Source organism: Lepisma saccharinum, chromosome 29 (genome assembly GCF_977018435.1).
Source record: "Lepisma saccharinum chromosome 29, izLepSacc3.1, whole genome shotgun sequence".
In the NCBI taxonomy this organism is placed as follows: domain Eukaryota; kingdom Metazoa; phylum Arthropoda; class Insecta; order Zygentoma; family Lepismatidae; genus Lepisma; species Lepisma saccharinum.
In genome coordinates this window covers 13,490,137-13,634,315 of record NC_139257.1, presented here as the reverse complement: position 1 = coordinate 13,634,315, position 144,179 = coordinate 13,490,137, and the positions used below count along the sequence as shown (strand labels likewise).

Below are 144,179 nucleotides of genomic sequence, written 5' to 3'. Positions count from 1 at the left end.
AGAGTTGGTGGTCACGAACGAGAAAGGAGACGTGGTGGATTTTGCAGGTGCCACTACGACGGCCATCGTGGAGATCAACGTATAGTAAATAACACGCATAGTGAAAATGGAACAAATCGAAAGTTACGAATTGCAATCTTTCCCTCCGAACCGTCGCACGTTCGCCAATCTCAACGAAGCGAACAGGGAGATCGAATACGACGTGGACGTAGGCGACGGGTTTGTTCATCCTCACAGAGCGGACCTCTACCTTCAATTCGACGTGGTGAAGAAGGAAAGCGGAGACGCGTTTCCGCCCAATGCAAATTTGAAACTCGTGGACAACTTCGTGCCTCACCTGTTCTCGCAGGTGGAGGTGAGGAAACACAACACCGTCATCGACAGAATCGATTATCCAGGCATCACGTCGACGGCAGTGGGAACATTGAAATTATCCAAAACGGATGCAGCATACTACCAGGCGGGAGGATTCGAAGCAGGGACGAAAATATCGACGAGAAGTCACACGGTGCTCTTTCCCATGCGTCTGCTACCGGGATTCTTCTCCGACTACAAGGAGATCATGTGGAAGGGAGGATTGCGCGTCACGTTTCGAAGAGCGGCCAACGACAACGACGCACTGATGCGATACACCAACTTGAATGCCGACGGCACGCCGATAGCCAACACATTACCCGAAGCAGCCAAGTGCGTCATCCGGAGCATGGAATTGAGAATGCCGATCGTGGAATACGAAACGAACTACGCCCTCAAGTACAAAGCGGAGATCTTGAAAAGTCCACAGGTGCCGATTCACTTTCACGGTTACCAGTGCGTGCAGAAGATGGCATCGGGAAGTCACATGGAATTCGACGTGACGACTCAGTTCAACAACATACAGTTCGACATGCCAGATTTCGTCGTAGTGCTCTTTCAGACCGGGCGCGATAACAACCAGGAAAAAGATTCCAGCAAGTTCGACGACTGCAAGATCAAGAACGTTTATCTCAAGAATGGTAGGAACGAAGTGTTCCCGCGCGAGAATTACAACCTCGACATGACCAAAAACGATTACCTCAAACTTTACGAAGCTTACACGGCTTACAAGCGCGTGACCGAGGGAAACGTGGACGTGTACTACACGCCCAGCGAATTCAAAATCCGCAGGCCGATGTTCGTCATCAACACGACGAAGAGGAAGCAGGTGGTGGTCAACGATCGCACCAACATCAAGATCGTCTGCGAGTTCCACGACGCGCTGCCCGATGATACCGTGTGCAGCGTCATCCTGATTGCAGAGAAGTCTTTCGCGTACGACGTGAAGAACGAGAGGGTCACAGAGCAGTTTTAACAGGTTTAACATCTTTTTCTTGCACAATCAGTTACAATAAAAATTTTGTGCTAGCACAATAATAATACGAATTTCTCTAGTTCAGATCAGTTACAATGTCAATTTCACCAATTATCAGTTACAATATCTTTTTTTCATCAGTTTTTTGCACTATAGCACGAGACAATCAGAATTTGCACAAAATTTTGTTGTTTTTACATGAGAAAATTAACAATAAAATTCTTTTTTTATTGTTTCAGATGCTGTCAAACATCAAGCACACACACACTAGGAAAAAAAAGCATGCAACTTTAGTTTTTATAACACACACATTCTCCATCTTCATCAAGAAAATATTATAATAAACATATCTCACAATAAAACTCTATATCCAAAAATATTACAACATCAAATAACACTAGAGTCGTTAGTACACGTTGCATGCATTACGGAGGTCCTCTGTAGAGTTTCATGGAAGTTTGAGAGAAAAAAAAAACACATGAAAACTCTACAGAGGTGTGGTTATCCATAACCACAGCCGTTAGAACCTTTTTGGGTTGGGCACCACGCACCCTGGCGAGGTTAGAGGCTAGGAATCCTAAAAAAATAAAAAAAATTATTTGTTTGTTTGCTTGAGTCACAATACAAAAATAATAAGAGGCGCCAGCGCGCGCGCGCGTGTGGCACATCGTTCCCGAGAGAGGTTTACAAAGGTCACGATATACAAACATTAGTGTCCCCGGGACTTGGAAGATTACGATAAAGTGCATTCGTACTTCAAAAATGAGAAAATGCATTATTTACTCATCACGCTGTGTCAGCGCAACGAATAAATACGCGAAACGTAATCTACCGATAGGCGCGCGCGCGCGTGTATAGCACATCGTGTTTCCCCCGAGAGAGGTTTGCAAAAATCACGATATACATTGGTGTCCCCGGGACTTGGAAATGAAATATCACATGGTAAAATATTCTTGGGGTGAGTTGGCAACACTGAACCGCAATTGATGGCGCAGAACCGGGTTGATTACACTAGTCAGTGTTGCCAACTCCCATTTGTAGGTTAGCTTCGTCTGTAAAATATCACATGGTGGAATATTCTTGGGGTGAGTTGGCAACACTGAACCGCAATTGATGGCACTCAACCCGTGCACCTCCACTAGTCAATGTTGCCAACTCCCATTCGTAGGTTATCTTCGCTTGTAAAATATCATATGGTGAAATATTCTTGGGGTGAGTTGACAACACTGAACGCCAATTGATGGCGCTCAACTGAGCTGATTACACTAATCAGTGTTGCTAACTCTTATTCGTAGGTTAGCTTCGCCTGTAAAATATCACATGGTGAAATATTCTTAAGGTGAGTTGGCAACACTGAACCGCAATTGATGTTGCTAGTGTTGCTAACTCCCATTCGTAGGTTAGCTTCGCTTGTAAAATATCACATGGTGAAATATTCTTGGGGTGAGTTGGCAACACTGATCGCCAATTGATGCTGGTGAACCCGGCTACCTCCACTAGTCAGTGTTGCCAACTCCCATTCGTAGGTTAGCTTCGCTTGTAAAATATCACATGGTGAAATATTCTTGGGGTGAGTTGGCAACACTGATCGCCAATTGATGCTGGTGAACCCGGCTACCTCCACTAGTCAGTGTTGCCAACTCCCATTCGTAGGTTAGCTTCGCCTGTCAAATATCACATGGTGAAATATTCTTGAGGTGAGTTGGCAACACTGATCGCCAATTGATGTTGCCAGTGTTGCCAACTCCCATTTGTAGGTTAGCTTCGCCTGTAAAATATCACATGGTGAAATATTCTTGAGGTGAGTTGGCAACACTGATCGCCAATTGATGTCCTTGAACCCGTGCACCGCCACTAATCAGTGTTGCCAACTCCCATTTGTAGGTTAGCTTCGCTTGTAAAATATCACATGGTGAAATATTCTTGGGGTGAGTTGGCAACACTGCGAGAAAGCCTCAAGCGTTGCCAGCTCCTTGCTTGAGGTTAGGTTATACCCAAAAACAAAAACCTTGGTGATTTTTTCAAGTAAGGGGTTGGCAACACTGCGAGCCTCACCGAGCCTCATTTTCGGGCGCAGAACCGGGGACACTGACCTACTCTGTAAGTTAGCTTCGCCTGTAAAATATCACATGGTGAAATATTCTTGACGTGAGTTAGCAACACTAAACCGCAATTGATGTTGCCAGTGTTGCCAACTCCCATTTGTAGGTTAGCTTCGCCTGTAAAATATCACATGGTGAAATATTCTTGGGGTGAGCTGGCAACACTGCGAGAAAATGAGGCTCATGCCTTACGAGAGAAATCCATTAAGGCGAGCCTCACCGAGCCTCATTTTCGGTTGCAGAACCGGGGACACTGTACTACTTATGTCTGTTTGACACCATCGATCTAAGTGATATTAGAGTAGGGGACTTCGAAGCGAAATAAAAATCAGCAAAGGTAATCTCTTTCAACACCAGCTTTTTTTCGAACTTTCCTAATTTGCAGGCATTTTATAAAGTTCTGATCGCCACAGCAGTGATGGGTTGCTCTGCAGAACGCACAATGAGTGTCACAAGAATAATTAAAAACAGAATACGTCCGTGTATGGCTGATGGGTGGTGCAATACCTTAATTCCATCCTGTGAGTCCGAAATTTTAAGTGGTGCAAAATAAGGAACTTATCAATAAGTTTTCTGAAACAACTTTGTAGCGTCAGAAGTTATTATCATTTATAGAAAATGTTATTTCAATCAATGTCAAATAATATACAATATACAGTACATGTAAATTTCTATAATGTAAATTATACCTAAAATAAATATATATCGCTTAAATATGTCTGCATATTGTTCCCCAAATTTTATCTGACCAAAATAATTTGAGTAAATAATACGGCATAAATTGGGGGGAGAGAATGTTCTACCTTTGGAGGGGAGGAGTGCGTCATAGACCTTGAGCGGGATGGGCATCTCAACATTTTATATCGGAAACCTTTTTTCCGTACTAAATCTATATTAGTTGTATTGTTATCCATTTGAATTTGGGCCTATGCTTTAGTATGGCTTTAGAACCCCCTTGAATTACATATGTGATTATAAACTGGGTGCACACCCCTACAAGCAATTCTGCCGGCGCCCACGCTTCAGTGGATCTATTCACTTGTGAAAGCTTTCAAGGGGCGGGACGGCGCCAGTGCGATTACCTGTCTGAGTGCGCTTTCTACGTATTTCCCGGCGCTTAGCTCATTTTGACACTGAAAAAACCATCCCCACGTGTGCCTATTTTCATGTTATATACTTAGAAGATATACATTTTTACTTGCGAGGTTTTTTTGTTGCGTGACTTTCTTGTAGCTTTTCTTTGGAAAAAGGGAATGGAATCAATAAGCTATTATATTCGTTCCAGCGAGCAGTTCTTAATGGATCTTTTTATGGAAATGTCAATATGCTTTTTGTGCCCTGCGGCAACTACTATATACTTTTGCAAAATCCTTTAAACGTGTTTTCAAAACTCTCTCTTCATACATTTGTGGAGGCGTTACTCTTGTCGATTCTTATATCGGAAAATTACCCACTCGCATCTTGTAACGAATATAGTAATGTGGAGAGTAGGCAAATGCCATGTCATACACAGTAACCATGAAATATTATCAATTACCACTATCGCACGTTTGTCGTTTTCCATCACGATATGAACAAGAATTAACGTGTGGGACAATTTTATACATATCCCACCGAAACAGGGAGACATCAAGTAATAAGTCTATCGCATGGAATTCTCCAAATCCATGAGTCACGCAGGTGATATACATTTTGTTAAACTCTACTTTTATGTTTTATTCAAAAGAGTACAGATGAGATATGTGTTCGTGTTAAGTAAGATATTAACTTTATTAATGGAGGACGTGTTGTAAACAATGCTTTGCATAGCATTCTAAGATTGACATAAATATATTTCATACAGGACCAACATCTTGATAAATTTTTGGATGGGTACGAAAAGTATATTTCCTCCTATGCTTGGTAAGCATTTAAACATGACTAATTTAGAAGTTCCCTTTTATTAAGGAAGTAACATGTTAACATGTTTCAGCTGAGTGCTTTTATCAGTGAAAGAAGTCACGCTCTTACTCTCAAGCTCAAACTATGTCCCAAAGATTGTAAATATTACAATAACTGATTCTTAATTATTCTAATCAGAAAGACGTAAAATGCATAGACAAGAATGGAATCACGTGACATACTCTTACGTATGTCAGAAACTTGTAAGACTACTGAAAATCAATTAGATGGATTTGGATTTTCTAAATACTGGATTAACGTAACAAATGTTAACTAATTGTCTATGTCTGCGTTCTTGTCTGTTATTACGAATCAAACAATCAGATTTAAAGATTCTTATACCTACAATAGTTTCTTCAAATATGGAATTTGTTTGAAGGAAATAGCTATAATGTGCCAACTATATTAGATCTAATGTTCCCCACTGGCATATCCATTATTTCTGCTTGATAAACCATCGAACTATTCGACGCCCATTTCTAACAAACAACTACAAATCTAACGATAAAATTTCTTGAACTCAAATGTCTGGCTTTATATTTTTCTGGAAAATTTTATATCTTGAACTGTTTGTCTGTGAATCTGAATGAAACAATTGACAATTGACAGTCTGCCTCTCAATGTGAGTAAACATCTGACAACATTCAGCATCATACTACTTGAAACGAATGTAAGTTGGAATATATTTTGCGGGTAAAATGCAGTAATGATAATAATTATAATTATAATGATATATCCGTTTCATCGACATTGTATATGTCCTGAGGTTCGATCTATGTTGCTCCAAAACCTTCGATAAATTTTCAAAAACTTATCAACATTGTCTTCATTGAAATTCACAGCACCCGCTATAATCCAGTCAAGGGCGCCGACTTTCCAAAATTTCTGTGGGTGCATATCAATGGCGGTTAGATCTGTAATTATCAAGTATTGTATACTTTAAACAACTTACATGCACAATGATTGCAAGAGGCAATGATATTATCAACACGTTAGTAAAAGAAAATACCACATTCATACAAATTAAAATGAAAAATTCTTCATAAATGCAAATAATTTTAATTGTATTGCAGAGAGAACTATGCAAGGATTTTGTTGTGAACAGAAACTACAAAATTACTAACTTTATGTACTAAATAATAATAATAATAATCATGACATGTTAACTTTCAATATAAAACACGTTCCTTTTTACGTCATTTGCACTTCTGAATTTGTTTGCAATTTTGGTAATGTCAATATTTTTAGTCATTTCTTTATGAACATGCAAAATTGCCAAATCATTCAATATTTTTTGGGTCATTGTTGACCGCAAAATCGTTTTCAATCGTCTAAGTGCTGAAAATGACCGCTCAGAGGTACAAAAAGTAACAGGTATAGTTAAAATCACCCGTACAAACTTCACAAATTCTGTGAGCATTTCACGCATGGGACCACTGTTTTCTCTACTTAAAATATTTGTAATGTCTGACAAGTTGGCCACTTTTTCTTTGTTCGTTCTGCACACATCTAGAAACATGTCCCTGTGCAATGTTAGCTTGTGTTTAACAAAGTCTGTCCCATCTCAATGTTTTAATTGCTTATTATTTTTTGATAATGGCAAGTGAGAAATATTTATTTTATTTTGTTTTTATCAAACTAAAAATCTTGTGGGTGCGGCGCACCCACAAGATTATTTATGTGGGTGCTCGAGCCCCGGAGCACCCACGTAGTCGGCGCGCATGAATCCAGTTCCTCGCCATAAGATCCGCAGAAATTTTAAGGTGGACGAGTTTTCTCCTTTGATCCTGTTAGGACATGCCTAAAGAAAGGGAAAAAGAGCAAATCAATTACTGCCTGTGATACTTTGTTCATGCCTGCTATTGTGGCGCATGGCCTGTGTGACATTATAAATCAAAGATGTCTGCTTCTGAAGACATTAACAAAGAAAATCGACCATGTCTCCCCATACAAACCTCTTTTTCTTCTTAAGGAAGCGTTCTTCAGTTTTCTTTCTTTTTTTTTTTTTTGGACATTTTGTCTTCACACTAAAAACAATTGTTAATTCATCTAACGTTTCGATTAATTTTCACTATGTTTGTGCAGTTCTGGTCCTCCTCCGTAGTCGAGCGGGTTAAGGCGTTCACTCGTCTTGAGATCGTTCGCTGCGGGACGGCGTAGGTTCGAATCCGGCTCTGGTCGGAATTTATTCGGCCTACGTATAGGGCCGGTGGCAACCCACCATCGTGAGGAAATTGGGGAGCTCCGAGTGAGTGAGCGTAATCCGGTCGAGAAGACCCACTATAACGGCTGGGGATACGTCGGGCTGACCCCCCGACTATTCCAATACTGGTTGAAGATCTCCACGCTTAGAGGTGACGAAGGAAAGTGTGGGAGGGAGACCGGCAGTCGGTAGGTATGCCCAGGCCCTTCATGGGCTGTTGCGCAAAGGATTAAGGATTGTGCAGTTCTGACACTTCATCAATAACACTTTTTCTCATATCTTTGTCATGCTTAACTTTTGGACACTCCTGTAGTTACAAAAAATAAATATTAATGTATTTTCACTTTCTATTTGTTAACAGATAATACCTCTGAAAAATTCTGATAAACTAACTCTAAATCAGGATAGGGGCAGTATTTTATGCTCAGAACCTCAGAGGCGGCCATCTTGGATTCCCGATGCTATGTACCTTCTCTTGACACATTGTCCAGCAAAACAGCTAGTATTATACTTATGATTGCATGCCTCATTATGAAGGCATCCTCCATACACATGTCTCACCTTCATTCAAAAACCCAACGACCTACAAATGGTCAAAATGACTTCTGAAGGAGATATGGAGACATGGTCGATTTTCTTTGTTAATGTCTTCAAAGGCAGCCATCTTTGATGTATAATGTCATACAGGATATGCGCCACAATAGTAGGCATGAACAAAGTATCACATTCAGTAATTGTTTTGCCCTTTATATGCCGGAATGTCAAGTAAAGTGTAAAATATTGCTTAGAATCCTTGCAGAAAATATATACGGAATTCTTTCACTGGATATATCTCCATAACAGTGCAAGATATGAAAAAGCTGTAAGAATATTTCTTGTTCAGTTTTCATTTCTGAGCAAAATATGTCTGTATGGAAAATTGTCAAAAACCAATTTTAAAGGAATTACGATCGATTTTACTTGTTGGTGTGTGGTGAAGCGGTGGCCATCTTGAATTTATGGGCGCCTAGAAATCTTAGGCCCGGTTTGCCAGATGTCTACCAAAGGTTTTTTCCTTTATTTATTTATTTATTTATTTATTTTACCTAAAGTTGAATGACCATTTTACACTGAAACAGTAACAGCAGGAAAATAACAATAACAACAACAAGAAAATAGAGTACATGATGGCACTAAAAACAAATCAAAATTATACATATTAAGTTAACAATTTTCTAAAACTTTGTTCTGGCAAGAATATGTCCACATTTGGAGGCAGGTTATTATATGAGTGAGGAAGCCTGCAGAAAAGACACCGCTGTAGAAGGAAGAGCCTTGTGGTGGGATTGTGGAAGAGCTTAACGTTGTGGGTTGGCCGTGTGGGAACACGTAGGTGAAATTTGTTGAGCAAAAATTCGGATTTAATTTTACCATTCATGATTTTGTGGAAGAATTTCATGTCTGCTAATTCGCGACGAGTGTGTGGTGGTTGGATATTGAAGGCAGACATAATATCTGTTTTGTGAAGGTGTTTCAGAGAAGGTATTCTGTGGCGAGGAATGGCGAGGAAAAAGTTGAGAACAGAATCAATCCGGAAAAGATTTGTTTTTGAAGCCATGGTCCAGATAGGAGAGCAGTATTCAAGAATGGGGGAGATAAGGGATTTGTAAAATATGCTGATTGATGATTGGTTTTGGATTTCAGTGAACCTGTACAGAAGACCGAGAAGACGCATTGCTCTTTTAGTAGTGTTCGTAATGTGCTCATTAAAGTTTAGTTTTTCGTCGATGATAACTGCAAGGTCTTTTTGTGAGGAAACTTTTGTGATGGGATTGTTTTCAAGATAGTAAGCAGAATCGAGTTTGTTCCTTCTTAGGAAAATGGTGAGGCAGGAGCATTTCTTAATTGAAGTTTCCACTGGCGACACCACAAAAGTAGTTCTGTAAGAGCTTGCTGTAAGATTAAAGCATCGTGTTCTGATGAGATTTCTGTGAAGAGTTTAGAGTCATCGGCAAACAGAAGTATATTTATAGGGAAAGGGGACAGTCTGTCGGGGAGATCATCCATGTAAAGAAGAAACAGAAGTGGGTCTAAGACGCTCCCTTGGGGAACTCGAGACAAAACAGGAAGAAAGCTGGAAGAGGTGCCAGGAAGGATGGCACGCTGCTCTCGTGCACTCAGATAGTCTTGTAGTAAGGATAGAAATTTCCCATGGATGTTAAATCTGGATTGTAATTTATGAAGAAGGAGATTATGATTTATTTTATCGAAGGCTTTTGAAATGTCCAAATATATAACGTCACGCTGGGAATTATTTGAGATAGACTGAGTAGCATGTGAAAGTAACACCGACAGATTGGTGAAGCAAGAGCTGCCTGGAAGGAAACCATGCCGAGCAGTATTTATAAGGGGATATGTAAACTTTAGCAACCTGTCTTTCATTATTTTCTCACAGACAATGGAGAGAGGTGACAAAAGAGAGATCGGTCTGTACGAATTAGTGGAATTTTTGTCTCCAGATTTGTAGATAGGTACAATATTGGCACGTTTGAACAAGCCGGGAAACACACCTGTAGAAAAACAGTTATTAAGTAAGAGGCACAGAGGGTGAGCCAAGGAGTCAGCAGTTTTACGAAGAAAAATTGTCGGAATTCCATCTGGGGCTAAGGACCAGCGCAACGGCAAAGAGGAGAGGAGAGATTTTACTTCTTCAAGGGAGGTTTCAATCGAATAGAGAGTATGTGAACTGACAGACTTGACTGTAGGAAGAGGTTCAGAAATTGTCTCTGAGGAGAAATTTTCATGAAAATTCACATTAAAAAGTTGCGCTCTCTCATCTCCTACAGCGGTGGTAGAATTATGCAGTTTCCATCGGCACGCGCGGGTTCTGCTTTCTTGAATTAATTAACGAAAAGAACTTCTTTGGATCAGTCATGCACTCTGATGTCAAGTTATTTACATAATCAATATACTTATATTTGAATAGGTTTTTTGAGTGCCTCCGAATATCACAGAATGTTTTATAAGTGTGTTCATTGGGGCACTGTTTCCACAAGCTCCAAGCCTGATTCTTGTTTTTCAAAATATGAATTAGTTCACTATCAAACCAAACTGGGTATTTCGCAGAGCGCGCTTTCTTGGTGGGAACAAAGTCATTTATTGCATCATGCAGAACTTCCACAAACATCTCCACGGCGTCGTTGATCTCTTCCTGTTCCAGCAGAAACCAGGGGTAGGCATCTAGTGCTCTGCGAATTTCATTCCAGGGGGCTTTTCACCACAGGCGGCGCGGTCCATTCTGGGGTTGGGGTTTCTTGACCTTCTCAGCGGACGGGAGGTGCACAGCGACATCTAAAGAGGCATGGTCTGAGGGTAGCAAGTTCCTTTGTGGAGTTATCTCCATTTCGCACAGTGTTGCCAACACATAGTCCAAATTACTTTCACCTCGTGTTTTGTGCATATTATGTTGCTTCAAACCAATGCCGTGTATGAAAGTGTCGATAAACCATTTGTCATTTGAGCAATTTGCACTTCCGGTGGTTGGAGTTTCCCAGTCAATTGAAAGATTGAAGTCGCCAAGCAACAAGCCATTTCCACACTTCATGGCTGCCAACACCGAATACCTGCAAGCTTCAAGGATATGCAGGGGAGAGTTTTTGTGCGGGCGGTAGTAGGCACCGAGAAGAAGTATTTTACCTTTCAGAATATTAACATCCACCCAAATTATTTCACTGGCCCGACTCAGATCAACACGTAGTTTACCGTTCCATTTCGTGTTTAAACAAATCATGACACCACCGCCACGTTGATTTAGGCGGTCCTTTCTAAAAATATTAAAGTTCTTGGCGAATGGAAGTGCAGCGTCACTCACAGTATCATTCAGCCAGGTCTCGGTAAAAACTAAACAGTCATATTGTATTAATTCACTGAGGTTTACAGTACAATCAGAGAGCTTGTTTTTTATGCTTTGTATATTCTGATAATATACAGAAAAAGCGGTTTGATTTTGATTTGAGGGACCGGGGTTCAGGTGGATGTCACCGCACATGAGCGCGAGGCACAGCAGGTGAAAGTGCCGGGCGACGGTTTGCTTACCTCGTGGTTGCTCCCCTTGGGTCGGTGACCGCGACATGGCTGCAGAGAGACCAGGTACACATCCAGCTGCAGGAAATAAAAAGCTCCTATTTCCCAGGTTCCATCCATCAAACTTAGAGTCAATACTCAACACTGACACACTAGGAAGATATTCTCCACAAATACGATGTTCAAACACACAAATATAACATAAAACTAGAAAAACAATGACACAGTTTGCGGAGAGGAAAAACATGCTCCGTGTACGATCCGCCATCTTGTCCCCGTATGCCATGTTTTGGCACTACTTCAATTATTAATGTTCAGCATAACAATTTATTTATTTACATTAATGAACCCAACCAGCCTAGTTAGAGATTTCTCATTTCATAATGGAAGAGAAATACAGGTCTATCATACATGCTTCAGTGAGCGTTATGTGAAAGTTCTTTCATTTCAGCGTTTTTAAATTGCGTATAAGACATGCAGAATAAATCAATATTTTTATTACGCTTTTCTAAGGCATTGTAGAGGACACTCAATCCTAATATTAAAAATATTATCAAATTTTCATGTTGTTATTTCAAATTATTTGCTTATTAAAATAAAAATATAACGCATACATTTATACATTACACTTTTTCATTTTTTGCAGATGAATGGAAGAATGAGTGGTTGCGGAGGCATTTTTTAATTTCCCAGTTTCTTCTCTTTAGTGGAATCGCGTCAACGCAAGAAAACTCTCTCTTATTGCCTAATCAGGAAGACGCTTTTCCTGAATTTCAGCTGAGGCTTGTTCTGACTATTGTCTCTAGCTCCTTTCAAAATATCCCACATGTATCACTTATAAGTTCTCCCAGAATAGATACATCGGCATTCTGCAAACAAGTTGGAAAGGATGTCATTTTGCCCATGGTTTTAAGCCATTTACCATTCTCGCAAAACAAATTCGACAATTCTACGACTTCAACGCCTATTGCAGTGCCGAAAAGTAGTGTATGTATCATAATGGTTGAAAATCTGGACAATTGTTTGATCATACTAGAAAAATATCTTAACAGTTGGAATTCAAGGAAAACTTTGGTTATTGTTCTCCAGACATATCACGCCGAAGAGAGAGAGCAAATTTTGAAGATCGCGTGGAAAAAGAACCTCCTTGATGTATTGCTTGTAACATGGAGGTGTTATGATGGTTGTCGGTGTGGTGCAAAATGCTTTACTGAAATTACCTCATATAACCCTTTCGACAACATCACAATCACGAAAGTTTTCAAGCATGAAAATGCCTCATTCCGAACTGGATTATTTCCCAACAAATTAATAAATCTTCACAGGAAAACGATTACTGTAGGAATCGTCAACCACTTCCCATACTTCGCCTTAGAGTCATCGAACAGCGGTCAAAGCAAGTACACTGGGTTCTTTGGAAAATTATTTGAAACGGTATACTTGCATATGAACTTCACTCCACGACACAAAATAGTATACGACGCACTGAATTATGGAAGGATGCTAAGCAATGGATCCTGGTCTGGTTTAATAGGGGACATTGCGTCAAGAAGGATTGACTTGTCTCCAAACGCACTGGTTATGCTTGCACACAGGTATCAATTCATTGATTTCACTGTTTCTGCGAAGAGTACAGAGATAAATTTTCTAGTTCCGAGAACAAGGTATCCAAAGTGGAAAAGTATTTTCTTCGTCTATGAAAATCACGTGTGGATTTCTATTCTTGGAGTTCTTCTAATCGTTTGCCTTTTCTTTCTGTTCTCTAAAAAGTGTGGACTACAAGAGTACACTGCATTCAGTGAAAGTTATTCTGCGTCTCATGTGCTGTCAATTTTCCTTGCAATATCAGTGAAACAACCAAGAAGTGATTTGATTAGGATAATATTTCTCATTTTTGTTTTCTTTTGTTTAGTTATTCAGTCGCTGTATCAAGGGAATGTGATCAGAATGTTAAGAGATGTACAGTACTTGCAAAACTATGATACAATGGAAGATATAATATCTGCCAATTTAGCTGTAGTAGCCTTGACTCCACCACTGGATAGACTGATCAAGCAGTCAAGAAGCCATATCTTAAGCAGCATTCGGAGCAGATTGACTTCTTTCAAAGGAATAAATGAGACAATTAAAAGCATTATTCAGGATAAAACTTTAGCTTTATACGCTTTACAGCCCGATATACAACAATTACTCAGAACCAAAGTTCCAAGCGAAGTACGTCCACAACTCCACATGGCTCGAGAACCACTTGGTGTGTTCAACTTCGCCATGGGACTGGTAAAAGGGTCGCCATATTTGCCACGAGTCAACGAAGTGTTTTGGAGATTGAAAGAGTCGGGCCTTGTAGAAAAGTGGTACGCTGATAGTATGAACAAAATTGTAATTGAAAGAGAACTCAGTCAGCAGGTGATATTAACAACGACAGATCTCCAGGCTGCATTCTATTTGTTGAGTGTAGGTTTTGTACTTTCCTCCACATGTTTCCTCCTAGAAAAATTTAGGAAGATGAAAGGAAGAATGGTTTCTTCGGAATTTATTCAAAGAGGTAAAATACTGGACAATTAATTAACTCTCCGTTGTTATACTTGTATCAGAGTAACGCTGTTGGAATACGGTGAGCTTCGGCTCAGAAATAAATTTTCTTGTTTCTTGTCATTTTGTCGAATATATTTTTACGTTAATCATGTTGAAGATAGTTTATATATATGTATTGCTTAATATATATATCAAGTATAAGTTAACATTTTCTTATTTATTCTATAATAACATAATTATATTATTGCATTGCAATGTTACTGATTGACCATGCGCGGAACTGCTGTTCTTCATTCGTGACGAATATCATATTTTAAAGTTCATTTAGCCAAAAATAGTAGCCGTAATAAGTGATTGGAGTCAAATAAAATAACTATTGAAATATCGAAAAAGAAAGAAGACAGTGACACAACATGAATTTAGTGCGCACAGAAATAAAATATGTTTTCAGAAAATGGTTACGAAAATGGTATAAGTGTGTGTGCGGCGCTTACAAAAACATGGACATTAAAATTACATGTCTGCGCATACTGAGAACAATGCCACAACCTATAATAGTCTATGGGCCAAGTGACCAAAATCAAGAATTTGGTATAATTAGGGTGTACTATTATTTTCTTTATGTCACAGTTATTTGGGTGTGTAAAGATACCAAAAAACCATGAGTGCCATCTCAAAGTGGTAGCCAATAGAAATGGCGGCCAATCCAAGATGGCGGATGTTGACATTTGAAAAAACAAATATATCCCTGAAACCAATGGTCCGATTTCAACGATCATTTTTTTCAGATGAAAGCTTAAGATGTGTTTTCGATAGGATCAACCATTATTTTTTACTAATAACTGTATATTTATCATTAATTTATTATTAATCTAGGCATCCGAGAAGAAAGTGTTCCAAACGAAAATTGTAGCGTGAAGATTTATCTTTAATTTGACATATTACCTGTCACCTTGCAATTTCTGGCACCTGGAGCCTACCGACTGCCCACCGACAGGAGACAAATTTAGTACAACTATATATTTTCCTCTTCATCTACTGTATTGTATGCAAGAATTAATGCAACAAAGAATGAACTTTTGTATCGCAGCAGATACTGAGTTCCATCTCACTTTCAGTCCGAAATGGCAAATAATTTACGACACTTATAAAGCAATTTAAATGTCGTAAAGTAACTGAGAAAGTAACTGTTGAAACGTTACTTCTATGGAAAAGAGTAACTCTGTTACAGATACAGCCACTTACTTGTAAAAGTTACTAGTTACAGTTAGTTCCTCAAAAGAAGTACTTGTTACTTGTAACTGAGTTACTTGTAACTAGTTACTTCCAAACACTGAAACTTGTATACCATTTCTACATATCTTAACATAAAATGGGGAGGGGATCGTTTCTTTGATTGCCTTGTTATTGATTTTTAGTTATGGTTTTTATGTACAGTTTTTCTACCTACCTGTGGGTGATCGTGGCAATCGGGTTGAAATGAAACGCCACCTCTTATGCCTTTAGAATCGGTTTGGAAAGGGGGGGATGCTGTCTGCTGCCTACCCAAAATAATTTGAGTAATTAATTCGGCAAAAAAAGAAGCGGGGGGGATGTTCTATATTTGGGGGGGGGGGTGCGTGGGGATAGATACCCTTGGTCTTTATTATTCTTTAGACTGAAATTTTTGTTAAGTGAAAAAAAATAATGCGGTTTTAACAACAGCTGGACGCCAATTGTTGATTTTGGTTTTGTTTCCGAACTGTTATACGCTGTTCATTTTTTTTTAGAAATCAGTTGAAGTTCTTGAGATGTGGAATTGCACAGAAGGTTATTGTAAGATGATGATGATGATAATGGTAATACAAGTAATGATTCAGTTTTCAAAGTTCACTCCTTGCAGCATGGTAGATCTGTCTACATGTTTTGCAGAAACAAATGTACTTCCTACACAAACTTTCACGCATGCACTACATATAGCACAGGGCAATCAGAACAAAAAGAACCAAACCTCAACATTTGAAATAAAAAGCTGGAACGTAACCTTGTTGAATGTGTTGCACAATGTTTCCTCATTAGCCACCATAAAATTACCAAAATTCTTAATACATTTGACATTAATTTCCGTCTTTTTTTCTTCACAAATTTTCCCAACTTCAACTATTCGTAAACTATATAATGAATGCAGTGTTTTTACCTACTGAGGCAATAAAACATAATATTAATTAATGTGAATATTTTAATTAATACTATTTTAATTAAGTTAATATAATTATAATTATTTTAATTTAATTATTATTATTATTATTTTGAGACAGACACTTGGTTCGAAACCCCCCCCCCCCGGCGAAATATATTTCTAGATACGTGCCTGGCCAAGAGTAACATGTCACCTCTATGTTATCTCTACTTGTATCAATGCTCTTTTAATTTCAGTCTAAAATGAAAAAATATTATAATGTAGATGAAAATATAATTTTATTTGGATAATAAAATTTTTATACAGATTTACGCTTTTTATCTCATTTCTTTTGTTTACAGTTACTATGAATGTTGCTATACTCATCGGTGTTCCCTTCATCCTTGGATGTGTTAGAAACATTCACTACTTGATGTGCCTTCGAAAATCTCATGGATTCCATATCTTAAAAAAACTAAAAAAACACTGGTATAGATCTAATTCGGCAATTGTCAATTCTATGTGTAGTTGACAGTATCTCTGGGAGCACTCCTGTAATCTGTTGGCCATAAAATGACGTAGATCGATCGTAGGAGTCACCTGTTTACAGCAATTGATACAGAACAAATATCCCCACAAACATTGTTAAAATTCCTAAGCTTTAAAATGATACATAGAATATAGTAATTGGTAATATGGGCAACTTTGATTGACACGTAACAAGCTTTCCTATTCTCATTTTTAATTTGGTTTCTAGGAGGTGTACCGAATCTATGCAATGTAAGCTTATTTCCCTCAAAATCTAGCTTAGGCTTCTGTCCCTTCAAGAAATCATTTCCTAATATAGTACCTTGATTAAAATCCTTAACGATTGTAAATGGGTGAACAAATGTATGGGAATTTATTGAAAATGTTAGTATCATAATTTCCTTAATCGTCAGTTGACTATTAGTGACCCCTCTAATCGCAGTATTTATATTAAATCGCTTGGCATTGACTGATATGTTCTTATCTCCCGTTATGGAGATTTGACTTCCACTATCCAAAAGGAACTGTTGGTTTTTCCTTCTTTCAAGTTAATAAAAATCAGATCTTCTAAAGGAAAAGTAGAGACCGTTAAAGTTTTCCCCGAATGCCCTGCACCTAGGTCCCCGTCATATGCAGGTCTTACTCTTTTAAAATTGCTTCTGTTCTTACGAAAAGTAGAGTGATTTGCATTTACAACCTGAGTAGTATGCTTATTTAAATCTTCGCGTCCCTGTTGTTGCTCCAAAGATGTTCGCGGCGTTGAAGATGAAAAGTGCGAACACTGAAATCGAGGGTTACCGCCATTCCGCCATCGCCCCCTATGCGAGTGTTCCGACTGTGTGTTGAGATTATTATTGCGGTTGTTATGCCAAGTATTTCTATTCTGAGCTCTATGATTACTATTATGATAATAGGTTCTCCTATTGTTTCTGTCTCTATGTTCATTTTCTCTAACTGTATATGAGAATGATGACTCAATGAATGAATGTTTTTCCCGATGTTCTTCAAGCTTAGTTACTTTAGCCTCAAGATTCTGATGAATGATCCCCACCAGGGACGCCGTTAGGGGGGGCCTGGGGGGCTTTGGCCCCGGCAGTTGTAACTCTGGCCCACGCAAACAAAATTTTGATCGATTAAAAATTATCCTAAATTAATGCTACATATTATTTTCTGGTAAATTTGTAGCAGAGTTGGAAACACTGTTCCGAAGAAAATCTTCGGAAGCAAATGTAGGACAGCAAAATTCCACCCTTTCCTTGCTTACCAGATTATAACCAAGGTCATAAAATCTGCCTGCTTAGAGGTTATTACCCTTGCCCTAAGTTCCTGGAAACCAGACATCCGACCCTTTTGTTGCAAATGACCCTTCCAATACAGATGGAATCAAAGACTCCGCCGTGGCCGAGCGGTCAACAGTAGGTGGTCGAGCGACATAGGCTATGGAGAGAGTTCTCCAGTACTGACATTGTTCTGAGATTTAAAATTGCTCTATGCTTCAGCTTCAGAGCCACAGATTAGCTTTGTGTTCTTGGTTGCGAGGAAGGTCTGCCATCGGGTTCCTACGGTCACTGTGTATTTGTTCGTGTGTGGGAAGACTTCTAGCGTTGTTGTGCATTTCCATCTTGAATGGATAAATTTATCAAAACCGGATATTTTAAAACTATCTCAAAACATGTGGAAGATGACGGCAATGAAGAGGGTGTTGGTCCAAGTTCTGACGTTCCAAAGTTAGACAAAACAAGTGAATGTACTAATGTGAAAACAATGACTGATCTAGGGGTAGATAATCCTAGGCAACCACTTTTGCAAAACTATCCAAATACTACGTTCGGAAAGCGAAAGCGGTCATTTCAAAAACACTGGTTTGCATCTGCGCCGTGGCTAGAATATAGTGTGGAACTTGACGCATGCTTTTGTTTTCCATGCCGTAAATTTGGCACAGATTCAGGATGTGCAGAACCAAATTTCAGGAAAATAGGGATGCGCAACTGGAAGAAAGCATGTGAAAAAATCAAGGAACACAAAGGAACGTCATACCATCTAAAATGCATGGAACTGTGGGCGAATTACAAAGTGAGTACCAATTACTTTTGTAAAACAATTATATATATATATGTGTGTGTGTGTGTGTGTGTGTGTGTGTGTGTGTGTGTGTGTGTGTGTGTGTGTGTGTGTGTATGTTCGTAGATTAAATTTAAAAAATGAAATATGTGTATGTCTGTATCCAGTGTTCAAATTGAAAAAATGCTGCGGGAAAAATTTCACAGCTTCCCTATTCTAATTTTGAGAATTGTACCTGACAGAAAGCCAACTGCGTTGGGCAGAAATTTCTCTAGGGGAGGGGTTTCAAGAATCCCGTATCTAAAACATACGGACTGATTTATATAAATTTCTTGGGTTCAAAGTAAATAACACAAATTTTCCAATTAGTGTACAAGGTTTCAGTAATCACTGATCTCGTCTCAGTGGACTTTTATTTAATATCAGATTTATTTTTATTAGAGGAAGGCAAATTAATCAGGAAATATTTTCTCATTAAATATATATTGTAATTTGCAAACCAACAACAGTATTAATTTTAATGTAAAATTTAGTTCAGAAACTGACAATATATATTTTGATATTAATGTAACATTTACTTGAAATTGAAAGAAATGATTGCGTCAAATTCTGAGCAATGGCAAAATATGATCTAGAATATACTTATGAGGGTAAATTCTTTACATGGTCAGGAGTTAAATTAAAAACTCCCCCCCCCCCATTTTAATTCGAACACTGGATGTACTTTGATTTTCGTCAAAGATATGCAACGGTGACAGAAGAAATTAATGAATGGACAGTAACAAAAGACACGCCTTCCTGTCCAGGGGAGGACATCGCGTAGTGGTAATGTCGTCACCATATAATTCCATATATATCCTTGGTTCGATATCTAGTGGACGCACATAGTGGTTCTGATCAAACTTGTCACGGGCTGCTAATTTAATAATAACTAATTAACTCAATTAACTCAACTGAACTGAGCTTAGCAACGCAACAACGAAGAATCTCTCGCCTCACCTGCTGGGCGAATTAAACATTACATGAAATATAATACGGTCAGGATAAGTGCCTAACAGTCGGAGTTACCGAGAATAAACCTAAGAGGATTTGATTTTAAATACCTGAAATGACGTTACATAATACTACGGTGTTTCTGAATATACATATATATTAAAGCACAGATAAATACACAGTACATCTTGCCCTCTTTCACTCGATCTCACATTCATTCTCTCATTCTATGGCATATTGCGACAATATGACAAATACAAAGGTTAGATTATTTACTACTTTGACCATACTCTTGCTATGTCTTGGCTACATTGCCTTTTACAATTTATCGTTTAGGATTTTAAGTATAAAGTGAATAATTGTTCCTTGTGCGAACCCCTTCTATCTTTTCTGAAGGTATAAATATATTCAATGAACTATTGTTTGCTGTTAACATAAACTCTCATCTTTAACATTTGATTACTCCGCCGGAAAACAGATGTCTAGGGTTGCCATAGCACTGATTTAAGTTATGCAATGATTTGATTCACGCAGATTCGCGGTAGATAGTCGTCATCTTTCTCACACACGCACATGGTTGGATCTTACCTTAGCTGCATTCCCTCTGACCTGGGTTGGGCGGAAGTGGTCCTACAGTTCTGGAAGACATCTGCACTCCAGTGTTGCACTTCGCGGTTATCCTGGTTGGCGAAAGTGGATCGGTCGGCGGCTCCATCTGGCCTCATCGGATCCTGGCTTCACTCGTTCACTGTCGACTCCATACGACAACTTGCGCAATAATAGGTCAGTTCTTCGCGGTCACTCGTAAGTACAGATACGTGACTTGGGCGATGAGATGAACATACGCGATGAGCCATTCGCGGTTTCACATGGATATCAAATGTTATTAACTTTCACTACTTAGGACGTTGTTTCGGACGATTGACACGGGTGGACGTGTCTGGCGTTATTCTCACATAACCACACGTATGTGCACGGATGCGTTGACGGCAAGGGGAGGACGACCCCCTGGTTCTATATTCAGCTCTACTCCATGGCTCTGAAACACTCACTCGAGGAAAACAAATCCAGACCACGAGTCTGCTTGCAACTCGCAGCTCGGTCGTGCGTAGCTCACACTCTGGTGGCGATTCTAGGCAAAACTGTGGCAAACTGTTCCAAATCATCCCTTTTATTCCAGATTTGAACGTAGTGACGCTGTACCCTCTATGATCAGGTGCTTGTTTATTGTTTCTGGTGCTTTGACCGTTGTCCTCCTATCCTGGCCAATGCTCACTCAGGTCCTTAACCCCTGGCAGCAGCCCCTCGCGCAGAGATTAGGCTAACTCTTCCTCTTTTGTATTCAGTCACGAAAAGCAGGAACAACTCGGTAGGGTAGCTTCTCCCTTTCAATTCAACGATGAATCTTTAATAAATCATAACTCCCGTATTTCTGTTCTGATTAGGCTCAAATCTTGGAATCAGTACTTTCATGATGTGGTCTTCCGCTGGTTAAAATCTCATCCAATTCGGTCCATTGGTTTAGAAGTTGCATTTTTCTTGATATTCCCATAAGAATGCATGTAAATCCGAATTCGGGCGAAAAACGGTGGTTGAGCAAGCTAGTGCTGGCTAAGACAGTTCGCTAGACACCTGTATTCGCGACGGATATTAATATTACCAATTGTAATTAATTCCTACTAACAGGCAATTAGATTAATTACTTGTCACTCAATATTTGACCGTTATAACATTCCCCTCCTTTTAATTATGAATTTTTTTCAGAGCGAACTTGCGAGTGACAGGAAAAAATTCATACCACATATTAATGATATTTGTTAGTAATCGCACACATAGGCGTCTGAATAGGGACTCGAACCCTGGACTGTATAACTTTTAACTCAACATTAGAATGAAGTTATACTTTCTGCAATTGTGATATAATCATGAGAGTATAAACAAATATAATAAAGTATACAAGAATACAATATAAAGTACATTTTAACATGGAAATCTCAACGTATATTACCACATACATACTAACTTTGGGTACACCCTGTAGTTTTATACATAATAAAGTGAATGCTGAATAATAAGCTAAATAAGATATAAGTAAATATTTGGTTTGCAATTTGCTCTCTCTCACATATATGTTTGCATACTGCTTGCATTAATTATAAGAAATGTCTACATTTTTTGCCTTTTAATATAAAAAAAATAATCTCTAATTTTCCTATTGTTTACTTTACAATCGGGGTGGCTCTAGTGCAATATTTTCTTCAGTGTCTCCTTTGACATGAGCCGGACTGGCAAAGGAGTCCGCTAGTTTCCCGTCGGGCCTTGAGTATCGGTTGTCTGCTCCAGAGATCGCCGTTCTTGACTCAGTCTACTTCGTCCGGGTTGGTAATCCGGGGAGAGTGAGTCCAAGTTACGGCTAGTAGACGGTCTATTCCAATCGAGTAAATTAGCACCAGTCTGTGGGGACACGACTGTTCTAACCGCATTCACAGCACGATTCCTCTCATCTTGACTCGGGTTGTTTTGACCCCGGCAGTGTTGCCATCTCGTGTTTTCTCCATCCCTATCGTCTCGGAAGTGTTGCTGTTGTGGGCGGTGATTGCTGTACCGGCCTCGCTGGGGATAAGGGGTGGTTAGCATTACTTTCACTCCGCAGTCCTGCAATGTGCTTTTCCACTCGTTGCTCAAAAACTGTGATCCTCGGTCATAGAGCTTCCGTTTCTCAGGGTTGGAAAGAACTTCATATGCCTGTTCAAACTCTTCAAATATTTCGAATGGCGGATTCCGCTGCTCTAGCCAGATCCTTGCATTCCCTTTGGGTAATTTTCGCATTAGCCTCAAGCAGTCTGGGCTATCGACATCGTAGAACAAACAATCTCTCTTGAAGTCCCCTATGAAGATTGACGGTAAAATCTCGTCGTGATCGGGGTTGTACGTTTGAAAATTATCTATGCCGACTTTTGAGAAGATTCCGCGAGTATTCGACTCCGGGTTGGAAACACTGCGTGTCTCCTGCTGGGCGAAAGCGTTCAAGCTCGGCGAGCTCCCGCTCCGGCCGATGACGTCACGCGCTGCTTGGCGATCCAAGGAAGTTGGTGCTGATTGACAGGTCAGCTGGTTGGTCACGTCTGCTGCGACGAGCAAAGGGGTTGGGTTCGCATCCCTGGACGTTGTCTCCAATCGGCGAATCTCTTCGTCCTCGTTTCTTCTCCGTTGCGTGATTTGGAAATCCTTCAATTCACGTGTCTCTGCTTCCATTCGTTCCAATCGGCTGGTTAGGCTCGTCCGATTCTCGGTCATTCTTGCGTCCAGCGTTCCAACAGTTTCTTGAACCTGACGTAACTCTACACGCAGATCTTTCTGCATTGCGACTACATGGTCGTTTGTCTCTTCATGTCTCCTTTCGCACTCCTTCTCCGACTGAAGTACTTTCTCCTTCATTCGGTCATTTTCGGATAGCAGTACTTGGAAACGGCGGTCCCATTTTTCTTCCCACTCTTTTCTTCTTCTTTCTTCCATTTCTTCCTTCTCTCTCCTTTCGGCAGCCTCTATCTTCCGCCTTTCTTCTTCTTCTCCCTTCCTCTTCTGATCTCTTTCTTCATCTCTGGCTTGGATGTAGCTGATTAGCTGAGAGAACATGGCCTGCACGTCCATCTTCTCTGGAACTGGCAACCCCGTTACCGACTGATCTTTCCCTAGATCCTTATCAATGTTGCCGGCTGGCGAAACGCCTGCGTCTGTGGAATGCTCAACCTCTGGGCGGTCCATCGTATTGTCGGCTAATCGCTGGCGGCGTCGAGTGCTCCTTTGCATGCCTCTCTCCCTTCTTCTTCTTCTTCTTCTCGTGGCTTGCTATCGCCGAAGGAAAAAGATATCAAAATTCTTTTCCTGGTTTCTGGTTTCAGATCCCGGGGATCGCACCCCTCACCTGCTTCCGTGTGACATAACGCGTGTCCTTTTGTCCTTTATCGTCCGAAGTTAATAACGCCCATTGTTAATAAAATAATAAGGTCCTCTAATAATTCTGCTATGGAAAAATGCTATAGTCGCAACAAAGTATTTCACTATTACACCATAAAAAACACACAAAATGGTTCTAGCTACACATCGATTGCATATTCAGTTAATTAAAATCACCGTACAAATTACACATTAATACTTTAAATGAACACGTCTCTACAGATTCTTATCAGGATTTTCAGTTACAGGTTGCAATCATTTAACTTTCAACAAAAAAAATCTTAGTTCCCCCTTTAGCGTTAAATTCTGGTACCCTGTCGTAGACATTCGTAGGCTGAAGACTATCTTTAACAACAAGTATTAAATCCCCTTGGGTAATAGACATAACTGATTGTTAACCATTACAATCAAACTTAATAAAAATTCACATTGAGTAGATAAGCAACTAATTAGAATACTCGTGACCTCCAGGTTCCTTACTAGCCTGCCTGTAACATCGTTCTACGAGCCTAATTCCTATTTGCTTCCTATTTGCCTACTCTTCTATTTGCCTATTCGTCGATTATTTGGGCCTACTTTTTACACCCCTACTTGTCTATTCACATAATCGTCGATTATTCGGCGTACTATTTTACTTGCCTACTTATTTTATTTGCCTACTCGTCGCTTGTTCGGGCAACTTTTTATATGCCTACATATTTATTTGCCTACTCGTCGCTTGTTCGGGCGCCATATTTTGTCACGGGCTGCTAATTTAATAATAACTAATTAACTCAATTAACTCAACTGAACTGAGCTTAGCAACGCAACAACGAAGAATCTCTCGCCTCACCTGCTGGGCGAATTAAACATTACATGAAATATAATACGGTCAGGATAAGTGCCTAACAGTCGGAGTTACCGAGAATAAACCTAAGAGGATTTGATTTTAAATACCTGAAATGACGTTACATAATACTACGGTGTTTCTGAATATACATATATATTAAAGCACAGATAAATACACAGTACATCTTGCCCTCTTTCACTCGATCTCACATTCATTCTCTCATTCTATGGCATATTGCGACAATATGACAAATACAAAGGTTAGATTATTTACTACTTTGACCATACTCTTGCTATGTCTTGGCTACATTGCCTTTTACAATTTATCGTTTAGGATTTTAAGTATAAAGTGAATAATTGTTCCTTGTGCGAACCCCTTCTATCTTTTCTGAAGGTATAAATATATTCAATGAACTATTGTTTGCTGTTAACATAAACTCTCATCTTTAACATTTGATTACTCCGCCGGAAAACAGATGTCTAGGGTTGCCATAGCACTGATTTAAGTTATGCAATGATTTGATTCACGCAGATTCGCGGTAGATAGTCGTCATCTTTCTCACACACGCACATGGTTGGATCTTACCTTAGCTGCATTCCCTCTGACCTGGGTTGGGCGGAAGTGGTCCTACAGTTCTGGAAGACATCTGCACTCCAGTGTTGCACTTCGCGGTTATCCTGGTTGGCGAAAGTGGATCGGTCGGCGGCTCCATCTGGCCTCATCGGATCCTGGCTTCACTCGTTCACTGTCGACTCCATACGACAACTTGCGCAATAATAGGTCAGTTCTTCGCGGTCACTCGTAAGTACAGATACGTGACTTGGGCGATGAGATGAACATACGCGATGAGCCATTCGCGGTTTCACATGGATATCAAATGTTATTAACTTTCACTACTTAGGACGTTGTTTCGGACGATTGACACGGGTGGACGTGTCTGGCGTTATTCTCACATAACCACACGTATGTGCACGGATGCGTTGACGGCAAGGGGAGGACGACCCCCTGGTTCTATATTCAGCTCTACTCCATGGCTCTGAAACACTCACTCGAGGAAAACAAATCCAGACCACGAGTCTGCTTGCAACTCGCAGCTCGGTCGTGCGTAGCTCACACTCTGGTGGCGATTCTAGGCAAAACTGTGGCAAACTGTTCCAAATCATCCCTTTTATTCCAGATTTGAACGTAGTGACGCTGTACCCTCTATGATCAGGTGCTTGTTTATTGTTTCTGGTGCTTTGACCGTTGTCCTCCTATCCTGGCCAATGCTCACTCAGGTCCTTAACCCCTGGCAGCAGCCCCTCGCGCAGAGATTAGGCTAACTCTTCCTCTTTTGTATTCAGTCACGAAAAGCAGGAACAACTCGGTAGGGTAGCTTCTCCCTTTCAATTCAACGATGAATCTTTAATAAATCATAACTCCCGTATTTCTGTTCTGATTAGGCTCAAATCTTGGAATCAGTACTTTCATGATGTGGTCTTCCGCTGGTTAAAATCTCATCCAATTCGGTCCATTGGTTTAGAAGTTGCATTTTTCTTGATATTCCCATAAGAATGCATGTAAATCCGAATTCGGGCGAAAAACGGTGGTTGAGCAAGCTAGTGCTGGCTAAGACAGTTCGCTAGACACCTGTATTCGCGACGGATATTAATATTACCAATTGTAATTAATTCCTACTAACAGGCAATTAGATTAATTACTTGTCACTCAATATTTGACCGTTATAAACTTTAAACTGTACGTCCAGTCCCGATTGGCCTCCTATTTGTGCATGAAGAGGACATAGAACATTTGGGGACAAAATCGTAATTCGGGAGCTAACGTGCTCAGCCACTGAGGCGGCTAAAATTCAATAGGTTTCCATTTTGGCTATTTTACCTTTTTTCCTACCTCGTATGTTAATTTCTACGACAAGTCAATGTGGATTGATGAATGATGGACGGATGGGAAAGTGATGGGAGCATAGACAAACAGAATGAGTCACCAATGGCTGGTGGAGGTTTGAACATGGGATCTCTGATTTCGTAGCCCTTTACGCTTACCACTCCGCCACGAACACTGGAATAAATTAAATAAGTAATCCCATGGTTTAGAATGAATGTCGGAGAGAGTGGAAGCCGAGATAATAACATGTACACTAATGCATTGTTGGCATTGCTAGCAGATGTTAACGGTCTACCGATACCTCGCAGAACGGAGAAATAATTTTTACCTATATTTGCATTGTTTTAAAAAATATATACAGCACTGACGAACGAAGGAACAAAGCTAATCTCTACTGTCTAGAGCAGGGGTTCGCAAACATTTTCGTTTCACGGCGCCCTTCGTGTTTCAAGATTTTTCCACAGCGCCTACGTCATGAATGTAGGCCTATCTAGTACTTGCTTTGATTGACTGAACTGATGTTTTAAGTCCATGCATAGTAAGGCTAATTGGGACTGGACCTACAGTTTAAAGTGGGATCCGAACCACTATGTGACTCCACCGTGTAACGAACCCGGGACCCCTTAATTACAAGGTGGCGAACTCTAACACTTCGCCACCGGGGAGGCCCTATCTAACACTTGTAACGCTCTGTTAGTGTGCTTACGTTGCTTGCCTTAAGTTAAAAAATAAACATATTTAAAATTCAGAAACATTTTTTATGTAACAAGTACAAAATAAGAACATGTATTTGGAACAATCATATCGATGACTGAATTTCATTGAAAATATTGGAACATCACGCGGCGGCCCCGTAAGCCTACCAGGGCGCCGAGGCGCACACTTTGGGAACCACTGGTCTAGAGATTACAATTTCTGTAAAACTGAGTCCTAGGTTTGAATCCTGAAGGAGATATTATTTTCTTTCATTATTACAATAACTTGTCATCGTAATCAAAAATAATTTAAAGTCCATTTTATGCTCAAACATATTAATCGGAACTGGATTTATAATGTCAATTGGACTCCGACCCATTGTGTAATGTGCCTCCACCGGGACTTGAACCTGGCACTCTTTGGTTATAAGGGAACGTGGTAAACCACACCTGGGAGGCCCGCCGTGGTGAACGTGTCGTTATAAGAAATATGCAATATAAAGCAAAAATGTGAATTTATTCTTGAGAATGTTAAAAAACAACAAGAAAAAACAGAATATTTGAGTCGCTAATAATATGTGATGGCCGTTTGCGAGTTTTCCTTCATTAATTGCCATTCATAATCGTCAACATTGCGATTAACTAAAAGTAACAAAAAAGCGGTACAAAATTTGAAAAATAAAATATACATAGAATAAAAGTAAATGGCAATTAATGAAGGAAAACTTACAAATGAACTGAAAAGAAAGGTAATAACAAGTTGATATTTACTACCTACTTTTGGGCTTTTTGAAATTGTCATTTTTGGCGCCAATTTACCTGTAGCATGGTTTGTGGCTATTATAAACGCGCTCCCTACTGATAACACGAACTGAGACAGAAATAAACAAAGTGTGAAAATACCTAAGTCAGTGTCTTCATGACACTTGTACAAACCACCAACGTCGTTTTGCGATAATGCAGGGTGCAAGTTTAGAGGTGCACAATTTTCGAAAGAAAAGTGGCACGCGTCCTATTTTTCCTATTACATCTCGAGGCATTGGTGTACACATGGGGGAGCTGATGAGGCTACAACTCTCACAAAACTTTGAGAAAAACAAAATTTTGAAATGAAATCTGTAAAGAACGCGGGGGAAAAAACAAATTGGTAAGTGCAACCCCCACACCCCCTAAAATGACCCTAGATACCATTTCTCTCTTTGAACAACTTTAAAAAGGAATCCCAAAAGTGGTAATTACCAAATATTTTATATTGTCTCTCTCCACCTCCCCTCCGAAGGAAAATCCTGCGTACGTTTGTGTCTGGAGGAGAGTTACAAATCACTCGCGTAATGTAAAGTGCTGCTTGCGATGGAATACTGCTAGAATTTAAATTTGAAAATAATTTCAATGTTAAAGGCGTCATCATTATTACTATTATTAATATGATTTTGTAACGTCCTATTATTGTTATCATTACGTCCCTGCCTAAATTCGCAGCCAGAAATACGATTGATTGATTGAGTTATTGCTTTAAGTCCACTTTATGCACAGTAAGGCTAATGGGGACTGGACCTACAGTTTAAAGTGGGGTCCGAACCACTATGTGCCTCCACCGGGTATCGAACCCGGGACCCCTTGATTACAAGGCAACGACGCTACCACTGCGCCATCGAGGAGGCCCAGAAATACGAATAAAACGCGATCTTCTATCTTCAGGAAAGCAACGTCTTGACAAGGCACAAGGCGGTCCTAAGACCAGCACAAAGCTTGAATGGAGACAATACAACAAGCTTGTTCAACAAATGTTGGCGCGAAGGTTGCGGACAACCAAAGGCGGCACTGCGTCCCAAATACTTTCTGAACTGCCTGTCATAAAATATTCCTGCGAGAGGACAGTCGTCACCTGTCGAACCTGACAAATTGCAAGGAGCGGTCTTTCTTGCTTTAAGGGAACAAGGGAAAGATGGAGAAGATAAAGGGAAGGAAATGACAATCAAATGGTAGAGAAGACTTATCCCTGGGTTGTACCCCTGCTGTTTGAGAGCACAGTTTCTGAAAGGCAATACGCAAATATGGTTAAATTTTCCCTTCCCCAGTAAATCTTTGTTTCCGATTCATTTTGTTCATTCTACTAGATTTTGCTTCTATCCAGAGTGCCAAGTACCAGAACGGTCCAATGAGCTCGGTGCCCTCGAGCAAGGAATAACTTGAGTGAGGAGGCAGGAGGGCTTTGGGGGAGGGAGGCGGGGCAGATGAAAGAGGACGAAGAAAATGTAGCAGTTTACTTACATGATGACTCGTGAAAGTAAAAATTGTTATTGCTTGCTTGATAGAATGAAAGATATGAAATTAGTAATATTTTTCTAGTTTGCTTCGCTCTCAATATAAGCGTTTCTAATAAGTAACAAATTATAATTGTTATCCGAAAAAACTGTGTATGTGTGTGTGCGTGTATGTAATATGTTTTGTTAATGATGACATACTGGATACCAAATAATGTAAAAAGTAAAGTGCTCCCCTGTACTTTTCACAACGCCATGTAGGCGTATAGAGAGTGTGGAGTTTGGGCTCCATACTTTCTTGATCACGGCCGAAGGTGGCCGCCTTTACCCGCCAGAGTTCCCTCCATGTACCCACTTTATACGACGCTGGGTGAGCGCCCGTGCCGCTTGAACAGATGGGAAAAAATCCCGGTTCACCTCCGCCGGGGATCGAACCCGGGTCTTTCTCATGGTAGTCAGACGCCCTAACGATTGAGTTCTAGGACACCAAATAATGACTAAAACTATATGCGGGAGTGCTCTGAAAATACTAAATAGTTAAAATCTGAAAATGTGTTGTGCTTATTGATACATAGAAATTATTCTCAGTTGTAATTAATAATGGTAATTATGAAAATATTTCGTTGTGGAATTGTATTACTTTTAAAGAACAGGTATAACAGTTTTTTCAGTGATTTTATAGTAAAAACAGTATGCTATTCAGCGCAGCTTTGTGTGAATTCACTGGAAACCGCAAGCCTTCGCACAGAAGTTTGATATCAAATATAACCAACATGAGATTGAGGTACTACAAAACTATGTTCGTAATATAAAACAAACAACCACACTAAACAGCATTTCTGACCTGCATTCAGTTTTGCCGGAAACAATTTTTCCAATTACAGCAGAGCTGTTACAAGTAGCATTAACGTTACCAGTATCATCTTGTGCGTGTGAACGATCTTTTAGCGTGCACAAGAGATTAAAATCTTACCTCAGAAACAAATCAAACCAAGAGAGAACATCTGCTTTGGCAACCATAAACATAGAACAAGAAATTTCAACGTCATTAAATGTTGATCGTGTCATAGACTCGTTTTGCATTACAAACGAAACGACGTCATTCTTTGATAGTTCCAAGAATGTAACTTCCGGTAATGGCCTAGGTCTCAAGATTAGCAATTGCTACGTAAGTAAGCACGAACACAAATGTGTCAACAGTCCACAGCTGCGACTCCTGTATATAGTTTAAAACTGTGTTTACAAGCTTCGTTGTACTGATTTTTGCATGTCTCAGCAGAGAGGAATTTTCAAAAACATCTCTCCTCAAAGTGCTAAGCAGATTTCGTAATTTCTGAAAAATGAATATGTGTAAGATTTCATCTGTAGGTTTGTTTGTTTGATTTGTTGTCTTCACTTTATGCACAGAAAGGCTAATCAGGACTGGACCTACAGTTTAAAGTGGGATCCGAACCACTGTGCCATTATCTCCACTGGATATCGAACCCGGGACCCCTTGATTACAAGGCGACGACCTTACCACTACACCATCGGCGAGGCCCTTTCACCTGTAGGTTTGGAAGAATCCTCATGATGGTTGCATTTGTAGCTGTGTTGAAAATAAATGTAGTAGTTTTGTCTTTCCGGAAACTTAATATCAAATATCTTGACAGACAATAATGCAATCCACAGGAGGATTCTCCAGAATAGCTAAATAGGAAAAATCCTGCACAGAATAATTTATCAGATGACAAGAAATCAGCTTAGCACTTCCACAGTAGTTTCGATAAAAAAGAAGAAGTTGTCATTGAGACAGGCAGAAAGTAAAATACATTAAGAAAACTGTAAAGTAATAGTTTAATAGTAGTACTTTCATAAATTGATTTGCTTCCTGAAAATTCTTGAACTCTAATGTTTATTTGAACTCCAGTATTCACATATATATTATATACACTTCGTAGTAGTTTTATATACCAATGCACTATATATGTAGCAATATTATAATGTAATATAATGTACATATGAAACATATATATATATATGTGTGTGTGTGTGTGTGTGTGTGTGTGTGCATCACACAGAGTTGTTTAACTTTACTGTCTGGTAATATTTGCATAGGAACAAATTTTAGATTTGGCCCCCCCGAACTGATCAACCTAGCTACGTCCCTGATCCCCACAAACATTGTTAAAATTCCTAAGCTTTAAAATGATACATAGAATATAGTAATTGGTAATATTCTCCTACATGTACAGTCACGAACACTTCTGGATTGACTCTTCTGGATTGACTTTCATTGTACTTGTTAGAATCCCAGTGTCCGTGGCTTTACACTGTGTAATGTTAATTTGCATTTTGAGAGTCCTAATGAAAATATATACATAATTCGAGATGTGCTCCATTTGCATCTTGTTAATGTGCTTTGTTGGCCCGTTTTATAATTCAAATGTGTAACGCTATTCCTCGTTTGCAAAGGAATATGAATCAGATTGTGTGCTATTCGTTTGTTTCCTTTCTTTTGGAAAGTAATACGTCACCAGGGCCCGTCAAGTATCTGAGCGACGCTCGCTGAGCAAGATCTTTGCTCGTTGAGCAGACAGACCATTAACTTGATACTGTTTGCTCATTGATCAAAATATCAGTGCCTTTGAATAAACTGTGAATCTGTGATGAATGTGGCTGCTTCAAGTGGACAAGATTTCGGTGTTTGAAAAGCTGTTAATTATGGAAATAGATTAGTTGATGTGAACAAAACTGTCGAAATTTTCATTTTCACACATATGACGTAAAGGTCATAGGCCTTTAAATGTTAACATAATCATTCGTTCTCCATTGTACTCGGGATAGCAAAGGCCTCGATTATCAGACACGTAGCAGTGAGCGGAGATTTTATGCACACACAATTAGTTGTCAGTAAACAAAGTTTAAAGTGTTGTTTGAAAGGTTTAATCCGGTATGGCAAGGAGAGTCATTATTCAAAATTTAACAGAGGTTTGCATATTTAATGGTTACAGTTTAAAGTTGCGTTTGAAATTTTCCGAAAAGAGGACTACAAATCTTTATTCGTTGTGCGAATATCAAACTGTTCAGTTGATTCTCATTTGATGCACCGTAATCGAAAGAACGCGGGAGGAAAGTATAAAAAAAGAGTTCGGCGTAGGTTTGTCAAAAATTAATCCCGTGTTTCCCGCTTTCCATTTAATGGTGCAAAGTCATGATTTTCGACATTGTTATACCTGGTTAGATGATAGATCCTTAACACACATTTGAGTGTCGGCATGTAAAAAATCGTCCAATTTCAAAGAAAAAAAGGTGCTACAAGTGGCGCGGAAGGGCAGAGCGAAAAAAAAAGGTGGTTGCGCGCTTCGGACATCATGGTGCTAGTGTAAATGAAGAAGCTAGCCGGAAAATCTGCGAGATTACGATGGTTGCAGTACGTTTCAAATGGAAGTGGGTGTGTTAACCTAATCCTAGTTTACGCCTGCTCAATTGGTATGTGGTTTACAGCACATTCCATGTGTTTCCGGCTGAGTGGGAAAAGTGTTTGCCGCATCGTAGCAGGATTCAACAGCTATCTCGACCCAAGGTAAGGCGAGAATTTACGCTTCTAACCAGCAATACTACATGGTGTAGTTGACAGTGCACGTGTGGAATGTACATTATTAATGTTCCACTCAATATTTACAAAAATAATAGTGTCTTCACGTCTTGTTTGCGAAGTATGAGAAACAATACATTCCATGTATTAACATGCCTCTTGACATTATGCATGTGGCGATCATGTGATTCTCAAGGAGCACACTTCATTCGACCTGAGAGTCAGGTCAGAAATTATTCCATGTGTCATTATTTGATATAGCAGTTGGAACCGAAGTAAAGTCTGTCTTACTGCAAGATGTAAAGTGCACCAGGTTCTCAGGCATTAAAATATAGGAAACAAGTTTCGGAAGATAATTTGGAATTGTCGGTAGAGGCAATTATTGCACGTATGAATAATATAATTGTAGAACATTTATCTATTAGTACAGATCGGGAAAGTCCGTTTTGTCATAAGCGTTGCACATTGTGATGCAAACAAAGTCAATTTGTATTACTAATCAATATATTTGATTTGGTTTGAGTGTACAAGCACATGTTAGAAAGATTGATGAAAGTTTAAATATTAAGTCCTGTGGTATCTGGTGTAAAGGTTGAATCATATTACCTTGTTTCTTGCATGTAAAAGATGCCGTAAATATTCAGACTTAATGTTATTCACTTTGGTACCTATTGTGAACATATAATTGCCTTATGTTGACACACGTAATTGTTCTTTTCTGTCTTTCAGCGGATGGGAGGCCATGTGCATGTTTGGATGTATGGTATCCTGGGATATTGCATGTGATCGTGTAATACGTTTAGTATGTATCAAGTAGCGTGGTGAATTCCGTTCCTCACGCTGTGCATCTGTCTTAGATAAAGGAATAAAGTAAAATGGGTTGACAAAGTTATTTCTTTTTAGAACAAATAAAAGCACGCTTATCTTTTGGATATGGGATTGTTATTGTAAACTCATGTTTTGTACATACTACAGTTATACCGGGTGAGTATAAAATTAGTGGCTAATGTTTTGCTTGGTTTGTGATTTCACAGATTACGAGGTCCTCCCATGTATAACTGGAATTCTTGATAGCCAACATAGATATTCTCAGGAAATTCCATTGCAGGGTGTTTCGAAATAGTTGGTCTTCATTTACTTTTTATTGATTGGCAATTTACAGATATAATAATAGTGATAGTTTTTTCATTTTAATATTTTTGGAATTAACGTTCAAAATTTTGTGAGTCGTCTGTACTGTGGAACTACAAGCGGCGTAATTATCGCTGGCGGAAGGTGGTCGTGCGAATTCCAGTTTGATTGTGGTTTTAGGAAAAATTAGGCATAAGTATAATTTGAGGGTTGGGTCTTCGGGCGACGAGAGGGTTAGGCACCTTGCTTCAGATAGCGGACCATCGTTAAACTCCCTTGCACAACTTTCCAAAACTACGGTGTATATTTGTATTTAATATTTATTATTTGGAATAAACAACACTTTGATTACAAAAACTGGAATATTACATCACCTACTGTTACTTGAACTTCCTCTCTAATTACGCTATATTGCAAGCCGTTCATCATAAATAATTCCTTCTTCATTGGTCGCCATCGCCACTCACGACTCGCCACCCCTCCATCCTCATACTTTTCCTCTTCTTCCCTTTGCCTCACGAGATCGAAACTCAAAAACGCTATATTCTGTGGCGAGCAAGGTTCAAGTTCGCTCAGCGATCAAGTGAGCAGCGCTCGCGGAGCAATTCCTATTTGGCCGTCAAGTAGCTGAGCGAACACGTTGCTCGCTGAGCGTTCAGATACTTGACGGGCCCCAGGTCATGTGACCATGGAAAGGGAAGGCTCTCGCGTGGCGTGCGGAGCTCTCTCTCTCTTACTCTGGCAGCGGTTGGGTTCACATCTCGCAGTTCTACCTTGAACTGGTGAAATCGGTCTGCGGAAATCATCTGTGCACTGGTAGTATTATTAATATATCAGTGGCGTATGCTGATTCTAAAGAGTGGGTAATCTCCGACCCTTGATCCTCAAACTTCAAAAGTTTCCGTGCAATTTATGTCAGGATCCATATTGGATTTAGGAATATTGTGTCGGAATGTTTGTCTTATTGCTACGACCACAATCAATTAATTCTCGTTATTGCAGTTTAATATAGGTGTAGAATTTCAAATAATAAAACAAGACAGTATTATAAAGCTATAAAAAAACAACCTGTGAAATATAAAATGAAAGACGTGCACTAGTGAAATAAAAACCCGAAATATTAATTTAAGTGCAAAATTCAACTTACTCCAGGACCCGATTACTTGTGTTGTACCACATCCAAAGCACGCTGTTTGTCCAGTTGCACGTCAATACGTGTCTGTGCGAAAGATTGCAGCTTAACAAAGGAAGTTATGTGACTTTTGGATTTTTCATGTTTGACACAAGCGTTGCAAAGATTACAGTATCCGCCACGGGTCCATACATTCAGTCCATACATTTTCAGCCCCGAAAAGTAAGCACGGCCAACAAAAAAGCAAAGGTTATTAACACTTATACTTCCTGTCAACCATGGTGTTTTGTCATAATTTGCTTGCGAAAATGCCTCACATATTCCCGATTTTTTTCTTTGTGTGTAGAAATAAGTTCAAGCGATGACACTGGCCTACCTGTATTAACAAGTTGCAACTTCTCCTGAAAAGATCTTGTTCCAAAAGGTTTCACCAGCAAATCTTGTATCACATCCATTACCCTTTAACACAGCACTATCACGACAAACACTAACACCTAAATAAATAATAAACACGAAGCACAGCACGAAGCCAACGACTACACCCATTCAGTTTCACGCGCCAAACTTCTGTTGTTGTGTTCCTGGCTGAGAATGAAATTCCCTATGAATGATAAAAAAAAATCCCTTTCCGAGCTCGAAATGACAGGTTTTAAAAGTTCGAATCATTGCAGGCCAGAGCCAGAATTTTATTTCGGGTTGGGGATCATCCCTTATTAGCAGCCGCCACATAAAGTTGAAACAGTGCGGTTAGAAGTCCTGAAGATGAATCTCAGATTATTACAACGTATTATGCAAGGTGTTTAATCCTGCTAATGAAGTAAAATTAATTACCACTATACACTTTTTAAATTAGATATTTGTAGGATTTCGGGGAGGGGGGTTTCAGCCCCCCGAGTCCTCCACCTGGCTACGTGCCTGATGTGTTTTTTTTCGTTTTATGTTTAATTCGTTCATCTTGATCACTATTAATCTAAAGAGGCGGAATATAGCAACTTAAATGAACTAATATATATATATATAATTTATTTTTGATATCTTTCCCTTTAAAAAATATTCAGTTCCGTGAAAGTAGTATTCTCGCTGCTTTTGAAGATTAGAGAGGAGAAACAATCACTATTTTTGTAAATACAAGGATGGGGGGAGTCAGCAAATAGGTGCTTTAATTGCTTAAACTTTGAATTTGAATTTAGTTTGCTTCATCTTCAATAATTAAACTTTTTCCCTTTGATAAATGTATGTTCAAGTAACAGAAATCAGCAAGACAGAAGCAAATGTAAAGTGAAAATTAGCGTAGAATTGGTTTGTCCATGTTTTTCAATTTTCCTGTTCTTCGCACTCTACCGGGTATATTTTCCCTAGTTCAGCGGAGGGAACGGAAAAAAGGCTTTGAAGGTAGAGAGTGCGACCGGTGGACTCTCACACGAAGGAGCTTACCCTGGCCACGGAATCACCGCGCCTGAGAAGCAGTGTTTCCTCTCCCTCTTTCCGCCCTCCTCGCCAAGGGTTGTAAGGGAAGAGGGAGGAATGACGTCAGGGTGAGATTCCCTGAAGTCATTTCACCGGCTGGAGAAAGGTTCCCGGACATTCAGCAGCAAACTGTTGGAAGCATTCGCGCGCTACAAGCAAAGAAATGTATGCATCGAAATTGGTTTGGAAGAATATTGCGAAGAAAAAGAAATACAGCCGGGTCATCTGCGATTACCTAGATGACCCAGAGTATACGCCGCTGTAATATATTTAAGTTTACGAGGGTCACTATTTATATTTTGAGCCTAACAATGAAAAAAACAGGAATTTGGCATTGAAAACTGATTTATTGTTTTTCGAAGTATTCTCCTTTATGGTCAATACACTTTTGCATTCGTTCGAACCATTTGTCAAAGCAGTTTTTCCAATCTTCTTGAGACACCTCCATAATATGTTTTTTGAACGCATCAAAGGCGTCTTCCGCCGACGAAAATCGTTGTCCACGCTCTTTATTCTTGACATTCGGGAACAAGAAGAAGTCATTGGGTGCCAAATCAGGACTGTACGGCGGATGACACATCAATTCGATTTTTTGACTGTTCATAAAGTCGGTTGTTAGACTAGATGTGTGACAGCTTGCATTGTCTTGATGAAGAATGATCCGACGGCGTTTGTTTGTTTTCCGTATTTGACCGAAGACCTCTGGCAAACAAATTGTTGTGTACCATTCAGAGTTGACCGTTCTACGTTCCTCTAAAGGCACAGTTGCCACATGACCAGTTTTCCCGAAAAAACAGGCGACCATTTGTTTCGGTGTGCTTCGAGCGCGAACAACTTTTGTTGGATTGGGTTCATCTTGAAACACCCATACAGTCGACTGCTGTTTACGTTCCGGCTCGTATGCATATATCCATGATTCGTCACCTGTTACAATCTTATATACGTCTTTTGAAGCACCACGATTGTATTTATTGAGCATTTGTTTGCACCAATTGACGCGAGCGTCTTTTTGAGTTTTTGTCAAATTGTGTGGGATTCAACGAGAACATACCTTTCTCACAGCTAAATGATCATGTAATATTTTATATATGCTGGTGGAACTAATGCCTATGGTTGCCTCAATCTCACAGTATGTCACATGACGATCTTGCAGTATTAGGTTTTGCACAGCATCAATGTTTTCTTGAACAACAACTGATTTTGGACGACCTTCGCGAATCTTGTCGGTGAGCGAATGGTGGCCACGATTAAATTCGTTATACCAGCGTTTCACAGTGGCAAAGGATGGGGCTTCATCGCCAAATGTGGAAGTAAGTTGATCGATGCACTCTTGTCTTGATAATCCACGTCGAAAATCGTAAAAAATCATCGCACGAAAATGTTCACGAGTTAATTCCATTTTATTGTTGTCGCGTAATCTCCAAGGCAACATAAACAACACAAATGAAGCTATTGACAAAACATTTGTAGTACGTTATGGTCAATAATGCCAGACGATTCCGTGCAAACGTCAAATCGCGCCTAACTTCAATCAGTGTTGCCAAGGCTCAAAATATAAATAGTGACCCTCGTAATCTAAGATTCATATATGACTTGAGTTAGTTAATTAGTTTCATTTGAGCACTATTTTTTAATGTTATGTTTAATGCTACCATTACGCAGATGATCCTTTCAGAGTTATCCGATATCCACTAATCATGTACATTTGTATTCAATTAGATTTAGAACTTCCTTATTCCAAATTACTGATTGATAAGATATTTTCCACTTAAGAATAATACAGAACATTGAACCAACCCTAATCGTAATTGGAAACACAATCTGATTCTGGTACATTCATTTTGGCCTACATCAAGTGTGGTTATATTTGTAAGTTGAATGATTCATGTCAATCAAATTTATATATGATATTAAGCTAGATTTGTTGTTGGAAAACTTCCTATTGTTGAAGTTACAAATGTTATATATAATTAAAATTTTTAGTCGTTGTGTTTCCTCAATAAACTATTTAATTATTATACTATTTATTTTTCGTACTTCCCACAAAGGCCTCTGATTCTGCTAAATATTTTAATAAGTGAGGTAGTCAAATTGTCAGCCCATAGTATATATAATTGTAGAGGACTAGTATTATAGACGAAATCTAAATTATATGAGATAATAAATACTTGGGTGGTGACAAATGTTAACCTCAAAACTTAATTTTCGTGGATTAAAAACGAAAATCGTCCTACCAATTAGGGAACGAACCCAGACATACAATTTATGCATATAATAAGAATAAAAAAGGAATGCAGCAAAGGTGGTATTTGAATGGAGATGAGGGGTGAGATTACACCATCTGGTTTCGCTATCCATTCATCAGGTTGCTAATATTTGACACTTGACTTGAATGTACATTATTAAAACTTTTAAGATATCCGTGAGTAACATACTGAATTTTGTACTTGTAGATACGTCAGAAAAATTACCAAGTTGAGGAGTTGAAAGCTCATTGCTAAAGTTAAAATTATCTAAAAACTATAAGAATTTAATTAGGTCTACACTTTTAACTTCAATGTTACCTTCTATTTTTTACATTGAAATAATTTTAATTTACTTTCGTTGTTATGGATACTTACCAGACAACAGTGATATATTAAAAATAAAACTTAATATGATAGCAAATATGCTATTAGTTACATCTCGTAAAATTCCATGTATACTTGCACAACGGACAGTGAAAAGAAAGGTTACTGGTAGAGAGCTGCAATGAGCGCTTCTCGCTCGAGCGGCAAATAGTTCGCACGGTCAACGCTAGATGGCACACAGAAAAGATAGGTCTTCTGCTAGAACGAAAAACGACCGTACGAGCGAAATACACTCGAACTCTCGAACCCTATTAGTAGACGTATTTCCGTAATTTGTCTATGGTAGTTGGCCCTCAAATATGGATCGTGAAGTAAAAGACGAAGTGAAATTGAAAAATAAGTGGATAGTCATCATCTTCATGTTAAAATGCAGTTTTGTATATCTTTCCGAGATATGTGAAAATAAAGCAGATGATTATGGGCTGGAACTGCTTAGGCTGACATTTTATGTTTCCACGATTTTTGTCACATTGAAATGATGTTGGAATGAATGTTATAACCAGCAGTTTATTATCTCGCAGAATATGATCAGTAAGTGAAGAATGATGTACACGTACTTCTTGCAATGTGATACGATATTTATAATTGCTTAAGCCAGTCTCGCACAGCAGTTAGGTAGGTCCTCACTTCGCCATCGATTTCTAGCTTCCTTACTTAACGATCGTGTGAGAGCTTTCTTTTATTCAGTTTCCGACAGAATTAGAAACCGTCTCTAAATCCATCGTTAATACCATAGAACTACCAATCAGAACTGAGGAGCACAATGGCCAGCTGAAGTAGGAAGTAATAGAAGATGAAAGACAATAGATGTTCGACTGTTTATTCAAGGCAGCTTAAAGAAGAAAAAAATTGACCAATGCAGCTATAAATGATTGGGGCGAATATTTTATTTGTTGAGTGAAGAGTCTACTAATTATTATTGTTTAAAATAAATAGTTCGTATGTCTAAATTTCGTAATGTGATACTGTTATTTTACTTTCACAACCGACAAGAATACTATATTGAACTTGAAGTAAGCAGTGAACACTGAACACCCGCATGCGTATGTACTCGTATGTTGGCTGTAACAAATATACTTTGCTGTGTGTAGCACCGCAGTAATTTAATCTGCTAGTGTTGTAATGATATATAATTTATGAATTCTAATTAGTTGGCAACTTAATGTAAACACCACAATTTTTGCACTTTGAATGTTGTGAAGTTTATGTAATTTAATTAAGTAGTTCGTATTGGGGAATATACTTCAAAACCGTACGAGAAGTGGTTCATTAGAATATACAACATCTATCGTAATATACGGGTAATGCAACTTTAGGCTAGTGTGTCCGTAAAGTGGTATATCAACTTAAAATAACATATGTTATATATTCACATTCACTGCCAAGGGTTATATGTGCTGCATTTTTCAACAGTGCCAATGTTATTCTCTTATTCTTTTAAGATAAAACATTATTTTCCCAAATCTTCAGCAGTTATTAGCATATAAACGTGCGAAGTTATATACCGTATTTGTGCTGTCGCCATTTTTAAAGATGCAATTTTAAAGATCGTGTGAAACCCCTTTTGCTGCCCTTCCGAACTCAAGACGTAAAAAAATATTATGGTAGTTTCGAGTCGGATGTGGGTCGGGAAGTGGGGACTTCTTTAACCACCGTGTGAGACTGGCTTTAGGCAGGTCTCTCAGCATGTGTATCCATTTTACGTTTCGGTCTGTAGATATTACATTATTTCATATGTGCTGTGTTTGAGTCTTACATAATATACGAAATTATTATTTACAATTGTAATTGCATAGAGTGGTTTCCTTCCATGTATGGGTTTTAGGTTGGCAGTGCTGCTTATTAGGCTCTGAAATGCGGGATGTTGTCAATCATTGCACTACGAGTGCGGTACGTTCGAGCGTAGCACGCTCGAGCGTGGGAGATTCGAATGAGTTTGAGCGAGAGATGGAGTACTCTAGTTACTGGCAACGTTAATATTAAGGTCTAAATGAAATACTGGCACAGTAGTTGATTTTAACACCACGTTTCAGGTGTTTATAATGTTCTTTTCCTCACATATCAAGTATGCTATTGGTCGATTACTTTGGTGTTGTGCCAAATGTGTTGTTGGTATTTAATAAGTCTGTGACATAAAAACAGGAGGAGAAGAAGAAAGACATATCAATTTGAACTTGTTCATCATTTGTATGTAAGGAACGAACAACTTGACCTATGATAACAGCAGCCGCGAACTTTGTTAAGTCCAGAGAATTCAGGAAGGAAATAGAACAAAGCTCTCTCATGATATAAATACATTATTCGTATTTATTTTACTAACGTTACATTAAAAACTATAGTAAAGAGTAAATGTTGAACGGGAAATATTGATTGGTTGATTGAATGAAGCTATTTTACTTTGATTTTCTACCACTTTTGGCTAATCGTGATAACTGAACGCCTATATTGTTATTGTACGAAATTCTAAAGAACAAAAATTCCCATTATTTACGTACGTAACGAAATGACCCATACAGGAAAAAAAATTAAAGGTGGTTATTTCCAAACACGAAACGCAAATAAATGCCAGAAGAAAAACAATACTATAATGAACTCACAACAGTAATAATATTTCTTATGCACCCTTTTCTCATTTAATCCCTAGCTTGAAACTCTGACAGATTTTACTCCAATGCCATAGGGAGACCAGTCATCTGAAGCATCTAGTTAGCATACAATGCTGAGGCTCAAAACACAGACTATCTCACCATACTGTAGTCAGTGATGAATTCAGGGGGTAGCCCAGGGAAAGAATTCCCCTCCGGAAATTAAAAAGTCCCCCAGAAAATGTTAATAACCTGCAGAGCATTCGAACAATAGCTAAGAAATTTGGCAACAATGCTGACTTTCGTTTTCTTCCGTTTACTCTAATTTAACGTAGAATGTACTTTTTTCTGACCTTTTTCTTGTTTTTTTAAATAAAGTTTCAGATAGGCTACAGTACTGAAAAAAACATTTTATAATGAAACTATAGCAACAAGGAAGCAAAAACAACAACAAAACAAGATAAGACAAGATAATAAGTACTGTACATCGCCAGTTCTCACATACAGCTTTAGATTTACACTATAGATCTTGTCTACTCTTACGGCGGGTGCCCTACATGCTGGCAATGGAAGTGGGGAGCGGGGAAGAGACCAGTCCAGCGCGATAAGAAACGCAGCGTCCTGTAGAACGGGGTGCGACATCTTAACTCTCGGCGCAATCGCTGTTATCTGGTTGGTCTGCTGCGCATTCCCTGCTCCCAACTTTCCTTACCAGCGTGTAGGTCGTCCGCCGTAAGAGTAGACAAGACTTATAGTTCGACGGAAGGAGTCACAATGACACCTACATTCACTGTTTTTTTTTTAATAACTATCCCGTTATTCAACTTTTATCCTCGAAATTTGGTGTTATTTCATAGTTCTATGTCCTTTTTAAGATGGCATATTACAAAATATAAATTATTTCTGTGAAATTTCACGTTATACCTCTAAAACAACGGGAGGTGGCAATTTGAAAGTTTCATTTATACTGCTGCAATATCAGCGTTAGGTTGTGGTTTCTGTGTCATCCTGTCTTTAGCATATTCCCTCTTGTCACAGTTTACACATCATGTGGGTAGTGTTCTTAGACCGGAAAGGGCGTCTCCAAACATGTCGCAACAAGTATCAGCTTCTCGTGATGAAATGGTGCATGTCTGGGGTGTTCAGTTGATAATTATAATTTGTAATGAAAATGAATCAAAAACACCTAAACACTTTGATTATAACACATAGAAAATAAAATTAAATAAAGTTCCCATTTCAAAATAATTTGAAATTTGTAAATCTATTTTTTATAAGGGGTCCAAATGACCTCTTTTTGCTGCTCTAGGAGTATCGGAAGCTCTGCCGTTCAAGTGATGAGATTATTTTACAGATACACATGGAAAAATACTGTAGCCATAAATCATATACTTAGATTGATTGATTGATTGATTGATTTAGTTTATTTTACTTCGCGTTTTGTGCCTCTTGGCTAATTTGCGAAGATGGGGATGAGTGATGAAATGATGAAATTGATGAATGGACATTCACAAACAACCAAGCCCGACCGGGATTCGAACCCGGGACCCTTGGCGTCGCAGCGCGATGTGCTAACCACTCGGCCACAGGGTCGGGCCCATATACTTCGAGAACTACGCTTTCTGTGCCAAGTTTAGGAAGCTACAAGGCATTGAATGTGCTTTCTGGACCAGGGTTAGCCTATAAGAAATATACAGTTTGAAATTTGAAATTTGCAGAAAGCATTTAGTACTGTTGTGTAGAGAACGTCTTCAAGTTTACGACCTCCACTTTTCGTTTGTCTTCGTGACGTCACCATCACGTGAGCACCCATGATGAAGTCGATCAGTATGGCCGTTAGCTAGGTGGAGAAGGCTTTCTGCGTGACTGAATTTGCAAGAACAAATTCTGTTACTATCGTGCAGCATCGTTTTAGAACACGGTATGGTAAGCAACCACCCACAAGGCAGTCAATCTACGATTGGAGCAAGACATTTGAGGAAACTGGTTGTCTGTGCAATGGAAAAAGTCCTGGGAGAGGAGAACTGGACTAACGCATTGGTATCTGTCGTGTTACAAAAGGGTCACAAATAAGAACACTTGTAACGTACCAATGTAAATTTCAGGACGCATAGTTCTTCAGGATGATAGTTGGCCCTCAAATATGTATCATGAAGTAAAAGACGAAGTGAAATTGAAAAATAAGTGAACATTGTCATCATCTTCATGAAAAATTCAGTATTGTATATCTTACCGAGATATGTGAAAATGAAGAGATGATTATGGGCTGAAACTGCTTAGGCTAACATTATCATCATATTGAAATGATGTTCGATTGAATGTTATATCTGCAGTTTATTATTTCGCAGAATATGATTATCCTTTTCGGTAAGTGAAGAATGATGTACGCGTACTTTTTGCACTTCGATACGATATTTGTAATTGCTGAATCTCTCTCACCATGTGTATTCATTTTACGTTTCAATATGTGCTGTTTGGTAACAGTTTCATGCATCGGAGACACAGTTCTTCAATTTTACACAAGAAACTACTTACGGAAATGAGTTTTTCCAAGGTTTAGAACCTTCGTCGATATATATTCTTCCTAAAACTTCATCGTACAATCCAGGAGAACAATAAGTAATCACTTTTCATGCAATAATATTGCGCATTTTGTGAAAATCGACAACATCATGCAGTTGTTTCCAAGATGTACCTGCAGATGGCTCTAGCGTCGAAGTCACGCGATCTCGCTAGTGGAATCAGGGTTCCCAAACGCGCGATTTTTTTCGAGAAACGCGCTTTTTTTTTCGAGAAGCGCGCGGTTTTTTTCGAGAAAGGAAAATGGTTTTTGGATGAATTTAGGGCTGAAATGAGTGCTAATGGAACCTAACCTAACAGGCCTAACCTAACCTCGTGCGAATGGTTCGTGGGGTTTTTCGAGAAACTTGCGGTTTTTTTCCTAGAAACGCGCGATTTTTATCGAGAAAATGGCATGTCATGGATGTGACTTTAGGTTATTATCGGGCGTAGAAGATCCCTTGGATTATTGTATAAGGAATTCAACAAACAAAATCCCAAGGCGAGGAAAAATTTCCTGCAGGAGAAAATCGAGAAAAACCGATGTTGTCCGGATATACGTGATTGAACGTACTGAGGACATTTTTCGATGATGAAGCACACATTTAGGGGTGAAATGAGTGCTAATGGAACCTAACCTAACAGGCCTAACCTAACCTCGTAGGCATACCTCGTTCCCGTGAATGGTTAGTGACAGAAAATGTAAAAAAAAAAAAAAAAAAAAAAACAAAAAAAAAAAAAAAAAAAACAACTTGCCCTACGGATACCGGAGCGCCGGCTGTCTGCTAGCACGGTTTTGCGTGATTGAACGTACTGAGGACATTTTTCGATGATGAAGCACATATTTAGGGGCGAAATGAGTGCTAATGGAACCTAACCTAACAGGCCTAACCTAACCTCATAGGCATACCTCGTTCCCGTGAATGATTAGTGACAGAAAGTGTAAAAAAAAAACTAACTTACCCTACGGATGCTGCAGGCTAGAAGGATGTGTCGTGGAATAAATACGTGAAAGATACTGTGAAGGTAAGTCAATCTCTTAATTTTTACTAACGTAACCTAAACAAACCAAAACTAACGTAACCTGGCTAACTTCGCATGTTTCGTGACTTGAAAGTATAATTTCAAAAACTCAATAATTCGTGGAACATAGGAATTTTCATGCACAATAGAGTTGGAAACACTGATATTCGAAAACAAAAGAAGCGTTATTATTCGCAAAGCAAGTGATATCGCACCGTGGCGTGCTTTCCGTAGCATTCAGGAAAATGGCTTATTTTAGCAGAAAATGTGTTTGTTTTCGTGCAAAAAGCATAATGACACCTTCGACTATGTTCCGCAATACATAATTGGTAAGTACTAACCACGAGAAACACAAAATATCCGATTTAAATGTGTCTCCGATGCATGATACTGTTAATGTGCTGTTTGAGTGTTACATAATATACGAAATAATTCTTTAGAATTGTAATTGCATAGAGTGGTTTCCTTCAATGTTTGGGTTTTAGGTTGACAGTGCTGCTTATTAGGGTCTGGAATAACAATACGGGACGTTGCCAATTATTCCAGTACGAGTGCGGTACGTTCGAGCGTGGGAGACTCGAACGAGTTTGAGCGAGCGAAAGTGGTCGCATACAGTACCCTAGACTAACTAAGTTACTTTTTCAGTGAATTAAATGCAACTCTACTTCATGCATTATATGCCTTCCGAAACAAGCTGATGATCAAAAGAGCATGAAATACTCGACTCCACTCTTTTTTAGTTTCAATGTGCGCACATTAATGCCTACTCTATTATATCTTATTCGCGTCTTCAGTGAGATCTGAATTTATACTATAAAACAATTAGATCTCACTAAAGACGCCAATCAATTAAAATAAAGTAGATATTAATGCGCACACAAGTAATTTGGGATCCAAGTTATTTATGAGGAAGAAATATAATGATATGAAGATGTGGTTAATTTACTTCAATGATATTATCAAAGGGGAAAGGTTAAGTTAGTGTCCAGCCAAATAATATTTCTTGCCAAGTTTCCTCGTTGTCGTTTATTAATATAAGGGAAGCAAAGTATTCGTTGTCAGTGCAAACATGTATCGCGTAGTATTTCTGTGGTTCCTGTACGTCATCGTCCCATCAACGGCTGAACCCGCGTATGTGAATCGCTATAATGGAGACGAACCCGTTGAAATTATCATAGAAGAACTCAAAGAGCAACTGTGCCCATTTGCAGACAAAGCGCTTCTCTTGGAGACAGTTGAGAAACGCGTAAGTAGTTCAGTATATAATTAAAATTAACTATATTCGAGCTTACCCAATAGGTCACTTTAAGATTCTGTGAAACCAGAATCACCGGGTTCAAGTCTTATAGCTTTTGTCTAGTCTAACGGCGGGCGGCCAACATGCTGGCAAGGGAAGTGGAGAGCGGGGAACAGAGCAACCAGACAACAGCGGTGGCGCCGAGAGCACCTCGTTCTAAGCTTCTCTCCAGGGGAGACAGGGAAATGTCCGGCAACAGAACTTCTGTCGTCTGTTTCTATTAAAATCAAATGGTGTAACGCCCACTACAGGGAAACGGGCGGAACCGAAGAACGGAATTTCCGGCCAGAAATCTGCAGGTTTCTATAGTGTGTCTCAACCTTAAATGTCAGTATGGAAGTAAATGAAGTACTTGCCTCTCTCTCTAATACATGAGTTATGCCAATAGCTCTGTCCTTCTCTACCACGGCTGCGTCGCCAGATGTTACAAAATTTACAAAATGTAAAAGTCTTAAATTTCAAACAGTGAAATCATTATCCTGTGGAGTTTTTATGCTCTATTTAATGGCGGAATTATATAATCTGTCATAAATTCATGTGATCTGAAATTTCCATAATTATGCAATTTTGCAAAACGCTTAATTTTTTTCTTGTAAATACTTCAAAAGCCATAAATATGAAATAGTTTGAACAACTTCGCCAGTTTTTTTCTATGGGATCTATTGTGTTTGTAGATATGATATTCTTCGTCAGAGTAAATTAATTTGCTTACGAGGAGAGTTATATTGGATATTTTGTATAAATCATCAGACCGTATCACGAGAAAGTTGGTTAGCGAGAAACTTTTCGGTTTGTCGCGATACACGTGCAGACCAAGCGAAAAAAGTGTTGACCATTGTTTGAAGTTATTTTTAGAATGCATTGATACTCCACAGCACCGTTATTTATTCCGCAATCGTAGTTTGTTTATGCGGGCTGTCTCGCGTTCAAATTCATTGCGGGCCACCAATGTTACAATTCAGTTGCAGGCATGGGTCCTGGTTCGTAGGAAGTGAAGTGTGCTTTATTTTCCGGAAAAAAATATATCTTAATGTTTGTTTTACTATTTATTTAATTCTCTTTATGTAAAAGATACAACATTCATCGAAAGAATTAACAATAGTTGCGTGTATTACACATATAATGCAAATGTAAAATAGTAAGTAGTTACGTCGAAATATAAATATTTACATGCAAATCTTGAGGTAACTATGGTTTTTGTTTTCAAAATGCATCAAATACATAGATTTTGAAGAATCCCTATACGATATTAAGGAAGTAAATTTGTCACAATCATTAGCGATTAACAGCTACTCGATGCTCCTCCGTTTGTTGATCTGGCAACACCGCGCTCCATTTAACCCATACTGACTTTATAAGGTTGAGACGCTCTAGAGTGTGGAAATTTTCCATTGATTTCGTCAGCTACTCTCTCGTGTAATATCGCGTCTCTTCGTTTTGCTCCGGAAAGCGTCATGCTCGGCCCAGCTGTAGCGTAGAACAGGTGTATTGTGGATGTCGTTTTTGTTGTGAAGTGGCACAGCCACGGGTGGGGGGTCATTGCCGCATCCTTGGAAGGAAATCAATTCTAGGGGGGCCTAACATTGAAGTAAAAAAAAGGAAGAGTAGCAGGATATAAGGACACTAACTTGTGTTCGCGTATTTCTTGCATTTTTATTTTAGACAGCCAAGGGCACATGCAGGGGTGGGCAAAGAGGGACAATTGCTCGCCCTTGATTTCAAATTTATGATGCATTTAGTAAAATTTTCTTGCCCCATTCGCTTGCAAAGTCAGCTTTTTCTTAGTCTCGTCAAGTTCAGAGTCGTAGCTAGGAGGCGTCGGGAGTCGACCCTAGGAGCCGAACGATCTAAAAAACAAAATAGTAAAAGAGTTTACCATGGCGCACGGTGAAATTATTTGTGCCCTATTAACATTCCTCGTACGTTTTCTATCTTAAAAAGAAACAACAGTTTCTGTGCTTGTTTTCCATTAGTAGCTAATGTGAAATTGAACGTTTTTAAATAATCAACTTCTACCCCCTTTTTGCGTGATTTACGAGGATAATGTTTTTGATATTACTGCTACTAATATTATTACTACTACTAACACCACCACCATTACCACTACTACCAATATTATTATTATTATTATTGGCAAGTTTATCCTGGTGTTTGCAATAGATCAGGAGACCAATGATGGAATTCTCCGTAACTATCCTTTTTTCATTTATTTTATGAACTCAAATTTGTCTTTTGCACTTCTCATCTTCTTCACTAAAGGTATTTTCTACTGTTACGGCGGCCGATCCTAATGCTGGCAAGGGCAGTGGGGAGCGGGAAAGCGACCAATCGAGCGCGATAAGAAACGTAGTAGCCAGTAGAACGAAGTTCACGTAGTACTTTTTCCCGCTGCGTCGTGTCTCTTGGTGCCACTGTTGCTGTCCGGTTGGCCTGCGGCGTAATCCCTTTCCCACCTTGCGGCACTCAGCGGTTTTAAAGTGAGACTACTGATACGTCCCTTCAAAACGGTGGGTTGGCATATATTAACTTCCAAATTATATAATATAATATAATATAATAATTTTCAAGTTTTCAATAGGCTTATTTTTTTCTTCTCTTCAAATTTTGCTGCCCTGAAAATTTGCTGCTCTGAGCGGTGGCACGGTTGACCCCCACCCCCCTTCCGCCGGTCCTGCCTATAGCAAGGAGTGCAGCAGCAAACAACACGTCTATGTCTGACCTCGCCTTAGAGTAGCCTATAGAAGGTATAGAGAGAGCGTGTGTGGCGTGAGCTGAAGCCAAAAGAGCTTGCGGCGGCCACCATGTTGGGATGTGCCACCTGGCTGTTGCTTCTATTTGTTAACATTCAGCGAGAGGGAATTTCATCGGGAAAATTAAGGCTGCTTGTTATGTTTCTTTATGTTTAAATCGTCAGAAAAATAAAACGAAGTTCTTAGTAAGTAGTTTTGACGAAGAAAGAAAGAGACTTAGATCTTTTTATGTACTGGGGCGTGTTCATTTACCACTATGTAATACTACGTTAGTATACCAGAAAGAGTTTAATGAAATAACAATAGAATCAAAATAGGAGTTGCATTATAACTCCTACACTCGTAAATGCATCACAAAACACTATTATATAAAAATATGAGATATGTACAAAGGTTTAACACGATTTAATAACAATTTACGCCACCTCAATAAGTAAGCCTAAGTCGAGATTATAGGTAGACCGAAACATCAGGCGATACGCGACACTCGATAGTAGACTCAAGACAGGAGCCCGTTGATTCAATGGAAGCATTCAGACCGAAACGACAGGCGACAAGTGATAAGTGTCCCTTGGCACACAGAAATGAATGCATTTTTTTAAAAAAACCGAAGCGACACGACAATTTCACGTGTCGCTCGCGTGTCACTCGGACTGGGTCATTTTCCCAATACCATACATACATAGTGTCGCTTCTTGCATCTGCGGTGAATATTTTGCTTTGGATGGAATTCACACCGAAGCGACAGGGAACACTATCAGAAATAAATGACACCTTCCGAATCCAAGAGAAGCGCCAAGCTGCACAGGTCGCTCGGACTTAATACAGTCCATCGTGTCGTCTCGTTTTGTTGGTGGTGCATGGATAGTTCTTTTTCTTTCTATTTTTTTATTCATCAGACTGAAGGGGCAAGTGTCGCTTGTGGCCTCAAATAATGGAGTTTTCAGATCTAATGTACACGGGACTCGTGTCGCGTCGGAACGAGCAAGCCAACGTTTACACCTGCCTTAGCGGCAAGACAGACCGCACAAGGCTGCATTGGTGAAATCCTCAAGCGACATGTTGTGTCGCTTATCGCTTGCCACTCCGGTGTGAATTCTCAGGTGCTCGCGCGACACATGCCATTTGGGAACGAGCCTATCAACAGCAACGTTTCACATCATAGAGGCGTTATAGGTCACACTAGCCTGCCTTCGATTGGTGAAATCCTTAAGCTACACATGCCGCGTGCCACATTTCGGTGTAAAATCTCCCTAAAAGCAAGCATTCACCGCGCATGCGCTCCAAAGGGACCGAGACGACACGATAAACGCTATCGGGAAAACAGACCAGTCTGAGTGACACATGCAGTTTGCCATGTCGCATCGGTTCGAAAAGTTGCATTGATTTCTGAGGGTTCGCTTCTAATCGGCACGTGTTGCTTATCGCTTCGGCCTGAATAGAGAGATTTCATACGGAAACAACAAGCGATACGTGCCGCTTTGAGGATTTTACCAATGCAAGCTTGTGCGGCCTGTCTTGCCGCTAAGGCAGGTGTAAACGTTGGCTTGCTCGTTCCGACGCGACATGAGACACGTGTACATTAGATCTGAAAACTCCATTATTTGAGGCCGCAAGCGACACGGGCTCCTTCAGTCTGAAGCAAAAAAATTAAACGTTCATGCCCCACCAACACCGAGGCGGTATTAAGAAAACGGCCCCGTCTGAGCGACACGTGCAGCATGACGTGTCTCTTCGGTTCGGAAGGTCTAATTTATTTCTTATGGTTGGTTTCCAAGCGACACATCTCTCTTTTTCTATGTCTGAAGTCTTTGTTCGTTCAATGAATTTACATTCCACAAATTTCTCAACACCTATAAACATTTGCAATAGTTACCTTTACGAAACGTGCGAACGATATTCACTAATCCGATCATGTCACAATTTTGAATTTAAAATTTTATACATAGCGTTAATAATAATATCACTAATAAAATCACAACAGAAATGGGTGTATATGTAAGCCTTGTTGTGTGTGTGTTTTCTTATCTATACATACACAAGACATACAAACTCGTAGGTTCAAAGTAAACAACATAACTTTAATGCATGGAAGCCATTCACGTACATCTTGCACACGGTTACTATGACAACCAATCAATAACATGCTATAAAATACAAATTCTTCTTATTCCTCTTATAATGCGTCTATCATCTCCTCCTGGAGTCTCCTTTTTGTTTTAAGTGCTGGTCTCACAATATCTATCAGGAGATCTCCTAAGTCTATTCGACCTTCTGATGTTGCACGCACATCGTCTGTGTTTGGTTTTTTTTCGATCTCTCTTCTTCCCTTTGCATCCTCAGGGTGTTCTGCTGGTTTCGAGATGTTTGGATCAGGTAGATCTGTTGATGAGGGGTTTTGTTCACACTCACGTTTTCGTAGCCACCTGACGTGTACCGTTCGTGTCGATCCGTCGAACAACTGCACTTTATATATTAGGCTGTTGCCAACTCTAGACAATACCATTCCTGGTACATGCTTCGGCGAATTTACCTCGGTGTCTGCACCCAGACTGGATCATTAGGAAGATATGTAAGATAGGTTTTGTCAAATCTCTTCCTCTCTACTCGGCCCCGCCGTGATCCAAGAAGTGGTGGGACATACACTCGCCTTTCGCGCTCAGTCATATCAGTTAACATCCACCAGAGGCTTGGTTGAAATCCCAACACGTAAGCAGAAGGCAAAGTTTGAGTTTCTCGTAATCTGGAATTTCTCATAAACAGAAAAACCTCCGCCATCCTCGCGTCCATTTGTAATGAACTTAAATTGGGGTGTTCCAATACCAATTTTCTCAAATGGTATTTAACAGTGTGAATATAACTCTCGGCCATTCCGTTACTCGGACTATGGTACGGAGGTATGGTTATGTGCCTTATTCCGGGTTGTGAACAGAAGTTCTGGAAAGTTAGGCTACTGAACGCAGGACCATTATCTGACAAAATAAATATTGTCTGGTAGACCTAAGTTAGAACAAGACTGTAATATCCAACGTATGGTTTCCACCGAATCCAGAGAATGAACTGGCCATATGTCAACCCATATACTGAATGCGTCGACTAGAATAAGAAATATCTTTCCTCCGAAGAAAAAGTGGTCTACGTGTATTCTCTCTGCTACGAGTGAAGCTTCTGGCCACTCATTTATAGGGCCAGACAACGTATATGGACGAAGCTGCATCTTTCATAACACGGGATGCTGCATGATTAGAATGTAATAATTTCAATACCTTTTCATATAACGTGGATGGTACAATAATCTTTCCCATCCAACTAACGTAATCATTCTCTACAGATAGAAGACGTCGTCGCTCGAAGAAAACACCCAATCCGGGATGAATATTTCTACAGATAATCTATTTGGACAGCCATGTTTGACAAACAAAATTACCTTGTATAACATTGGGTCTTCTAATGTGGCTTCATTAAATTCCTTCAAAGATATTTTTGAATCACATGTGTCAACGTTGTTACAAGTCGTCGCATCTACAGAAGATCGTTCGGGATCTCTGAGGACAATGTTGGAAGGGTGATAAGTTCATGAAAACCCATGTCGCCACCAACGATCATGCTCAATTGGAAAATCCAGCATTCCGCGGTATAGCCCGACAACGTAATTTCCATTGCAACAGACTTTTCCGAAGAGTTATCATGTCCAACTATACCCACTCCTCCTGACAGGCTTTCCAGAGGCCATTGAGAGTGCGTGGACGTCTCTTTCCTAAGGCCCGTTTTAGGAGTCCAAATGCACAGAAGTCCATGGGTGACCCATCTGGCGCCTTGACCGGAATGTCGCTGTAAGGAATTGCACAAATAAAAGTTTCCACCTCCATTCGCTGTAAGAACAAACGAGTCGAACGGGAGGTATGGCTGGATGCTTTATCTTGGTGCACCCAGACCTGGTTTATGCCCCCCCCCCCCATGCAGTGCCGGGATATCTATGTTATAAATTGGTGTTAAAACCTCATCCTGATAGTACGTGGAGTTCACCTTCACATTATTAGCTACACGGCGAATTGCTAGCTTGCCATTATAGCAGTATCCAGCGATGATCATGACACCTCGTGGAAAACTTTCCTGGCATTCTCGATACAATGTTTGATAATTGTTTTTGTCACGAGGGCTGTAGTAAATCGCACTGGGTTTGTGACAGTCACTAACGTAGACATATGCTTCGTCTAATGTCACCACATTTTTCCATCTCTCCCCTGCAAGATAGGTCTCACAGAGCTTTCTAGCGTTCGTGCGACGTTCCGCAATGTGACGAGGCAACAGCTTGTGAACTAGTCGCTTATGCCGCATTTCTAGTTGCAGGTCCTTCTTGATTATGGTGTTGATTGCCGAATAGCAATATGTAGCATCGGAAAGGGCTGTTATGTAGCCCTCCCGGTATGGTTCAATTTTCTTCGCCATCGTTGTATGTAAATGGCACAACACTCTGCACACGCGTTCTCGGTACTGACGTGACTCAGCATGCACCGTTTGGACGGACTGACGTTGATAACAGCGCCCCCAACGGCTTTCAAAAACGTTATCAGATATCCCGAACAACCTTCTGTATTTCTATTGGAGTTTCACTTTGTTGTGGTAACCGACTCAACATGTCTGTCACAGGCACATGCGATGAAGAAACTACACGGTAATTATACCCCGATAAGAATAATGACCATCTTAATAGTCGGTTCGATGTGTGTTTCGAGATACCTTTCTCGGGATTAAATACATACTTAATAGCACTGGCATCTGACACTATTTCAAATTGTTGACCGAATTTCTTAATTCCAAAAATTACGCTCAATGCTTCACGTTCAATTTGAACATAACGCTGCTGGACTTCTGACAATGTTGTAGATGCGCAAGCTACTGTTTGAAGTTGTCCATCTACTCGATGACAAAGTCTTGCTCCGCATCCGTAAGGTGATCCATCGTAAATTAACACTAGGTTTTGAAGGATCATAAGGTATTATAGGTTGTAGTTCTTTAAGCTCCTGTGATATGTCAGCAAACTCTTGACCGCACTCTTTCGACCAATCGCAAGTTACATTCTTCTACAAAAGTCCTGTAAAACTATGGCGTATCTTGGACGAAAGATTAGGGATGAACTTTCTAAAAGTGTTCAACATTCCCAAATATGAACGTAGCTGTGAATAATTCTGTGGTACTGGACAATTAACCACTACGTGCCAATCCTTCTCAGATGGAATATATCCATCTTTACTAATAGTGTATTTATTTATTTATTTATTTATTGAACTCAACAGGTACATACCTAATTACAGAGCCCATATGAAGGATACATAGTCATTACAATTACATATATTTCTGTAATATAGAGATATAAATCATATATATATATATAGACATATTAAAAATATTTGTTTTATATATATATATACCATATACAGATATATATACAGTTTATCACACAATTTCAATACGAACTTATGTGTTTAAGCTTAGGTCATTGTGCTAATAGTGGCTTTACTGAAGTCCCTTAGGTTCATAGAAAAGATGTCAATGGTGTTATTCTTGATTAGCAGGTTATTGTAACTGGTGCACATTCTCCACAATGGAGATTTCTTTTTAGTTTCGGATCTAGCCTTCTTTATAAGAAAAACTTCATTCTTTAGTCTAGTTTTCAACGACGTGATTCGAAAATTAATCTGGCAGAGTAGATGTTCATCATCTATTTCGTGATTTAACAATTTCCACAAGAATACTATTTCATCTAAAGTTCTTCTGTGACACAGCTTTGTAAACCGACATTCATATATATAGGTTGTCGTAGTGTTCAAATGTGGGGTAAACTTTCAGAAATTTGTATTTTAAAAATCTAAGAAATCTCAATTGGACTCTTTCAATTGCTACACTGTACTTTGCTGTGTCTGTATTCCATATAACAGATGCATATTCGAGTTTTGGTCTTACATATGAATAATACAAAACTTTTAGTGTCTCTATACTCTTGAAATCCCTCCCCATTCTAAGAATAAACCCAAGGTTCTTGAACGCTTCACTAATTATTTGTTCTACGTGTTTATTAAAAGTAAGCTTTGAATCAAAAATAACCCCTAAATCCTTGACTGTAAAATTTCTTGCTAGAGTATTGTTGTATATTTGATACTGAAATTCAACTGGGTTTTTCTTTCGAGTATATATTACATAATGGCATTTACTGATATTTAGTGTTAAATCATTGATTTTTGTCCACGTTTCTAAATTTGTAATATCATTTTGAAGTTGCACACTGTCATCTTGTTTGCTTATTTTCCTATAAAATTTCAGGTCATCTGCAAACAGCAATTTGTGTGAGTTCTCAAATGAATCAGGCAAATCGTTAATAAGTAATGTGAAAAGAAGTGGCCCAAGGTTAGACCCCTGAGGTACTTCTGAGGTGACTTTTATCTCGTCGGATGCGTGGCCTTTATACGTCACGTACCGCTTACGGTTCTGCAAATAGGAAGCGAACAGTTGACGCAGTGGTTCAGAAATATTGAAGCATGCAAATTTACTTAATAGAATATCGTGGTTAACAAAGTCGAACGCTTTGCAAAAGTCGGTATATATTACGTCAACCTGACCTCCTTCGTCCAATGTTGAACTAATAAAATTGGTAATATCGGAGAGATTGGTCAACACCGATCTACGTGGTACAAAGCCGGAATACTGAAACGATGATATTACAGGTTTACGTGGGTAAATATGTAACAGTGCATGATTTTTTCGAATATTTTAGCTGGTGCTGATAGCATACTTATTGGTCGGTAGTTTTGTACGTCGTTAGTGTTATTGCTTTTGGGAAGTGGACAAATTGCCGTGGATTTCCATTTTTCAGGAAATTTGTGTTTTGCAAGAATTAAATTGAAAAGTAGATATAATGGGTATTTCAATATATTACTGCAACCTTTGACTACATAAGGCGGTATCTTGTCCGGTCCGGCTGATATCTTAGGTTTTAAGTTTTTAATTGCTTTTTCTGCGTCTTCAATTCCTATCTCTGCAATATTAAGATTATCCAAAGTTTCATATTGTTTGTGGTTAGGCAATACTTTCATGTCATATCTAGAGGGATCTTTTTTATACACCGACTGAAAATGCTGTGCAAAAGCTTCGACTACTGATAGTCGGTCTGACAACACTTTATCTTTGAACAGTACAGGATCTTTTTACTTTTCCTGCGTTTATTTGTAACAAACGACCAAAACTGGGTGCTATCTTTTGCAATATTTATTTCCGAATTGGCAACATAACTGTTGTATGCATCTATAATTTCCTTCCTAACTATTGTTCGAAATTCGCTAAATTTATTGTAGTGGTATGGAAAGTCTCCCGCCTGTTTTTTCCACTTCTTGTGGTGATAATGTTTCCTACTTATATTTTTAATAATGCTGCTCGTAAACCAACACGGGTACTGTCTTTTGCGGCTTTTCTTTAAGGGGACACATTCATCGAATATTTTATATATAATTTCATAAAACACGTCTGTAGCTTGATCAACGTCATTCTTTGTTTTCAATACATCCCAGTTCGTGTTAAGCAGCTTGTGATAGATGGATGGAAAGTCGGCTTTACTAAAGTTGTACTGTAGATTATGACAAATTTTGTCGCGGGTTTCTTTGACATGATTAATATCTACTAGCAGCGAGGGATGGTGTGTGTCTTCAGGAACTAGTGGCTGTGTGTTTCGTGTTACTGTTATTCCCTGCTATTTATCAAAAACAAATCGAGTGTTTTCCCATTGCTATTTTTAATGTCGTTCAAACTTTTTCGTTGATATACATTAATAAAGTTGTTTAAATCGAAATACGTTGTTGCTGATGAACTAGTTAGATTGTAATTGCTACGAGTTATATCTGTCAGATTAAAGTCCCCACCTATCAGGAGTTTAGCGTCACCAGGTTGACAGTGCTTTTCTATGAACCTAAAGAATAAAGTGTATGTGTCTTTGTTACTACCAGGTGCTATGTACACAACGCAAATATATGCAGTTCCTAATCCATTTAGCCATAGTTTAATCAAAATGCAGTCTATATTCGGATGTAAACACGGCGAATCTATTAATGCACTCTTGACGTTTGATTTTACTGCAATGATTACACCACCACCCATTGTTTTACCAGACACTTTTTTGCTTCGGTCCCCCCTATATACAACATATCTTTCATCAAAAAGTTCACTATTCTGCTAACCAACTTTCAGTTATCATTATTGCACTAAAGTTATTACAAAGGACATTCGTGTAAAATTATCTTGTTTTGGTTCGGAGACCCCTAACATTTTGGTAACATAATTGAAACAACGAAGTGTCAAGATCTTCTGAAATACATTTGGAGTTGCTTGTACTTACTTGGCCGTAATTTTTGGTGAGGTCTCTTTTGTCACCGGGTTTGCTGACCTCATGCCTGGTACGTGGAGGGAAATCTTCTATTGTGCCTCGGGGGTATGTTATTGTGACTCGTTAAGGGAGGAGGAGGATAGAACACTCTTCTGTCCTCGATTCCTGCTGCATACCTGCGGGCGCCGTTCTGCATCGCTGATTGTGGTGCGTCTAGTTTCCTTGTTGCTTCACTGTATGATTTCCTATTGTTGGTTTGAGCTTTTTTGGGAGGAGGGTGTGGATGCTGAACAGGAAAGTTCTGTGATGATGATGATGATGCTGGTTCTGTAGGTGATTTAACGGGGAGAAGGGGCTGGGTGCGGAGATGTTCAGTTTCTCGACCGGCGCTAGGCGAGACGACACACTTGTCGTTAACTGAATGATTTGAAGTTTGAGAATTGGCAACACTTTCACTTATTACGTCACTCGCTGCACACGGAAGTCCATTTTCACTCAAATAACTTAAAGTGTACGATCTGCCTTCTATCACCAACTTATCAAACCTCATGACTGCATATAGGTTCTGTTCTCTTGCCTGTTGCAAATAGTTAGCCAATTCCCTCCGGGTTTCGCGCACGCCCCTTGAAAAATCCTCATGCACACTAATTCCTGTTCCTCTAAATAAGCGAGCCCTTGCAAGAATCCACTTCTTGAGTTTATAGTTAGAAAATTTAACTATTATTGGTGTCTTAGACCCAGTCCTTAGCCTGTGAGCTCTATCTATATCGAAATCACCGGTGTCTATTTCCAATAGGTCCCACAAAGCATTCCGCACTAGACGTTCCGAGCATTCCCACGTTTCACCTAGCATTTCGTTGAACCCTCTAAAAATCAAATTATCTCTCCTCGATCTGTTTTCGAGATCGTCTAATTTGTACTCACAAAACTGCAGTTTTTCCTTTAACATGGCGTTTGCTACCTTTAATTCTCGTAGTTCCATTGTTAACGACCTTACGTCATCTTGGACGTTTGATGTTGTTCGAGCCATATTGTCAAGTTTTCCGTCAATCGATTGCAACTTTTGGATAAAGTCATCAGTAGTGTATGGACCGGGATTCTGTTCCACACCCGAAATAATCAATGTCATTATGATCACCAATCCCAGGAAGAACAAACCGCTTAGATTGAGAACAGTTTTTGCATCCACTTTTGTCACTGGCAACTTCCTGGCAGATGCATTCCAAGCACCGATCGCACAACGCGACTGCTCTAAGGAATTTCCCATCTTCGCATCTCCGAGATACTCAACCTGAGAGGCAACAAATATACATTTCGTTAAACTTGCCTTTACGTTATGTGCATCTAACATTGACAGTACAACACATGTTCTATTGTAACACTCACGTTCTGAAGTTCCACCGATGATTACATCATCGAAATAAAAGGAGACACCAGGAGTATCTCCTAATATCTTTGCAAGACACATCTAAAATATGTCACCGCTAATAGAGATTCCAAAGCAGAGTCGCTTTATCCGGAATAATCCAACATGAGTATTGACGACTGTGATGTGCTGCGCCTCTTCAGCCAACATCAACTGACAATAAGGCATCTGAAGGTCTATGATACTATAATGTGTACAATCCCTTAATTTTACAAAGATGTCTTCCGGCTTAGCTATGTTAAATTTCACATTTGCAGTCATTTTATTGACATTACCAGGAAAATCAACGCAAAGGCGTAATGGATCATTTTCTTTCTTAACTACGACGAGAGGTGATGCCAGTCAGAGTACATAATAGTTTCCCAGAGTCCTATTTCGACCAACTTCGCTATTTCACTTTCTACTTTATCTCGTAGTCCATATGGAACTTCATAGTGCCGTTTAAAAACAGGCGAAGCATTCCTTCTCAAAGGCATATACACTTTAAACGGTGTGATGGGCTTTGATAGATCACCATCAAAAACTTTAGCATATTTGCTAGATAATAAATTAGCTGATCTCAAACCTTCATTTTCCTATATTTTAGTATTAATGCCTGCGTTATTCTTTCGTTCAGACCCCGTGTTTGTCAACACAGTGTTACATTGTGTTTATAATTTTCTCCAACGTGGATGAATACTGTCGAGCCATGAACGTCCAATCAACGGATAACGCAGTTCTTCTTCACACAATATAACCGGCAACTTATACAATATATCATTCAATGATAAATCAATGAAAGCTTGACCTTTCAACTTCAACGTATTATTATTCACACCTCGTAACTTTAGTGTATTGAATTATGTTCGCCTATGAGTAAACAAGTTTTTGAAAGACTTGTTATTGAACAGCGTAACTGTAGATCCAGTATCTAGTTCACATTGTACAGTTCGCTTATCAATACACAGATCAATTATGCACGGTTCCGCTGACACAAGAATATTAGTGCCATCTACAACTTGTGTTTTTGGCTTGAAACTAATGCTCCTTGCTCTTGAACGAGTGAGCTTAGCATCTTCTACTTTTGCATTTTCTGTGTTCGATGAAATAGTGCAAGTACTATCTGAGAATCACTAACTTCAAGGTACAATAAAGACAAACCATTAAATTCATTATGTATGCTTTGTTCACCAACAATAGCGTCTAAAGGTTTAAATTCGACTTAGAAGTTTGATCTGAGGTAATTGTCTTACTCGTAAGTTCATAGTTCTTTTTCCTAAACTTGCCTTTTACATGCCAATGACTTTTCTTTTTGCAAAATGAACATATCGAATATTTTGCTGGACAATGTCCAAGATCATGTCTTCTAAAACATCTATCACATTCTCCGATGCTTTTATAACTACTATCCTGAGGATTAACGAAGTCCTTTTTCTGTGCTTGCGACGACTGGAAACCTGGTTTAAATTTCTGTGTCCCAGCAAATGCAACTAGATTAGGACTACATTCCTTTTCACGACGTGAAAACATTTGTGTTTCTCGTTCAATTAATTCCATTCGAAGCACAACATCTTGACATTTTCTGGAGTCAATGTAGGTTCAGACAGTAATTTCTTTCTAATGGCGTTAGACGTAACGCCTACAATTATATGCTCTACAATGGCTTCCTGTAAGTACAGGCCAAAACTACATTTAAGTGCTTGTTGCTTAACACGTACCATGAATTGTGTTTCATTCTCACCACTTTCTTGTATGCATTGCTTGAACTTAAAACGTTCCACATATTTGTTTATAAGCTGGCCATAATGTTTAAGCAGATTGTCCTTGAGGGTTGAATACGTTTGCCGTTCGACTGGTTCAGGTGCAAGGATAGTCTTCAGCACTTTGAAAGTTTCAGACCCTATAACTACAATCAGTAAGGGTACCTTCCTGGCTTCATTAACATCATGAGCCAAACAAGACTGTTCAAACCTTGTTAAATAATCTTGTATTTCTTCCGAATCTGGCCGGAACTCAGAGAATAAATTCAAACCGAACATAATCATAATTGTGGTCAACTAAATATCACAATATTGTAGACACAATCCGTATCACACTGATTTAAACTTTGTTCTTGTACAATTATTGTAATCTACGCCGTACACACAATTTGTATCGCACTGATTTGAATTTGCCCTTGTACAATTATTGTAAAAAATACACAAACCGTGTAATCTTGGTTCTTACCGTAGAAATTGATCAAGCCGACACAATTTCTCCTTGCATAAACCTATGCAGGAATAATGATCGTCGCGTACTCTTCGTGACGTCTTCATCCATACTTGTTCTTGCGAAGAATCACCAAGAATATCCTGTACGACTGCGCCATAGATGTAAGCCTTGTTGTGTGTTTGTGATTTCTTATCTATACATGCACAAGACATACAAACACGTAGGCTCAAATTAAACAATATAACTTTAATACATGGAAGCCATGCCCGTACATCTTACACACGGTTACTATGACAGCCAATCAATAACATGCTATAAAATACAAATTCTTCTTCTTCCTCTTATCATGCGTCTATCAGTATAGTAAACGTAAATATGTTTTAAGTATGTTTATTTGGGGACCTCTCAATTCCTTGTTTTTAAAAGCATTTCTTGCCACTTTTATTGTTGCATCCGAAAGCTGCGCACAGAGGCATAGCTTCTTATTTATTATCTACTCGCAGTGTCACTGAAATGTACAGAAAGTATGCACTATAAACGAACATTCCACGCTCAAATCCCTACTTCCACCACTGGATCAGCTGTAACAGTGCAACATTCCAAGATGGCGGTTTTACCTCACCCCCTTCCCCTCGCCCAGAAAACAAGCTTGCTCTCTCTCTATTCCCTTCTATACTCTAAGGACCTCGCGGACGTTATGGAATCACGTGTACCGCAATCACTGCTCTTTCTGGTTGGGCACTGCACATGGCGAGTACTCTGGGTAAGGCAAACCTCCACTCAAAAGTTCCTGGTAGCGAGTTTTCCGGCAGCTCAGTGTGGGACAAGCTGTACAGGCTGCTGTGTTTCTTATCGCGTTGGATTTGGTCGCTTCCCCGCTCCCCAATTCCCTTGCCAGCATGTAGAGCGCCCGCCGTAAGACTGGACAACAGCTATAGTCCTGGCATTGGCGTTTTTGTGAATATCCCTTCATTAATTTAATTTAATGAAAATTCACCCTCAACCTCGCAATTAGCCAAAAGTGGAAGAAAATCTACGCAAATAAATCTTCATTGTCAGGTTGCAGGCTGACTGAACCTGGAACGAAGATACGCTCAAAGTTTTCTGTGTTGATTGAAACTCCGCCGGGAGCCAAACGTCGCTCTTGAAGAAAACGTATTATTACCTTTCCCCTACCAACGAAACAAAGCAAGTAAATGACGGTACGTACAAAGTAATTAAGTAATAAGTGAAGAAAAACCTCCACCCACCAAATCATTTGAAAAACACTTAAACAGATCCCTTATGCCATATAATGTTCAGTTTGAAACTGTTTGCCATAGTCAAGTTTAACTTGAACGTGTTAGCTGCAGTGATGTGCGTCTACGCGTAAACAACGATAGTCTACATTCTACAAACTATTTTATACACGTAGATTACGTAATATATGTAAACAACATGGCGAAAAGTGATAACTTAGCAAAGGGCGCGGTGGAATTAAAAAAAAATTATACTGGGTATTAGTTGTGTGAAGAAAACTTTTCATACTCTTTCTTCCAAATTTGAACAATTTCTCACCTAGGAAGAAACGTGATATAGGAAATGTTCTAGTGTTTTATGGGAAAAAGACCAATCTTGCTTCACGACTGCCACCTGTTGTTGTTTTTTGCATACTATTTATCTACTTTCATAGTTGATGATAGAAAGGAAGAGACATTTTGTTATAAATAGGATTCCTTTCATTTCGTTAGGAACCAATACAGTTGAAAATGTCACTTTCCTTTCATGAAACCCTTGAAAATTAATTTTAATGCACTTTAGATTGTCAACGTAGTCTATGTAAACTACAACCCAATGTAATCTAGTCACATTTGGGTTATTAACAATGATGTTTAAAGGCAAACAAACCAAACAAAACTTACCTTAATATGGTATGTAGCCACCCCGGACCTTCACACAAACTTTACAATTATTTTCCATGCTTTCAATGAGGTGATCAACCATCGCAGATGAGAGCAATGGCCATTCCTCAATTAGGGCAGTTTCCATATCTCTGAGACTGGCTGGAGGAGGTAAACGTGCAGAGATAGCACGCCCGAGGGCATCCGAAAGATTTTCAATAGGATTAAGGTCGGGGGAATACGCCGGCCACGAGAAAGACCTCACTTTCCAGGTACTTGTCAACGATGTTGGCTCGATGGGGACGGGCATTATCGTCCATAAGGAGGAAATCAGGACCAACTGCTGCAGCGTAGAGTCTCATAATGGGGTCTAGGACTTCATCCCGATACCGCGCAGCCGTCACAGAACCGCCTTTAAGGATGTGCAGCTCCGTGCGATATCTCATTGAAATTCCAACCCACACCATGACGCTGCCACCTCTGAATGCGTTATGCTCGATGGCGTTCTTGACCTGATTGCGTGTGCGTAGTTATATCCAGACCCTTACACGCTTATCATCTGATTCCACGGCAATCTGGACTCGTCCGTGAACAGGACGTTGCACCAATCTGAGACAGTCCAATTGACATGTTGACGACACCACTTTAATCTTGCCCCTCTGGCTTGGACGGTTAGTGTAAAACAAACACGTGGTACCGGGCGTACAATCCCTTCATGTGGAGACTTCGGCGCACAGTACTGGCAGATATTGTCTTACCAAGTGCCGCTGCAACCATGGATGTAACAGTTGTGGAGGTCGCTCGTCGATTCCGCTTGGCTTCTATAGCAATATATCGATCATCAGAGGGGGCGGTAACCCTTGGACAACCGGGCACAGGTCTCTGGACAACTGTTTGACTTGTTTGGAATTTTTTTCATAATTGAGAAATTAGTGAATGATCAACGCCAAAGATAATAGCGACATCTTTGATTGACTGTCCTGCTCCAATGCGTCAGACAGCACGCAAGCGCTCACTATGTCATTCTCCTTCGTTCAGCCATAGAAACGTACTTCGTATCAGCTTTTAAATGCACCTTAAACCCATCAGAATGCTACCGTCTTCAACGAAAGTGTGATGATTCTTGCACGAAATCCTCGCTTTTATGCTATTTCAAGAGCACAGATTAAGCACCTAGGTACAGATGATTCACTCGCTACTTACAAAAAGGAAGCTACACATAAAAACTGACATCTACATCCGCAGCGATTTTCAGCCACTCAAATTCAAATACGCTTTCGAAAAGTTGCATTGCGTGCTCAACTTTTGGAAGGCATTGTATATGTGTGGCAAAATGAGGAGCATCAAGCTCCGTTTTCTTGTTCGAGTAAATATAATGGCCAGAAGTTTGTTTTAAGTCGACTTTACACAGATAGGCTAATCGGGACTGAATCTACAGTTTGAAGTGGGATGTGTATTCGTACATGCGTCACAGAGTATCGAACCCGGACCCCTGTATTACAAGGTGACGCCGATACTACAACACCATCTGGCAATGTAGTATCTTAAGTGATTAAGTGCTTAAGTCTACGAACATATGGAGCGTTTTAACAATTTGAAATGTGTGGGTATCAACCATCGATAATAAATACGGACATTGCTAACCAGTAGGTAAAGGAAGGAGGCGGTAGGGAGTACGTAGATTTATATCCGAATTGGGGAAGGTTCGTAATTTTACTTGCCCCAAGTCTTTGAAATTATATTATTGGCATGGATATCAGGAACCAAGAACACCAACACAATTACTTTTCCATTCACGTAACGGGAAACATGCCACGTGGCAAACAACTCTTGATTGTTTCCTCTATATTAAAAGCGTCTAACACCATCCGTGTCGGGATCTTAATAGGGGGTGATATTAGCTCATAGCTACTCGCTTATGCTGTAATCTTTATATGCGGAGGTACCTAGGTAAAACTTAATCTATACAATTCTTAAATGAATGGCAAAACACACATTTTAAGTTAAATGACCTTAAAACTGCATCAACACGTTAGACAGAAAAGTAATATTACCTGTCTCGTTCTCGGAGAGATGATCAATAATAGTTCCAAATTTAATTATCACACACACACACTTCCATATGTCTCTAAAACTGTCTCTTAACTTCTCTGTACTCCTCCCTCCCTCCCTCTCTCTCTCTCTCTGTCTCCCTTCTTACAATTTCCCCAAACGAATATTCCCTTTCCAAGCTAAAAACCGACTGTCTTCACTTCCCCGAACAACTTTCAAACCAGCGTCCACTTTCCAAACTCCAGACCGACTGTCTTGTTCAAGATTGAACTTGCATGCTCTCAAATACAGACTCCTCCTACTTCCTTTCTCCTCCCTCCATTTCCTCTCCCCTATAGCTAGAAATGCATTCTGCTGAAGTAACGCATTCTTTTTGTATTTCCTGCCTTCTACAAATGTAAGTGTAACTCGAGACTGAGAGGAGAGGTACACTACGAAAGCTAAATGAACCCAGTGGTTACAATTTCAAATGATGCCGAGAAAAACATTCGATTGGGGACAGTGTGTCCCAAAACCAGGGGGTGCAAGATGCCAAAACTGGGGGGCAAAGACAGTATATTTACTTTTGTGGATAAGATTTAGCATAGTGGGGGAGCAAAAGTGGCGAAAAATAGGAGGGGCAATTGCCCCCTCTAACCTTCGCCGCTGATTGGAGATGTTTCTTGGTCCAAAGGTAGAGAAGAACATTTTTCTGTAACGGCTGTCATGGTTATCATCAAAGGCGAAACTTGTGGGGGCTAGAGAGGGGGTACTTGCCCCCTTAAAACTTTTCAGGTTTATTAAAATTTATAAGTTAATTGTACTTTTGTTAACCTCCTGGGACCCGAGAAGCAAAGATTGCTTTTATTTTCGTTCTCGCATGGAAGAAAATTTCTCTCATAAACTTTATTCCATATATTGAACAAAATGTTAGGCTCCATCGTTCTACAAGAAAGCGTGCCGTAAATTTTCGTGATAGTCAAGCGATGGGTTTTTCATTTTTGCAATTACAACATTTTCAAATGTAATACAGGGGGCTGTAAGGGTAAATTTGGAACCAAAATTGCCAAAAATTTCGCGTTGGCAAAAACTTTTAGAAGGGTATTAAGACAATTTTGGGGGAGGGAGGTATTGGGTGTATGTGAATAAATCACGGGTATACACACAGGAGGGGCTGGAATTGTAAAGTGGGTTCTTGCTCCCCCCTAACCCAGCCCTTTGTCATATTTTCCCTGCCTTTTGCCCTTTTTTATGAATACTGTGCCAAGAGAGGGGTTATGACCCCCACCAGTCCCTCCTCTTGTGCGTCACTGCACAAGTGTAATTTTGGAAATGCTCATGTCTTTGCATTGCATTATGGAATTTACTGAAGTAATAGGGCCTGCATCGTTCCATGTTCGAACAAAATGATTTATTAATAACATTGATACTGCATAACCACACAATAGGTAACATAGTTGCCTTGTAACAAAGGGGCCCCGGATTCCATACTCGGTCGAGTGGTTCGGATCCCACTTTAAACTGTAGGTCGAGTGCCAATTACCGTTTCTGTGCAGAAAGTCACTCAAACAAATTCAAACATATTGTTTTTTTTTTTAACTGAGACACTTTTAACTGCTTATGAAAACTTACCCGTTTTCTTACTTGTTTTGCTTATGCATAGTTCAGGACACGGTCTCTCATACCTGTAATTCACCACCTCCAACTTTTCGGTAGAATGAAAGATGATTCCTAATCGAGTCTTTACCTGCACCACTCCAAATCGATGGTTCGTCTCGTTTGTCAGCCCTGGTGGTTATTTTCAAGACCATGCTTTAACACAAAACAGGAAAAACAAAACACAAAGGAACAGAATAAGACAGGACGATGGCTACAGTAAGGAAAACACGTACCCGCAGCTCCCACGCTTCCAAATGCGCTCTCTTCCTCACCCTGTTTGCAGTGTTATATACCCTCTATATTTTGGAGTTACTGACCGCATGACGGATATGTCCAAGTATTAGCTGGTGATTTTGTATCTTATAAATACCATACGACCGGTACTCGTTGACTAACTTCATAAGCTAATTTGTTCATTACTATTAAGTTTCACACGTGAAAAATCGTACCGAGTTATAAGTGGTGCTACGGATGCATATAAAATTCTGGTAGTTAGCAACACTTCTGGCCAGCGTGGATTAGATGTTTCCAACACCCATGCCAAAGACGAAGCCGTCCGGGGGTCGCTTGCCGTCCATCTTTTTTTCGTGAAGGAGAAAGGACAGTGACCAAGAGCACAAGTCACTCCAAATTAGTGGAGAAGGCAAGCAACCCTCTTCCTTCTTACGCGGATCAGCTGTGCTGCGTTACCGAGCCTCGTGAGGGACATTGAAAAGTCTGCAGATGTAAATATGTTAAAGTAGATAAATTCCATTCCGATGTGTTTAAAGGCATTGAAAAACATTAAGATATCAATATTGTTTATTTAAAAAACAACACAAGCGGCGCTTGCACCACCTTCCTTTACCGCATGTTTCTGTTTGTCATAGGTATTTGGAGGTAACACAGGTCGCATCCTATTGTACATTTCACTGCTGTTGTTTGTTTGAATTGGTATATTTTGCTTCGCTTTTCTGCCACCTTTGGGTAATCGCGAAGATGAGGTTGAAATTTATGAGCACTCACAAAAAACTTCCATGCTCAGGCCGGTATTCTAACCCGGAACTCTTGGCGTCTGCTAACCACTCCGCCACGGATGTTGGCACTGCTCTTTGTCATCGAGAGAGGTAGAGAGAGAGAGAGAGAGAGAGAGAGAGAGAGAGAGAGAGAGAGAGAGAGAGAGAGAGAGAGAGAGAGAGAGAGAGAGAGAGAGAGAGAGATTTCCATTAACTTATTTTGAAGAATTCAATATAATATACAGGTTTATATGCGTTCCATAAGACCTCAACAAACGCGTATTGCAAGAAAAGCATATTTTGCGAAAATAAATACAATCTGAATTTCATTGTGAGTATGTGAAATGGAAACGAAGTAGGTGCTAAAAAAATTAATACGGTGTGTGGTTACCCTCAACTGCCACATAAGCCTCTAATCTATGTTCGATGCTTGTTGAGAGCCCGTACGAGTAGCCTGTGGATGCTTATTTCTATTGCTAGACCTACTACAACGCATATTACTAGCTGGGGCATCAAGAAGTTTTGTCTGTTGAGGTATAATTTGTTTAATAATGGATATATTGAAACAATAAACATACATATAGTTTGCTAGTAGTGTCCCATACTCAGAATTACCCTTACACATAGTTCCCATCACGTTCGATGCATTTGAGCGAGCGTTTTACCCAGGCCTCAAACAAAGTTTGGAAAAATTCCACAGAACACTCCCTGTCCCACTGTTCAGAGCTGTTTTAACATCCTGTAAGTTCCAGAATAGCATGTCACGAAGCACAGATTTAACACAGACTTTATGGTATCCCAAACTCTGAATCATTGCGTGTGTTGACCCATAGCACATGTGCACTGTGTCAGAAATTTCCTGGATGGTGATTTGTCTATCCGCTAGAACGAGCTCATCAACCCTGTGGCGGTTGTTGATGACCTGCAACTCCTTGTCTTGTCCACACTTTCGATTTCTCTCATTTTGAACTTAACTACTTAAGTCTGGCATAAGATTCGAGGACCTACAGGAGAATAGAACAGCTCTGAACGTTGAGGACAGGGAGTGTTCTGTGGAATATTTCCAAACTTTATTTCAGGCCGGGGTAAAACGCTCTCTCGAAATGCATCGAACGTGATGGGAACTATGTGTAAGGGTAATTCTGAGTAAAGGACACTACAGGCAAACTATATGTACGTTCATTGTTTCAATCTTTCCATTATTAAACAAATTATACCTCAACAGGCAACATTTTTTGATGTCCCCTCGTACTATACTGTTATACACCTAGAAATGCAAATTGAATTATGAGTTAAAGAACAAATCATTGAATCACAAAAATATTCACTCGTCAGTAAACGATGAACCAAATCTAAATCGTGCATGTTATTTTTCTTATGAGGTATTGGTGAGATACTAATGCCTCTATAAGAATAAAAATTAGTTAGGAGTCTTTTTTTTAACCTTCTACAATGTGGTGTGAATGATGTTTAACATTTCGCTTATAAATCTCCTCTGTTTTGTCTTTTATATATTTCAGGTTGAAATTTTGCAAAACTCCTCTACAGACATTCAAAGTAAAACACATGATATTGAGAATAGCATCAATACTCTAGGTAATGTACATTTTAAATATTCCTATTCAAATTAAAAACTAAAATTATCTATGAATGACAGAATTATTGAATAAAATATTCTGTAAGAAACACGATATTTTATTACAGTGTCTTCACTTGATTTATGGAATAGCAAATCATTTGGGCATAACATCAATCCGCTACATTTATCGCTACATCAAGTAAAAATTTCTGATTATATCAGAGAATGCAATGCTATAATGTTTTTCTGGCTTCTCTTCTACATAAATTTTACAGTTAGACAACAATTTCTAATATGATCAAGAGGAAGTATATTTAATCAACACTAGCTACAGATAACACATTTCATTAAAATCGTTATCATTGTTAAAGTATTACTGTTCATATAAATCTACCTATCAGTCGTGATTATGTGTCACAAATGAATTACATGCGTAGAAAAAATATTTGAAATCTTACGAAATCACAAGAGAAAAATTATAGGCTGATTTATATTTAACTTTTGCTCTGCGTTTATTTCTTTATTACGGACCACTTACAATTAAGAGTATATAATTTTAATTAATAGCTGTAAAGTTGTCCTCCATCATAAGTATAATTATAAAATCTTTTGAAATATTCAAGAATAATCCACCCAATTTTACCTTCATGCTTTTTGTAATTAGGGAAATTATGTATCTGGGTCAGAAATAACTCAACACAGAGTGTACGTTACATATTATTTTCGATTATCAAATTAAGTTCTTGTAGTGTGTACAGTGTTGTTTATTTTCTGGAGTAGTTATGTAGAGGTTATATCAAGGACTAGCGCACTTTCTATGTGGCCTCTCACCACTTCTTGTAGTACGCTCGCATGCGTGACCTTCGTGCACGTTGTGGGCGTAATCATGTTATAGATGTGGTTCTTCAATGATCTTAATGACTTTGCAAATGTCTGTATGTTGTATTGGATTAAGGATAACATGTGTATAAATTCGCTTATTTGAAAAGCTTAGAAAGTAACTTTTTGTGTGTACATGCTCTAATATTGTACAAATATTCAACATATTATTGTCAATTTTCATAATTATAAACTGGGTAAACATTGTCCGTCTCAAAATAGTTAGATATTTCATATAAACGAATTGAAAAGCTACACTATATTAGAAAAGCAGTATTTACGTCAATTGTCATTTTCAAATTTTTAAACGTAATTTCATAATAATTGTTTTCCGTCATTTCGTGCGCTCACCGACGTGGTTCACTTATTTGGAAAGTTTTGAACTTAACGTTATGTGTGTACGAGTTCAAATATGGTACTAATATTCAAAATATTATTGTATGTTTTCTTAATAATAATCTGAGTAAGTAAAAACCGTTTCAAGATAGTTGGTTGTATGTTTAATGTAAACTAATGCAATAGGGACACTAAATTGGAAAAGCAATATTTTACGTTCTTTTGTCACTTTCACATTTTGAAATCTAATTAAAAAATAAATGATTTTTTATCGTCATTCCCCTCAAATTTCTCGGATTTGAACCAATAAATGACCGAATATGTAAATTAAGAATAAAAGGAAAATTCAACAATATGACCTTTATATGCACCAACCGAAGACACAAACAAAGAAGATATTGAACATTTCTATAGTGAACTGTCAGATGTATGTGACAGAGTACCAAAACATGATGCATTAATTCTACTGGGGGATTTTAATGCAAGAATAGGTAATGAATCCAGCAGCAGTGGAGTATCAGGCAGATTTTCCCTACACAAAGAAACAAGTGACAATGGAGAAAGGCTGACACAACTAGCACAATTACAAAACCTTGATATCAGTAGCACCAGATTTAAGCAGAAAAAAATCCACAAAGGGACTTGGAAAATACCCGGTGAACAACGATGTAATCAAATTGATCATGTACTGATCAATAAGAGGAGAGCTACATTAATAATTGATGTCAAAACATATAGAGGACCTAGTTGTGATACGGATCACTATCTTGTTAGAACTAAAATAAGACAAAGGATTAGCATGGTTAATGATGGAATATACAAGAAAACTAAGAAATGGAACATAGAAAAATTGAAGAAATCTTCTATACAAAATACATACAGACAAGAAATACAAACAAAACTCGATGAAGCAGGAGAAGAAGATGATGTAGAAGTCGAGTGGGATAATTTAAGAAACATCATAGATAGTACTGCTAATCAGGTTTTAGGAACCAAAGCATATGAAAAAAATGAAGATTGGTATGATGAAGAATGTAAAAAGGCGGTTAAAGCAAAAAATGAAGCTAGAAATAGTTGTCTTAATAGAACTACAAGATCAAATAGAGAAAAATATGAAAATCTGAAAAAGCGTGCTAAGAAAATGTGTAGAGAAAAGAAACGCCAAGCAGTAAAAACACAAATAGAAATGTTACAAGAACTAAACACCAAAAAAGAATATAGAAAATTCTATCGAACCCAGAAAGTTATAACACAACAGTATAAACCAAGAACTAGAAACTTAAAATCCAAAGATGGTCAAATCCTAACTGAACAAGCAGAAATAATGAATAGATGGAAAGAACACTTCCAGGGAGTTCAGCACAACCAGGATTTAGAAGTGCCCTACTGGAATACGATGAATCAGCAGGATAATGAAAACATATTAGTTGATGCACCAACATACGAAGAAGTTGAGACAGTAATTAAAAACTTTTAAAAAATGAAAGCACCAGGAAATGACAATATGAACAGTGAACTTATACAAGCAGCTGGAAAAGAAATGTATCGTAGAATACATAAACTTATAATTAATATATGGAATCGAGAACAAATGCCAAATGATTGGAACATAGCACTGGTGTGCCCTATACTTAAGAAAGGAGATAAAACAGTCTGTGAAAATTATAGAGGCATATCACTACTAAATAACCTATATAAAATACTTGCAGCAATAATTAACATCAGACTAACTGATTATGCCGAAGATATTATAGGACAGTATCAAAGTGGATTTAGGAATAACAGAAGTACTACAGATAACATCCTGATGATGCGTTTGATATTCGAGAAATGCTATGAATATGATATAGATTTGCATGTTTTGTTTATTGATTTCAAACAAGCCTTCGACTCAATATATAGACCAACAATATTACAAAGATTACAAGAAATTGGAATACCAAATAAATTAGTAAGATCAATCCGAATGACAATTCAAAACAATAGAGCCTCAGTTAAAATTGAAAATGCAAGATCGGACTTTTTCGATGTCATGACAGGAGTCCGCCAAGGAGATCCTCTTTCAGCAACATTATTTAATTTAGTTTTGGACTCGGTGATTAAAAAATTAGATGTGAGAGGAGACATCAGTACTAGACTAAAACAAGTCACAGCATATGCTGACGATGTAGCTATTGTAGCAAGAACTAAGAAAGCTCTTTCAGAAACGTTTATAAGTCTAGTAGAGGAAGCTGCAAGAGTAGGACTCCAAGTCAATGAAAAGAAAACTAAATACATGAATATTAATAGAATGAACATGAATAATAACAGATCAATATTAATAAATAATTACTCCTTTGAATGTGTTAGTAACTTTACATACCTTGGATCTACACTTAATGAAAACAATAAAATAGAATCTGAAATAGACGAAAGAATAAAGAAAGGTAATAAGGCCTATTATGCAAATGTATCCCTGCTAAAATCGAAACTTCTGAAACGAAATACAAAAATGAAGATATATCTTACTATGATAAGACCAGTGGTCACATATGCTGCTGAAACCTGGACCCTAACACAGAAGGATAGAAACAAATTAAGTATATTTGAGAGACAAATTTTAAGGAAGATCTTTGGCCCGGTACAGATAGAATATGACGTATGGAGAATAAGAAATAATGTGGAACTAGAAAAATTAATCAATGGTGCAGAAATTATACGATATATCAAAAGTCAAAGAATTAAGTGGTTAGGCCACATACAAAGAATGGATAACATGAGAACTATAAAACGTATACTAGAATGGAAACCTATGGGAAGGCGACCAATTGGAAGACCTAGGATGAGATGGATTGAAGATGTATGCGAAGATTTAAAGATTCTCAAAGTTAGAAATTGGAAAGAAATGGCAAAGAAGAGGAAAGATTGGAATGATTTGTCTGAGAAAGCTAAAACCCACAAAGGGTTGTGATGCTAATGGAAAAAGTGTACGAGCTCAAATATGGTACTAATATTCAAAATATTATTGTATGTTTTCTTAATAATAATCTGAGTAAGTAAAAACCGTTTCAAGATAGTTGGTTGTATGTTTAATGTAAACTAATGCAATAGGGACACTAAATTGGAAAAGCAATATTTTACGTTCTTTTGTCACTTTCACATTTTGAAATGTAATTAAAAAATAAATGATTTTTTATCGTCATTCCCCTCAAATTTCTATACCTTGCTTCTGTAATAAATTCTGATGTTCATATTTTGAAATTCGAAATGTCTAGTATAAATCACTTGCAGTAATTTTCTGGGTGTCAATAAACTTTCTTTAAGTTCCATAGCAACATCCGTTTCCATGGTCAACAACAAGCACGGCAAACTCTGAAGAATTGTTTGTTATTATACCTCTAAACATTTAGTTAAAACAAGCACGATGTAGATATTTTCGCATTGAGTATACTAATATCTTATCTATCTAATTGTATCTGAACTGAATCTTCTTCTGATGCACCTTTTCAAAACCAGAAGTTGATTCATCTATTATTGATCTGTGGGAAATAATGTAGCTGGACAATTAAGAATTGAAGGAAACAATGTGTCCTACAAAAATGCCTGTGGCAACGGGTTGCTAAGGAAATGAAAAAGGGCATTTTCACAATTAAAAAAAAGGCCAAGTGAGCGATTTCTTCATTTTCTCGGCCTTTTGGGACGGGGTTCGTAATCTAGCATTTTTTTGCCCCAGGGCTTCCTTCGTGGAGAACATTTATTTCGGTCAGTGAGTGAGTGAGTGGTGGGATTGGGGCTATATATGTGCAGGGTGTAACATCAATATATGTCAATACTTGGGGGACATATTCCTCACATGGAGACGATGAAATAATGTTATATGAACATGGGTCCGGAAATGCGTCATTGAGGCGTCAGAGCGCATTTTCGAAAACGCTGCACACTGTGTATGAGGCGAAAGCGGTGTAGTGTGGAATGTCGAAAAGGCTATCAGATGCCACATACCCCACATCTGAACTGGCGGGAAGCATAGTGAGATACATTGGCGTTGACCCCTGGTGAAATTCGGGGGGGGGGGGGGGATAGTGTAGTAGTGTTCTGTGAATGGTTTCGCCGTTAACGTGCAAACCCTGACTTTAGTGCAACTGTGCTGTTTACCGATGAGACCTCCTTAAAACGTGACCAGATTGTGAATTTCCACAATCACCACTTATGGGACAACGCAAATCCGCACGCGATTGTGCAATCACATCATCATCGTCGGTTTGCCGTCAATGTGTCGGCTGGCCTTGTGGGTCATTGCTTGGTGGGGCCCTATGTGCTCCCCCCAGTCTTAACGGACGGACATACAAAGCGTTCTTACGGGACACCTTACCTGTGCTATTGGAACAAGTGCCACTCGATATACGACGACACACGTACTTCATGCACGATGGAGCTCCTGCACATTTCCGTGTGAATGTTCGTCGGTTTCTGCATCGACATTTCCCTGGTAGGTGGATCGGTAGGGGTGGACCCATTGCGTGGCCCCCACGCTCTCCTGACCTCAACCCACTAGACTATCATTTGTGGTAGCATTTAAAGGGTGTTGTGTGTGCAACACCGGTGCACGATGCTGAGAGTCTTCGTGTCCGTATTCTGGACGGATCCAGATACGATACGGAATTCTCCAGGGATTCATCCAGCGCATCTTGGAGTGTATGCAACGGCGGGTTGTTGCATGTCTTTGTGCACATGGCGGACATTTTGAGTATTCCTCGTGAACCTGTTTGTCTGTTACGTACAGGTCTGGTGTGCAGTGTTCTGGCATGGGGTGTTGTGTAGTATATAGCTTACGAATTGCAAGTTTCAATAATGTGTTTCCTGACTACGATGTGTTTCTCAACACCCCCACACCCCAAATTTCCCCCTTGATGTCATCCCCAATGTCTCCCACCATGTTTCCCACCAGTTCAGATGTGGGGTATGTAGCATCTGACAGTCTTTTCGACATTCCACACTACACCGCTTTCGCCTAATACACAGTGTGCAGTGTTTTCGAAAATGCGCTCTAACGCCTCAATGACGCATTTCCGGACCCATGTTCATATAACATTATTTCATCGTCTCCATGTGAGGAATATGTCCCCCAGTTTTGACATATATTTATGTTACACCCTGTGTATATATATATATACAGGGTGACTGGTAATTAGATGTATTCCCTGAAAGGGGTTAAAGTAGAGACAATTTGCAATAAATTTGACCATATGATACTCCGTCCGAAAATTAGTAGTTTTCGAGATAATCGAATTTCAATTGTTTTTTTAAAAAATGACAATTTTCCACATAAAAAGATGAATTGAGAAGAAACTGCTTATTGTATGGAACTTATTTCAGCGTTTTCTGATAGCTAACAAATAAGTGGTTCGTTTTAAAAAAAGTTTTTTCCCAAATAACAATCACATGTAAGTACCGGGTGGGTCTAAACTTACAAGTGATGATAAAAAATTGCACTCTTAGTTTACTTGGCAACGTATTAATAACAAAAATGGTATGACAAGAAGCGTACAAATTACTTAAATTACTTCCTTGTGACATCTGCTATCCAACAAGGTACAAATGTTGCTAACATTCACATTTGTGTACAAGAAATAATACTTCATTCATCTTCATGTGAATGGAATCAATGAACAATACAATTAAAGAACATTACACGTCTTGCTCAAAGTGGGCACCTCCGTTACGAATGCAGGCACGGAGGTTTTTACGGACATTTGGTCTCTTAACTCGTGATGTGATGGTGTCCTTGATGTGTTGACCAGCTGATAAGATCCTCTCCCTGAGCTCTTCTTGCGAGTTTACCGGTGTCTTGTCATGTGGCTCCAAATGTAAAAGCCCAACCCTGTGGCCGAGTGGTTAGCACATCGCGCTGCGACGCCAAGGGTCCCGGGTTTGAATCCCGGTCGGGCTTGGTTGTTTGTGAATGTCCATTCATCAATTTCATCATTTCATCACTCATCCCCATCTTCGCAAATTAGCCAAGAGGCACAAAACGCGAAGTAAAATAAACTAAATCAATCAATCAATCAATCAAATCCAAATGTAAAAGTCGGAAGGCGTCAAATCGGGGGATCGAGCCGGCCAGGGAATCGGGCCGACTCGGCCAATCCATTTCTTTGAGTAATTTTTATCCAGCCACTGTCGCACGCCCAGGCAGAAGTATTGATGGGCGTCATCAACAATCATTTGATCGAGCCATTTTTCCTGCCCAAAATCTTAAATGGCATCACTTATGAACATTTTCTGAGGAACGGGATGGCAATGTTGTTGGAGGATGTGCCTCTAGCTACAAGACGTGACATGATTTATCAGCATGATGACTGCCCAGCTCGATCCCCCGATCGATTTGACGCCTTGCGACTTTTACATTTGGAGCCACATGACAAGACACCGGTAAACTAGCAAGAAGAGCTCAGGGAGAGGATCTTATCAGCTGGTCAACACATCAAGGACACCATCACATCACGAGTTAAGAGACCAAATGTCCGTAAAAACCTCCGTGCCTGCATTCGTAATGGAGGTGCCCACTTTGAGCAAGACGTGTAATGTTCTTTAATTGTATTGTTCATTGATTCCATTCACATGAAGATGAATGAAGTATTATTTCTTGTACACAAATGTGAATGTTAGCAACATTTGTACTTTGTTGGATAGCAGATGTCACAAGGAAGTAATTTAAGTAATTTGTACGCTTCTTGTCATACCATTTTTGTTATTAATACGTTGCGAAGTAAACTAAGAGTGCAATTTTTTATCATCACTTGTAAGTTTAGACCCACCCGGTACTTACATGTGATTGTTATTTGGGAAAAACTTTTTTTTAAACGAACCACTTATTTGTTAGCTATCAGAAAACGCTGAAATATGTTCCATACAGTAAGCAGTTTTTTTCTCAATTCATCTTTTTATGTGGAAAATTGTCATTTTTTAAAAAAACAATTGAAATTCGATTATCTCGAAAACTACTAATTTTCGTACGGGGTATCATATGGTCAAATTTATTGCAAATTGTCTCTACTTTAACCCCTTTCAGGGAATACATCTAATTACCAGTCACCCTGTATATATAATATATATATATATATATATATATATATATATATATATATATATATATATATATATATATATAATATATATTATCTATTACCCTTGGTAATATTATTACCAGGAATGATCTGGCGATGCTTGGTGTTGTAATAGGAGTAAATAAAAATTCTACAGGTTGACGATTTTGGAAAGAACCAGATATTGTAAGTTGTGAAACAATCTGGGCATATACATACAGTATACTGGTGGAGATTTGATGAAATGTAGGCAGTGTTGTAGAAATTATTATATTGAGGGAAAAAGTTGTTTGCGGACACAATTGATGGTGATAATGATTTGGCGAAGTTCTTGATGTATAAAGTGCTAACTGATAAATATTGTTCACAATTCAAATCCACCTATATTTAAGAAGAAAAATTATTCCTGGAATTGTCATTAGCTTCAGACAATGAAAGATATGTAAATAATGAAATGAAAACTAATTTTTGTGTTCACATAAACCAAGTTGAATTGATTTATTCGCGATTTAATTCAAGATTTATATCACGTGATCTTTTAAAAAAATAACTGATTTAAATAAATAATTCATAGAAAAATATACATAAGAATTTTGTAGATATCAGAATCACTTTTAGTGTAAGTACATTAATATCGTAATCATTTAATGGTGTTTATTAGACTCTAAGAAAGGAAGAGAAAGGAAACAAAATATATATTTTGCAAAGAGGTGAAGCTCATACGAAAGGAAATGTAATATTAAACTCTTGATTTAAGATAAGATTCAATACTTTTTATGGGCAAAAAATAGCAAACATTTTGTGTAGAATAATAAGAAAATACTAACCATGTTAAACCGTAAATAGTGTCATTACGATTACTCTGTAAATAAACATGGCAGATGATATCATGCAAACTCTCATTTAAAAAAAAATGTCTAAAATTCAGATACAAAGACTGCAAAAATATTTTAAGTTACAATTATATAGTACTCCAGAGTGTTTTATTTGCTCTGTAAGAAAAGTTACTGAAATTTTTATTATTAACACACTCAAGCATTTCGATAGTAGTTCATATATACAGTACCAGAAATAGAAAAATGTATATTTATATTAATTTTCTTATTTGCTTTAATCAAACTGTTCAAATATTTTGCAGGGCCGTTTACCAGAAAAAGCCTTTCTAAGAAAAACATATATTTATATGTATGGTGTCAAAAAGTGTCAAAAACCATACAAGCAATTTGAAGCGTGATTTTTAAAAATGTCAAATAAATCGATTTGATTTAAAAAAAATGATTTAACTTTTAAAAAATCATCAAGAATATTTTTTTAAATAAAAATCATGATTTTTATCTACTCTGACATAAACAATCCAATTTCAACAAAAATGAGAAAAGTTTGCAAGCAGGATCCACCCATAGCACTTAATTCAGAGCATTTCTTAGCTTGTCCTGATTTATGGAAAAAGACAAGTCTCTGAATAAAAACTGCTGTACAGAATTTGGTATCCTTTTATTTAGAAGCACCACGCATATGAGTAGTTTTCCCTATATTTTAGGCTTCCTCCATATTGACAGGACAAGAAAACTAATCATATTTTTGTGACTTTGTCAAGATAACGAGGTAAACAAAGTTATAATACAAAAGTGTGTATAATGACAATTTTTTCAGATATTAATGCTAAATAAAAACATAATGGAATGAATGTGAATAACTTTTCCCACAATTCATTGCGCCATATTTCTGCAAAAAGATCAGATCATTGAAAACATGCCGAGTTAGTATTATGCGCATGGCCTTTACGGAAGTGATTCAGAGTTTGATTGTTGTGATCATATGAAAAAAATGTTCTTTCAATATTTTCCTAAGACTTACAGAAAAAGTGAAAATCGTGTAAAGTGTTTAAATGTTATCGCTGTAACAAGGGTTCTCGTACACTTTCCTTAACACACAAGATTATGTCTGCCACATTTCTTCCCAGAGTGCAATGTGTCATGACGTCAAGTTCAGTACCATCCACTGAAATTAATAAGAGGAAAAAGAAAATATATATATATATATATATATTGTGCGAAAACAAAATATAAAAATTATTAATTTATGAGCCATAATATGTCGTTAAACATGTGATCAGATCTTTTATTCTGTGTTAACTAATAACAATTATTCAAATTCAAGAAGAATTAAAGCTATACATTGAAGTCAAAAGGGACACCAAAATAGTTTCTGTAACTATAAAGTTGCGTGCAAGTGCTAAAAATCAGACATCTCTTGGAAACATCAATTAAACATCAGGCACATTTTCCGTGACAAATTTTAAATGAATTTACATTTTCACAATAGATTCGATTTTTTTAAAATATTTTCTAAACACGTTCAATTATAATTCTCTAAACAGAATTCAAGAATAAACAACAGATATTTTATCATACGGTTTCAAATGTTTCTGAACATTGTCTATAATACAGGGTGTCCACCATGAGACTCCAACACTTTAAACAAATATAGTTGAAAGGAAAATTTGTGTACAATCATTACTCTGCATGAAAATAATTATGCAACTCACAAAGTTTCCAATGTAACTCACAAAACTCACAAAATTCAGTTCAGTGCAATAGCAAACGACCGCCTGTGGTAGCACGAGGAATATCTAACTTGCTGTCTTTAAGAACAGCCCTCGTCTATGTTTTCACGCTACCTAACTAACTACCTCTAGAGTTTCTTAAAGCCGAAGGTCCATCGCTTCAGCAACACAGGCCTTCCATCTTTCCCTATCTTGAGCAAGATCTGTATACTCCTTTCCATCCCTGCCGATGTCCTTTAGGTCCATCTCAACTTTATCCCTCCATCTTTGCCTTGGCCTTCCTACAGGTCTCTTACCATCAGGTTTCCCAACAAAAATCCTGTGAACTCTTCTTTCCTCTCCCATTCGTGCCACATGGCCTGCCCACCTAAGTCTTATTGATTTAATTATTCTAATAATATCTGGACATGAATACACATAATGTATTTCTAAATTATGTAACCTTCTCCACTCACGTGTCTCCTCGTCCCTTTTTGGTCCAAATATTTTCCTAAGGATCTTATTTTCAAATACTCTCAAATTATGTCCCTCTTTCAATGAAAGGGACAAAGTTTCACATCCATAGAATACTACAGGCAAAATTACTGTTTTGTATATTTTAACTTTTAATTTCTTAGATATTAAACGAGAAGAAAATGTTTATGAAGAGAAAAGTAACATGCATTTTCTGAATTAAGCCTGCTTTTTATTTCCTCTTTAATATAATTTTCATTTGTTAGTATTACTCTTAAGTACTTGAATTTGGATGAATTCTTATCAATAATTAGGCTTTCATTAATACCTAACACTTGGTTTCGGCCTGTAATCATTTATTTAGTTTTCTCTTTGCTAACTTTCAAACCTATCTCGTTAGCTGCTTTGAAAAATATTTTATCATATTCTTAATGGTATTTATATCTTCCCCTAATAAGTTTACATCATCTGCATATGCTAACAACTGAGTAAGACTGTTTAATTTTAGTCCTTCGTTAGTTTCTTTTACATTCCTAACAGCATATTCTAAGGCAAAATTAAAGAGCAATGGAGATAATGCAACTCTTTGTTTTAACCCATCATGAATTGAAAATTTGTCAGACAAATTAATACCCACACGAATTTTACTTTCTATTTCTCTGGTGCATACTTTTGTCATATTAACAAGCTTCTTAGGTATTCCAAACTCGACTAATATATTATATAGTTTATCTCTTTTGATGTTTTCACGCTACAATTTCAAAAAATGATCACACAACTTCTTTATAGTCTTGAATGTCGGAGGGTCCTTATTATACACATGACAGCTTTGTCACACTTGAATAATGGATTTTAATTTTGTATACCACCACACAACCTGTGCACGCTCGTTTGGAATTTTAGAAACAATTTGTTGTTTTAGCGCTACAGTGGTTCTAGCGCGCACTATAATATTAACACGGAAACTTTTCGAGGTTCTTTTCCTGCTCCTATTGGAATCGTTGAAAAAAATATAAACTTTCAAAATGCTGAGGTATCGCGGTGAACACGCTGTACGTACATTCATATACGTATCTTATCTAATTGAATCGGCAGTCAAGATCAAAGTAAATTGCCATAGAGATTTATAGATTTACTCCCGTAGACGTCTTCGTGGGTCTTGTATTTACTAAAAAAAATATCAACCTTAAAAGTAGATAACAAGACACTTTTGAGCAAAGCATGAGATATTTGAAGTAACTTTTGAGTCAGATTAGAACAAAGGCTACAAGAAATGTGTGCAAATGATGAGAAATAATTTCAGTTGCTCGGATTTCACTATAAATTGCAGATCAAGTCTAAAATTTGTTCATCATAATTATATTTTTTTGTCCTCCTCCGTGGCCATGCGGTCTAAGGCGCTGTGCTTTGGGCTCCGACTGCGGGACGGCATGGGTTCGAGTCCGCCTGGGTTCAGTCTCTGGCTTCTCGGCCTGTGTATAGGACCGGACGCAACTCACCATCGTGAGGAAATTGGGGAGGTACGAGTGAGTAGCTTAACCTGCTCAAAAAAATATCCTATAACGGCTGAGGGTTCGACGTTCTGATCCCAAGTCACCCCATTACCGGTTGAAGAACTTCACACCTCTAGGTAGGATTGTGGGAGGGAGACTGGCAGTCGGGAGATAGACCAAGGCCCTTACAGTTCTGTTGAGCCACGGGTTATTAATTATATTTTTTATTTGTTTTCAGACACTAAATTTAATATACTGCAAGACACAGTTCTTGAAATGAGGACAATATCAAGGTAAGTAATACATAATATGGTTCATTGTGGATAGATACATGCAGTTACATAAAACATAGAATTTCTCCTTTGAATACACCTTGTCCCATAAAGATATTTGACAACTTGTAATTAACAAAGAGGAATGTACTTTGTTGTAGGTGATTCACCAACGCATAAAGTTTTTTTTGGTAGGTATTGAATAAGATGGTGCACCACCACACTGAGCCTTAGACGTGAGAGATGTCCTGGACTTGACATTTCCAGCACGTTGGATTAGAAGAGATGGTCAAATTGCCTGGCCTCCTAGATCCCCTGACATTACACCCCTGGACTTCTTTTGTGGGGCTGTGTCAAAGACACAGTGTACCACGTCCGTCATTGATCTTGATGATTTGAAGGCCTGAAGAAGGATTGCGATTGCCACAGTTGGCAGAGATATGCTACGGAGGGTATGGGCAGAGTTGGAATTTCGATGAGATGTACGCGCCACCAGAGAGGTTTGCATGTTGAAGCAGTAATACACAATAAAACTCCATGCGTTGGTAAATGGAATGAGGCATGGTGTGTTTCATTATGTCAATTGCAAGTTGTTCGGATTGACATCAAAGTTGTAAAGTACCTTTAGGGACACCCTGTATAACATTTGTGAGTATGAAGTTTAATCATTCTATTTACCACAAGCGTACGCAGGATCATTTTTCTGGCGCAAGAGGCTGGAATTGTAAAAGTGGGTATCACATAGATGCGTTTTGGATAGAGCCAGGATACAGTACAAAATGTTTATTTTTCAACCCTTGTTTTCAAAGTAGTTCAAAACAAAATCGGCAACCGGGGGGGGGGGGGTCATTTTAAGGGGAGCTTGCATTAACCAATTTGGGTTTTCCCGACTTATTTACTACGTTCATTTGGAAGGGGTTATTTTCTCAAAATTCCCCTGCGTACGCCAGTACCATTTACATATTAATAACATACCGACGTTTTGAGTGGATTAAATATAGATTAAATTAAAAAAAGTGACATATTTTGCTTCAATTGCAATGTGTTTTTAAACTTTTACCTGAGGGTATATATACGTATATATATATACATGCATATATAATCCTGATTCTGTGTTCATAGTAAAGATTTTACCAATGTTTGAAAAGACTTTGTAATTATTTCATTGAGAAATGGTACAACCTTTTGATAAAAGCAGGAAAACCCATTTTTCAGTAACCCCCATTCGCTTAAGCAGATACAAATTATAACATATTCCTATCTTCATTTATATTGTAGATGTTGCATATTCTCTACCTTACTAATAAAAATATGTTAAGAGTAATCATAAATTTTGAATTCCTGTGAGACAGACAATATTTTGAGAACAAGAAGAAACAGAGAACTTAAACATTTAATTGGAATAGGTATAAGAGATTAATTTGCCCAAAGCAAATAAGGAAGACGTTCAAAATATAGTACATCTTTAGTGTTCTATTGTTTGTCAACTATTATCTAGTGCTACTACTTTTACATATGATAACATTATGTTTCAAGAGACTACGTTTTCAGGTAAACAAAATTACTTCTATCTGTGACGGGAGTCCAACCTAAGACTGGTCTTAGCCTAACTACAAACCTTGTTGGCTAATTATATTGAATTATAGTGTCAGTTATAGCTAGCGGATACCTATTGAGTGTCATTGTATCTTTGACCTGTTTTGTTCTTGTCTGAATGTTACCGAATTCTAGCAGTTCTGCTGGCACTTTAGTTTAGTAGTGAACTATGGTGCGTTTCATACTCCTGGTATGGTTTGATTTGTATTCCAGCATGTGTTGGGTTTCTCTACACAGATTCTGATATTTTTTCCGGATCCATTCACTAGGACATTTGTGAATGGTAGGAATATGTTATATTAATTTTTTCATAGTGAACCTTATTAATGGGCTAATACTTTTCAATGCGTGGGCTCGATGTGATTATATTATGAACTTATCATATATGTGGCTAAATAATGTTTTAGGTTTTCGTCGTGAAGTAGTTGGTTAGCAGGCCTCCTCGATGGAGTAGTGGCTAACGTTATCGTCGTGTAATTAAGTGGTCGCCGGTTCGATACCCGGTAGGGGTCTATAATGGTAAGGATTCCACTTTGAACTGCACTTCCAATCCAGAGAAGCCTGCTTATATGTGCATAAAGTGTCCTTAAAAACAAATTTAATCAAAAAAACAAGCGGATTTGTAGAAAATCACAGATATGTTCGATCTCCACCAACAGGAGAGGAAAATTTACCTGCATACGAGAGAAGATGTGTAATGAAACTTAGTGTTAGAAGTAAAAAAGGACTAGACTATAATGTCAGGAGAAGCACTATTAATTTGTGTTCCGAAATCATGTAAAACTTTTTACTCATAGTCGCAGTTCTGTTTAACGAAGTTAACACATTACGTTACACACACACACACACACACATACGAAGCTAGTAGTCCACACAGACACATGTAAATTTATTTTCTGAGTCATAAGTAACGGTCCATTTTAAATAGAATACGTGGTAGTTGTTCCGTGAATTGTTCTAGTTACTACAGTTTCGAATTTTTTGTGTTAATGAATATGTACGTGACGTAAATTGGGTTTTTGGGCCTATCATTTATATATGCTTCAATATAATTGCGCATGTTTTATGACGTATATTATTTGTATTTCAAATCTCCTTTTTTCCATGCAGGGCTTCGAATTGTGATCGAAAACTTACTGATTTACAATCAGAAGTATTGACTCTAAAAAGCAAGATGGAAGGAATAGAGAACAACCTAAGCACTATTTCAGAACTATTGCGAGCTTCTCTCGACTCTGGAGCAGAAGAGGTAGGAATAAGTTGATATTTGTTTCGGTACTATTTAATTATCTGGTTGTCCTAATTAATCCATGCTTGTGTTCCAACATCATTTCCAACGTCATCGGCTGGAAAAAGACGCACCACCAGCATTATGGCTCAAGGATTTGTCACATGCTCGCATGGGTAAAAACATAGTAAATATTTGGAACGGTGACTAACAGATGAAAGCACTATGGAAAGAGTGGATTTCGTCTCGCTTAAATGATGTAAATAAGACAAAGGGAAGATGAAACTAGACGTATGTATTGTTAATATATAATTGAGGCTTGATTTGTGGTAATAAGACAATAATGAATTATGAAAAATGGAAAAAGAATAAATGATAACATTAATAATCACATACGTTATGACAGAAGATTAAAGAAGTCGGGAAACGTTTTCTGATTTAGGTCTTTACTCTCAAGGTTGGGGAGGAAATTTCTCACCTGAGTTTTTGGTTGTTTTCCCCTGGTTGCGCCAAGATAGACGAAGATAGACGTCGATATACCTTCAAATATACAGGTAATGGACAAAATAATATGAACACCTTGGTTTGCAAAGGCCTATATACGCCGTCGTGGAAAAGGAACAACACTCAGCAGAGATTTCAACCATCTAGTGGCGATGAAAGCAAACATATGAGTCTATCAGAAGCTGGTGTGAGAGTTGCATGCGAGCAGTCAGCTATCCGTCAAATGCAGGTATGTCCGACCTTTCAGACTTCAAAAGAGGCATGATCATAGGAGCCCGCCTGGCTGGAGCATCTGTGACAAAAACAGCTACACTTGTTGGTGTAGCACGGAGCACAGTGTCAACTGTTCTGACAGCCTACAGACAACATGGAAAGACAACGTCTGCAAAGGAGAATAGTGGGCGAAAAACAAAGTTATCCAACAGGGATCGACGTGTGTTGAAGCGAATAGTGACTCGAAAGCACAAGACAACACTGTCGAAGATAACCGCAGAGATGAACAATCACCTCCAGGACCCTGTATCAACGAAAACCATTCAAAGGAAGCTGCATTCTGTGAACATTCATGGCAGAGTTGCCATCCCCAAACCGTTGGTGACTCCACGTAATGCAGTGACACGAAGAAGGTGGTGCCAAGAGCACAAGAATTGGACACAGCGGCAATGGGAACATGTGATATGGTCAGACGAATCGTCTTTCACATTATTTCAGACCACAGGACGTGTTTATGTGTGGAGAACTCCTGCTGAATCATTTGATATTGACTGCTTAGTGCCTACCGTGAAACATGGTGGGGGGTCTGTGATGGTTTGGGGGGCTATATCTTGGAATGGTGTTGGCCCACTTGTCGTCCTGCGTGGGAGAATCAACGCAGAGAAGTACTGCACCATCCTCGGAGACCACCTCCATCCCATGGTTCAGACTTTGTTTCCCGATGCATGCCCCATCTTCCAAGATGATAACGCCGCTATTCACACTGCTAGGTGCGTTGATGCATGGTTTGATGAGCACAGTGATGAGGTAGAACATCTCATCTGGTGTCCACAGTCCCCCGATCTTAACATCATTGAGCCTTTGTGGGGTATTTTGGAGGCCAAAGAGCGTAATCGGTTTCCACCTCCAATGACACTTTCGGAACTTGAGACTGTTTTGTGCGAGGAGTGGCTACGTATTCCAGTTCACACTGTACAGGACCTTTATTTGTCTATCCCACGTAGGATACAAGCTGTCATTCAGGCAAGGGGGGCCCAATCCCCTACTAATACAAATTGTCTGCAATTGCATTGGTGTTCATATTATTTTGTCCATTACCTGTATATATGTGTATAAATATATAGACATCTTAAATATGATTACGTGTATCAGATAAATGTAATTTAAGAATACAAAAATATACGGTGTATTGTACTCTCAGTAGTAAGTTAAATTTGTCGTTTCCTCTCATTCTTTAAGTTTATTATTCAGTTTTAGTTACCCTGAGTATCTCATGTTTTACCCTGGCCTAAGCCGGAGTGTGCTACTCTCGGGACGTGGCCGATTCAACCAGAGGATTTACTGCAAAATAATTGATGCAAGATTCAAAATAATTTAGTTAAGAGATAAATATTAAGATGCTCTTTCATTTCTATACTTCAAAATAAATAAAGTCCCTTCTCGATAGCATAGTGGTAACTCTGTCGAATCACGTGGTTCTGGTTTCTCACAAGGTACAGTGGTTTTTGTCTTACGTTAAACTTGGCCAAATCTTGATTCATTTATAGAAACATATTGAAGACTTCACTACGACAAGTGAAAAATAATGTGTTTTTTTTTGTTTCTAGAGTCTTGGTTTTAGCGCTTTGAGCATAAATTTAATTGCTATATTTTGTTCTATTATTAATGATATTAATATTTTTCTTGTTTTAATGTAGAAACAAAAATAATATTAATAATGAAATGCTAATTTATTTGCTCTTTCATAAACAAGTTATTCTGAATCCACAAGTCATGGTCCGTCATCTTGATAAATGGTGTCTACAGGTAAATTCGTTATATCTACAACAGATAAACTAACATTTCTGAATTTATCTACATCGAAAAATGTATATTTCAATATCAAGATTAGCATTCTACGTGAATTTGTAATATACAAACAACCATGTCTAGAGCGAGAATGTGCCAAAATTGGAACGATGATAATGTTTTAAAAACATACCTGCAAATAAACTCTCTGCACGTACACATTTCTAATGACTGCTATTGTCGATTCAATGCGACAATACGATATCGAGTGCTTTGCAAGAACTTATCTCTATAACATGAAATGCTACTTCTCAAACACAGTATTTACACTATAGTTATCTCTATCCGCTTCTACTATCCGTATTATATCACATTGACGAAGATACACAAAATATCACTTATATTCATACTAGGGTGCAGTGTGGCCAAAGTGCTGAATACTTTCCATATCAAGTTCGGGAAATTGCATCGTTATTTCCCCAATCAGTAGCCTATTTTGAAGCAACGATTTTGTATTGTTACATATTAATTGGTTTTAATAATATTCTAATTCAAATCTAAAAAAGAGCAAATTAACTTGGATTCTTTAAATCAAGATATATATATACTTTTGCCCTATCATCTTGCAATTATTTTACACATTTTGGCAAAACATTGAAAATGTTTTGTACCTTCACCATTTAACGGAATTCAGATTTCTAAATTAATTCTAAATTTCAAATTGAAAATTTTCCCACAGTTTTGAATTTCAAAAGTGATTCTATTTTTATTTAGTACACGTTTTGCACACTTCAAAAATACAATAAAATAATTTTGTACCCTCACCTTTTCGACAGAATTCTAATTTCAAAGTGGTACTGCAAGTTGATTGTAATATCAACAAAAATTAATTTCAAGTTAAAATCCATCAAACGTCTTGCAGTTTCGCACCTTTATGCAACACTGTCAACAATTTTTGATCCCTCACCAGAACCTAGAAATTCAGGTTTTAATTCAGAAATCAAAGTAAGTATATATCGTCACAGGTTCGGAAATGAAGATAAAGTAATTCTAACGTCAACACTCGTCTACTTGGGTAAATATGTTTTTTTTTTTTTAATTTTGTGTGAGTTTAATGAATGTTATTATCAGGAGTAATTACATGTTGTAATGTGAGATTGCAATTTAGCATGTTATAGTTAGTTCTTGTTTCTTCTTACAATTACCAATTATGTATTTATTTTTCAGGATCCTGCTGGGGTTGACACAAGTGAACCTCCTCCAGTTAAAGGCTGCAATATAGATGCAGGTGAATACATAGTATTTATTATGATAAGCTACTAATTATTTCAAACGGATAACAAATTTTTAATTTTGGAAGATTGAAGATAGAGTTTCTTGAAATGAGCTCCTGTGTAGCATAATATTTGGTGCCCTTTCCCTGCTAGAAGCAGTTTCGTGTTTGCTTTGGCATAAGAATCAAAAAATGTCTATGTAGACCCTTAGGGATGATTGGGGTGTAACGTGGAGGGTGAGGTGGATGAGTCATGCACGAGCCGGTTCCTAAAGAATTTATTGAACACTGATAATGTTATAATCACTTGGCATTACTGCCCTTATGTGGAGCTCTTGGGATGACTTATTCTTGTGGTTTTGGTTCCTGCCGTTGCTTAAGGGGTGCCCACATGGGAGGATTATGGCGCAGGTTCCGCCATCAAGATTTTGGGGGGGATTTTATACCTTCTAATAGTATAAAATTCAACACTTATATATTTTTCGAAAATATATGTAAAAATTGTACACCTTAAATGCACCATATTTAATCAATTAGATGAAGAAAATAAAGTGTTCAAGGGTATTATCGAATAGATGGGAGGGGGGAGAAATATCTAACTCTTACATATTAGGTCTTAATTGACACGTGAGTTCTGGGGGGGATTCTGTATTAAACGTTGGGGAGTACAGTATCCAATTTTAGGTCTTAGATAATGACGGGTATTTTAGTTAGAGGGGATTGAGCATTAAATTCAGGTGGGATATCCAATTCTTGTGTATTATTATTGCCTTATACTGTTGCAAAAATTCTGGTGTGGAGACTGAGAATTAATTTTTTTGAGGAGGCAATATCCACTCTTCATTATCAACAGTAAGTCTAAAATTGGCATGGAAATTTTTGTGGGAGGATTGAGCATTAAATTTAAAGGGGGCAGATAGGAAGCTCGTGATAAAGTGTTAAATCTTAGATTGTCAACGGATTTCTGTAGTGGAGAGAGAGAGTTCTAACATTAAGTTTTGGAGACTGTATTTAGCGATATGGTATCCACTTGTTTTTTTACCCGGAACGTGCCAAAAGAGAAGCTGGAAAAGACTAAATATGTCGGGATCCTAAGAAAGTATTGACGCCCCATTAAATTAATATTCTTGAAAGCCTGCAAAGAAATGGATGTAATAATTTTCTTGCTCGCATTGCTCGCACTGTTGTGTTTTGTGAGTGCGTGTTTGGCGCATTTCTTAAGTGAATGTGAAGTTTTATACTATAACTGCATTACAAGACATAAGTGATATTCTCGATGTTAATTAATAACATCGCTTCTTAATATATAATGCTTTGGTTAGTATACTGCTTAATTTAAATCAGGTGCATCATTTATAACAAAAATATATCGAATCCGCATTTCTAACATCATGTCACAGGAAAAGTTTACTTTAACAAGTTATATTTGCACTTAATTATTGTTACGAGTTACTAAAATATATTTACCCCAAGAAAACGTGGGCGAGGGGGGTAGTGTAACCTTTGAAAGAAAAACCGTGTTATTGCTCTGAGCTTAAGAATTTCTAGCTAGGTTTCTGTAATATTGCGAAACAGGATCGGTCATGCGGCTGGAGCATGTTATTTGGTTTGCCAAGGTTAAATTTTCTTTATCTTTATCTTCAGTTGTGGAACAATTTGTGTTAAATACTCAAATTGTGAGTTTTATAAACTCACTCCAAACACTATTTATATGCTTATTTACATAATTTAATATAATAAATTTAACCAATCAATGTGCTAGCTTTAAGTTTTTTTCGAAAATCGAACAATAAAAAAATTTGGACAGTTTATCATGGCATTTCTTTCAAATAAACAAAATTTATTATGTATTCAACAAAAATATTTTGTGGGGATTATGATGAACGTTGAACCCCAGTTTATGGAGGAGGGGCAGATCAAGTATAAAGCTCAGAGAAAAGTTAGTTTCAGTAGACACGCTGTTGTAATTAAATACTCTGTGGGGATTACGATGTGGTTTCAGGGTACGAATTATATGGTGTGGGGGGAGACACACAATATGATTTGGGGGGAGGGGACACATGACATGATTTTGGGGGGGATTGCGCCATTGGCCTTGGGGGAATACGAGCCTATTGGGTCCACAATCCAGAGTCCGAGCCATGACATCACCATCGTTCTGTTTCCACTTACAATCACAACAGACTCAGCGCCTTCTTCTTAGCACACTAATCAATTCTTGCAGAGCCGGACGTTCACACGAAGCTTGCCGCCCGTTGATTCATTTCTAGCTTGTAACATTCCATCAGTATTGATGATGTTATTGTTTACGTTGCAATAAAATATGAGTATTGTAATAATAAATAGTATTGTGTAAGAAAAATGAAAGACCAGCTATGTGCAACTTTAAATAAATTTCAGGAATTCACACTTTTAAGTCCATAAATGTGCGATCACCAAAGGGCAAGGTCCACTAGTTGACATAGTTCAGTAACTAATGATCGTGCAATATTTTCTATCGTGTATGGTGGAGGTAACGCAAAAGTCACGATATTTTACTATTTCTGTCCAGTTACAATTTACTAGACCCATTCAATTTCAAATTATATTGTATTTTCGTAGCAGTATATATGTCTAAACTGAAAGTTGAATTTAGTGGCTCTCTAATTAGAATACTATTATAAACTTCAGTAACCTGACACACTAATGTATTATAAAGTCCTTTAAGATAAACTATTTCATTTATGGAAGTTGCTGATTAGACAACTTTAGAAATGTTCTATTATTCTTTCCAGCTACCAATTTGGAATGTCTACGAGATGGAATTGTTGAAATATTGACGAATGTGAGGTAAGTTTAGAATTGTGACATCATGGTACCTCTATTAATTACCATTTCAGAGAAGAGTAATATTGCCTCATAGAATTAATGTGATTGAGGAAAGCGTCAAAAATTACTCAAAGTTCTTTTAAATTTACACAAATAAAACTAGCACGAAACGTAATTTGATCATTCCTGAATGTTCGTTGGAATAAGAGATTTTAAGTAGGTGAAGTGGCAATTCATTCGTTCAGAAGTTATTTCTAAAGACAAATATAAATTAACCGATGAACGAAATCGACTTAAGGAAAGGTTTTTGCTACTCAACTTTCAACATTGAACAATCCAAATACTTGGTCAAATATATTAGGATTACCCATTTGACAAGATAATACAGGGTGTATCATAAGTAATAGCGCAAACTGACACAGTTGAAGGAAAGTACACGATAATAGAAGCAAAGAAGTCTGAGTAAGCATGGGTCTACAAACGAGCCGTTTTCGAGATAATTGCGAATGTGTGGTTACAAACCGTGACTGACTTCATTGTTTGTAAACGTCATCCTAGTTGGTAAAATACTAATAATACAGTAAGAAAAGTCATTGAAGATCTCATTGCTTTTATTGAACATTTTACTTACTTGAACAAGGAATACAGTACTACGTTAGTATGTTACATGTTACAATTACTATACACTCGTACCTGTTAAAGGAGGTATTCAAAGTGTCGTCCTAGCATATAATACTGTACGCGATGACGCGAGTTTCGAATTCTTTGAACACCCTAGTTCATTTCGGAAATGGCCACAAGCAGTTCTCCGTACTGATTGTATCCATCCTGTTTGATTACAACGCCACCTCTCGGAAATGTTCTGTTCTTTAAACAAAGAGCAAACCTCGGAACGCGCAAGGAGTAAATCACTCGCTGATTACAAAATGCAATCAGTGACAGCTTCTAATCACACATTCGCACACATTATTAGCATTTTACCAACCAGGACGACGTTTACAAACAATGAAGTCAGTGGCGGCTTGTAACCACACATTCGCAATTATCTTCAAAACGGCTCGTTTGCAGACACATGTTTACTGAGATTTTTTTTGCTTCTATTATCGTGTACTTTCCTTCAACGTGTCAGTTTGCGCTATTACTTATGATGCTCCCTGTATATTATATGCCATTCATCCTGAATATAAAGCTGGCTTCATTCTTTTTAGCCCTATTTGTTCCTGAGATGTACGATTAAAAAACAAGGCGTGTTTCGTAAATGAGAGACTATTTATGTACATATATATTTTTAAAAATATATAACTCGCAGTCGGTCACCAAAAATGGTCAAAATTTGAGAGGTCAACAGTAAACTTTTGCTTGATTTTATGTATTTATTAGCCCTTTTATGTATTTTTGTTATTTAATATGGCTATTTTTGCCACTTTGCTAATATCTAGGACGAGTATGATATATTATTGAATGCAAACTAATGAAGGAACACCAAGAACTAACACCTATTCACAGATCAGGATAATGTGTTTCCTTTAATTGAATCGGTTATTTCAGAAAGCAGACATGTGGAATTTTTGACGGTTTTTAGTTAGATTCGAACTCAAGCAGGGTGTACAGTGGGATCCATGAGTATTAATTACCGTTCGAACTGTCCATGACTATTTTCATTAATTTTTCTCTTACAGCCTGTGTGTTTTTAAGCGATGAATTTTTATGTATGCTGGTGCAGAAATTGTGAACAGCTTGTTTTGAAGTTTCTTTTAATTCTTGAAGCTCTTATTGGGTTAAATAAATTGCACGAACGTGGTGATGGAGATTTTACTCGGTAATACTCATGAATCCCACTGTACCAGGACGCATCGTTTGTTGCACAAATCGCCTAGTGATATCTTCCATATCTAGTTCGATAATACCCAAAATTATCCCTTTTACAAACCTTAATGTCATCAACCCGTAGAGCTAAATATACATTAAATCTTCCAATCTTATTCACAGCATACAAGTCGATTAAATATTTCATACCGAAAGTTATTAGATTTTCAACGTGTCCGTGCTTTACGACAGCCTCTTTTAAATTAGCAACAGTACTTTCCGTTCACTTTCCTCCATATCCAGATAAAGATACACGAATATCAATGCCAAGCATGGTGAATAACATATTCATGGATTACACTCTTAGTGCAAACACCTCAAAGTCCGCAGCTGGTAACACTGGAGCTGCAATATATTGCAATAACCTAACGGAATACAAAATCTACCCATTACCAGCAGAATTTTCAATATTGACGGCGGAAGCTTTTGCTATTCGTCAAGCGTTGTTGTATATACAGGAGAAAAACCTCAAGAGGGTGGTGACCGCCACTGATTCAGTTTCAGTCTTACACTCCCTGGGGTCGATAAAAGCTGATTACTATGTAGACGGGTAGCCTACATTGTTAACATAAAAATTTTGTATCACAAACTAGCCAGCTCAGGTTACAGAAGGAGACCACATAGCAGACGCATTAGCCAAGTACGCAGCTGAAGAATGAAGTCACCGATCGCTTCGGATTCAATTGCCTGCAAAAGCGCCAGAGACACATTGTTGGAAACTTGGCAGAAACAATGGCCAGTTACAGGCAGTGCCGGATCTACAAAGCTTGCCCCCCCCTAAAAATATTATCAAAGGCCCCCTCTACCTACCTACTTTTACACACACACACATATATATATAAAAACGTATGTACATATATAATGTATGCGTGTGTGTGTGTGTGATTTTTGATCTTATGTTGACAAAGTTACATATAAGGGCCTAGTGAGTGATTCCAAAGTCACTTAACACCCCCTACAAAAAGTAAAGGAGTTAAGCTGGGTACAATTGGCCATGATAGAAACAGGTTAGGCTCAGGGGGAACCACATTGTAGTGTTCCAAGCGGATGTCCGCCATACTGGTGGCCGCCACATTGAATTCAACTCACAATTTTTAAATGGGAAGGAGGTGATGTCAGGGAGCGTGATGTGATATAGTATATATGACACTGCTTTCTTACACCAGGAAAATGATACATTTGTTACAATCATGCAGCCGTAACTTTTTCCTGATTAAAGAAATATAGGTTGACGAAATCTTCACCACTGCATTTCTCGTGAAATTATAGTCTCATTTGATTGTAGTCTGACTGCCACTCGGGAAACACGGAATTTTTCCGGCTTTGTCCCCACATAATGCGGCTCTAGAACCCACCCAGCTTCAAATCAAATGGTACCGGGGAGAAAGGATAAAGGCGGCCGCAGCGTGGTGCTGATCACATCACCTCCAAGATTGCCGACATCGAAAATATTAGGGGCCCACATATCCTAAATGTGCCTTCATGGCACGGTGCTATATGCACAGGAAACATTACCTTTACCTGTATACCAAGGTATATTGTGTTCGTTTCTGTACCACTGAGTAACTACGTTTATTTTTACATACGTATATACGAACCCTGTACTATGCCAATGGCTGAGGGTCCCCCTAAAGGCTTACTTGTCTCCGGGCCCCCCGCACCAATTCAACCACTTATAGCTACCCAAAGAACCTTGGTATCAAGATAGTAATCTTTCAAGCCTTCTTAGATGTCGGCTAAATTACACCCTAGCCCCTGAAGACTTGTACACTAGGAAGATTGTGCAATCCCCAATCTGTCAGTGTGGTGCAACCGAAGGAACACCTGATCATATTATATTTGAATGTTGTCTTAATGTAACTACGCGTGATTACTTCTTAAGAGATCTAAAAGAAGCAGGATACAATGGCTCATACGCCTTGTCAACACTTTTGAGGAACCCGACTAAGAAAGTAATATATGTACTTACCAACTATATTGTAAGAGAAAATATTGTATTATAAAATTATGAAATTGTAATATTATGAAATGTAAAACAAATGCAACTGGTGCATAGCTGAAAAGCTACAACCAAATATATATTTATATATAAAAAAAAAAAGCTGTGAAATTTGTGGTTTGTGCAGAAACACATATGAAGAAGTAAATTAAAATTGTTTGCATTTTCGGCTACCCTATTTGAAAGCATGGCATTGTTGTACGCTTCCAGCATTATCTGCATCGTTGGATTCTCAGTGTGGCCTCCTTTTGCATGGAGATCGGATACATGAACGCGTAAAAGACTTGTTTTGTACTTTGTGTATAGACTAGACTTTTCCTGGTGTACTTGTGTGTATTTTTCACTCTAGCTTGTACTCTTTTGACTAACGTCTCTAGTGATATCCCTAAAACAGAAGGAGAAAAGACCGAATCAAGTGAGTATATAGTGTCCTTCCAAACTAATCAGCCTCCTAGGTAGACCACAATCACATAATATTCCCCTCATCCAAACACAAGAAAGACATGCCACAGACTAATATGCCCAAAAATGAATGTCATCGCAGAAGTGATAAAAATGGTGGGCACACCAAAACATTCTACACTACATTAATCGCAGCATCTCAAACTCAAGAGAATAATACTGTGCCTGTAGCCTATATGAAAAACCGAGATCCGTCACTGATCCCTGAACATACAAGAGTGGTTTTACTTATAGCAAGAGTGCATCAACATCTCTATTCCTAATTTGAAAGTGAACCGTGAGAGCAGGATCCAAAATATTGTAATGATGCTTGCACTTGCTCCAACGAAAAGAAGCTCTTAGTATGGAGCTGTAGGTAAAAGGACAAGCAACACATTGGTATGGTAATTGCTATGTTTGTGTTGCCATCGTAGATGTGAATCAATCAAGCAGTTCTTTCTTTATTTTGAGACATTCTTTCCTACTCAGTGACCGTGACTCTGGTACGTCACGGACAGTTCTGGGTTGTAATGATTCCATTGCAAGTCAACGGGGTTGTTACAACCCATAACTGTCCGTGACTGTACCTTCTAACGAGTCTATCTAAAGGAGTAGAGTAAATACACTCCCGATCAGAGGCGTAACCATGAATTTTTGATTGGGTAAGGGGGCAAGTAGCAGGATAAACGTGCCATTAATAATAATAATAATATATTAATATCAATGCAATTATTATTATTATTATTATTATTATTATTATTATTATTATTATTATTATTATTATTCTACACTGTTGTGAAGTATCTGGAAACTGATAGATGATAGGAAGGTGTCTTGAGATTTGCAATTTTGTACAATATGAGAAGTCAGTGAAGTGGAACGTAGGGACAGTAAACTTCATTACAACAGTAATTAATATACAAACTATAGGAATATCCAGTCACCTCAACTTAATAAAGTAGGATTACAGATGGTCAATATATTTTAACTTAGAAATGATTCATACACAGTTTCTTGAAAGCCTTGTGGTCACATAGCTGACCTAGCTGTAGAGTCAGAATCGTACTACATCACAAAATAATGGGTTAAAGGGAATTGAATACACAATAATTAAAGACTAAAATTGGTAAACGCTGTGAGTGCCACAATAATTCAAACACAGTTTTCCGTGTTAAACAGTGAAATGTGCACGCTTTATAATGTGGTAAACGTGCAATGTGGCTGGTAGCCCTCTAAGTTGTTCAAAGGGCGTGTAAAGAGGCACTAGTGTGAAAGTTCTTACGGGCTGATTGAATTGAATTGAATAGAATTAAAAAAGTCTTTTTATTTTCTACAGAGCGAGATTCAGCCTTGGGCTGCTCTACCACCTAACCCTGTTGAAAAAAGTTACAATGCATATATTTATAATACTGAAATCAAATATATAACATAACATGAATGAATTTGACATAAATGAAAAATAGTAAAATTATAAGAGAATACAATGGCAGATACATTAACACACACACACACACACACGCACACACACACACGTGTACATACGCAATTTCCAAATCGATACTACAATTGCATGCACATAGGTTGAAATATTTGTTGTGTCAGATAAGCGTTTGCAAAATACATGGTTTTACTTTACTTGATTCCTGTTGCTTAGCCGTACGAGCTAATGCTCAATTGTTGTCTTTGCAATAAAAATAATACGACTTGTTCTTTGAAGTTTTTGGGTGTTGTAGCAAAAGAAACATAATCGGGAAGAGCATTCCAAACCTTTGCAGACCAGAGGGAGAAGGAGCCTTAGAAACTGACAGCAGAGTGGGGGGGAATGTGTTGAACGATGCGATTTCCCAACACCTTCGCTTTTGGCACTTACAACGTTTACCACTTTTAGTCCCTAATTTATAATCAGTTATCAAGTGATCAGTGAAGATAACATAATAATGATATTTTATAACATTTTAAGCATGTCAACTGCACAAGCAAGAACTTTGGAGACTGCCGTAAGCGAGCTTCAAACAGACGTTTGGAATATTCAGCTCCTCTTAGAAAAACATAGAGTCAGAGATTCAGAGGTACGTTTAATATTTCAATATTGTTTACAGTTGGCACAGGAAACAAAATATATTAACATTGTATTATCAGTAGTAAAATATCTGACCAGGTTATTTTATTGCATTACAAAAAGAAAATAGAATGCTTGTTTAACACTTTAAGCCAAATTTAATCTCTTTCTTGTACTTTGGCACTTAATTGCTTTGATTTATTTCCATGCAGTTTTCTGTTAATATTTGTAATGTTACCTTTCTTAAGTTGTTAAATTGTGAATAAGTTTGTGTGAAAAAGGAAGTTGAAATTGAATAGCATTTAAAACATTATACAATATATGTAACTTATTGAATGGATTCCAAAACGAAAATATTATCCCAAACTTCCGGACTGAATGTTAAAAGGAACTAAATTCTGTTTCTAAGTATGGCTGTGAAGCATTTGATAAATTTTAATGAATCAGGTAATATGAATAAATTAACATTTGTAACAGTGAAATGCATTTAGGTACATTTTCAATATATGGTGAATTTCAATGTTTACTTAAAGTTACACCATTTGTGCATATATTTTGTGAAAAAGGCTTTTAATTTTCTATATATCTAGGTAGTATGTAAACATTATTTCAATTTCAATTTTTAAAAATATATATTTCATGTATTGCATCTTGGTTATTTGTAAAGCTATTTTTGAATTTAAAAAAGTAAATAGTACGCCTACTATTGCCTTCATCCTTTGTATAACTTGATATCATCTGAATTTCCGTTACAATCCTTGCTTGCGACATTCCAGCCATTCATCTTTCATCTTTCTTTATTCTGAATAGATGATAAGCAAAATAAATAGTAACTTTTTGTCGTATTGGTAGGTCATGAGCATAACCTGGCACTTTTATCTGCTTATTAATTTGCATTGGTATTTATGAGAGTTTTATCCATGGAAATTAAATATCTTTACCATAATTACTCAGTTTTATACTAGTTTCCATGGACTCATTTTACAAACATGTAGATTTACCTTCTACTTGCATTTATGAAATATATCATGTTGACTTTGACTAAATAAAAAAAGATGTTATTGCTTTTGTAAATATCTTGTCTGTTTCTCAACAATAGGACACGACAACTCTTGTTCCAGACACAGGTGCAGACGAAGGTATGAAAATGCTTCCTATATATTATTATTATTGTTGTTAGTATTATTGTTATTGTAACTTCTTCCCTGTGTATCCATGAGGTAAAAATTTCTGAAAGTATCTGTATGTATTTTTTCAAAGTTTGTCTTGATCAATGTTTTTCTTTGATATTGATTTACGAATATAAATTATATGAAACATAAAAAATTCGAAAAGCGCCAGATTTACGAAAAGGATTAAATAGAAAAATATCGAATCATTGGTTTTAAGTTCTTATGATGGTGCAAGAAATAACAGTGGCAGTTGCTATTTGCGAGAGAATACTAATATCAACAGGAAACCGAGAAATAACATTTGTTGAATTGCTGTTTTAAGTCCAGGTTTTGCACAGAAAGGCTAATCGGGACTGGACCTACAGCTTAAAGTGGAATTCGAACTACCGTTCAATGTGCCTCTGCCGGGAATCGAACTCGAGACTCCTTGATTACAAAGCGACGACGTTTGTCCCAAACGGGTGTTAAAGGGCGAAATAGATTCATGGGGTACCAAAATCTATTTTTGATACGACGTAGACTTTTCTTTAATTTTATTGAGAATATGAACAGCAGAACACATTATATATGCTCATAAATATAGCTGCTAAGTTAAAACATAGCAAATGATTGTTAAAATTTTATATGGAAAATTGAGCGCTCAAATAGACTTCAAGATATAATGATGCCACTAATATACGCCCCTAAGTGTGCAGTTAAATTGGTGTGTGCTAATTTTAATAAGGAGGACCTATTATATGAAATAGAAAAATGGGTAATCACAGTGGGTCACTATAATCGTATCCAAAAATAAATTCGAACCTCTCTTTCCTTTAATTCCTTAATGACACTATCTCGTCAGACGCATCTCGAGTTGTATACGTTGTAATTAAGGATCAAGGAATTGACTTTCTCAACCCGCTCTGCAGTCCAGACTTGGCTTCAAATGACCCTTACCTAGTTAGAAATGCTCATGGTTAAGAAATATCATTCTGCAATTGAAGTAGATGATGTTTAGTTAAAAAACGTAACAGGCAATGAAGCTTTCTCTTCTGCGGGCATTCAGTGCTTACCACAAGAACAAACTCCGTGTGTGTAACGGGGGGACTGACTATATTACAAAGTAATAGAAGTTTCTCCATGTATCATATTCTATCTTGTCTTATCTTATCTTACCCTTCAAGATCTTTTAACGTCGTCCGAATCGCTTCTATACGTGCCCTGGTTGCAGCAATATTGCAATGTAGATCTAGAGCAGGCGCGGTTCTACCCTTAGGTCACACGGTCACGTGTCCCTCCGCTTGTATTTTATTCGCTTTGCCTCACGGAGTTTTCATCCGAGTGAAGACGGCTACAATTTGTTGGACGAAACTTGACAACATAGCAAGGGTCTCATTCTGGCTGTGGACTTCCTGTTTCGCTGCTTTATCATCATCCCTACGTTCTGACATGAGGGAGAGGTGGGGGGGGGGGATATGGGTGTTTTCATTGCGAATGGTGACAATATTGCTGAGACCCAACACTTGGGGCGCTGTTTTTCGGTTTCCCTCTAAATGGTGGCTGGGTTCGTTTATCGTATCTTACCGAACAAAAGGGATGGGAGGGAACTTTGGAAGAAGGAGGTAGAACCGTGGGACGTCTGTTGTCGAGGTTCGATGTGATTTGAAAAGTTTGTTTAAATTGTTCTGATTTAGTCAGTTCTTTACTGAAGTATTACCTTGAGCGTGAAAATAAAGCGAAATGAATCAGGTGAGATACTAAGAAAGTAAGATTTTAAATCACCAAGACTGGACAAAGAATTAGGCACGCCAAAACCAGAGGTTTGCCTAAATTAAGTGTTCAAAGATAAAAACTGAACGCAACAGAAAATTTAATAAAAATATGTACGAAAAATGGGTATGGATGTGGGGGTGTTCTCCAGCTAATTCCCATTTTGATTTTCCGTGCATTTTATTCAAAGGAAAAGACATATGGAATAAAAGTTGGGTAATAATTGAATTGTTGTTTTAAGTCCACTTTATGCAAGGTAAGGCTAATCGGGAATGGACCTACAGTTTAAAGTGGATCTGAACCACTAGGCGCATCCATTGGGCGTCGAACCCGGGACCCCTTCATTACAAGGCGACGACGGCTTGGACATTGATATGAGTCTCGCTGTCTTGGGGAAAACAGATATCAAAGTGCAACTTGATGATCGTCGTAAACTTTTAGGATATAATGAGCTTGTGTACAAAAAATATATATATTTTATCACGTATTATCGGTGCGATTTTGTGAGGAATTTGAATGGGATTTGCGTGGTCATGACAAAACAGAGGACTCATTAATTGCACCGCGACCCTCGACTATGTTTTGAAAGAGCATTTAGAAAGTGGTTCAAGTGTTTTCAGAGGTATTTAGCTTATATTTTGATTGTGCCCTACCTCTTGCAAACCTCACGAACCGCCACTGATGTAGAGGTAACAAGATGTTGGGGGAAAATAGTCAAAATCGCACAGCTTGCAACACTGTAATTTCGGAAAAACAAAAGACATGGATCTGCAACTTTGCATATTTTCCTATCTCAGATAGCCCTTCCAGTATGCCAAATTTCAAATAAATAAAAAATGTAAGGTTGATAAACTTGTTGATTTCACATGGAATGACTCAGGTACACTTCCCCGTTCATGTACTACTGTCTCATTAAAAATTATAGATACTCGAGTTTGCACTCCAATTAAAAATTATCCAGTAAACCTACATAAAAACGAGTTAAATCAAAATTTAGCTTATTCATTTATGAGTTAATCTATGATAACAAATTTTTTTTCGAGTGTTACAAACGAAAGCTCTCTTTGGAATTCTGTAAATAAAAACCGGATTGTCCGATGGTGATGCAATTTTAGTAGACTGCAGGCAGAAAGGTTTTCAAGACAATTCTTAATTTTCAGGTCTTTAAAGTGTGTCAAAAAAACTTTCTTATCAATTTTTCGAAACAAATTTTTCTTAGTATTGGGTAGTTTTACAAATACAATACTGGTATATTTTGAAGCTCTTTGCATCTGTCTTTAAAATCCATTATCATTGTCAATTCACATTGCGAAACCTACTTTATACAGATCTTTATTCAGCGGAGTAAAGCTGTACGTGGAACTTGGCAACGCCGCAATCATTAACTCGTAGCGCCAGCCCACAGTTTCCACGGTTTAACGGAACGCTCTGTGTGAATATTAGATATACAGGGTGATTTAGAATTCCTATTACACACTTCAGGGGGTTGTAGAGGGGACTTAGTAGATCAAGTTTTGATAAGGAACCCATATCCGGAAACGTACCGTTTTGGTACTACACAGATGACAAGATCACATAATTGCAAATCTCCCGCTTCACGGTAGGCAACCCACATTGACGGAAGACTAAGTCTTCAGTCACCTCATGTCATGTGTGCTGCTTCCAACGTCCTCTGTTTACAATTCAGTGTGCTTCGACATTCACGTCAGTTCCTATTTAGTCGTGGCTGGAAACAGTTCGCATCTCAATCAAACATACGGGGACAGGTGGGTAGGTCGCGGTGGACCACCTCCTTGGCCACCACGATCGCCGGATCTAACTCCTCTTGACTTTTTCGTATAGGGCCACATGAAGTCTTGTTTATGAGACTCCTGTAGTGTCGGAGGAAGACTTGGTTGTACGAGTTCTGGTTGCAGCAGACACGATTCAGCACACACCAGGTATTTTTGAACGGGCGTATGCAAACATCCTTCAGAGGTACACTGTTTGCAACGAGCTTCAGGGTCGCCACATCGAGCAGCTCTTGTAATGACGCAGGTAAAGCGACAGATATGAAATTATATGATCTTGTCCTCTGTGTAGTACCAAAAAGGTACGTTTCCGGACATGGGTTTCTTATCAAAACTTGATCTACTAAGTCCCCTCTACAACCCCTAGAAGTGTGTAATAGGAATTCTGAATCACCGTGCATATTTATAGTAGTTATTATTAAGTCAAGCCTTCTCCTCCTCTTCTTCTTTTTTTAAGAAAATGTTCTCAGTGTACTTAAAAATAAATTAATACTGCATTTACTACATGCTAGGAATTGTACGTTTCATGCATTGTGTATTGAGCTAAATACTTTATTACTATATAAGAATAGTAATGTACACTAAATGTTACAGTTATGACAACGATCAAGATAATCAATGTATTTGATATGTTGGGCCCTTTTGTCGGGGGCCACTGCCCCATTAACAATAAAACTATAAAAATATCTTAATCATCTCTTTAAAGATAACTGTTTCTCTATAAGACTAAAATCTCAAACGAAATTTCGATATAGGATACGCTTTCGATTTTCAAAGTAGGACTATTTTCCCGCAGGATATGAAAATAAACCTTCGGACTGTTGGGACCTGTTGAAGCAAGGAAAAATTACCAGTGGCGTTTACGACGTCTATTTATATCCTGGGCACGAAAAAATTCAGGTTTGTATGTACTGGTATTACTATAACTAGTTCAGTAAAGGATTCTTGTCGGACGTTATTAGGGGAAAGCTGAATATTGTCTTTCATTTGATACCAATAATAATAAGCTTGCTGCTAAAATTCACCCTGTACCGAGTAAAGTTTGAAGGTGTGAGAGTTTTCTCTCACAATGTGCTCTTGCCTACTATCCCAGCCTCTCGCGAAAATTAGTTACTTAGTAAATGTTGATGGTTTTTGTATAAGTGTGTTATATTTAACTAACTAACTCTCTAGCCTTCTTAAACCAGAAGGTTCGTGACTTCAGCAACACAGGCCTCCCATCTGTCCCTATCCTCTGCAAGATCTATATACTCTTTTCCATCCCTACCGATTTCTTTTAGGTCCATCTCAACGTTATCCCTTCATCTTCATCTTGGTCTTCCTACATGTCTCTTACCATCTGGTTTCCCAACAAAAATCCTGTAAACTCTTCTTCCCTCTCCCATTCGTGCCACATGGCCTGTCCACCTAAGTCTTCTTGATTTAATCATTCTAATAATATCTGGACATGAATAAAAAATATGTAGTTCTGAATTATGTAACCTTCTCCACTCACCTGTCTCCTCATCCTTATTAGGCCCAAATATTTTCCTAAGAATCTTATGTTCCTCTTTCAATGTAAGGGACCATGTTTCCCATCCATATAATACTACAGGCAAAATTACTGTCTAGTATCTTTTAACTTTTAATTTCTTAGATATTAAACGAGAAGGCAAATGTTTATGAAGAGACAGTGACATGCATTTCCTGAATTAAGCCTGTTTTTTATTTCCTCTTTAATATCATTTTCATTTGTTAGTATTACTCCTAAGTACTTGATTTTGGAAACTGGTTCAAAAAAGTTGTTATCAATAATTAGATTTTGATTATTACCTAACACTTGGTTTCGGCCTGTAAGCATATATTTAGTTATATCTTTGCTAACTTCCAAACCTATCTCTTTAGCTGATAAAAAGATTAGAGTGGTATTTTGTGAATGATCAATCTTCATATAAAAGGTTATATTCGCTTATGTGCAAGTGCCATCTAGACCAGGAAAATACTCATCATGTTATATTTCAATGTCCACTTTATTGTTCCAATCAAAGAATCTTATAAAAAAGGAATACATCTCCCAACTTTTTTATACTCTTGAATATCGTCTCCAGATATAACAATTGTATTTATTATCAATTTTAGATTTTGCATGATATTGATGTACGATATATGATGTACATGAAAACTGGATATATTCAAAATTTATAACTTGATGTAGCAGTATCATGTTACATGCATGACTTATTTTTAGGACACTTGGTGTAGAGCTGGTATAACAGCTAAAACCAATAAAGTATGAATGAGTGAATGAATGCTGTTAAGTGTGTGTTTTCAAGAATAAACCTTTCATAAAGGTGAAAAAGTACGTTTTGTTTTCCACGCCTTGTCTTTCGAGAAAGACATTTGGAGCGAAGGGATAAATCCTGATTAGACTGAAAGGCACGTAAGAAATTGTTGAACTCTACATCTGATTGTTTCAAGTACTCTTTCGTAGCCTAGTTACATTCAGTATTGGGTATGTGTGGAGCAGCGAAAAAAGATGCTGACGGTAGAGAAGGGGAGAAAGCGATTAGGTGAGGCAAATCAGTGTACAATACTGCCAAGAGCTATTAGCTACATTCGCGTTTTCCCCTTCATGCTGCCACTTCCCCTCTCACGCGCTCATTGGTCGAGTCCTATTAGCGCAGACCCCCATGGCGCAGTGGTAGCGTCATTGCCTTGTAATCAAGGGGTCCCGGGTTCGATACCCGGTGGAGGCACAAGTGGTTCGGATCCCACTTTAAACTGTAGGTCCAGTCCCGATTAGCCTTACTGTGCATAAAGTGGACTTAAAACAGCAACTCAAACCAAAACCAAACCTATTAGCAAGAGGACTTGGTTCGTCAGATGGCTCCAGCCTGTACTTTTTACTAAAGAAAACATTGTCAATATTAAAAACATGAATATGACGCAACGAAAAACAACGTACCGCTATATTTATTTCATTGGTCTGAGAGATATGCATATTTCCTGAAACACTAATTATTGAAGTTTATGGGGTGTAGGAGAGGGAAAGCTAAAGGGGGGAGGATGAGGATTTTTGGGAAAATGTATCACTTGTGATGCTATCTCAATACACCAATATTCAACTTTCACCTAAAGATTTCCGACAACTTCCAATTATTTGCTTTCGTTTCCTTGACTGAACTGGTAATTGTTCAGTAATATAATTAGTTGCGTACTGGAACCTACTTGAATAGTGCATCTCTTTTCGTAGTTATGGAAACAGAGCCTCATGCTTTACGTTTCCTTATTTAGGAACTCATTTACTGAAATTTCACTAATTAATTTTGCCATTCTTTATATTACCACATATGGTACACTTGCCAAAGTAGAAGCACCAGTAACATTTAGGAAAAATATATTGCCTACATATAAATAATCTTATTACATAAAATTCTTACTATATTGACTTCTAGAACATTATACTATTACATGTTAAAAATCACAGTAATGATTCAATACGCTTTCTTCGGACACAGTACAATAATGGTGATTTGAAGAAGAAATTTTACGTAAAGTACACTCCTCACAAAAAGTTTAGAATATTGTTATATTAGACACAAAAAGTTTGGAATATTGTTATATTAGACACAAAAAGTTTGGAATATTGTTATATTAGATACCAAAAGGTTGGAATATTGTTATATTAGACACAAAAAGTTTGGAATATTGTTATATTAGACACAAAAAGTTTGGAATATTGTTATATTAGACACAAAAAGTTTGGAATATTGTTATATTAGACACAAAAAGTTTGGAATATTGTTATATTAGACACAAAAAGTTTGGAATATTGTTATATTAGATACCAAAAGGTTGGAATATTGTTATATTAGACACAAAAAGTTTGGAATATTGTTATATTAGACACAAAAAGTTTGGAATATTGTTATATTAGACACAAAAAGTTTGGAATATTGTTATATTAGATACCAAAAGGTTGGAATATTGTTATATTAGACACAAAAAGTTTGGAATATTGTTATATTAGACACAAAAAGTTTGGAATATTGTTATATTAGACACAAAAAGTTTGGAATATTGTTATATTAGACACAAAAAGTTTGGAATATTGTTATATTAGACACAAAAAGTTTGGAATATTGTTATATTAGATACCAAAAGGTTGGAATATTGTTATATTAGACACAAAAAGTTTGGAATATTGTTATATTAGGCTCAAAAAGTTTGGTATATTGTTATATTAGGCGAAACAAGTTTGGATTATTGTTATATTAGGCAATAGGTGATTGGCACGGTAACAAATGTGGGCGAAAACACAAGAACGTTCAGCAGACAGACAGATACACCCTGTGTTGTTCATTCCAAGACTGTGTCAATCACATTTTGGCTAATAAAACAATATTCAAAACTTTGTGTGGGGAGTGTATATTATAAATGTGTTTTCCAGAAATGGTGAAGGAATATATGTTTTCTAAAATAAAACCTTTGACTATTTTTCTTTCATGAGCTGAAGATATTTAAGAATATGAAAATATAATTAAGAAAACTCCATTTTCATTATTATGTTTGCCTGAGCTCTAAAATTTGATAGTTTAAGTTAGTTTAGTTTATGGGTAAAATATTTTGGAAGAAGAAAAGATAGCGATGTGTGTGTGTATATATATATTACATACATATAAATTGGTATGTAATATTGTTGGTATTACAGTAATATTTATGCATTTTCAGGTGTACTGTGACATGGAGGAAGACGGTGGAGGGTGGACAGTTTTACAACGCAGGGGAGACTTTCAAGGGTTGCGAGTCGATTTCTACAGAAACTGGGATGCATACAAGAATGGTTTTGGTGATTTACAGAGGGAATTCTGGTTAGGTAAGTTTAGTGGACTGTTTCTGCGTTTCATTTAACCCTATTACCACATTTTTATAAATATTAGAAGTACTGTCACGAACACTTCCGACTTGTAACAATACCATTGGCTCTAAATGGAATAGTTACAAGCCAGAAGTGTTCCTGACTGTACAAATGAAACACTTAAAAGCAATTTTAGAAATCCCTTACTTGCTACATGTGCATCACATCGATTTTTCCAGAGCTTTACAAAGCAGTTAAAAAAATCGTGATTGGTCATTAAATTTGAGAGACCATTGATACGTAATATTTCATCTTGACAATTGCCGACTAATTTGTGAGGGATCTTGGTTGCCATAATAATTCTTCACTATACAAGCTTTACTAGAAAGCAACTTTGGATACATGCAAGTAGCTGAACAGGCTCTTGAATATGAACAGGCTATATTGCTACCATACAGTTCTATACGTGTATTTCTAGTCATGTCATTGTAAACAAATGTTTGCCAAGGGCGTCGGCAGGATTTTTTCTCAGGGAGGACAGAGTCATTATTATTATTATTATTATTATTATTAATAAAAAAGTAAAAAAAAAGTAAAGTAAAAGTAAAGTGTTCCCCTGTGCATAGCACCACGCCATGAAGGCGTATAGGGGGTGTGGGGGTAACGCCCCACACTTTCTTGATCCGGTCATGAGTGGAGGTGATGTGATCAGCATCACGCCCCTGACCGCCTTTACCCCCCCAGGGTTTCCCCCAGGTACCCATGTTATTCGACGCTGGGTGGGCGCCGGGGCCGCTTCCACCGTTAGAAAAGTTCCCGGATTTGAACCGGCCGGGGATCGAACCCGGGACCTTGAGCATGGTAGTCAGACGCGTTACCGACTTCTTTTCTTCTCAATATTATTAATAATAATAATAATATTGTTTATATTAATGTTATTATTTTTGATGTTGTTGTTATTATCATTACTATTACTACTACTACTACTACTACTTATGTTTTTAAAAATTACATATATTCATAATTTCCATATTCTGTATATATACATACAATTTGCATAATTGTATACTTAACCTTAATTCATGCAGGACAAAAAGCTGTTTTTTATAGTTAGATAATAATCAGTGTAAAATAGACTGTAGGCTTAAATGTAACCCTACTTCAAATAAGAATAATAATAGTTGCTGTAACTTACGGCCTGGAAGTCACACAGAACAATACTATTTGTTATATGTAAAATGAAAAACTAAATATGCTGACCAAGGCAGTAATTAATTTTATTAAAAACATAAACTAAACGTAACGTTTCAACCTTCTAGCAAGGTCTTCTTCAGACTCTGTATCAAGTACAAAAGTAACAAGATACAAAAACAGGGCATTATATATACACAAACATTACTCCCTCCAGACTATTTACAAAGTTGTTTGGAACTTTCTAGCAGGTGACTTTCACTTTCCAACTTTACTTTCACCAAAAAGGCTAAACACAATTACTTCCATATAGAATGTGGTTGGACTTTTAATCTCACGCTCTTTTCCCTTCATTTTTCTTCCTTCTCCTCTCCTCTTTCTCTCTTGTCCTTTCCACTCTTTCTAACATCTTCTTCCATTCTTTGTTTAACTTCAGTCCCCCATTCCAGTTCATTGTGTCTTCTTCACCTTTCTTCTCTATTTCCTTGGCTTCCTTCCATTTTCTCACTAGCATTCTCTTCTCCCTTCCTATCTGCTTAGCCTCATCCTACTCTATGTCATGTCCTGTTTCTCTCGTGTGTTTAAATATTGCATATCTTTCTCTCTTAAGTCGTACATCATCCCTATGTTGTTTCAACCTGTCTTTCAGCCTTTTTTTCGTTTCTCCTATGTACACACTCTGACATTCTTTACATTTCACTTCGTAGATAATCCCTTCCTCTTCCTCTTCCTCTTCTCTGTTTTCCTTTTTCTTGTTTGCATTCCTCGCTATTCCTAAGATGCTTCTCCCTCCCTTCCTGTAAGTTTTAATTCCCGCTTTCTTAAGCACTTTGCATATATAAATAGTCTGGAGGGAGTAATGTTTGTGTATATATAATACCCTGTTTTTGTATCTTGTTACTTTTGTACTTGATACAGAGTCTGAAGAAGCCCTTGCTAGAAGGTTGAAACGTTACGTTTAGTTTATGTTTTTAATAAAATAAATTACTGCCTTGGTCAGCATATTTAGTTTTTCATAATCATGGAAACAAGGCTTAATGGTGTTATAATATGTAAAATATCGCTACAATTTCACTTGATATGATCCATATTTTGGTTACGTCATCACTTCAAAATATGTCACTGATATATTTTTTTGTGAAAGAAAGCGTAATTTTCGTGTCATTATACGTAATATTGCACCTTGTTTGTAATATATATATTTTGTTTAATATTTATTGTATTTTGTGCTCTATTATGAGTAATTCAATGTATCTTTATATTTGAGAGAGTGCATTATGTGAATTTGTGTAGATGTCAGTTTTGTTGGTAGCATCTTTTTGTAGATAGTAAGTGATTCATCTGTACTTGAATCTGTGTTCTTGAAATAGTATAAAATCGAGGATATCGCATAAGAAATATCACACATTCGCCACAGATCGTCGAAGATTTTAAGCTTAAAAATAACTCCTCGGTGTTGTTCATGCATCTTGGTATGGTAGTTCGGGGCGCAATTTAAGCCTATGTGACCTTAGGTATGCCGATGGCCATGCATTGATGCTATGCACAATACTGCAACCATTCTACGTTAAGAAATAAATGTAGCCTAAGGATTAATTAGGAATAAGAGGCTAAAGAGCAAATATTGGCTCAGTTATTATTGCATATCTCTTGGTGTGGTAGTTCGGGGCGCAAGCTAGGTCCATGTGATCATAGGCATGCCAATATCCACGCATTGAGGTTATGCGTTTTAGTTGAGTCAAGACATCGTCAAAGCGAAATCCTCACATTTATACTAAGCCTGTTTGCATTATATTTGCAATAAATAAAGAATAAATCCTTTCGTTTTGTCTACTGCAAAAATGTGGTTTTATTCCTCTGTGCTGTGAAGCATTGTCTTTGCCTAACACTTGGGGTGTAAGGGGTGACCTTCCACGTAGGCGCCCAAAAGTCAACCTCACTTCCACGTAGTGCACCCTGGACTAATGACTAACGAGGCTCTGGCGACTGGCACTATGGCCAGTATAATTTTGTGTGTGTTGTCCTGTTTGTTGTCCTTGTGTGTGCTGAGTGCCCGTTTACGGCCTCAGCTTTTAACAGAAGTCAGAACATTTTAACATTTTTAGTTATGCAACGCTAGAGTTGTTATTTGTAATGATAAGGGGCTGGCCCCCGTATAATGTGACGGGAGCAAAATAGCCTAAGTGCTGACGCTCCCAAAATTTTAAATTCAAAATCAAAATCAAATCAAATCTTTGCCTAACACTATTCCTGTACCTGAGAGGAGTCTGTGTACTTCACCGAGTCTCATCGTTCACCTCTGAGTATTACTGAGTTGTAAGTACAACTTAATACCAAATATTATACAATAATCTAACAATAAAAATAGAACGCCTTCTTTACTTGAACGTGTCACATTATTCGATTTACATTAACTCTTTCCAGAAATGTCATTGAGGGCAAGTGTTTGTATAGATATGTCTCTTTTAACGTCCTTGAAACGTTTTCATAAAAAAACAATTAGCTTGGTTGTTGATTACATTATTTAATATTATTTTATCTCTATAGGTTTGGAATACATACATAAATTGACCAGCTCCAAGGAATCGACTATTCGTATTGACTTGGAAGATTTCAGCGGAAATGCACGATATGCATTATACGACGATTTCTTCGTCAGCGGAGAACATGAGAACTACAGGCTTAAAGTAAATGCTTACAAAGGAGGCAATGCAGGTATAAAGGCGTATGTTATTCGTCTGTAACATAAATATGTGTAGAAATTTTTGGCATCAATATTAAGTAACTTTTCATTCAGTAAAGGCCGAATCACACGGACTGGATTTTAGCAGAAATGCCCTACTTGTGGTTGTACTGGCTATTCATCTGCTAGTTTTCACCTCACACGATACTTGTTACCGTACTTGTCGTAAACGTTTGTTCCCATAAGACATTGCGCAGTGCAGACAATCTAAGGAGATTAACGAGCAATTTGAAGAACTTTGTTTGTAGGAGAATTACTGCTGTTATTAAAAATTAAAAAGACAAGTATGGACAAGTATACTAGAAATTGGTTCGAGAGAAAATATGGTATTCAATGTGTACTGAACAAGTCTTTTAATGAACTCTGGTATGCATATTCATACAGAAGATTCGCAGGATTCATAAGAAAATATTTTGTTCAACTAAATATGTCAAACATTTAATACACTTGTAATAATAAGAATTTCATTATCGGGTAATCATATTTGTCACGTACAAATGTCATCGCTTTGCATAAATACCGACATATTAATGAACTGAACCGAATGCACGTCATCTGTTAATTTTTCTTTTATCGAGAAGCGAACAGAAACAACCAACACTCGGGAACAACAGACAAGAAACTTTCCTTTGGCCAACTCACAGATTATCTTCACTGGGCCAAACTTCACTCTCATTGGCTGTTCCACAGAATCCAGCCGAAAAAGCCGGTTGCAATTAGAACATGGCATATTCCTCAAAACCACTCATGTAGACAGCCGGGCGGCCATGATTTCCACCCAGGTAACCAGTTCAGCACCAAGTAGGGCATTCCTACTGGATTTCCAGTTCCGTGTGATTCGGCCTTAAGCCATTTTAAGGTTTGCTTACAAGATTCTTAAAAAAGTAAGTTCATTCTGCGTTTCGTTTTATTTTTTATCCGACGTTATTATTTAATCTGGGACACTTGTTACTATGGTTTTACTTTTTCGGATTCTTAATAATATTATTTGTTGTTATTATTATAATAGTATACGATTCGCAGAAATGATTGTTGGAAATGTTAACAACTACATTTACATCGTTGGGAAACATAACAGCCAGAATGCCTTCATTTGAATCATGAAGTAAATTGTGAATTCCTGTTATTGCCACGATTTTAACAAGCACTAACTTTTAAGGAAACATGTTGTCCAAAACGTTACATAGATACAAGTACATGATACCCACAAAACTTGGATGATTTGCATATATATAGGGTGCTAAAATGTAACTCTATTGTTTCTTCCCAGTGGCGGCAATTGGGTGCCAAAACTGGGGGGGGGGGGCAAGGATTATAAAGAAAGGGGGAAGTCTGCTCAAATATCTGAACTATACATCTCGCCATGTATCTTCTACTCTGGCGGACTAGTCATTAGTGATAAGTACAGAAATCAAATTACAATTCAATTACGTATTTTGTTCTATTTCATTTTTTAATAAATTAATAAACATGGTCTTACATTAACAACCCATAAATTTAATAACCTGGAATACCACACTAAATAGCTACTGTAGACACTACACTTACATAACATCTCAGGACCATCCTCAATAAGCATAAGCGTACTGATAAAAAAATCTTTACTTATCGAAACCGATCTGGATAAATTAGAGTTTTGGATTGTTAAGGTAAGATTCTGTTTATTGTTAATTTAATACAAGAGCAATGGATATTCTGTAATAACTATCTGTTCTTAGTTTCATACAAAATGTACAGGGAAATAATTAGCTATAACAGTTTGTTACATGTAGTATTTAATGCCCCCAATGCTAAAATTTATAAACGTGGTACATTATTAAGTGGAAATATTGAATGTTAGCAAAACAGGTTACCAATATTTTACTTCAAATTACAAATGGAATTGTTAAAATAAAATGAAACTTAAAAGTCTGAAGAGTAAAGAGTGAGACTTAAAACAATGATAAGTGCCTTTGTTTCCTTCTAGCGTACATTTCTTCATATTCATCTAAGTTTGCTTGTGTTTTGTCAATGACTAGCAATGCCAGGTGTGTTAAACGTTCTTGTTTTGTTGTGTTCCTTAAATAGATTTTTACCCTTTTGAGGACACTGAAAGATCGTTCTGCTGAAGCTGTAGTCACGGGAACTGTTAAAAACAATTTCAAAAGTTTCACATTATTTGGGTATACAAGTTGATAATGATATTTTTCAGATTTAAACTCCAACACTAATCTGGAAATTTATTTGCTTCGATTAGAGTTTAGTCTTTATTTCCTAGAAAATACATCAACTTCTGCAGATAAGCTGTCACGTTCAATCTCATAGACTTTCTCAACAACAGAACATGCTTCTTTGTACTCTTCGTTATTGACAGAGTCAGGTTGAAATTAAGCAGTCAGTGCAGTTTCCATGTGGCATAGCAGTGTTAGTTGATTTTTGTCGAAGCGCGACTTGATGTTTTCAACTATACTGTCACGAAATGGGTAGTATGCTGCTTTTAATAAGAGGTGACGAGGTGAATTAACAGCTGGATGAACATCTCCTCCACTAAATTTCTGTGGAACTTTGCGCTTACGTGGAATGACTGGTTCTTCAAATCCACGATTTTCACAAAATATATTCGCCTGAGATGGCAACATCTACAACTTTGAGGATTTAAATATAGTGATTTTGAATGTACACTCTGTAAAGAAAAGATAGTGACACTTGCTCGGATATGGTTTTCACAAGATTATGAAGTGAATTAAAACAATAAGAAAAGCAGGACTTGTCCACCAGCCGTATTTGTGAAGGAACGTTCTGGAATGAAGCGTTGCAAGGGAGCGGATATGAGGGAGTGATAGAGGCAGGAGGCATCGTCGGTCGTGTTCGTTCGATGGAAAACCTCTCGTCATGTGATGCCTCTCTCACTCCCTCCTATCATCGCAGAAGAAACGGGAGGTGGTTTTGCGAAAACGATGACATTTTTCCAAAACCCCCAGTTCTTTTCTATTTTCATATATTGTTTTATGTTTCAATGCAAGAGGCTCCCTCTGGTACTACTCTGTTGCTGTTGAGGTGCATTATTCAGGCGGGAAGTTCGCATCGCACGAAGCACTCGTCGGCCTCCATGCAACAGAGTAGCACCAGAGGGAGCCTCTTGAATTGAAACATAAAAAAAATAATGAAAACAGAAAATAACTGGGTGTGTTGGTTAATGCATCTTGTGAAAACCATATTCCAGCAGGTGTCGCTATTTTTTCCTTTGCTGAGTGCATTTTGAAAGAATGTTAGTCTTTTCAAATATTTGTTTCATCATTTTCGGTCCAAATACAAATTCAAACTTCTTTATACACAAGGTCAACCCATGAGCCTCACTACCAACCTTTGGATCATTCGCTTTAATTTCTTCCAGTGTCTGCATTATTTGTGGCAAATGCTGTTCAACAGCTCGCAAATTTTCATATCTACTGCTGAATCTAGTGTCACTCAGTGACTTAACAGACAAGTTGGTTCTAGATTCTATTGTATTACTTTCACTTTGCATGGTGCTTCGGTGATGCTTCAATGAAGCAATAAAATTGCTGAACAGTACAGAAAACATTCCGAACCAAGAAAATATTTTCGATAATTCCACAAGAGCAAGATTTAACGAATGCATGTAACAGTGCACATAGATTGCATGAGGATTATTTTCTTTTAATCTTGCTGGCACACCTTTATATATTCCTAACATATTCCTGGTCCCATCATAGCATTGAGCTGCTACGTATATTAGAGGGATCTAAACCTACTTCGTTCAACACAAACAGTAGCTGGAGATACAATGACTCTCCATCTGTAAGATCTGTCTTATAAAAACCTAGAAATCTTTCTTCGATTTTAAAATCATCTATTACATATCTCAGTACGATAGTTAATTGTTCATGATTTGCTATATCTGGAGTTTCATCCAATATTACGGAGAAGTGCTTGCTTTTCTGAACACTTCCAATTATGTCGCTCTTTATTTGACTGGCTAACATTTCCAACATCTCACTTTGTACATCGTGATAACATAATTAAAGTACTTTTCTCGCTCTAAAAACATTTTTTTCAGAAGTGAATTATCTGATGACCTCAGTTTCAATAATTCTACAAAGTTACCCCGATTATCTGATAATTCTTCTTCCCTGTGGCCTCGTAATGATAATCCTTGTCTACGAAGAAAAAGTAATGTTTCAAACAGGATCTTGAGGTACTTACGGTTTTTCTCCACTTCTTCTTTGTGGTAGGAAGAAACCTTTACTGCTACAGTTTATTTACACTTTAAACCTTCTAGCAAACGTTGCAAAGCGCTCAGATGAGAAGAAGTACGCTCATGTTCTTGTAAACGTTGAGTTGCCTCTTTCCAGTTCTTAAACTCCATGCTAATAAATGTTTCATCTACCAGTACTGACAAATAATCGACGTGGAAAACAAAAGGTTTTGTCGTCAGACACACTATATTCAAGCCACTTAAATTGTGAATACCATGCACTTCTAAATCTTCTTCCTTTAGTCTCTGGGAATGGAGCCAGGGTAGGTTGGAATGGTCCTTCTTTGAAATATTCTAGGGAAGCATCTTTGCCACGAAGTGGATCTCGTCCGTGGAGGTTTGACTGACACTGGTTTACGTTTGAGTACTGTAAAACTTCACCAGATTTGCTGACCTTCCTTTTACTTTCACAAAATGAACTAGATGAACAGTCAGGCACGTCTATATTGGTGGAAATACTAGCTACAGAAGTACTTTCTGATGTAGGGGCAGAGTTTTCATATTCAATACTTTCTTCCTTCTTTCTGCTAAATAAATCCAGTATCGATTTGCCTGCACCTTTCATTATTCTTCTCACTCGAAACTATAACAAGCGAATGAGTGAATACACTGTCACAGAAAACACTGTCACATTCACAACTACAGTAAAAACCGAACACAAAGTTCTTAAAATTTTGTACAAACGAGGAGTGATCTATGTCACAAGAAAAAAATTCCGAATACTGTGACACGAAATGATGTACCGCAGGGAGCATTATTGTTGTTGTTATTATTATTATTATTAAAGTAGGGTTACAATTAAGCTTACAATTTTCTTTACATTGATTCTGAACTACAAAAACAGCTTTTTGCCCTACATGAATCAATATACAGTTATGCTATTTGTTTACAAGTATACATAAAATGGAATATTTTATATTTATATAATTGAAAAATATAAGAAATAAGAATAAAATAAACACTTTTGCAGCTACGTTATATGAAGAAGGCAATGAGGTAGATGAGGCACAGTGTCAGTATTCATAGAATAATGTCCTAATCTCTTGTTTAAATTTGGCCAAATTTCTCTCCTTTCTGCAATTTACAGGCAGTTGATTCCACGCTTTAGTTGCCAGAGATGACAGGGTTTTTGATCCGTATCTTGCCTTGTTACATTTTGGTACTCGGATACTGTTGGTGTTGTTCGATCGCAGATTGGGATAATGTATGTTACTAGATATCATTACTTTGTCCTTTAATAAGTGGTGGTGCGTGTTAATTGCCTGGTGATTTTTTAGTATAAATGCATAGTTTCGTCTGTATTCCAGCGTGGGTAATTGGAGCTCATCTTTGCTTGCACGTGAGGTCGTGTGTGCCGTATTTCTTATGCTACGAATAGCCCAATTTTGCATTTTCTCTAGTTTCGTGGTGTTATTTCTATTAATACCGTATAATTCTAAAGAATGATGAGATCTGAACCAGTCATTGTGCAATTAATTGCTGGGTGATGTAAAATACTCATCATTCAGCCTCTGATGAGAGCACTCGTATTTGGCATGACGAGTTAACGCTTTGCAATACGAAAGGTACAAAATAAATTAAGGAACTAAACTGCAGAAAAGACAATGGTCACTCGATGGGTTTTGTGAACTTTTGAACCTGAATCATGGCTGGGTGTTAGGATAATTACCTGTCTATCTGATGAATTAAGATGAATAGAATATACGAAGTCCTCTGTTGGCTTCTCAGTTTGTCGACCAGAGCGTCGTCTCACTTCTGCCCTACTGCTCTCCTAACTTCTTCCCCGTTCTCAACTCCAATCCAAAGTCAGTCCCCTCTCAGCTTGTCTCACCTCTATATCACTAGGCCATCGAGCTCTTCCTCTATACCGAATCGTGTTTTTAATTGCCACTATGCAAACCGCTGACTCCATAACCAGAAGAAACTACTTGTTTCCTGAATGCTCAGGAGGTTTGCATAGCACAACACATTGCATTGATTACATGCCTCAGAGGCAGAGACAACTGAGAAAAACAAGTGAATGCCCTGGTCAACGTGAAGCATTCAGAGAGACTTAATAAAATAAACATATAATCTTAGGGATTGATACGTTCTACCGCCGTGGAGAAAATTTTCCATGTTGAAAATTTAAAAGTCAAATCGCAAAGCTTGACATGACCCAGGTTCGCCAATTCCATGTATTTTCTAAGAAAAACAAACATACAAAATATAAAAACAACAAAACATAGCTTTCTCTTGTTTTCCTAACCCCAAAAAAAATTCCATTCCCTAAAACATTACAATTTATAATAACAAGTACGCACGTCGATATGATTTAAAAACAATATTATGTATCATTATATGACTAGTAATCACAAAAGTTCATGTCATTAAATTATATAACTTGCGATGTAACAGAATTTGTGCGTAGTAAGTGTTTTGATGTAGAATTGCTCATTCCTACGGGTCATGAGCGCTCGGTCGTTAGTCTGTGTCTATCGCCAGAGCGATGGCAATGCTTTACTTCCAGCATGTAAACAAACCTCCTTGCAAATGGCTGAAGTGTTTTCACAAGGAAAACCATAGTTCACAATGTTTCTGTGGAATTGAGCCCGATGTGGACCCTTCAAATGAACTACAATAACTGAAAAGGTTTATAAGTAAGTACACGAAAGCGTGGATTGTCACATATGTAAGTAAAATCGTAAATAAGCATGTAGAAAAGCCTGGGTACACCAAAATGTAATACGTTTTGCTGAATGTATAGCCACTTCACTTATGACCAAACGAAAGGAAAATATTGGTATGCACTGTTTATATCAAATCTTCCCTTCGTTGCAAGCCAAATAAAACCTCTTCAAATATATGAACTTTCAATGGCTGTCTTGTTTATTCCTATGTATGATTATAAAATATTCGATGCACATAATTATTCACACTGAATAATAAAACTGTTGCAGGCAAAAAACCCTAAATATAACGTTCGATTCCTTGACTATGTTATTATGTACACTGTAGTATATATAGCTTTGTATTTATATAGCCTTGTAAATACTGAAACTGCACAAAGAAAAAAATATCTTGCAAGTGTCCACCAACTGTCTGCTCTGAATGTAAACATCAGAAAATGTCCTGTGTACAAATGTATTGCTTACTATGTTCCATGCTGGTGAAACAAAAAGTAACTGCTTGGAATAAACATTGGCATACTAAAGCATACTTCCTGAAATGTTCGAAAGTGCTCAGTATGCTTTTACTTGCATATTCGTTTGGTTATCCATTGTGAAAATTTCTTCTTTTTTTTTTTTAAAAAAAAAAATACACTATTTGTTGCTAGCGCTGGTTAATTGGCACAACTGGCGCTTGTCGCCTCCTTGTAGTATGAAGTGAACTATAATGCATGTTAAAACTGGCTAGCATGCATGGTACGGAACTGAACATGTGAAGAATGGCTATGGAAAAGTATTCTTTCCCTTAATGCATGTTAAATATCCACATAAATACACATGGTATGGGCTTGCATGTGTATGTGTGGGGAATCACTGCAGCACAATTTGAACAACAACTCTGCAATTATTGTTGTAACAAAAACTGCTGCTTGTAGAATATATGTTCTCTCTGCTTCTCTTCTTCTTTTGTATTGCTTGTCTTCTTGACTTAGTTTGGGGCAATGTAAAAGGCGTAATAAATTACCCGTAGAACTTGGGAGGTGGGAAAAAATGGTGTCCCAACTGCAAACAGTGTGGAGGAAAATGTTATCTGGTTCCTTCACTAAGTGTGGTTGATAGTCTGTAATCCACTGAACTGGGAAATTCATGGTTGAATACAGTCTTCCCTGGTAAAAATGTAGTCCTTTTGTAGTAAAAAATGTCTGCATGCCTCCTTCAAATTGTTGGTGACGAGTCTCTCCGCATGGTAGTTGACTGCTTCTGCGGAGGTCCTTCATAAAAATGCCCATGATTGGTGTAGGCATTGCTCGTCCACGTCGTTCCGTATAGACAGGTTAGGTTAAATAAGAGGAAAATTATAATAATGAAAGGAAACTGCGTAGGATAGGTGTTTTTGATTCCTGTATGCACACAAAACCAGACTCATTCCATTGTCTTTTCTTAAAATTAAGTTAAATTAAATTGCCTCATCAAGATAAAATATGATTAAAATAAATTGATTAAATAACTGCCATAACTCTTTGAAAATAAATAAGGAAAATTTAAATAAAATATACAACCGTAACTAAAATATTAATTGTCCATGATTAATGTGTTGCCTTAGATTATAAATTATTACTGTGCTGCTCTGAATGAACCTGTCTTGCAAGTTGACGGTGCTTATAAAAATAATAAGCAAGTGTTGTGGTTAACAACAAATTCCAAATAATAAAAACTAATATAGACATGGGCAAAGGGTTTAAAACTAATTCCTGAAATGAAATGCCCTTACTAACAGATTGATTAAGTTGCCTTAATGTAAGTTCAAGCGGAGTCCATTGTGGAATAGTGAAGTCAGATAAATTCTTGGGAATATTAAGTGGTAATTCAACTTCCTTCATTTTTACCTGTTCAAAAGCTAAAATTCTGGTATGTAAAATTTGTTGATCCACAATAATATGAGAAAAATCCTGATAATTAAAAAATATAGATTACCCCTCGTTAATCTGAATTGATCTGTGGGTGTTCAAATTATTATTCAAATTCTGAATGACAATAAATTGACCTGTGCCTGATATTAAAATACCATTACGTGTTTTGATAAACTGAAATAATTTATTGTCAGTAATAGATTTCACTTCAAAAGTACAAAATTTAAAATTATTAAACAAAAGTAAGTCTTGCAAGCATGCTCTGAATTCTGTTTAAATTTTTTAAAAAATTATTAAGTTGTGAACCCTTAAAAATATATATATAATATATGAGTTGCGCAAAGCAAGCTATTAGTGTCCTAAGAGGTTGCTTTGGCAAGCCTCTAATGACCTCCTAATAAATGATAGGCCGATACAATTTGCCGTGGTAACAAATTCAGTAAATGCTACTTCTGACTTTCGTTGAAACTCCAGGCGGTAACAAATATAGCATCAGGGAATTAAAAAAGTGAAATTCAAATTTTAAACACAATAAGGATAATAAAAAACTTTCTCAATTCCAAATTTTCTTTAAACAAAAGAAATTTAACCACTCAAAACTTCTCGAGTCCGCCGTATACTTCAAATCACTTGGTCTTATAGACAGACCCGCCGCGGAAAAAATATACTTGATTCATATAAGAATGGTGTGTCAATCCCTTAGGTTTGTGCAAACAAAAATAGATCGAGAATAATTATGCAATATATTAAAATATGAATACAAATTACAAATTATTACCTACTGTACTAAAATTAACACGAAGTTAATCAGTAAGAAGTAATGAATTTATCGCTGCATCGTCGAATAAGGTACAAATTGGGTAAGTGAGCTAAATTTCCTAATAATAAATATTAATAAAAATAATAAATTCTCAAATTATAACATTTGTGGTAAACCACTCTGTTAAGATTTGGAAAGGCTAACGGTGCCGTGGCGACTTTTGTTGCACATGCCTGTGCTTATCACCGAGGCTTAGCCCGGGCATGTTGCTGACAATTTGATTAATCTATGTGCATAAAATGCTAAAATTGCCCTTTTGTAAAAATTTCCCTGATTTCTATCTAAATTTCGTTTGGCTATATCCTGATTTTAATCAAATGCAAGTCGATTTCTCAAAAAACTTTAATTACTATAGCCTAACTATCCTTATAATAAACGGGAAAATTTTGCGAGAACAACTCAAAAAAAATTCTTGTCGTTCCATTGTTAAAATTATTGGTCGTGATTAATCTTAAGTGCATAAATGCGACGTTTTATGGCAAAATTTATCTATGTAGAACAAAACATCCCTAACATTGTTGACATGAAATTCTATCGTGAAAATCAAATTCTGATGGCTATAACCTTAACTAAACTGGTCCCAAGAAAATTTAATGAGCGAACGCCACTGGTTCAAAAAAATATGCAGAGTCTAAAGTTTTCATTGTCGTTTCCATGCTAAATCTTTCTGAGCTTCTAACGTGCTCAAAGTACTCGGGAGAGCTTCAGCGCGGAGAAAGGAATTTGCTGACATCAGATATTCAAAGTTTTGCAAAGTTGCATTTTTTGGTTCTCTACAGCGACAGCGAGAAAACTTGCAGTACATGTACTTTATGATACCATAAAATACAGAGGAACAGTATTCAAGTAAAGGCCTAATAAATACTTTGTTGAACGCTAATTTGTGGGCAAGGTGTACATATTTTGCTGACAAATTGAAACTGCTTGATGCTAAGTGCTGCGCGGGCGCACATTTTTTTACATGTTGTGAAAAGGATAAACTCACCGAGATATTTTAGAGATTCACATGGTTTTATATTGGAATTTCCTATTTTAATCTTGTGAATTATCGTATTGTTATTGTTTTCACTGGATAGTATTAATACTTGCGTCTTAGACTCGTTCACTTTCAACATGTTAGATTGATACCACTCAAGAACTTCGGGCATATAATTCTCAATATTTGCAATTACTTTTTCTAATTTGCTCGACGCGCAGTACAGGAGACAGTCATCTGCATACAAATATAATTCAAACCCAAATTCCCTGTCTGCGATGTCATTCACAAACATGTTAAACAGTTTAGGACATAGAATAGATCCCTGTGGTACACCGAGAGATACATTTAAACTGTTTGAAATCGAGTTGCCTACTTTTGCGTCGATACTCCTATTCCATAAATAACTTTCGATCCAGTTGCATTCAAGGGCAGAGAAATTAAATTGCTGATGTAATTTCTGTATTAATAAATTTGGTTGAACACTGTCGAATGCTTTACTGATGTCTAGAGAAATAATGCCAATGTATTGCTTTCCTTTACGATCTAATATATTTCGCCAGTTATGTAACAGTTGATGCACGAGTAATTCTGTCGAGCGATTTTTTCTAAAAGCAAACTGTCTGTCTGTCAGTAGATTGTTAGAATGTAAGTATTGTTCTAATTGCTTGTCTATTACCTTTTCAAGAATCCTGCTTAATGAGGAAGTTATTGATATGGGGCGATAATTATTAACTTGCGTCGGGGACCCCCCTTTAAATATAGGTGTGACAATTGCGTGTTTCCAAGTGTTAGGAAAGATTCCGCTTTCTAAGGATGAATTAATTATATCTGTGAGAGGTTCGACAATCCACGGGGCGAGTAGATATAGTATGCGATTACTTATTTAATTGAAATCTGGACCTTTTTTGAGGTTAAGGTTTTGAAGAATTTTCATAACGTCATCAATGAGACGGGCTACAAACCTCTGAATACGATAAGACCAGACATCACGGTTGTGTTTGATTTCCTGAGGAAAGTATTGTACACCCCCTCCCCTCCCTTTTTAAACGATATTTTCGGTTCCGACCCGATAGTTGAGCTAAAATAGTCAGTTTCTTTGCAGCCGAGGGGTAATGTATTTGTTCTGTGTCAATTGTTGACGTTCATGTTTCCACTAGGAGCAGTAAAGCATCCAAATGTTTTGCAGCCATGGGAATGCCTCTTTCTTGACACAAGTGTTATTGTGATTGTTGATATTGAAACAACACAGGCGGCATGTTTTGAAGCTTTTAAGTTAGCAATACTTTCTTCACGAAGCATTTGTGCTTCCTTGCAGAACCGTTTCGTAGAGTTGCTAGTTCGCGCTTAGCTGTAACCCTGAGGAATCTTGATTGTGGCCACACGTGAATTTTTACGAAACAAATTGATAAGAATTTATGTTAAGAATAGTAATATTATTTTAATGAAATTGACCATGAAATTGAATGAAAGATGTGTAAGGACAAGGCTTACCATAAAGAGTCAATAGTGCGGGGCAAAAGTGGGGGCAAGTGCCCCCCTTACACCCTAATCGCCCCCACTACCAGTCTGAGAGGAATATAATTGTTGATAAATACTCTACTTATTATAAAAAAGCAAGCAATCTTATCACAGAATTGCTTCAACAGTTATCAAAAGCCTAATATATTAAGGACAAACATTCAAAAATGTTTATTCTTTTCTCTCAGGCAATTGTTTATGGACTGGCAACAACATGGAATTCTCAACACCTGATCGCGATCACGACAAGTCTAAAGAAAACTGTGCAGTTAAACAGGCTGGCGCTTGGTGGTACAACAAATGTGGAATGGTAAGTTTCGTTGATTTTCAACCCTCTCAATATGTACGGAGTGTTTCAAAAGTCGTGCAACACAAACTTTCATCGATTATAACATGAAAACCGTACAACGGGTTTTCTGCATTTAAAGCCTCATTTTCATGTATAACATCATCAGTTTACTCAATACAGAATACAGGAAATTCCATGAATTAATCAATGTTAGGAAGCCACTTTTTTCTCCTTCCAGAATGTCACTTCTGGACGAGAAACACATCTAATTATCGAAGGGTCGTAATTAGATTTCGTCTGTCATGTGAGGCATACGTGGGTAATATGAAACATTTGAAGGGTTTGGTACTGACGATTACATGGGTTAAGTGAAATGGTGCGACTTTAGGGGCATAACTCCTTAGCTGGCAACACTAGCAGGTCGCAATTTTGCCAACAGATGAAGACAACATTTTCCTGTAGCATAATGGGCACGTAAATTATGCAAATAAATTAGAAAAGGTTTTGAAGTGATAAAAAATTTTTATCGGATTTTTCCTATCATTTCCTCCAATAAAACGCACAATTCCACGGAGAAGACACAAAGTGCATCACAATTGCTTCTTACGTCAACTTCACGTATTGAGTTATGTGTTAATGTTAGTCACACCCAAATACGGCACCAAAACAGAGATTCAGCACAATAATAAAGTTCAAACGTAAACTTCTTCCACTTTCAAAACGAGAGTTTACAACTCTGTAATGGAAAAAGACAACTTGCGCTGGACATTGGGCTGTTAAGAAGCTACCGTCCCGGATGTGCTGTTAACCGGACTATTTCCAATCCAATACAGGGTGATTCAAAAGTCTCTTGATAGTTTAATCAAAAAGCACTTTATTGACAAAATTGACAGTATGCTGAAAAGTACTATAGAATTGAAGACAAACTCAGTACATTTCAATATGGTGGCCCTGTAAGTCTAGGCATAGCACCCACCTCTCTTGGGTAGACCGGAACACATGCTCCAATATAGCTGGCGTGATCTCCTCTGTTGCTGCAACTATTCGCTGTATCAGTTGCTCTACGGTGTTGATCTTTACTAGTTACACCTTAGACTAATTGAAAACCCAGGTAAGAACGTCTAGGGAAGTCAGGTGTGGAGAGCGAGCCGCCCAAAGTCTGGGTGAGCCACGTCCGATCCACCTATCGGGGAAGGAGTCAGTGAGGTAGTCCCGAACGATTCTTGCGAAATTGGTGTTGCACCATCTTGACGGAAAACAACAGGGTCTATTTTTCCATCCTGAACACCATTCATTAGCGATAAAGGTAAAAAATCAAGAGACTTTTGAATCACCCTGTATATATACTTGTCCTCCATACTCTCTACAGAATTCCTAAATGTAATGTTCATGGTCTTTCCTCTCCTATTTTCCTTAAAATGGGTACTACCGTTGCTTGTTCCATGCCGGCAGCCAGGATTTTGTTTCGGGGGGGGGGGCTCATTCCTTATCAGCAGTCACCATCTAAAGGCGAAAAAAGTGGCGAATAGAATCCCTGAAGATAAATTTCTGAGTGTATTACAAATTATTATACAATAATTAATTACCACTGTACGCTATTTAAATATGATAAGGTAGGTAAGCCAAAGGTGGCCATAGTTCCCAAGGTGGCCTACTTCACGAAAATCATATTATTATTTAACAAAGTTAACAAATGGCACTACATCAATACCCAGTCCTCCTCTGGTGGACTTTGCAAAAAACGAACTGTCTCGGGCTGCCAGCAGCCATTTTATGTAAGTTATTGTGTCAGGGATCGAGCAGATTGGTTGTCGTTGTTAGTTTAAGGTAAGTAAGAAATATGTGTGTGTACGTCCTTGAAATTAACGAATGTTAATATTTTATACATATTTTGAAAGCTCGTTTAATTCTCTTTTTGATAACTTAGTTACATTGTAAAAATGTTTTTGTGTCAAAGGAACGATACAAATTTTTGTTGAAAAACCTAGTCCGCAGGCGAGTTCCTAAGGTAACCCATGGCGGGCCACTTTGGGAACAGCTTACGCTCGCCTCTCGAATTTACACTTTTTCCACATTAAAATACGTTTTATTATTAAAGATTACCTAATAATGTTAAATTTACACAGACTTTCATGAATCACTAGTATACGAGGACCAACAATTAAGTAATGAGAATGATTTTATATTGTCCCACATGTGCATTCTATCTCTGAAGTAACGCGTTCCTGATGTAGTGTGGTCCATAATCCACAACCTGGCAACACCTCATGAACTTGCGATAGGCATGCTGGGAATTATGCCGCCATGTCGTGAAGGAGGTGCAAGGGTGTCGTCACGTAATAGCTATGGAGCAGCGAGTGAACATCAAGTTTCATGAAGGACATTCTGAAAACTGCTTGCTGGAATAAACATTTCTTGAATTCTATTGTTGTGGAGGACAAAACAGAGCATTTTACTACGGTCCTTGTACGAACTAACAAATCGCTGAATGGAAGTCACTAAATTTACCAAGAGGCAAGAAAATGCAGTTCGAAAAGCCAAGGGTGAAGACAATGTTGTGTTTTTTTAATAATAGCAAAGACATTATTCATCATGAAATTGTTCCATAGGGTGAAAGTGTAATTGTTTGTTACTATCGTAGTGCTCGGATTGATTATGGAAGAGAACTAACTGACCGTATCAGACCTCAGTATCCTGAACCAGGCAGTTGGTTCCTGCTCCACGATAATGCACGGTCCCACAGAGCAGTGGCTGTCTATACATTCCTAGTCCAAAAACAAGTTTGTTGAATCATCGTCTTTACTCCACAGATTTATCCCCCTGTGATTATTTCCCGTTCCCGAAAGTGAAGCTGCTGCTGAAATTACGCACTTTTGATGAGCACAAGACCAGTCAACAGGTTGTGACGTACAATCTTCAAGGCATACCACATGAAGACTTGCAGATGTCGTGTCGATCGTTGGCCAACCGTGCCAATTGCTGTATTGATGCAGGAGGGATGTACTTTTAGTAATAAACAAGCAATGTTCAATTATTTTGTTTCCTTTTCACAATATAAAATCTTTCTCATTACTTTATTGTCTGACCTCGTATGTTATTAATATGCTGGGTTCAAATTTAATTGATATTTTTTTTTGAAGGAAGTGTTTCTGGGGGTTGATCAGTGGCGTGCGGTGACCATTTAGATAGTTGAAGCACTGAATATACGAGGGTTAAGCCATAAGTCATGGCAACTATTTTTTTTCTCGCTAAGAGGGGACAATACGAAAAATCTAAGATGTACGTTTGAAAGTGTATGGAATGTACCTTTGAATGAAGCCACCAGATGAAGTCTGGATGCAGGAGACTCTCGTAGGGAAGAGACAGAGCACAGGATATTGGACAACAGTGTTTTATTATGATGCAGATCGGCAGTTGACACTCTGCTATGAAGGCCTCCAACCACCTCGCCACTGTTCGATAGGGCATGGCATTCACACCCAGAGCTTCCCGTGCATTTCTGCCGCGGAGAACTGCTATTTTAGCGTACGAACGTTGCTCCTGCTTCATGACCTCCATTTTCGAACGCAGTCACTCACCGACTGAACTTGGGTGCGTGCTTACTACCCCACCGTTGTTCGCATACACCATCTGGTGCCTTCTTTCGAAAGTACATTCCATACACTTTCAAACGTATATCCTAGATTTTTCGTATTGTCCCCTGCTCGCGAAAAAAGATAAATAGTTGCCATCACTTATGACTTAACCCACGTATATTTTTTAAATAAACAATAGTAAATCAATGGGCAGGCGTGCCTTGATAAAAACACCGCACGCCACTGCTATGCGGAATTTTAGTCTCTCACAGGCTCCGCAAAAATACCTTTCGACACTTTCGGGGAGCCTAAGTATCCTGGGAATTATTAAAAATTCGAATTTCATGCCGAAGCAGTGCTTCTGTAGCTTACCTTCTATGCACGCCACTGGGGTTGATGGTGTTACAGCCCCCTTCGAAATTTTGAGAAAATCAGCTTTTGCAAATAAAAGCAGTGGAGAACTCTGCAAAACCAGAGCAGTAGAAAATGACCCTCGATTACCATAAGAAAGTTCTAAACGTCCAAAATATTTTATTGTGTTTGCCGCCCCCATGCACTTTCCACTTATATATTTCCTACTCTCCCGAAAAATATCCTACGTACGCCAGTGTTCTCAACAAGGATCCGCTAAATTTCACTCCGTTCCCATTCGTAAGACAAGCTGAACCCAATATGACCTACCTGCAGTTTACGATTGTTTCTAAAGGTGTACAAAGTCAGAAAGGTAAAACTAGTCGCAAGATTCAAAAGAGGGAACACTTCTGGCCGTTTACTGAAAACTGGAATCAGTTCCAAATAATAACTTGCCTGCAGGGAAGAGTTTATTAAAAAGTTCCGTTTAGGCCATATTGGGTACATATGGACTAGTAATATATTTTGTTCTTTCACACAGAAAAATGCAACAGAAAATGTAAAGGAAGTACCACAATGTTATTTTTATAAGTATATTGATATATATTTACATTTTATTACTTATCGACATAATGAGATTTCACAAAAAAATAGTATCGTTTAGAAACCAATAAACAAGGAACTGATGTGTCATAACTTATCACTAGAAGACCATGGATTACACATCACAGTTTGGGCAAATGAAAGTTCTTCATCATCCTTGATTGATTGATTGGTTTGGTGTTTGAAATCCACTTTATGCACAGTAAGGCTAATCGTGACTGGACCTACAGTTTAATGTGAGATCCGAACCACTATGTGCCTCCACCGGGTTCGAACCCGTGACCCCTTGATTACAAGGCAATGACGCTACCATCGGGGAGGCCCCGTTCATCATCCTTAGTGACTACCAGACACTCTACGTGAACATAAAAGTAAAAAATGTCACATTTGAGCATGTTTTTACTATATATTCCTGTGTAGGCCATATTGAGTCTTCCTTACACAATGTTGTTTTTCTTCGTTATAAAGATAACTTTAGATTAAAGGCTAATCTAAGTACATTGTTGTAACGTATAAATGATGAGCTACTATAATATGGACTTTAGATATGAACACCTATCACTTGGAGGATGCAGTAAGTAAGTAATAACTTCCAAATGCAATATCAGATCACATAGAACACAATCACGATGACCAGCTATTTCGCTTTTTTGTTTTCAAGTTGCAGGACTATAGATACAACAAACAGGTTCATTCATGCCATTCGGACAGTCTAAGTGACATAATAACGCCATCTGTTGAATTAACCTTGTAAGTTCTTGAAACCAGCAAATAAGCCATATTGGGTACTAGGCCATATTGGGTTCAGGTACCTTACTTTCAGGTACCATACCTTCCCTAAACATTATTTATTCATCTGTTTTTAGGTTCAAATAGTAAGAAGCCTAATTCATATCGGTGTAATATTTCATTCAAAGTTACTGTTTTTGTATATTTTCTAATTATTATTTTAGATGTTTTAATATTAAAGGAGAGATAACGCTTTATGAATAAAATCTCAACATGAATTACCGGAATTAATTTCGTCGTGAATTGTATTATCATTTGACATATTATTTACTAATAATAGTAATAAAATCTCAATGCTTCTCTCAAAAAGGTCTTTTTATTGCAGATAAATCTAAATGGGAAATACCTTGTAGGGCATCATAGTCAGGGCAGCAAAGGAATCCATTGGCATGGCTTCCGTGGATACAGCTATTCTCTGAAGAGTTCCGAAGTAAAAATACGTCCCAAGAGGATATAAAGCATGCGCTTGAGGCAGGATAAAATATGAACAACTCCAAATTGTGGACTTTTATATCAAGTATAATGTTACATGTTATGTCATTAGAAATGTAATTTTATCTTTGAATAGGTTTGAATGCAATACTATTATATGCTCCATTTTGTATAGAATCTGACAGTGGGTCAGTGGAACCCGAGCCCAGCAAATAACTTATAGAGTTATTATTATTATTATTAGTGTATATTTGTTATTAAGATTTGGTGAGGAGTACCTCTTGAAATAAGTAAATAACATATATTTTTTCAAAAGTTAGAATATACGTATTATCAGTGTGCATTAAAATTATGATACATGGAAGGGAGAATTTATGATATTTTTTGTGAACTTATAACTCAAGTGTTTCAAAAGTTGGTGCTCTTGGAAACGGACCTCCGATGCAGAATGGTCATTGTAAAATATGTTCTGATGACCATTGTAATGGTCATCAGAACTCTCAGGTTGGATACCTGGTCAAGGTGTACAGGGTAAGTCAAAATGATGGACCCGATTACAGAAATTTATTCTGTGAAATCTAATAAACATTTGTTATTGTGATACATGCGCTTCGAAAGGTTATCTTTCAAAGTTTAGTTTCCACGCAGTGTTTCGACTTTCTACCGCTAGGAGTCAGCAGCAAGCAGGAAAATGGCGTTGACTGAAAAACAGAGATCTTTCTGTGTGCTTGATTATCATGTGAACGAGTCTGTGATTAGTGTGCAACGGCATTTCTGTACCAAATATCGGAGAGAACCACATACTGGAAGGCCATTCGTAAGTGGCATGAAAATTTCAGAGATTCGGGCTGCATCTGTAAACGAAAATCGACTGGCCGTCCGTCGACTGGGGAAGAGACAGTGGAACGAGTGCGCACATGTTTCGTGCGGAGTCCACAGAAGTCCACCTACCGGGCAGCGAGAGAACTTCAACTTCCACAAAAAACTGTCTGGCGGGTTCTGCGGAAACGTTTACAAATGAAACCCTACCGCTTGCAACTAGTTCAAGCCTTAAAGACACTGATTATGCTTTGCGCGCGTCCTTCTGTGCTGATTTCCTCGCATTAATGGAAACGGATGGGTTCTCTGAGAGGTTAATTTACAGTGATGAAGCAACTTTTCACCTTTCAGGGAAAGTGATGTAACGGTATATTTTGTGCTTTTAAGCTGATTCTCAGCAACATACACAATATACACAACTATACATTTTTGAATCCTTGTCCCGAGGTTCAAAACTTGCAGTACCTGAAGTTCTGTGGATGCTAGTTTTAGGCAATAGACACGTACCTCTTCAAATTACAACTTAACGCCCATTTCCTTTCAGATATATATAGGTTTATTCATATTATATTTACAGAAGTTAATTCTTGGCCGTTATTCACAAAATTACTTTCCGGTGTACCCTGTCCCCCCTTCCCGAAGAGAGTGTGTAGACTCGCGTAGCCACTGGCTCCACGAGTAAAAAAAATATATAACCCTAAGTACCAAAAAAGGTGGCTGAAGGTATGTGTGTTGTGTACCTGGTTTCCCACATGAAATAAACTATTGGAATAATGTGAAAAGAGCAAGTGTGTGTATTAAAAGAAAGAAAGAAAGTTAAAGTATCCGCCTATTCATATTATCAAGAAAGATTCTTCGTTTCGCCCCATAGAGAAACGACACCTCTTTACCTCGCCGTATTGACCGAAACATCTGAGGCCGACTGTTCCCTTCCCTCCCTTTTATAGGCCCCGCTAATGACCTAAACCGTTACTGGAAACTTACCGCTCCCCAACGGCAAAGAACTCAAACGTACAGGAATACATACATACATACACAATTTATAACATAAAAAAGGATCCAGTAATGATCGCATCATTACAGTGAAGACACACAACGTAAGGATATGGGGAACTGCTAACCCCCATGAATTTGTGGAACAAGGACGCGATTCTCCCAAAGTGAATGCCTTTTGTGCCATTTCCCATGAAAAGATTTATGGGCCCTTTTTCTTCCATGAACGTACTGTGACAGGACTTGTTTTCCTTAATATGCTGCAACTATGGCTCCTTCCACAGCTTGCAGAGGATAGCGCAGATTTTATTCTCCAATTGGATGGTGCCGCTGCGCATTACCATGGCAGCGTTCGGGACCATCTCAATGGGACATTGGAACAACGTTGGATAGGCCGTGCATCTCAGGAGGATCGACCTCTCCCTCATTGGTTACCTCGTTCCCCCGACTTGACCCCATGTGATTTCTTCATGTGGGGCTTTGTCAAGGATCATGTTTACGTACCACCAATTCCAACAACATTGGATGACCTGCGTGCCCGCATCACAGCAGCCATTGCTGATATTGACCGCAACATGCTACACAAGGTTTGGCAGGAGATAGACTATCGGCTTGATGTGTGCCGTGTTACGCGAGGTTCTCACATAGAACACTTGTGATTTGTTTGAAAAAAACTTTGACAATTTACCTTTCTTAGCACATGTCTCACAATAACATTTGTTTATTATATTTCACAGAATAAATGTCTGAAATCGGGTCCATCATTTTGACTTACCCTGTATTAATATGTTTGTCACATCTCCATTTCATGAGTTTATCTTTCATTCTCCTCATTGCGATTAACCCAAGAGGCATAAAAGCAAGTTAGATAACCAAAGTAAAATAGTTTAGTAAACTGAAATAAAATCTCGAGCTACTTGTATATATACTTCTTGTTCAATTTACAGATAAGAGCATTTCTGTGTTGTAACGCTCCTTTCATACACATAACTGTTTTATATTTGTAAAACATATTATTTTCTTTATTATTACTAAATATTATTTGCAATTTTATTGAAAGACGTGTTAATTTCTACATCCATTTTCTCCTATTCCTATGTTTGTCCTTATTATTAAGTATTGAGTGTTTCAAAATATCTGTTCGTAATAGTATCTACTACATATCTCGCAATATGTAATACAATAAAACTTCTCAATAACGGACAAGCCTGGGGGAAAAAATAACTGTCCGTTATTAAAAAGTGTCCGCTATTCAGAAAAAGTGTAGGATGTTACACAATAGGATAATCATATTCCAGTACGCTTCTGCGACATTGTAGCAGAAGTGACACACACTTCTCAAGATAACCACAAATAATACTTTTAAAAAGAAATACGTTCGGTGTAACATTAAACAATGCGCGCTAGTTCGAAATACTGGCCATTGTTGTGTCGAATTCCACGAATTGTGACAGTTTTCTTTCACACTGTCCGTTATTAAGAAGTTTTATTTGCGTTGGGGAGGTAGTTTTCAGTGTCCGCGTCCGTTATTAAGAATGTCCGTTATTGAGAAGTGATATTGCCATTAAACCCCATGTATTTCTGCCGGGGAATTTAAACATGTCCGTAATTTAGAGGTGTCCACTATTCAAAGGTTTCCGTTAGGAGAAGTTTTACTGTAAGATACCTTCACCAAAGGTGTACATAGTTAAGCTTTGACAATTTTATATTTAATAACTTCGCCATTGTGGGCCACCTTCTGGCCAGTTGCATGACATGATATTATTGCAAACAGTGACTATAAATACTATGATACGTATAACTGAGTATCATCGTCTAAAATATATATTCATACACTGACAAACAATGTGCAATGTGTGTACTATGCCTTGCATTTAATGTGTTTAAATTTTAATTTTCCACTCACCTCCGTCTTACACCAGGCAGAAAAAACGTGTCACTCAAAACAATAACGTCTGCAAAATGGCTCCTGTGCACCGTAAGAGCTTGGGTTTTGGTTTTGACTGCATTCAATAAAGTGCTGCCATCTTCCGACTAAATGTTGTACGAACACAGGTATCGTGGGGTGGGCCACCTTTGGCACATGGGCCACCTTTGGTGAAGGTACCTTAGTTGAAAAATCACTCACTTGGAACAAATATTAAAACATCAATATGTTTAAGTTCACTTTTCACATGTTACTTCTCTCAAAGGCGAATTAATTAATTTAGTTAACATTTCAGATACAACATTCTAAGATCATTTGAAACTAAAGCCGAAATGATCATAATAAGAAGAAAGCGACATGTGGGAAAAGTTACATACTTATACACTGAGTACTTCCTGAATTGCCACCACCCCTCGAACCAACAAGGAACGGCTCAGCAGTTGCTTTCATCACATAATCACTGGAAGTATCGTGGTGAATGTATAGACACAATGCTACATGTTAGTCGAACAGCACGCTTTAAAATGGATGGTGGTCAGGATTTAACGTCGATCCAAAATGGGATGATTGTGGGTGCTCGAGCAGCATCTGGTGCGTCAATAATCCAGACAGCGACACAGGTGAGGTGCGCCCTTTCCAGTGCATAGTGGTCCAAGTGAATGCAAAACCTGGCCAAAATCATAAAATTGAAATTGAGAAAGTAAGTTTGGTACACTTATAATTCTACATTAAAATGTCCGTTCTATTTGAACCTACCTGATGTTACACAATAAGTATCGCCCTCAGTTGACTAGCAACCCTTCAAGTGGGGCTTTGTTTGTTTCAGGAAGGACTTTTCCTCGTAGTTACTTATGTGTGTTTATAAACATTTATCGGATACCAATTGCGGTTTGAAAGTTATTTTTTTTAGTTTTAACCTTTAAATATAAGAAGATACTCTTGTCATCTGGTTTAATCAAATATTATATTGTTAATGTCCCGGAACTCAAGTTAGTGCTAAAAGCCACAGTTTTCTTCTTTTTCGATACTTCTCGTTGAGTTACAAAACGATTCAAACAAGCTCAAGTTAAAATTAAACCATCTTATGTTAGAATAGAATAATGTTTCTATAGTGGAACCACAAGGAAAGAGACCTGCGCAGAATCTCATCGCGCTGGCGGGTGGGAAAAAAGACAGGGGGAAGAAGCCTTCAATGCGGCTAACGTCAGTGTTGCCAGACCTATTGATTTCTCGGGATAATTCCATAATAAACTAATGCTATGGCACCTTCAACGGCCTGCTCAAAAACACGTTTTCTGTTCATCTTACTTGAACATGGAGGGGAGAGGTAGAGTGGAACTCACTCAGCCATGAAAAGTGCTATTTGAACTGTGAAATTATGGCAAAAGATACTTCATTGTGCTAGGACATCATTTTATTACTACTATTACATTACTATTTTTAGATCGTTGTGTTTTATCCCACCCGAAAATCTATTTCTATTTTAGTTATTTTACGCCGCTTTTGTGTGTCTACGACAATATGGATGAATGAATAACTGATCAAATGGATGAAGTGACACAAACACAGTGCAACGTCCTTGCCTTACTAGGTAGGAACACTGACTTCGTAGCGTGGGCAAATTATTTTATACATGTATGTATATGTGTGTGTGTGTGTGTATGTATGTGTATATATATATATATATATATATATATATATATATATATATATATATATTGAATGCAGCAACATAGAGGCAGCATAACTGACAAATAAAGCATGTGAGTGTTAATAACAAGATATTTGCAAGAGAAACTTTCATCACCTTGAAAATACTTAATTTTCTACAAAATTAGATAGCGACATGGCCGTCCAGAAGAAAGTGCAAGAATGGTCGTCACCTCCCCTCCCCTTCTGTCAAATGAATGTTGACATAAGAGTACCTATTATTTCAGACGTATGAGTTGATTTCAGTCACAGTAATTTACATCCATTATTATAATAGGGATGTAGGAACGTGATAATTTCAAACTCCAGTGGCGTTTTCTGAGAGGGCAACATTATTACAGGGTAATATGTCTCGTTTAACTGCCTGGCAAAAATACATTGTTTCCCCCTTGCCCAAAAATATCTTCGGGCGTCCCCTTGCCCCAAGTGCGCACGCCTATGCCGCCCCCGCCCCCGATAACGTCGTTCATCCGCTACTATTAGATCATCGGATTTTGTAGCAGATCTTCTGGTTTCCCAAGGAACAATCTCCCGATTTTATCAAGTCTGACCTAGCAACACTGCCCCGAGCACCAATAACGGCAGGGAAGATGCGCGAACTCTTTTGACGGAAGGTTTTTTCCTTGTGGTCGAGCTATAGTTTCAGGATCCAAAAGTAATTTTTTCCCGTTCTTGCTCCTTTTTTAAAAAAAGGTCGTGAAAGGCAATTGGATAAGCGAGATATTCATTCTTCTTAAGTTGGGTTGGGATGAACATCTGGGCAATTTAAATGTAAGCAGAGGGCCACAGAAGATGGATTTCCAGACAGACATTTTCTTCACATCTCTTGTGCAGCATGAGATACAATATGAATGTAAGGAACTAGGAAAAGTTGCTATTTGATAAAATCTTTGACTTTCAACGACAAGGTTTTGCTGGCCGATCAGGCTTCAATTAATAAAACAAATCACGGCTCTCGCAGAAAAGTGTTATATGCGCTTAGGCACTAGCCTATAGGCCTATATCCTATAGACACTTTCTTATGAACTGGGTCTAGACGTGGTAACATTTGAGATGGGGACCAAGTAGAAAATTGAACTGAACTTCTCGCTCTATCAACATGTCAGCTTCCATTCACAAGATACTTGTCCAAGCCCAGCGATTATTTCGACTGTTCAAGATGTCGGAAACAAGCATATATAGAAATATTATCTGTAACATCATAATCGGACCAATTCTCAGGGGGGGGGGGGGGAGAGATGATACATGTAATCCTTCGACTCCTTGAATCCAGCCAATCTCCACAGAGAAGTCAGAGATATACCTTTCAAAACGACGCATTACACTTCCCTAAACGTGTACTCCAGTCACTGGCTGATGTTGAAACCAATAGAGATGGAAATTGTAAATACGTTGAACAACGCATAAGTTGTGGTTTACTGTATTGTAAGTGCAATTGGCATTAACATATCATAATACTGTCCAATATTGTGTTCCTTCCTTAAAATGATAGAATTTGTGAAAAAAACTGCATTCTGAGTTCATAGACCAAAAAATAATTTTGACCAGGTTTTCCATGCATATGGACCACTGTGCAGTGTAGTGAAGGTGTACAGAGAGTGGCAAGAAAACGGGTCAACGACCACCAAGAGGCAGAACTGGAAAGCCGTGCGCAAGGTGACACCGCGTGGAGAGCGTCAACGGCTAGTGACAGCTGAACGCACCATCAGATCCGGGAATTACGGGACTAATACAACAGTTTATTCAGAAGTGCGCGACGCAGACTGGCACGCATTAACCACAGCAGACGACCCACTCGTCACCCACTCGCCACCCACTCCTCACGAAGCGTCACCGCCAACATCGTCTCGCTTGGGCCCACGAGCACGCTGACAGTGAACGATTGAAATGGTGTGTTCGTCCGATGAATCACGGAATTACGGCGCCATGAATACAAGGCTATGGACCCTTCCTGCATGGTGAGTGCTGTACAGGTGGGTGGCATGGACTAGGACCATTGGTGTGTATGGACAGCCGTGTGATATTCGTTATGTATCGGTAAGTGTTAGGGGACCACTTACATCCCACAATGCAACACTTCTACCCTAACGGGGACGGCATTTCCCAGGACGACAATGCATGGTGCTATCGAGGCGGGACTATACTTGCTTGGCTGGTGGAACATTCCACAGAAATGCAGCATATGAATTGGCTCCCTAACTCTTTCGATCTTAATCTGTTATACCATACCGCATGTGTGATGTTGTGGAACGAATTCTTCGAACCATGTATCCTGCATCGACGTCAGTTGGCTCGTTATGAGATACCATTGGGAATATATAGACCTAGTGTCAGATCCCCGTGGATACATGTCAGAACCTAGTGGAATCCATGCCATGCCATACACTGAGCGAAAGGTGTACCAACAAAGTATTATGTAGGTGGTCGCAATTCAGTGAGCACCTAGGGTATATTATGATTGATGCTCGTAAACAGTATTCGGACAATGAAGTGTTAAGTCTAACATGTAAACTTATGTAATGCTCTGGAAGCTTTAGCAGAGCGCTTTCCACAATGTTGTTGAAAAATTCCACATTGAGAATTAGGTCTGTGGGTACTCGAAAAGTGATTTTCACGGGGAGAAGCACTCACGCCAAAAATGCAATTTAATAGTAAATAGTTCATTATGTTTATTCTTTCAATAGCAAACATTCATGTTGGATCATCACTGTTCAGAATATTCACACGTGCACCACATAAAATTATGCTTACAATATTTAGTTTAATTGATTCAGTGTGACTTAGATGAAAGCACCAGAAAATCGCAGTTTGGCTTATGTCTCTTTTCCCGAAAATCCTTGAATTAACCCTTAACCTACAAACCTGGGTCCTAGGGACCCGACGGAAATTTATTTTGGCTTTCATTACGAACCGATTGGCAGCAATGACGTGACTGGCTCAGTAGTCTCCTAGCCCTTTGTTCTCTTCGAGCCAGTGGAGTGGTTAACGTTGTGAGGGTACTAAATGTGCCAAAAGCAACAAACATTGGGACCCCAGGACCCAGTTGTGTCGTTAGTGTTACTTGTAATCTTGAATGATCCCCTAACATATATTGAAAAACATCAGTGGTGCTGAGAGTGAATAAGAGGTTAGTGAACATGAATTAGATACAGAGGAAAGACTAGAGGAAGGTGGTAATATGTCAATGTATAAGAAGATGTAAAAGAAGACAAATATTTCAGTAAGACTGACAAATCTAATTTATTTTATGGTGAAAACGTATACACGTTGCCTAAATTGTTTTGAAAAGTGAGAGAAATCAGCTAGAGAAAGGTACTATACCAGCTCTCTCACCGTGAGGTTTTTGGGCAAACTGTAATTGTGTTATTTTTCTTATTTCTATGTTTTATAATTAATATAATTAGTATTTATTTACTGGCACATTAGGACATCTAACATATGAAGATTGGAGAGAATGACGCAGATGATTCTTCGTATACATATCCAGATTTTGTCATGACATTAGTATATTTATCAAATCATATCTATTTGTTACAGTGTGAATATATTTTTTATTATATGAACATACTGTTGTTTCAACTACCAATAAACACATTTCAAGGCAGCATGGACAACTATTGTGCATTTCAAACTTTTTATGTGCATAAAAAATAAAATAAAAAGCTGGGTCACAGAGACCCAGGTGTGTCTTAAGCGTAACTTTTTTTAAGTGTGTCGGTTAAGGGTTAAGCACAGAGTTCTACTTTTTCTGTCGATTCTGTACAAAGATTAAAGTCTTGTGTGTAAACGAATTTATTGGAAATGTGTCTTCAAAGCACGCATAATGTCTAGTTTTCACAATTGGGATGCCATACTGCCATGTTGATCTTTAATCAAAGTAACACAACTAAACGTACGGCCATGAAATTAGGCGGGTGACAGAATTTCGCGCTGTTGCCACGTCGGAGCACAACCCCGTGTGTTGGGAGGTTTAAGAGAATGAAAGATCTCGTTGTAGAGTTGGTCCTTGTAATCCATGTGATACAAACTGACAGTATTTGCTCAAAAGGTTAGGGATGACTTGAAACTGAACCGGAGAGATGTCGGTCCGACGCACGAACTAGGCAACCCAGCCCGGTTGACGTTGCCACACAGTGCACGGGAACCAGCGACATTTGCCCTCTCTCGTTTGCTTTTCCCATATGTGGCACCATATGTGACAATTCTGCCTAGCCGCCTATTTTCATGGCCGTGCGTTTGTTTAGTACATTACGAATGGTAGGCTACTACATTTAATAACTATAGCAATAGTTAATAATATAACAATAGACTCGCTGAGGTTTCTCCAGGCAAGCCTCGATGCCCTCGCTGGTAGGCTAAGGACGAGAAGCTTACCTTCACGACTGCTAGTTTACCGAACTTGGATGTCGGGCTCATCAGGCGTAAAGGGGTATACCCTTATTAATACGTCACCGACCCAGCCAAGTTCGAGAAAACATCGCTGCCTTCCCAGGCTAAGTTCAACAGCCAGCTGAGAGGATCTGACATTACCATGTGGCACATGTTAGGTTGCGAAACTCTGGCTGACTACCATGACGCCTATCTCAAGCTCGATGTGACGCTCCTCGCGGATGTGTTCCAGCCTTCCGTTCGACAGCCATGAGCATCTACCACCTGGACCTCGCACACTTCTACAGCCTCCCCGGTCTAGCATGGTCGGCAATGCTGCTGTTGAAGAAGGTTGAGCTCCAACTCTTTCCGATGCAGACATGGTGCTCTTCATCGAGAGAGCCATCCGGGGTGGCATGGTCCAGGTGTCGCAACGATACGCGCGTGCCAACAACCACCACATGGCAAATGGCTACGGCCCCTCCCAGCCATCGAGCTACATCATGCAGACCGACGTAAACAACCTCTATGGGCACTCTATGATGCAGCGACTCCCCTCCGGAGGGTTTGAGTGGGCTGATCCTTCCTGTTTCGACGTCGAAGCTTTCTACGATTCAGAACGCGAGTTCTTTGCCGAGGTGTACCTCGAATTCTCCGAGAAGCTGCAGGAGGCTTTCCGCGAATTGCCACCTGCTCCGGAATTCAAGCGTTCCCCCGGCTCGGATCAGCACAAGCTCATCATGGGTGTCGACTCCAAAGAGAGGTATGTTGTACACTACCGGAAATTTCGGTGGTTGATGCAGCAAGGGGTCACGGTCAGAACGATTCACCGCGTCCTTGCATTCTCGCACTCGGCATGGTTACGCCCTACATTGAAACTAACACGAACACCGTACCGCTGCATCGCCCTAGCTCGACCCGGACTTCTTCAAGCTGATGAACAACGCAGTATTCGTTAAGACAATGGAGAACGTGCGAAACCACCTGGATGTGAGGTTGGTTGCCAACGCCAAAACCCAGCTTTCAAGTCTAGGACCATCTACAACAAGCAGTTGTCTCTGGTCCACATGGACAGGACTGTGGTGCTCCTGAACAAACCAATCTACGTTGGTGCCACGATCCAACTCTTTATTGGTTGGTTGGGTTTTACATGTGGAATTCCGATTGTAATATAATTAAGACTTGTTTCCATATTAAAAACGCTAAGTTGCTGACCAAAGCAGTTTATTAAGATAAAAACACTTAACAGGTTTTTTTGTCTGAGGAAGACCCTGATACAGGGTTGAAACGTTACCTGTTAAGTGTTTTTATCTTAATAAACCGCCTTGGTCAGCAACTTAGTGTTTTTTTGGAATTCCGTAACGAAAGACGCAACAGGCCGCACTCCACACCTTTAGTCTGGTAACACTAATAAATCATCTCATTATATGCGTTCGGTTATGCTGATAGTCATGTTTAATATATTACCTTCAAACATAAACAATATCATGGACTCACTCAGAGGCAGAATTCAATTTTAAGCTTTACTTTCCTGAAGATATTGTATCAATGTAATCATTCCGCTACATTTTCGTATTCTCAATTGAACTCTCACAATTTTTTTCAGAAGTTGAGCCCTACCTCCCTTCTCCCACCTTAAAAATTCTTGGGTGAGAGGCTACAAACTATACTAAAACTGAATTACAGACAATACTTTACGACTCAAAGTGACGTGACCTAGAACGTAGTGAAAAATCACTGGTGCAAAATTCAACGTAATGATGATAAAATGACGGTAGAAAAATTGATGTGCTAGAAAGTTTTACATACATACACACACATAGTTAGTTCCGTGTAGAAGACATTTCTCTACATTTTTCTCACCTTGGTTTCCTTGAATATATGGAGATGTGTGTAATTAGTTTTGTTCTGGGATGTAGCAAAGAACATAGGTTAAACCGTGCGGGGTTTCAATACTGTGTCCACCCACCGTTGGATTCAAGCACTGCATCTAGTCGACGAGGCAAACATTAAACACGTGAGCCAGTAGAGCTTCCATTGTTGACCATTTTCGTCAGACGAAAATACTTTCTCGTCACTCAAAATTACGTTCTGCAAAAATTCTTGAGGAACTTGTAACTATTGTAAAGCAAAACTGATCCGTGCTTCGTGATTGAAATGCATCATTGCTTGGCGAACTCTTGGCGAATCTTCGTTGCAGCCATGAAGGGATTTCCCTCGCTCATCTCAATGATGCCTGCATCTTCTTTCCTGGTTGTGTTCCTCGGCCGGCATTTGTTGGGTCTTGACTTCATTCCTTGGTCCCCTTCTTACTCGTAACACCGAATCCAACGCCTGACGCATGAATCGTCCACACCAAGGGTCGTAGCAATCTATAGTGCAGCAGATCCGCCGTACAAGAACATGCGGACTATCTCCTCCCTTGGAAATTCCGAAGTGTAACGCATAATGAAATAATATCGTAAAGGAACATTCGGAACGAAGGGACACATGCCTCTTGATAACACCTTATCATTGGTGCATGTAAAGTTTCACTCCCTTTCCGGTGCAGAAAGTTTAATTTTATTGGTTCCGTTGCAAATGACATGCTCAAGGCATAGATACGAGTAAAACTGCTGCAGGATCTCGAACGAAGCACCCACCGGAGCTCGAATTAAAGCCAAATCGTGGTGGCAAAAGGCAACCGTGAAGTTACCGCATCTGAGATTTACGTCAAGCAGGGCCTGCGTGGTGTGTGCAAAGAAAGTCACGCTTGCTTTAGGAAATAAGGATACTATTGAATCAATGCAATATAAAAGAGTATATACCGTAAAATATACATTATTATTGACTCATGCATTCCCTGAAAAAAATGCATTGTCTTCTCGCACATTTCTGCCCGCAATGAATATAAATGTATAATCTGTTAAATTAAGCAGGTGCATGCAGATTTAAAAATGTTGATGAGATGATTCAATTGAATTGAATTGAATTGTTGTTTTATAATCTACTTTGTGCACAGAGAGGCTAATTGGGACTGGACCTATAGTTTATAGTGGGTTCCGAATCACTACGTGCCTCCACCGGGTATCGAACCCGGACCCCTTGATTAAAAGGTGACGACTCTACGACTGCGCCATCGGGGAGGCCCTAGTCCTCTTACGGAGATAATTCGTTCGGAGCAATAGAAATGCCCTATCAAAACAATTGGGGAATATTATTTTCAATGTGTAGATTCTTTCATGTATACGATCTAGAATTCTGATACTCCAACGATAATTGTGTACTGCTTCAAACACATTGACAAATATTAATGAAATAACTATCTATATTTGTGGCAATTCTGGACTTACTAATTTAACCCATTTTCCCACTCGAATTCAATGCAAGGATACCTCCGCAAATATCGAATGAAAAAAAATCATCAAGTGCAATTCTCCATGAAATGTTTTCGCCCATTGGCACTACCTTCGTTTTCTTTTTTACAAACAAGTATTCTTTGCATATTACATGTAGGAGGAGAGTTTGATCTACATTTCATATTGGTCAGCTGCTTCTACCTGGTTTCAGAAGCGAAAGATTGTGGGGTAGTGGTTACCGTTAAAAGTTATCAACCTGATGGTCGTTGGTTCAAACCCATCCTAGGGCAGAAAATTTTCGTAAGTTTCAGACATATCCCATTGTGTTCATTGTCCACGCCGTGTGAAACGCAATGATTCAGTTTGGAATTAACGTTGCGGGGAGGGGAAATATTAAATTACAAAATCTCCAATTCAACGAACCGAGAAGTGGAGATAAATATTAAAATTACATTTGATTTTAGTGATATAATCGCAGGTAAAATCAAAGATCTTACGTGGAAGATTTTATCTTGCTCTGTACTCAGCCAAAAGGTATTTCGCATCGATCTAATACATTCTCTAATACATTTCAAAATGTTATTGAATGTTCCATGTCGATATTTTGATCAATGCATCAATTCTTGAAACTTAGTCGATATTTTCTGCAACTACCTCTTCTCTCCTCTCGACTACAATCCATTCGGTTCT

At 38.1% G+C, this 144,179-nt stretch overlaps 1 protein-coding gene across 1 annotated transcript; it reads left to right on the top strand.

The window, feature by feature from the left end:
* The first annotated feature begins 46,720 nt into the window (after positions 1 to 46,720).
* Positions 46,721 to 133,134, top strand: LOC145981343 (microfibril-associated glycoprotein 4-like). Its single transcript, XM_083114566.1, has 13 exons — positions 46,721 to 46,892; positions 69,766 to 69,841; positions 82,875 to 82,929; positions 85,615 to 85,753; positions 89,465 to 89,525; positions 92,285 to 92,339; positions 98,585 to 98,693; positions 99,783 to 99,822; positions 104,191 to 104,294; positions 108,105 to 108,249; positions 111,970 to 112,137; positions 124,484 to 124,605; positions 130,228 to 133,134. The coding sequence occupies exons 3-13, from the start codon at positions 82,913 to 82,915 to the stop codon at positions 130,357 to 130,359; spliced, it is 1,092 nt and encodes a 363-aa protein (XP_082970692.1). The 5' UTR covers positions 46,721 to 46,892; positions 69,766 to 69,841; positions 82,875 to 82,912; the 3' UTR covers positions 130,360 to 133,134.
* The last annotated feature ends 11,045 nt before the right edge of the window (positions 133,135 to 144,179 follow it).

Bases quoted from the DNA above. Each gene is read 5' to 3' on its own strand.
- LOC145981343 (XM_083114566.1), top strand. The intron at 104,295-108,104 runs GTTTGTATGTAC...ATGCATTTTCAG, and splicing joins CTGGGCACGAAAAAATTCAG to GTGTACTGTGACATGGAGGA. The intron at 108,250-111,969 runs GTAAGTTTAGTG...TTATCTCTATAG, and splicing joins ACAGAGGGAATTCTGGTTAG to GTTTGGAATACATACATAAA.